This window comes from Hyperolius riggenbachi, chromosome 10, assembly GCF_040937935.1.
Source record: "Hyperolius riggenbachi isolate aHypRig1 chromosome 10, aHypRig1.pri, whole genome shotgun sequence".
In the NCBI taxonomy this organism is placed as follows: domain Eukaryota; kingdom Metazoa; phylum Chordata; class Amphibia; order Anura; family Hyperoliidae; genus Hyperolius; species Hyperolius riggenbachi.
Window position 1 is genome coordinate 69434228 of NC_090655.1, and position 121896 is coordinate 69556123.

General features: G+C 45.4%; 2 protein-coding genes across 9 annotated transcripts in view; both read left to right on the top strand.

Moving 5' to 3' along the window:
• LOC137534115 (pancreatic lipase-related protein 2-like) overlaps positions 1–21389 on the top strand; it is a 107725-nt gene extending 86336 nt beyond the window's left edge. For 6 of the 7 annotated variants that reach the window (XM_068255485.1, XM_068255482.1, XM_068255481.1 and 3 more), the window contains 6 exons: positions 12840–12977; positions 14109–14221; positions 17821–17953; positions 18565–18673; positions 18748–18912; positions 20820–21268. In XM_068255485.1, the coding sequence (XP_068111586.1) occupies positions 12840–12977; positions 14109–14221; positions 17821–17953; positions 18565–18673; positions 18748–18912; positions 20820–20961 (800 nt within the window). In that variant the 3' untranslated portion in view covers positions 20962–21268. The other variant, XM_068255486.1, reaches the window with a different exon arrangement.
• A 33407-nt stretch (positions 21390–54796) lies between these two features.
• LOC137536219 (pancreatic lipase-related protein 2-like) lies at positions 54797–118528 on the top strand. Of its 2 annotated transcripts, XM_068258329.1 has the most exons (12): positions 54797–54856; positions 62105–62262; positions 74852–74977; positions 75061–75195; positions 84121–84229; positions 99457–99573; positions 103922–104059; positions 105101–105207; positions 109874–110003; positions 115411–115522; positions 115597–115764; positions 118412–118528. In XM_068258329.1, exons 2-12 carry the CDS (start codon positions 62116–62118, stop codon positions 118473–118475), a joined length of 1353 nt encoding a protein of 450 aa, XP_068114430.1. In that variant the 5' UTR covers positions 54797–54856; positions 62105–62115; the 3' UTR covers positions 118476–118528. The 2 variants fall into 2 exon arrangements, with proteins under 2 accessions (XP_068114430.1, XP_068114431.1); XM_068258330.1 differs by lacking the exon at positions 115411–115522.
• The last annotated feature ends 3368 nt before the right edge of the window (positions 118529–121896 follow it).

The following is a 121896-nucleotide window of genomic DNA, read 5'->3' on the forward strand; positions in this document are numbered from 1 at the left end:
ACATCACCCTTAAAGGCATTGTAAAGCATAGTTGACAGCTGGTTCTGCATGTGCTGCATCCTTTCCACCTTCCGGTGAGTTGGTAACAGGTCCGCCACTTTGTGCCTGTACCGAGGGTCTAGTAGTGTGGCCACCCAGTACAGCTCATTCCCCTTGAGGTTTTTTATACGGGGGTCCCTCAACAGGCAGGACAGCATAAAAGACGACATCTGCACAAAGTCGGATCCAGTACCCTCCATCTCCTCTTGCTCTTCCTCAGTGACGTCAGGTAAGTCAACCTCCTCCCCCCAGCCGCGAACAATACCACGGGAAGGTTGCGCAGCACAAGCCCCCTGCGACGCCTGCTGCGGTTGTTCTCCTGCCGCTGTCCCCTCCTCCTCCTCCTCCTCCCCCAAAGAAACACCTTGCTCATCATCCTCTGAGTCTGACTCATCTTCTGCACATGACCTCTCTTCTTCCTCCTCCTCCCCCCTCTGTGCTGCCGCAGGTGTTGAGGAAACAGCTGGGTCTGATGAAAATTGGTCCCATGCCTGTTCCTGCCGTAACGGTTCCTGGTCACGCTCATTCGCAGCTTCATCCGCCACTCTACGCACAGCACGCTCCAAGAAGTACGCGTAGGGAATTAAGTCGCTGATGGTGCCCTCACTGCGGCTCACCAGGTTGGTCACCTCCTCAAACGGCCGCATGAGCCTGCATGCATTTTTCATCATTGTCCAGTTGTCGGGCCAGAACATCCCCATCTTCCCAGACTGTTTCGTTCTACTCCAGTTGTAGAGGTACTGGGTGACGGCTTTCTTCTGTTCTAGCAGGCGGGAGAACATGAGGAGGGTCGAGTTCCAGCGAGTGGGGCTATCGCAAATGAGGCGTCTCACCGGCATGTTGTTTTTACGCTGAATTTCTGCAAATCGTGCCATGGCTGTGTAAGAGCGCCTCAAATGCCCACAGAACTTCCTGGCCTGCTTCAGGACATCCGCTAAGCCAGGGTACTTTGCCACAAATCTTTGAACCACCAGATTCATGACATGTGCCATGCAGGGTATGTGTGTCAGCTTCCCCATATGCAAAGCGGCAAGCAGATTGCTGCCGTTGTCGCACACCACGTTGCCTATCTCCAGGTGGTGCGGGGTCAGCCACTCATCCACCTGTTTCTTAAGAGCAGCCAGGAGAGCTGCTCCAGTGTGACTCTCCGCTTTGAGACAAGCCATGTCTAAGATGGCGTGACACCGTCGTACCTGGCATGCAGCATAGGCCCTGCGGAGCTGGGGCTGTGTAGCTGGAGAGGAGAACTGCCACTCAGCCAAGGAGGAGGAGGAGGACAGCGAAGAGCATGTAGCAGGAGGAGAGGAGGTGGCAGGAGGCCTGCCTGCAAGCCGTGGAGGTGTCACAATTTGGTCCGCCGCTTTCTGCTTGCCATCGTTCACCACCAGGTTCACCCAATGGGCTGTGTAGGTAATGTAGCGGCCCTGCCCGTGCTTGGCAGACCAGGCATCCGTGGTCAGGTGTACCCTTGACCCAACGCTCTTCGCAAGAGATGACACCACTTGCCTCTCAACTTCACGGTGCAGTTGGGGTATGGCCTTTCTGGAAAAATAAGTGCGGCCTGGCATCTTCCACTGCGGTGTTCCGATGGCCACAAATTTACGGAAGGCCTCAGAGTCCACCAGCCGGTATGGTAACAGCTGGCGAGCTAACAGTTCCGCCACGCCAGCTGTCAGACGCCGGGCAAGGGGGTGACTGGCCAAAAGTGGCTTCTTCCGCTCAAACATTTCCTTCACGGACACCTGACTGCTGCTGTGGGCAGAGGAGCAGGAACCGCTCAAGGGCAGAGGCGGAGTGGAGGAGGGTGCCTGTGAAGGTGCAAGGGAGAGAGCGGCATAAGCAGATGATGCACCTGAAGGAGGAAGAGGAGAAGGAGGGTGACTTTGCTTTTGTGTGCTGCTGCTGCTTTTGCTCAGGTGGCCATCCCATTGCTGTTTGTGCCTTTTCTGCAGGTGCCTTCGTAAGGCACTTGTCCCTACGTGAGTGTTGGCCTTTCCACGGCTCAATTTTTGTTGGCAGAGCGAACAGATGGCTTTGGTCCGATCTGAGGCACACACATTAAAAAATTTCCACACCGCTGAGCCACCCTGGGATGTGGGCACCTCAGCAGCTGATGCTGAAGGGCAAGTTGGCTGGCTGTACATAGGTGGCGAATCTGGCGATACATGGTGCCGGACTCTGCCACCAGCTGTTTCTGACGAAGAGCTGCCCCAGCTTCTTTCAGCAACTTCTATCCTCCTACTACTCTCTGACTCCCCCTCTGAACTGTCCCCCTCTTCATCTCCTCTATTGGGAACATACAGAGGATCCCTATCATCGTCATCATCGTAATCATCCTGCCCAGCTTCGCTTGCCTCAGAAAAATCCAAATGTGTAGGTCCTTCATCCTCCTTACACGTTACATCCATAGTGTTGTCGCGTAACGCAGACATATGAGCTGGTGAAAATTCATCTGGCTGTAACAATGGCTGTGCATCAGTGATTTCACCACCACTAAATAATTCTTGCGAAGTGTCAAATGCAGCGGAAGTGGTGCTAGTAGTAGCGCTGGTGGCTGAGCAAGATGAGGTGTTCTGTGTCGCTAAATACTCAACCACGTCCTGACAATCTTGGGAGGTGATGGGACGTGCCTTCTTCCGAGCACTGTACTGTGGGCCAGGTCCACACGAAATTACATTTACACGACCTCGCGCAGACCTGCCGGGTGGCCTTCCTCTGCCTCTGCCACTACCTCTTCCTCTTCCTCTACCTGTTTTGTCCATATCGGGTATGCACGGAGTGGTATATCACACTGCGTGCACTCACGTAGGTAGGTGGGTTCACTTAACTGCACAGGTATGCGCACTGATGCGGTGGGTTCACTGAACAGTACAGGTATACAGTGGCGGGTTCACTGAACACAACAGGTATGCAGTGGCGTGTTCACTAAACAGGTATACAGTGGCAGGTCCACTGAACAGAACAGGTATACAGTGGCAGGTCCACTGAACAGAACAGGTATACAGTGGCGGGTCCACTGAACAGAACAGGTATACAGTGGCGGGTTCACAGAACAGGTATGCAGTGGCAGGTTCACTGAACACAACAGGTATGCAGTGGCGTGTTCACTAAACAGGTATACAGTGGCAGGTCCACTGAACAGAACAGGTATACAGTGGCGGGTTCACAGAACAGGTATACAGTGGCGGGTCCACTGAACAGAACAGGTATACAGTGGCGGGTTCACAGAACAGGTATGCAGGGGCAGGTTCACTGAACACAACAGGTATGCAGTGGCGTGTTCACTAAACAGGTATACAGTGGCAGGTCCACTGAACAGAACAGGTATACAGTGGCGGGTTCACAGAACAGGTATACAGTGGCGGGTCCACTGAACAGAACAGGTATACAGTGGCGGGTTCACAGAACAGGTATACAGTGGCGGGTCCACTGAACAGAACAGGTATACAGTGGCGGGTTCACAGAACAGGTATACAGTGGCGGGTCCACTGAACAGAACAGGTATACAGTGGCGGGTTCACAGAACAGGTATACAGTGGCAGGATCACTGAACAGGTATGCAGTGGCAGGATCACAGTACAGGTATGCAGTGGGCTGAGGGCTCACTGAACAGAACAGGTATGCTGTGGCAGGATCACTGAACAGCTATGCAGTGGCAGGATCACAGTACAGGTATGCAGTGGGCTGAGGGCTCACTGAACAGAACAGGTATGCTGTGGCAGGATCACTGAACAGGTATGCAGTGGCAGGATCACAGTACAGGTATGCAGTGGGCTGAGGGCTCACTGAACAGAACAGGTATGCTGTGGCAGGATCACTGAACAGCTATGCAGTGGCAGGATCACAGTACAGGTATGCAGTGGCAGTATCACAGTACAGGTATGCAGTGGGCTGAGGGCTCACTGAACAGAACAGGTATGCTGTGGCAGGATCACTGAACAGGTATGCAGTGGCAGGATCACAGTACAGGTATGCAGTGGGCTGGGGGCTCACTGAACAGAACAGGTATGCTGTGGCAGGATCACTGAACAGCTATGCAGTGGCAGGATCACAGTACAGGTATGCAGTGGGCTGAGGGCTCACTGAACAGAACAGGTATGCTGTGGCAGGATCACTGAACAGGTATGCAGTGGCAGGATCACAGTACAGGTATGCAGTGGGCTGAGGGCTCACTGAACAGAACAGGTATGCTGTGGCAGGATCACTGAACAGCTATGCAGTGGCAGGATCACAGTACAGGTATGCAGTGGGCTGAGGGCTCACTGAACAGAACAGGTATGCTGTGGCAGGATCACTGAACAGGTATGCAGTGGCAGTATCACAGTACAGGTATGCAGTGGGCTGAGGGCTCACTGAACAGAACAGGTATGCTGTGGCAGGATCACTGAACAGGTATGCAGTGGCAGGATCACAGTACAGGTATGCAGTGGGCTGAGGGCTCACTGAACAGAACAGGTATGCTGTGGCAGGATCACTGAACAGCTATGCAGTGGCAGGATCACAGTACAGGTATGCAGTGGGCTGAGGGCTCACTGAACAGAACAGGTATGCTGTGGCAGGATCACTGAACAGGTATGCAGTGGCAGGATCACAGTACAGGTATGCAGTGGGCTGAGGGCTCACTGAACAGAACAGGTATGCTGTGGCAGGATCACTGAACAGGTATGCAGTGGCAGGATCACAGTACAGGTATGCAGTGGGCTGGGGGCTCACTGAACAGAACAGGTATGCTGTGGCAGGATCACTGAACAGCTATGCAGTGGCAGGATCACAGTACAGGTATGCAGTGGGCTGAGGGCTCACTGAACAGAACAGGTATGCTGTGGCAGGATCACTGAACAGGTATGCAGTGGCAGGATCACAGTACAGGTATGCAGTGGGCTGAGGGCTCACTGAACAGAACAGGTATGCTGTGGCAGGATCACTGAACAGCTATGCAGTGGCAGGATCACAGTACAGGTATGCAGTGGCAGTATCACAGTACAGGTATGCAGTGGGCTGAGGGCTCACTGAACAGAACAGGTATGCTGTGGCAGGATCACTGAACAGGTATGCAGTGGCAGGATCACAGTACAGGTATGCAGTGGGCTGGGGGCTCACTGAACAGAACAGGTATGCTGTGGCAGGATCACTGAACAGCTATGCAGTGGCAGTATCACAGTACAGGTATGCAGTGGGCTGAGGGCTCACTGAACAGAACAGGTATGCTGTGGCAGGATCACTGAACAGGTATGCAGTGGCAGGATCACAGTACAGGTATGCAGTGGGCTGAGGGCTCACTGAACAGAACAGGTATGCTGTGGCAGGATCACTGAACAGCTATGCAGTGGCAGGATCACAGTACAGGTATGCAGTGGGCTGAGGGCTCACTGAACAGAACAGGTATGCTGTGGCAGGATCACTGAACAGCTATGCAGTGGCAGGATCACAGTACAGGTATGCAGTGGGCTGAGGGCTCACTGAACAGAACAGGTATGCAGCCAGGAAGAAGTTAAGCCTAACTAATCTTTCCCTGAGAGACAGTCTGCAGAAGCTCGCCCTACTCTGACTAATGCAGGCACACGAGTGGCCGTAATGGCCGCCGCTGCCTGCCTTATATAAGGGGGGGTGGGGCTCCAGGGGCTAGTGTAGCCTAATTGGCTACACTGGGCCTGCTGACTGTGATGTAGAGGGTCAAAGTTGACCCTCAGGTGCATTATGGGGCGAACCGAACTTCTTCCGCAAAAGGTTCGCGTGCGGTACCCGCACGCGAACCACCTAAGTTCGCGCGAACCCCGTTCGCCGGCGAACCGTTCGGCCCAACTCTAGTCATTAGTAAGAGCCGGTCCGGCCACTAGAGGGAACAGGGAAGTAACGAAGAGGTCTGCCGCTCTGCGCTCCACGGGAAAGGTGAGTAGATTATGCAGGGGTGAGCGGAGGAGGCACGGGGGACGGAGGGGGCCGTGGGGGGGTTGGCGGGGGAGGGGGGTTCTATCTACCTACCTACCTACCTACCACTATCCCTACCTACCTACAGGCCGCTATACCTACCTACCTACAGGCCCCTATACGCACCTACCTGCCTACCTAAAGGCCCCTATACCTACCTAAAGGCCCCTATACCTACCTAAAGGCCCCTATACCTACCTACCTAAAGGCCCCTATACCTACCTACCTACCTACCTACCTAATGGCCCCTATACCTACCTACCTACAGGCCACTATACCTACCTACAGGCCTCAATACCCACCTACCTACCCACCTACCTACAGGCCCCCTATACATACCTACCTACCTAAAGGCACCTATACCTACCTACCTACCGGACACTATACCTACCTACAGGCAACTATACCTACCTACAGGCCACTATACCTACCTATCTACCTACCTACCGGCCACTATCCTTACCTACCTACAGGCTGCTATACCTACCTACCTACCTACCTACCTACAGGCTGCTATACCTACCTACCTACCTACAGGCCACTATACCTACCTACCTACCGGCCACTATCCTTACCTACCTACAGGCTGCTATACCTACCTACCTACAGGCCGCTATACCCACCTACCTAAAGGCCCCCTATACTTACCTATTTGTCTATACGCATACGCCGTATAGACAAATGGCGGCCATTTGTCTATACGCATACGCCGTATAGACAAATGGCGGCGGTCCTTTTACGGGCATGGGCGGCGCGATCGCGTCATTCGTGACGCGATCGCGTCATTCGTGACGCGATCGGCCGCCAGCGCCTGGCTCCGCCCCCCTCGCACTGTATCCCGCCGGCCGTTCGGAAGCACCGGCGGGTTACTAGCACCCGGATCGCCGCATACAAAGTGTATAATACACTTTGTAATGTATACAAAGTGTATTATACAGGCTGCCTCCTGCCCTGGTGGTCCCAGTGTCTGAGGGACCACCAGGGCAGGCTACAGCCACCCTAGTCTGCACCCAAGCACACTGATTTCCCCCCCCCCCCCCTGCCCCCTGATAGCCCACAGCACCCCTCAGACCCCCCCTGCCCACCCCCCAGACCCCTGTTTGCACCCAATCACCCCCCTAATCACCCATCAATCACTCCCTGTCACTATCTGTCAACGCTATTTTTTTGTTTATGCCCTAAACTGCCCCCTGCTCCCTCCTGATCACCCCCCACCCCTCAGATTCTCCCCAGACCCCCCCCCCCCTGTGTACTGTATGCATCTATCCCCCTGATCACCTGTCAATCACCCATCAATCACCCCCTGTCACTGCCACCCATCAATCAGCCCCTAACCTGCCCCTTGCGGGCAATCTGATCACCCACCCACACCAATAGATCGCCCGCAGATCCGACGTCAGATCACCTCCCAAGTGCAGTGTTTACATCTGTTCTCTACCCTAAACACCCACTAATTACCCATCAATCACCCATCAATCACCCCCTATCACCACCTGTCACTGTTACCCATCAGATCAGACCCTAATCTGCCCCTGGCGGGCACCCAATCACCCGCCTACACGCTCAAATTGCCCTCAGACCCCCCCTTATCAATTCGCCAGCGCAATATTTACATCTGTTCTTCCCTGTAAGAACCCACTGATCACCTGTCAATCACCTGTCAATCACCCATCAATCACCCCCTGTCACTGCCACCCATCAATCACCCCCTGTCACTGCCACCCATCAATCAGCCCCTAACCTGCCCCTTGCGGGCAATCTGATCACCCACCCACACCAATAGATCGCCTGCAGATCCGACGTCAGATCACCTCCCAAGTGCAGTGTTTACATCTGTTCTCTACCCTAAACACCCACTAATTACCCATCAATCACCCATCAATCACCCCCTATCACCACCTGTCACTGTTACCCATCAGATCAGACCCTAATCTGCCCCTTGCGGGCACCCAATCACTCACCTACACGCTCAGATTGCCCTCAGACCCCCCCCCCCCCCTTATCAATTCGCCAGCGCAATATTTACATCTGTTCTTCCCTGTAATAAACCACTGATCACCCATCAATCACCCCCTGTCACTCCTACCTATCAGATTAGACCCCTATCTGCCCCTAGGGCACTCAATCACCCGCCCACACCCTCAGAACGCCCTCAGACCCCAGCCCTGATCACCTCGCCAGTGCATTGCTTGCATCTATTCCCCCCTCTAATCACACCTTGAGACACCCATCAATCACCTCCTGTCACCCCCTAGCACACTTACCCATCAGATCAGGCCCTAATTTGCCCCGTGTGGGCTCCTGATCACTCGGCCAAACCCTCAGATCCCCCTCAGACCCCCTTCCGATCACCTCCCTAGTGCATTGATTGCATCTATTTTCCCCTCTAACCACCCCCTGAGACACCCATCAATCACCTCCTGTCACCCCCCCAGCACTCCTATCCATCAGATCAGGCCCAATACAACCTGCCATCTAAAAGGCCACCCTGCTTATGACCGGTTCCACAAAATTCGGCCCCTCAGAGACCACCTGTCATCAAAATTTGCAGATGCTTATACCCCTGAAGAGTCATTTTGAGACATTTGGTTTCCAGACTACTCACGGTTTTGGGCCCGTAAAATGCCAGGGCGGTATAGGAACCCCACAAGTGACCCCATTTTAGAAAAAAGACACCTCAAGGTATTCTGTTAGGTGTATGGCGAGTGCATAGAAGATTTTGTTTGTGAAAAAAAAAAACAATTAAAATCAATTTCCGCTAACTTGTGACAAAAAATAAAAACTTCTATGAACTCACCATACTCCTAACGGAATACCTTGGGGTGTCTTCTTTTTAAAATGGGGTCATTAGTGGGGTTCCTATACTGCCCTGGCATTTTAGCGGCCCTAAACCGCGAGGAGTAGTAATGAAACAAAAATGACCTGTGAAATCCTAAAGGTACTCATTGGACTTTGGGCCCCTTAGCGCAGTTAGGGTGCAAAAAAGTGCCACACATGTGGTATCGCCGTACTCAGGAGAAGTAGTATAATGTGTTTTGGGGTGTATTTTTACACATACCCATGCTGAGTGGGAGAAATATCTCTGTAAATGGACAATTGTGTGTAAAAAAAAAATCAAACAATTGTCATTTACAGAGATATTTCTCCCACTCAGCATGGGTATGTGTAAAAATACACCCTAAAACACATTATACTACTTCTCTTGAGTACGGCACTTTTTTGCAGCCTAACTGCGCTAAGGGGCCCAAAGTCCAATGAGGCTGAATGGGGTTTTTTTTTTAATCAAAAACATGTTTGTCCACATTTTTCGTGCTGCATGTATACAGAAATTTTACTTTATTTGAAAAATGTCAGCACAGAAAGTAAAAAAAATCATTTTTTTGACAAAATTCATGTCTTTTTTGATGAATATAATAAAAAGTAAAAATGGCAGCAACAATCAAATAGCACCAAAAGAAAGCTTTATTAGTGACAAGAAAAGGAGCCAAAATTCATTTAGGTGGTAGGTTGTATGAGCGAGCAATAAACCATGAAAGCTGCAGTGGTCTGAATGGAAAAAAAGTGCCTGGTCCTTAAGGGGGGTAAAGCCCACGGTCCTCAAGTGGTTAAATGGCAAAACTGTAGCGCTAAGCTCAAGTGATTTCAGTGCGATTAGAGCAAAAGAAAAAATCACTGGAGACTTCCGCGATTTACAGTCGATCGTGGTCAGCGCTTTATAAGCACTGTACCATGATCGCTCCAGAATTTCCTCCAAAATGCTGCAGGTAACACTTTTGCGATTGGCGCTATGGCATTTATGGGGGTTTTGCTATTCAATACTAAAGTCGGCATGAAATAAGGTGAAATTTCATGAAAATTACGTAAAAAATTAAGCGAAATTAAGAAATATTACTATTATATATGAAATTACTTATGTTTTTTGCTGAAATTTCGCATTACGATTACGATGCAGAATTGCACATTTCGATGCAAAATTTCACATATGCGAAATTTCGGCCCATCTGAGGCCTATTAAGGCAGTCTGTGGAAAAAGCTGCAGCTGCTTCATCCTGCTGTTTAGATTTGAAGGGGATAGGGTACAGACTGAATCTTTCTGAGAAGCTTGCAGGAAATAACCTTGACTCTTAACAATTCTCTTGAAAAGGGGAAAAGGAAGTAGGGTACCACCAGTCCGCCACAGGCGCCCACATAAATAGGGGCTCTGGGGGAAAATTTGGGTTCCAGAGGCCTGCAATTCAAAATGCGGCTGCAAATAGCAGGTCCTTGCGCCCGCTTCTTGTAGCTGTATTTTGTATTGCTCACGCGCAGTTCAGTCTATCAAAAATCGTGCATCGCACGAGGCTTACGGAGATAATTGAGCCACGTGCGTTTTTTTTCTTACTTACTTACCCCTCAGACATAGCTTATGCAGCCTGATTGGCTGAATTCTCTTTCCCTCCCGTTTTGCCCTACCACACCTCTGTCCTTGTCTGACTGGCCAATATTTGCCATGCTGAGAAGCTGAGAAAATCGCTCAGAGCTGGGTGGGAGCGCCTAAGGACTGGGACGAGGGCAGGCAATGCATACACAATAAGGCAGAGGAGAGTAAGGGAGGAAATTAAATCAGGATTGGCTTCAAAATAGACACAGTTAAGATAGAAAATCCTAAGAACGATTTTCTATATTTACTATAGAGAAATCCCTAAAATCAAAATGTGGACAGTGCAATACTTATGTTATGTAAGTAGAGCAAGTATTTATCAGCGTGCATGAAAAAAGGGCACAGTGAAAAAAGAGCTTGGCTTTTAATGAAATTTGATAACGATAAACATCGATGTCAAACTTGGTTAACAATAAATACCAAAGGAAGGTAGGATAGAAAGGTGCTGCACTGCAGCTAGGGGTTCAGGGAGGGTTGCAGGGGTGCAGACCAGGTATCCGGTGAGATGCAGATAGACCAGCGTGCTCAGGCTCAGATAGACATCATATGCAGGCAGAGAAAAGGATGAGAAATGCCGGCACTGCTGTAAACTGCTTGTTTATTCATAACACATGGTGCAACATCGTGGATTCAATTGTATGCATATTGAGACGTAACATACCGGTTTGCTGGTAAAGCTGTGCGGTGGGTGCTGGGGGATGAGAGCCTTACGGCCGTTTCGCGCAGATGCGCTTCTACGGAGCCTCCATAGAAGCGCATCTGCACGAAACGACCGTAAGGCTCTCATCCCCCAGCACCCACCGCACAGCTTTACCAGCAAACCGGTATGTTACGTCTCAATATGCATACAATTGAATCCACGATGTTGCACCATGTGTTATGAATAAACAAGCAGTTTACAGCAGTGCCGGCATTTCTCATCCTTTTCTCTGCTAACAATAAATACCATTGTAATTACTGACGGGAAATAATAATGAAAAGATATTAACATAAAAAAATTGTTACGTAATTTAACAATACAGCTTAACCCAACCCTACTTTCACACAGAACCCTCCCCTGGTGGTGCTTAAAACTAACCACTCCCCTGGTGGCGCCTACCACTAATTAAACCCCCGGTGGTGCCTAACCCTAATTACCCCCCTGGTGGTGCCTAACCCTAACTATGTTGCCTAAAACTAACTGCCGCCCGGGTGGTGCCTAACCCTAACTACTCCCCCTGGTGTTGCCTAACCCTAACCACTCCCTCTGCAGAAACACCCTTTTACACATAGAAACGATAATATCTTTGATAACGTAAAATCTGTGCATATAAATGAAATAATATGACAAAAACTATAATGTTGCAAGCTTCTAAAACTATATTATTCTAATGCTAACGCTACCATAGAGGCAAAGGGGGCAATTGCCCCAGGGCCCCAGAGCTTGTAGGGGCCCCCAGTGGCTACAAGAGGAAAAAAAATTTAAATCGACCTTATAGTTTTTAAGAAAATGGATTTTAATGTTTCAAAGGAAAAAAAATACACATTTAAAAACCTGCCGACTTTAATGGTTAATAGCAAATTCACCTTAAATGCTAGAAACCCTAAATTTGCAGGATATGTTAAGGAGATCCTTGGGAATAAGAGGAAAAAACAATTTTTCAAAAAGACCTTATAGTTTTTGAGAAAATCGATTTTAAAATTTCAAAGGAAAAAAGTATACTTTTAAATGTGGTAAATGTCACTTTTAGTAGCAAACCTAACATTAGTGTAATTTTACATGCATCAAAAGAAAGAGCAATACATTTCCTGATGGGGTTTCTAGGGGGTCCATACGCAGCCGCAGCGCTTTGGCCAGGGATTGCTATACAGCCACAATATGGCTGTATGAAGATCCCTGGCATTTTTTCCTATTTTCCCCCCAAAAAATTTATGTTTAGAGTGTGGGAATTTTTTTTAAAAGCATTACGTGAGGTCCCCCCTCCTGAAACTTTTTAACCCCTCGTTCCCCATGCAGGCTGGGGTAGCCAGAATGTGGAGCTCCGACCAATTGGGGCTTCGCACCCTGACTATACCAGCTGCAAAAAAGTTCCCTTAATGCCGATTTTTGTTCCGGGGTATCTGTTGGGGGGCCCCCAGGTTTATTTTGCCCTGGGGCCCAATTGTTGCTTAAACCGGCCCTGGAAGGACCCTATCCTAAATAGATGGCAAAAACTATTTTCCTCCATACTCAGATCAGGTCCCCCTTGTCTGTTGTACAACCCTAGTGATAAAAAGCTTGTCTGACAAACCTTTTAATTTCCTTTTGATGTATTTATTCATGTTTATCAGGTCCCCTCTCAGTCACCTTTTTTTCCAAGCTAATAGCATAATTTGTGGTAGTGCCGTTAGTACGGGTAATATTGTCTATGCATGGCAATATTTACCGCAAGTTTGTGCTTCAAGCTCATTGTCTCTTCTATGTGTCGTCCAGGTTTTGGTGGTTTTGGTGTGGATCATGCTGTTGGTGATGCCGACTTCTTTCCAAATGGTGGCAAACATCAGCCGGGTTGTGGCAAAATCTCTATCAAACATGGCGATCTCGATACCATCATAGATGGCCTCTTAGATGGTAATGTTGTGGTTCCTCAATCAACTTTATTCATATTACTTAAAGTGGATGGGAACCGCATTTAAAAAAATGAGATACTTACCCAAGGAGAGAGAAGGCTCTGGGTCCTATAGAGCCTTCAGGCTCCTCTCCTGGTCCAGTCGTTCCGGTGCTGGCACGCCCGGTAGCAGTATTTGACTAAATTAGTCAAATACTGCTTTACCCAGCCGAAGGAGGCTTCAGAAGTCTTCAGGGAGCCCAAATGCTCCTGTAAAAGGTCGGCCCTGTACTGCACCTGCACAAGCACGCTCTCTTGCACGCTCACGCCTGTGCAGTATGGAGCCGCACGTCTTCGGGAGGACACGGTTTCCGAAGACTTCCAAATACCCTTTTGGTGGGGGATTGAAATGGGGAAGCCAGCACAGGATAGAGGGCACTGAGAGAGGAGATGGAAGGCTCTATATGACTCAGAGCCTTCCCTCTCCTTAGGTAAGTATTTGCTTCATTTTTTTTAAAATGCGGTTCCCATTCACTTTAAAGGGAATCCGAAGTGAAAATAAACTTATGCCATAATGCATTGTATGTGTAGTATTCAGTAGTGGTGCATTGTGGGTATCCATAAATGTTCACTACTAATAGTCTTCTGTTTTAAGAAGGCAAATTCCACCAAGCATTGCTTATTAGTAGAAGTGCTTTTCGGTCTCCTTTATCCCCTATACATTCCTAGTGGTTTGGGTCAACCTGAGCTGCTTGGTTACTCTGTAGTACAGCTAAGAAATAGAACATTAGTAGTAAAGAAAATAGTCTCATATTGTACCAGGACAGGAAGAGTTAAAAAAACCTTCAGTTCTTATCTATGCAAAAGAGCTTCTCTGAGCTCTCTGACCCAACTTGAGTCATAGACAGTCCTATTTTCTAAAGCACTTCTACATCAAAGAATCAGTGAGAGACAGGGCAAGATAAGGTTTTACTGTAAGGGAGTTCAAAGGGTCATTATTTCTGCTCTGTTTCATAGTTTAAAATACAGAGTATAGTTTGCACCATACTACACATACAATTCATTATCTTATAAGGTTTTTTTTCACTTCAGTGTCACTTTAATACTTCCTGTGTTGGGCCTTTAAGCCTATGATGGCATAATATATGTTTCAGGAATCGATATCTACTGCAACCATAAAAGAAGCTGGGAATTCTTCATAGCCACCATTCTGCATCCCTCTGGCTTTGTTGCTTATCCTGCTCCTTCGTATAAAGCCTTTCAAAAGGTCAGTCTCTGTACAGCTGCTTTTTATTTTCTACTAGCTGGTTGCCTGGCATTGCCCAGGTATGTATTAGGCTGGTGTTGGCTCCGCCCAGTTTTTCTAACCCTAACACACAATTACTCAATGACCCAGTTTGTGAGCTTTGCCATCTTTAGCATCAATCGTTTGCATGGAAATGAAACAAATCTGTTTGGCTGATTGTGGCTCCACCCCCTTTTCTGAATTTGAACAGTGCAAGAATGGCAGAAATTAAATTTTCCTCTTTAAAATCAATAGGTGAATTTCAATTGGCTTTTGTAGGCTTCACCCACTTTTCTGAATATTAATCCCAGTCAACCAGTGACTCACTGGGCAAAGTTTGAGAACCCTGCCATTAGCAGTGTAAGAATGGCTGCAGTTTACATTTTCCCAGCAGGAGCGTAGCAATAGGGGTTGCAGAGGTTGTGACCACATCAGGGCCCTTGGGCCAGAGGGGACCCAAACGGCCCGCCCTTAACTAAAGTATTAGCTCTCTATTAGTCCTGCGCTCATAATACATGAACATCCCCAAGCAAAATCCTCATAACACCGCACCACACATAAGTATCAAGAATATATGATGAGCTTTTATTTGAAAAATGGTTACACAAATCTGATTAAAAACAATTAAGACCAAACAGTCCAGGTATCACACATCAATGAATACATAATATATAATAATATAAATAACCAATGAGCCCAACCCTTCCCTCACAATAAATAAGCAAATAGCAGCAGTAAGATCTAAAATGGAGAAAGTGACAAGTGCAAGTGAACAAAGTATAATGAATATAGCAGCAGTAGAATCTGCTGTAGAAAAAAAGGTGACGAGTGCAAAAAAAAAAACTGCAAGGTCAGTTGCCTAAAAGTGTGCAAATAGATGAATAAAGTGATTCAGTGAAGGTGGAAGGGGTTAGAAAGAACATGTGCCCAAAGTGAGACGGACCCCCGATGGGGGATAAGAAAGAGAATCCGGACGGGACAAGAATGAGCCACCACAGCGTGATAGAAAGAGACTCACCACAGCAGAATTCAAGAGGAGGAAGGGCGGTGTGACCTGGAGCTAGCCTTCGCGATTCGCCGCTATAGCGGCTTCTACCGGGCATACCCGGAAAGATTCCATGTGGGTAGGTAAATAAAGAAGGAAGAGGTTAGAGAGGTTTAAGATGATGGTCTCGGGGTCTGTAAAGGGTAAGTTAAAGGATACCTTAGTGCAAAACAAAATTTAAAATGGGGATTTTCAAAAGTTATTTATTGAAGTTATTTAGCATGACAATGAAACATATCTTGAGATAACATGAAATACAACAGAAGAGACATATTTTGGTTCCCAATGGTTGTTACATGGGATAAGTGTTAGCATAGAGTTAACAGTATGAGAATATAATTACACCAGGTAGAAGAATAAAATTATCAATACAAAAATAATGTAGTTGTGCAAATAGTGTGCAGAGAGGAACGGATTTGAGACACAACATATAACATGTGCTGGCGTGTCGCCAGCACAATGTTTACCCTAGCGCTGTGTAGCCAGTGTACTAGTGAGCAAAGGATTGGCGCTATGTGGCAATGGCGGGGTCAGCTTGTTAAGAGCCTTGCGGCAGCATTCTGTGTTTCGGCATAATGTATACTTCAATATGCTGGGAAAAACCACACAATTAAAACACAAGTAAAACGCACACTTAAATATGCAGCGCTGGCGATTTTTAAAATCGCTTTCAAAGCGCTTCTGCGATGTTGCTCTATGTGAGTGTTCTCATATGAACGATGAGCTTTCTTTCCAATCGCAAACGCGGCTCCTGCACCCTTTCCCGAGCGTTTGCAATTCAATACAAAGTATAGGGAAATCGCTTTAACCACTTCACCACTGAGGGGTTTTACCCCCTGACCACCAGAGCAATTTTCACCTTTCAGCGCTCCTTCCACTCATTCGTCTATCACTTTATTATTACTTATCACAATGAAATGAACTATATCTTGTTTTTTTCGCCACCAATTAGGCTTTCTTTAGGTGGGACATTATGCCAAGAATTATTTTATTCTAAATGTGTTTTAATGGGAAAATAGGAAAAATGTGGGAAAAAATTATTTTTCAGGTTTCGGCCATTATTGTTTTTAAATAATGCATGCTACTGTAATTAAAACCCATGAAATGTATTTGCCCATTTGTCCCAGTTATAAAACCGTTTAAATTATGTCCCTATCACAATGTTTGGTGCCAATATTTTATTTGGAAATAAAGGTGCATTTTTTTCAGTTTTGCATCCATCCCTAATTACAAGCCCGTAGTTTATAAAGTAACAGTGTTATACCCTCTTGACATAAATATTTAAAAAGTTCAGTCCCTAAGGTAACTATTTGTTTTTTTTTATTGTGTGTGTATATATATATATATATATATATATATATATATATATATATATATATTTATTTATTTTTAATTACAAAAAAAAAATAAAAAGTGGGGAGTGTGAGAGGTAATAAGTTAATTTATTGTGGAAAACTAATCTATTTGTATTTGTAAAATGCTTTAGGGTGTAGTTTTACTATTTGTACTAAACTTTTTTACTAAACAGTGAGTTTGTTTACATGCGACCTGTAAGCATCCAGAAGGACGCTTACAGGAAGCAGTACGAGGCTGGGAAAATCACAATGATCGCGCTGTTTCTAATAGAAGCAGCGGATCATTGCGGGGGCTTAGATCAACGAACGGGAATGGATTTTCCCGTTCATTGATCTCCGGGCGAGTCCGTGCGCACGAGCGGTGGGAGCGCGGACAGCGGCGGTAGCGCGGAAGGTACGGAATTCTCCGTCCCTTGTTTTTTTAGGGGGAAAAAAAGGGACAGAGAAATTCGTACCGCGGGGGGTAAAGTGGTTAAAAACAAGTGACAGGCAGCCTACAGGGCCAATCAAAGTGTAAGAATCTTGTACTTTGAAGCTACTGGCCCCAGCGGGCTCTGGGCGGGTTCAGTAGAGCGCTCGTTAAGTGTGACAAAGCGCCTTTTACACTTAATGATCACAGCGTAATTTCACTGCACATGCTATGGCTGCATAGCGTGCGCAGGGCATTATAAACGCTCTCTGCCCACATTAAGCTGCGCTGCTTTAGCTTTGTAAATCAAGATCCATGTATTTATTCTGTTCCAGGTCAAAGGGTTCACTTCCTGAGTGTCATCAGGAAGAAAAAAAAATCACTAGACAAAAGCGCTTATAAAAGCGCTTTACAAAGCGCAAATCGCTCTGAAAGCGATTGGAGAAGCGGTTTAACAAGCGCTCAGTGCTTCGAATTGTGCTGGTGATTTATACTGTAATGTGAGCAAGGCCTCAGGCCTCTCGCACACTACATGTGAGTCCGATTTTTTTTTTTCTTTTTTATACGATCCGATTTTTGATTTCGATTAAAAAGAGTACTGCATGCTACTACGTTTTTTTAATCGAAATCAAAAATCGGATCGTATAAAAAATTGGAAGGTAGTGTGCGAGATGCCTGACCCATATGTGGAAAAATGCATGCTTTCTTGCGCATGGAATTGTGAGCCCTCCCATCATCTTAACATCAGCTAAAGCGTTTTTGTACCTTGCAGGGCTCCGGTTTCCCGTGTGACAGCGGAGAATGTTCCATCATGGGGTACTACGCCGAGGAATATGCAACTGATAGTGACTTTAAATACAACAAGATGTTTTACCTGAACACTGGACATCCCGAAAACTTCTTACGTAGGTTGAACAAACAAATCTAGAAGATGAGCAGTGGGAAAAGTAAAAACAGAAAGTATGACATAATGAATTGTATGTCTAGCACGGACTTGTGTCCTCCTCTGTCCTCCTTGTGTCCTCCTCTGTCCTCCGTTTGTCCCCGTGTTCCTCTCTGCATGGGCACAGTACAGGGAATCCCTGACCTTGCAGCAGATTGGAGGTCTGTATTGGCAGGCGTTCACAAGTCAGGAACTCCCTGCATTTGGACTATTATAAGACGCAGTGACTTTTTTCCCCCACTTTTGGTGGAGAAAAAGTGAGTCTTATAGTCCCAAAAATACAGTACATCTATTTTTGGGGGATACACTACGGCAGAGCTCAAACTTCCTCGGCAGACCTTTTACATCACTGCTAAGGTCATGTATATTTGGCCCCACCCATGACCACGCCCACGGTGTGCTTGACCACGCCTATTTTTTGGCGCGCCGCGCAGAGGTTCTCCAAGTGAGTCCACTCACTTCTTTTCCCAGGACTAGACCCCTGACTTTAAACAAATCACATGCTTCTCTGTGAGTTCTCCCAGACACGGCCATCACTTGTCTTGGGTAACTCGTTGCTGCCTTGTGTTGCAGGCTGGAGATTTCATGTGACGGTCCATCTGACTAACATGGCTGTAAACGGGTTGTTTGGAGTGTCTCTCTGCAAGAACCACAAATGTTCTCTGTATCAAGAAATTCACAGGTACGTTTCCTAACCTGACGGTCATTAAGTGCCCACTGGTACTCACTGGTAAGTAATCCTTATTCTTCCTGCAGAGGGTGGATCGATGGTGGCCGCACATACACGGCGTACATTGATGCTGATTTGAACGTTGATCCTGTAGACAAAGTGATGTTTTCCTGGAACAAAATCATGTTAGATCCTTTCCATCCAAAATTGGGCGCCTCAGCTGTGGTCTTGCAGTCGTTGACTGGACAAACGTATGTGTGCTGTATGCATTTTTTTTCTTCCAATGTGAAACTCAGATAACCATTCATGTCTTTTGTCAGTTGAGAATGTAAGTAAAGGGTCCCTGTCATCAAAGCGCATGCAGAATGGATGGAGCCTGTTTTGCATCTGCTCCATTCATGTTTCTGTCAGTTCAGAATATATGTAAAGGGTCCCTGTCATCAAGGCAGAGGCGCCCTGTTAAAAAATGGTGCTGCCATGGGCAGCAATGTTAAAATCTGCAATTAGCAGCTATAAAAGGTAATTTGGGCAACCAGAGGTGGCTGGGGCTTATAGCCGCTATTTAGCATTACAATCGCTATCTGATATTAAGCATTCCCTCTCCACTGTCCTCCGCTGCCTGCAGCTTTCGAACCTAGTTGTCCAGTCGGGGCCAGTGCAGTCCAGCTGTGTGGGCTCCCCCATCACGCTCCCATGGCTGGTGGTGTTCTGTGCCTGCGCCATACTACTGTGCAGGCTCAGAATGCTCCTGGCTATGGGAGTGCGATGGGGTGCATGCACAGCCAGGCCACGCATGCGCAGTATGCCCCAGACCAGAAGACTTTCTGGGGCAGTTTGCAGAGGTTGCAGGCAGTGGAGGATGGCAGCGAGGAAGCGATCAGGCTGGAGGGGGCTGGAGGAAGCCCCAGGTATGTATACATTTTTTTTATATCCCCCGACTCAGGTTTACTCAAGGTTGGACACCACCAGGGGGTTCTGAGGATTAGGCATCGGTAGAGAGAGGATTCTGTGTGAAAATAGGGTTAGCTTAGGTTATAGTAAAAAAATATCAATAAAGACTACTGTTATTTTACTATTACTAATAGATTTAAAGAGACTCTGTAATATCCCCCTCTGGGGGATACTTACCTCGGGAGGGGTTAGCCTCAGGGTCCCAATGAGGCTTCCCCCCCTCCGTAGCTTAGGGGAATATAGTGCTGGCTCCCCCGAAAGTCCCTCGACAAACACCTGCGTGTAAATATTTGCCTACCGTAATCCAACGCAGGCGCAGTAGCAGCTCTTAATTTGGGCTAAGGTGAAAATAGCCGAGCCTGATCGTATCTGCTCTACTGCACAGGCGCAAAGGACTTGCTAAACAACCAATTATTCAGAGTTTACAATCATTTATCCCGAAATTGCGGCTATCTCGAGCATACGTATGTTGTAATTTGAAGATTCTGATCGAAACTTCCGATCAAAACTGAACATTTGCCAGAGGAATACAGATATATAAACTGAACACATAAAGGAGCTTCTTGTCCTGATGATACCATACAAGCAGGCCTGGATTTACGTCACAGGAGTCTAGAGCCACGGATGCCCTGGCACCCTAGACCTCGCTCTCCATGATCCTACAAACGCTCATCGAACCGCATCGCAAGTGTGCTGGCTGTCCCAGCTGTCACTTCTCCCTTACTTCCCTTGCCCATCACAGGCAACTACAGGTGCACCTTTGTATTTTATCCTCAATAATAAGTGGCTAGAGGTACCCTACGTATTAAGTAGCTAGAGATGTCCCCGACTGAAGCCAGATTTGGTCAGTGAAATGCCAAGATCCAGGGGAGTAATCTCTCATTTACGCTCTCATCAGGACTCTGCATAGGTAAGGCAGGAGGGAAGCATTGGGGAGGGGAGTGAGACGTCTTTCCATCATCAAGCACCTGTAGGCACGTGCCTACAGTGCCTTATGGTAAATCCGGCAGTTGGCAGTGGCCCATGCCGCCTGATGAACCTGTGTCATGGGGCTACGGGGGCCACAGGAGCAGTCAGTGGGGGCCCACCTCAGAGGTCCGGTGGAGTGGGGGCTGACTTTGCTTGCTGGATGGAGTGAGGGCCCCCAAGTTAATTTTGCCCCGGGGTCCCCACGTGGCTTACATTGTCCCTGTGTTCCCCTATGCAGAGTCGAGGTCGCAGAAGTGAGAAGACTCTCATGTAATCCAGCCGGCCCGAGTCTCCCATCCGATGTGACCACTGTGGCCACAGCTCACACTCTACTTCCTGCAGGAGAACCCTTTTTGTATTCTAAGGTGGGAGGTCGTTAAGAGAAGGTGGCTTCTAGGCTCCTTTACAGCCAATAGGCTGCAGGTACCTGCCTAGACTGCCTTGTGGATGATCCTGCTCTGGCCCTGTATACTGTACAATGCATGATTTGTTTTTTTCTTGCCCTATTCTGTGTCCTGCAGATCGGGGGCTTTGGAACTAAATCTTACCAGCCAGAGTGCTAGTAACATGTGATGTTGTTTTTCATGATCTATCTGATAAAGTTTTAACATGATTTTTGTAATCTAACAGAGAATGGCAGATAAATTCCAGACCGTAACAATGTAATGGCTGTATATTCCATTCTACTTCCAGATACACATTCTGTGGTTCTGACAAGGTACACTCAGGGAAGAGCCACAGCCTGAGCGCCTGCCATGCTGACCTCACTGCAAAACAATTAACATAATAAAATTCACTGATGAAAAGATGTTGACTTGTTCCTTCAGCCTCTGATTTCCATATATATCCATGATGGGACAATTGCTGTAACCTGTATGAGTGTATGAGCATTCTTATCTTTCATTGGCGTGCTTGAAATAGAGGTATGATGAAAAATGGGTGCAGGGTAAAGTCAATATAAGTCTAAGCGATAAAAACCGTTGTGAATTGGGTGCCAAATGAAAACTAAAAAATATTTGCAGTGGTAATAATGATGATAAAAAATTGGTAAATGTTACCGATATGTTACTAAACCTAAACCTAACCCTACTCTCACACAGAACCCTACCCCCTCCAATGCCTAACCTTAAAACCCTCCTTTCCTCCTGACGCCTAACCCTAAAACTCCCCTACCTGACGCCTAACCCTAATACCCCCCTTCTTGATGCCTAACACTAAAGCCCCCTTCCTGACGCCTAACCCTAAAACTTCCCTTCCTGAAACCTAAATGTACCCCTTTCTGACACCTAACCCTAAAACCCTCCCTTCCAGATAACTAAACCTAAAACCACCTTCCTGACGCTCAACCCTAAACCCCCCCTCCTGATGCCTAACCTTACAACCCTCCCTTCCTGACACCTAACCGTCAAACCTTCCTTCCTGACACCTAACTTTAAAACCCCCTTCCTGACGCCTAACCCTAAAACCCTCCCATCCTGACGCCAAAATTGAAAACCCCCATTATCTGACGCCTAACCTTAACCCCCCCCCCCCGTTCCTGACGCCTAACCCTAAAACCCACCTTCCTGACGCCCAACCTTAAACCGCCCTTTCTGACCCCTAATCCTAAACCCCCGCTACAAATAACTTAAATGCAAAAGACATTACATTTTAAAATATAAAAAGCATACATTTAAAAAACTATAATTTTTTAAAACAAAAGTCAGTTGTACAGGCCCTGCACCCAGATTTCTGCTTTGGCGCCCAATAGCCAATATTTGCATTAGTGCTTATGGCGGCGGCCAAATTTCCTGCTCCCCTTGGTCTGTTTACTTATGCTTCACACTAGAGGAACGTAAAGTGTACCTCAGGCGAACCTCAGGTTAAAAAATACCTACTTGCCTAAGAAGAGGGAAGCCTCTGGATCCTATAGAGGCTTCCCACGGCATCCTTCTGTTCCCCGTTGCCGAGTGTGGACCCCTCCCCCTTCCAAAGAATGAAGATCGGTGCCGCGCTCCTCTTCAGGCACATGTGCAGCTATAGTGCACCTGCACGATTACGGCTACGCCTGGTCAGTAGGCCAGAGTCGGTACTCCGTGCTACTGCGCAGACCTGGATGTGCTTGGGCAGCTGCAGCATGGCTGTGGTTGTGCCTGAAGAGGAGTGCAGCCTGGATGTACCCGGAGGGTCTCAGTGAGCGGCAGCGAGGTCACAGGATGCCTCTACAGCATCCAGAGGCTTCCCTCTTCTTTGGTGAGTATTATTTTTTTTTTTTTACCCGATGTTCGCCTTGGGTTCCTTTAAAGGGGTTCTGTAGGGGCTTCCTGTGGATAAAAATCGCCACTTACCTGGGGCTTCCATCAGCCCCCTGTAGCTGTTATGTCCCACGCCGTCCTCCTCCGATCACCCGTTCCCCGCCGCCGGCACCAGGCATTATTCGTCTATGTCATAGCCGAATAATGCGCGCTGCCATTCGCGTCATCGGAAGCTTACTGCGCAGACGCAGTACGAAGGTTTCTTGTACTGCGCCTGCGCAGTAAGTTTCTGATGACACGGGCATGACATGGTGGTGAGCGAGCACGGCCGCGCAGCCGCAGTTTGACTGCGTGCTGCACTAGACCGGGGCCGGCGGCAGGGAACGGCGCATCGAAGGAGGATGGCGTGGGACATAACAGCTACAGGGGGCTGATAGAAGCCCCAGGTAAGTGGCGTTTTTTATCCACAGGAAGCCCCTACAGTCAGAATCCCTTTAAAGGTAACTTGACGTCAGAGGAATATGAAGACTGCCATATTCATTCTCTAAGGCTCCACTCTCACTCGGGCACTTTCAGTCCATGTTTTGCGCTTTGCAGGTCGCCGGTGATCAGCAAAGCAATGCAGCACAAATAATCCTATGTAATTATTCACCTTGTGGCACAATTGCAATTTTAGCAAATAGCAATTGTGCTGCACGCAGCATTTTCCCGCCGATTGCGTTGCGATTCTCCTTTACTGGAAAAAGGATCGCAAAACGCAATTGTAGACAAATTGCAAAAAATGCAATGCAAAATTGTGATCACAATAGCTAGGTGATTGCAATTTGTGGCTCCAAATGTGAATGGGGCCTTATAATGCTAGATGCCTTACTTATGTGCTGATGCTCTGCCTCTAATACGTTAAAGATATAGTCAGTATTTCCCAACTGTAAAATCTTTCCTCACCCTGACTTTCTTCCTGAATTTTATCACAGGTGGTGGCATCTTTAGTCCTGGTAGGTGCAACTCTGCGGAATGTTTGTTTGCTGAGCGTTCTGAAGCCAGTAAAAATGTGCTTGGCCTCCCAGAATGCTATGGGAGGAGAGTTCCGCATAGCTAAAGCTGTGTACACACTTGAAAGATTAATGAAAGATATCAGACCAATTTTACCCCCTTCCGTGTAGTATGAGAGCCATACTCTACCCAGTCTGTTCTATTGAGCTGAACTCCCCATCAGATAAAAATCTTTGCAAGATGATGTGCACAAAGATGCTGTACAGACACAAAAGATCAGTATCTGCAAAAGATCTGTTCCTGCCAAAGATCCGTTCCTGCAAATTGCATTCATAGTCTATGATATCTGCAGATCCTCATACACACCTTGTTTAACTGACATTCATCTGCAGATCAGATCCACCCGGATGGATCTTCAGATCTGCAGATGTTGTAGCATAATGGTATGTACACACTTGCGACTACGGTCGTTTGAAACAGCAGCTTAACGATCGGTCAGCCGACAATCTGGTAAATAACTTTACCAAACGATCATTAAGTACAACGATGAATAAACGATATCGGCAGGATGAGAGAATCCAACAGGACGGATCATATTGAACGACAATTGTTACAAAAGTATAGTGTGTACAGTTATCTGACGAGAACGATCGTTACAACGGCCAATGCACCTGCGTTGGATTCTGCTCAGCTTCCGTACTTCCTGTGCAGCGCGGCCTGTAAAGATTGTTACATTACAAATTTCAAATAAACTTTGTTTGCAAGTTAACTATCATATATTTGTATGTATTGTAACCCCATGTTTGTGTTTTTTTTACCGTTTTTTTCTGCGAGAATGATCGTTAAAATGTGTATGATGATTGTTGCATCCCATCGTTGCATTCCAATCGTTCCAATATTGTTCGTCTGGTAACTATCGTTCCTTGTAAACGATTGTTATTGCAAGTGTGTACGTAGCATAAGTCACTGGCCCCGACTGAGCTTACTGATCAGATACTTTGACTCCGGTCTAAAGTTGCCCACATATCTAGCGATGTGCGGGCAGTTGGGATGGTCAGTGAGAAGAAGCAAATATTTTCGATTTGATGCGGGATTATGCAAATTTTGTATGCAAGTTTATGCAGCTTGAAATGCACTAGTCAAATTGTACCTGACCTGGATTTGATTGATTCATGTTTAACCATTTCAGCCTTCAGTGTTTTTTCACCTTATGCATCCGAGCAATTTTCACTTCCCATTCATTTGTCAATAACTTTATCACTGCTTATCACAGTGAAATGATCTATATCTTGATTGTTTTCGCCACCGGCATCAATAAGACTGTCTTTGGATGGTACATTTTGCTAAGAATTCTTTTTTTCCAAATGCATTTTAACAGGAAAATTTAAGTGGTATAAATCCCTGACATAATATTCAATAAAAACATGTTTTCCTACTTTTTATATGCCATACGGTTATCATATTTGCATTTGTGCATAAGTATAATTATTCATTTAGAAATTACAAGTTCCCAAAAGTACAGTTTTTTTTTTTTTTTTTGCTCTGAGAGCTGCCTTTGCATTTTATTTATAACTAGTTTTATTCAACTTGTATTGAAGGCAGAAATGCTTTGAGTGTCTGTCTTTGTCCAGGAGCTTCTCCACAGTCAGAGAATGTCACATTTCTCACTTGACACAATTAAGTAAACACAAGATAACATTATCTCCACTTCGGATGCGTCCTGCTTTCTCTGCACTGAACTTTCAAGCCCTGTGTTTAACTAATTGAATGCTGTTCTAGTAATAAAAAATGGTGGTAGTATATAATATGCTGTAAATAATTTTTTAAGCAAAGAAGAAATGCTGGGTTTCATTTTTTAAAGCGGCATATAACCCAGCATTTCATCTTTGCTCTAAAACATTATTTGCAGCATATTATATGCAACCAGCATTTTTTTTTACTAGAACAGCATCCGAAGGGTTTCACACAGAGCTTGAAAGTTCAGTGCAGTGAAATGTGGACGCATCCAAGGTTGTAGATTGTTACCTTGTGTTTACTTAAATGTATCAAGTGAGGAATGTGACACATTCTCTGACTGTGGAGAAGCTGCTGGAGACAGAGAGACACTGAAAGAATGTCTGCATGCAATAGAGCAATGAATAAAACCAGTTATTAATAAAATGCAAAGTCCGCTCACAAAGCAAAACACTGTACTTTCGGGAACCTATAATTTCTAAATGAATAATAATTTTTATGCTCAAATGCAAATATGATAACTGTATGGCATATAAAAATTTCATGGTTTTAAACCGCTTTAAGAAAAAAATGGAAAAAATCATTATTTTCTGCCATTATAGCTTTAAAATAATTCATGCTGCCATAATTAAAACCCACATATTTTATTTGCCCATTTATCCCGGTTATTACACCATTTAAACTATGTCCCTATCACAATGTATGGTGCCAATATTTTATTTGGAAATAAAGGTGCATTTTTTCAATTTTGCTTCTATCACTATTTAGAAGCTTATAATTTAAAAAAATAATAATAGTAATATACCCACTTGACATACATATCAAAAAAGTTAAGACCCTTATTAATTTATTTTAATTGTAATTTTTTTTTTTTTTAATTAAAAATTTTATTTGGGTATTTTTTGGAGTGTGGGAGGTAAACAATTAATTTTAAATGTAATTGATTGTGTCTATTAAAAAACAATGTATGTAGATGTAGTTTTCCTGTAAGCGAGCGATCATGCCTACAGGAAGTGAAGGGAGGACATGAAACCTTTTTTTTTCCTTTTTTTTTTTTTTTCTTCTTGATAGAAGCTGTCGGTCCTTTTTAATGGGGACTTAGATCATTAAATAGATACTATGTTCCCATTAATCTCCAGGCTAATGGGCGGTGGCACGGGAGTGCACGAGATCGGCCGCGGGAGCACGTGGCAGCAGCATTTTGGACGTAGCAGCTAAGTCTATGGTGACTAGGCACATAAGGACAGCTCATTGGGGAGATGTATATGGGTAATCTTCCACAGAACAGCCGCTGGGGGGTCCGCGCTCGCAGCTACAGTCTCCTCTCGCTTCACTTCCGCATAGTGACGTAAGCGGAAGTGAAAGGAGAGGGGACTATAGAGGCAAACGCGGACCCCCAGCAGCTGTTCTGCGGAAGATTACCACTATACATCTCCCCATTGAGCTGTCCTTATGTGCAAAGTCCCTGCCCGTGGAGTCCCCAGCATTGCCGTAAGATGAAGTAGGGAGATACACGTGGCTGTGAAGGTGCAAGGGAGAAAGCGGCTGAAGATGCTGCACCTAAAGGAGGAAGAGGAGAAGGAGGGTGGCTTTTCTTTTGTGTGCTGCTTTTCCTCTGGTGCTCTTCCCATTGCAGTTTGTGCCTTTTCTACATGTGCCTTCGTAAGGCAGTTGTCCCTACGTGGGTGTTGGCCTTTCCATGGCTCAATTTTTGTAGGCAGATAGAACAGATGGCATTGCTCTGATCTGAGGCAGACACAATAAAAAATTTCCAAACCGCTGAGCCCCCCTGGGGTGATGGCACTATGGTGGCAGCAGCAGCTGACGTTGAAGGGCATGTTGGCTGGCTGTCCATGGGTGGCGATACATGGCGGCGGACACTGCCACCAGCTGTTTCTGATGACAGGCTCCCCCTGCTTCTTTCAGCAACTCGTCTACTGCTCTCTGACTCCCCCTCTGAACTGTCCCCTTGGTCATCTCGTCTCTCAGGAACCCACGTGGCATCCGTATCATCGTCATCATAATCATCCTGCCCAGCTTCGCTTGCCTCAGACACCTCCAAAACTGCACCAACAGCCGGTACTTCATCCTCCTCCTCCTCACACGTTACGTCCATAGTGTCGCCTAACTCAGACATATGAGGTGGTGTAACTTGCTTAGCGCCTTCATCTGGTTGTAACAATATTGGCTGTGCATCAGTGATTTCCCCACCAAATATCTCCTGTGAACTGTTAAATGCAGCAGATGTGGTTCTTGTAGTAGCGCTGGTGGCTGCGGAAGATGAGGTGTTCTGTGTTAAATAGTCAACCACGTCCTGACAATCTTGGGAGTTGATGGGATGTGCCTTCTTTTGAGCACTGTACTTTGGTCCAGGGCCGTAGAAAATCACATCAGCACAACCTCGCACAGACCTGCCAGGTGGCCTTCCTCTGGGTCTGCCTCTACCTGTTTTGTCCATTTCGGGGGGGGGGGGATCAAGTGAAACGTATGCACTGACTTGACTATTACAATGTGCAGTCACACAGATGCAGTTAACAGGTATGCACAGAGTGGTATAACACACTGGCCTCAATTCACGGAGCTTTATCAAACACTTTATCAAACGTTTGATAATTTACTTCATGGGTAAAACCTAATTTTGAATTCACTAAGGTGTTATATATTTATCGAATGTTTGACTGATAAAATGTTCAACAAGTATATAACACCTTAGTGAATTCAAAATTAGATTTTACCCATGAGGTAAATTATCAAACGTTTGATAAAGTGTTTGATAAAACTCTGTGAATTGAGGCCACTGTGTGCACTCACATAGGTAGGTGGGTGCAGTGAACACAACAGGTAGGTATATGCAGTGATGGGTATTACAAATGTGCACCTGTCACACACATGTACCGTGAACAGGTACAGTGACTGGTGGTATTAAGTATCACACTGTGTGCGCTCACATAGGTAGGTGGGTGCACTGTGAACAACAGGTAGGTATATGCAGTGATGGGTATTACAATGTGCACCTGTCACACACACAGCTAGTCACTGATTTTGCTGGGCCTGCCGCCTGGCAGTGGCACACACAGTAGGAATTACCAAGGCTGTCTATGCGACATAAGTGTCTGTGGGACACACACACACACATACACACACACACACACACAAAAAGATCACAAGAACAAGATTAGCTCTCAAAAGAGCTGTTGGGGGGTGCTTTTTAGCAATAACAATCAGCCAGGAGCAAGCTAAGAAGCCTGCAAGAGCCTAACTAAGCTTTCCCTATAGGCCGCTGCTCAGCAGCTCTCCCTTCTCTAATTACTGCAGGCACATGAGTGAGTGAAAAGCCTGACGCTGCCTGCCTTTTATAAGGGAGGGTGGGGCTCCAGGAGGGACTGTAGCCTGATTGGCTACAATGTGCCTGCTGTGATGTAGAGGGTCAAAGTTGACCCTAATGATGCACTATGGGGGCGAATTGAACTTCCAGAAAAGTTCATGTTCGCTCGCGAACTCAAACCACCGAAGTTCGCCTGGAACAGTTTGCCGGCGAACTGTTCGGGCCATCTCTACTAATAACTTGACCACCCCAAGAGTTCAACTAAAAACTTTTGGAACCAGAGCTTTCTGTCATGCTGTACTTTCCCTTTGGAATGATTTGCCACACCCAATCAAGACAGCTCCAACCCTGGAGGCGTTTGAATCAAACCTGAAAAGGCATCCATTTAGTCTGGCATTTATGATCACATAACTTTTCCCCTATAACACATCACTACGTACTGATCTGAGATAAGTGTATACACTTTGGGTCCTATGGGAGAGAAGCCTTTTATAAATGTTTTGTTGTTGTTGTTGACTGACTCAACACTGAGAGGGGAAGTCTTCCATGAGTTGGCAGTGGTAGGTTTAGCAGCTATAAGAACATGGATAGGTAACTGAAATTTAGCATTTGTGAGCTTAGGTGGCTTGTCTCCTAATGCAACTGCAGGTGTTATAGAGAAGCTCTGAAACATTGGCCATTAGAACCCAAATCAAACTTCATTAGTTCCTCCAGGGTAAGATAATACCTAAACATCACCTTGTACTGTACCATCACCATGGAGTAGGGAAGGTCGCTGGATTCCGTGGAATTAAAATATCCGCGATTGCGGCTGGAATTTGGTGATTCCGGTTCCGTTGCGACGGAACGGAATTGCTATAGCACTATGACGGAATTTCCGCGGAAAAATGTCAAATTCCGCGGAATGCACCTTTTTTTTCCCCACCAAATGGATTTCTGCCTAAGAATAAGAATTTTTGCTCGCCAGACTTACAACTTCCACCCAAATCTCCCCTCCTCCCCTCCTTGTCTTCCAGGGAATTGTAGGATGTCAAAAGCCAGCTCACATACATTGGCCAGGAATCGAACCCAGGTCTAGTGCTTGGAAGGCAGCTCTCCTCACCACTATACCACCACCAACATTACATGCTGAAGCCAGCCTAGCATGTAGCATTGTGATATATCCAAGAGAAAAAGGAGCTTGCTTAGGGATTAGAATGTCAAAAGCCAACTCACATATATTGGCCAGGAATCGAACCCAGGCCTACCGCTTGAAAGGCAGCTATCCTAACCATTATACCACCAACACAACACACTACAATACTACATGCTGAAGCCAGCCTAGCATGTACCATTGTGATATACCCAAGACAAAAATGTGCTTACTTAGGGAATTGTAGGATGTCAAAAGTCAGCTCACATACATTGGGCAGGAATTGAACCCAGGTCTACTGCTTGGAAGGCAGCTATCCTAACCATTATACCACCAACACTACATGCTGAAACTTCTTGGAGCAGACTTACTTCCTCCCTCCAAAAGACACACATACACGGAGGAGGAGCTGCTGTATATGTATGTTACATATAAAAGAGGGGGCCAGGCGCGGCCCACTGATGACACCAAGTGAGGTATTTTCCTCAGGAGGCGGAAGCCTGGGGGCGGCGCTAGGCAGGACCAGGAAGTGTGTGTGACCTGCCATCATCCAGCTTACAGCCGCCCGCCTGGCCGTGGGGGGGGCACTGTGAGGAGAGCAGGAGGGGGATGCAACCAGGAAGGGGGGGGGGCAGTGGGCACAGTAGTGGGGAAGGTAGTCCGACCCCCACTCCCTCACCTGGGTTCCCCCGTCGGGCTGCACATAAAATGGGAGTGGGGCTGCTGCACATGGAAGGGAAGTCACAAGAACTTTGTCCTAAAGGTGCAAAAAGGATAAATCCGGCCTTAAGCAATAATGATGTCTGATTGTTTTATAATATCAGCGAATTAGGTTATTTCAGCGCGCGACGCTGGTGCGCTGTAGCTGGATGCCGTCATAGCAGCAATGCTATGCTGCACGGCCCACGTATGCATCACTGTGGAATGTTTGATTACTGTGTGTTCCAAAGTCAATAGAAATAATACCTGAACTGCCAGAGCACTCTGGAAGGAGAATTCCACATCAGCCTTGATAAGGTGTCAGTAGGAGGGCGAGGCTACATACCAAGGGCCAGGGCCAGTTTTAGACTTTTTGCTGCTTGAGGCAAACCTGTGAGGATATGCACCCCTTCCCTATTTGGAATGATGCACAGCACCCGACAATTTGCACGGTGCGAGTTTTGTTATATAGTTCTAATATACCATGTAATATTTCTTCCAGGGCCTGATTCAACATAAGGCACTGTAGGCATGTGCCTACAGGTGCATGATGATGGAAATACGGCTCACTCCCCTTCCCGAGGGCCTCCCTCTCTTCTTTCCCTGTGCAGATGCCCAAGTCGAGTTTAAATGAGAGGCTACTCACCTGACTCTCAGCATCCCACTGATGATAACTACCTTCTACCTCTAGCAACCTAATTCTGTGGGTCACCTCTAGCTACTTAATACTGAGAGAACCTCTGGCTACCTAATACTAAATGGCACATGTAGCTATGCCAGGAAACAGAAGTAAGGGAGAAGTGACAGCTGGGCCAGCCAGCACACTTGGGGTGCAGTTCGGTGGGTGGTTGTAGATTCATAGAAGGCAAAGTCTAGGGTGCCAAGAGATCTGTGCCTATAGGCTCCTGTGATGTATATCTGGGCCTGATTTCTGCTTTATTTGATGTGCTCAGTCAGTAAAAGAGCATATGCAACTACCTGAGACATGACGTGCTGCAGCTCAACACAATGACACACTGGCTGACAAAAAAACAGCTCACGCTCAGCCAGTCGGCCGTCCTCCATTCCTCCTTAGTCAGGACAGCATTACCACTTCCTCCCTTATGCTGTGAAAGTCAAATGAACCACTGCTGCTCTCTTGCCTCCCCCCTCCTCACTCACTGTCAGATTCCTCACACAGCACAACAAGCTGCTTTCCCCAAATGATGACCTCTTCACTTCACTTCCTTCTCGCTCAGGGCCGGATTTGTACTTTCTAGTGCCCTAGGCCTGCTGTCACCAAGCGCCCCCCCCCCCCCCCCCCAAAAAAAAAAAAATTGTCCAACATTCTGACTAGCGATCATTGGTTTGAATGGGCTCATCTCAGTTGTGCTGCTCTGCCCCATTCAACAAATAATTCCTGTAATTTGCGCTCCTGCCCGAATGTGCACAGCAGCCGATAGTGTTCTGGGCGTGCATACTTGAGAAATGACGCTCGATGTATGACTGGTACTTGTCAAGAATGCAAGGAGAGAAGCCCATCCAAAACAGAGAACAGGTAAGTAGCAAACATCCTATCAAGACCCACTTTGGATGTTCTGTTGTAATTATAGTGGACCTGAACTCAGAACTTCCTCTCTGCTCTAAAAGATATGCAACAATATAACCTTCCAATAAACATTTTTGTTACAGCTGATACAAATCCTGCAATAAATCTGCAGTGTGTCTACTTCCTGCTTTTATGGAAGCAGACATATTTTTAACATCCTGTGCTTTTCAAATGAGCTTAGATGTTGTGGCAGTCAGATGACAGTGTAGCGATCAAATTACTACTTGTGACACAGAGGAGGGGGAATTAGGCTCTCGAAATACATACATGGTACATATCTGTTTTCCTTCTGTCCTGTGCAAGAGTCCAGCTCCACTTTAAAGCATCTGAATGACATTTATTTATATTTGCTGAAAAATCTATGCATCTCTTTTGAATGCTGAATGTACATATGGTGGTATGCTCTAACATATTGGCAGTATACGGGAACAAAGTCTGAAGAAGGCTTATTTAAATTGCCTTTAAAACGTTTTTTAGGGTAAATGAGGCATGTAGTATCATGTTTTTTTTAATGATGTGGGGACTTAAAATCCCTCTCTCTCTCTCTCTCTCTCAGATGGGAAATCCGAGTTTGCTCGGATAGTGCTATTCAGATTTTAAAAAATATCCGAATTGCTATTCAAAGTTCGGATAGTGGAAAAAGTTCAGATTATCTGGGTAGTTCGGATACCCAAATATTGGATGAGCACCACTGCTCAGGTGTCATTTAAAATGACAGTTTAGTAATGAAAGGGAAGAAAACAGCATTTTTTTATCCTGCAGTCTCATAGATGGCAGGAGCTGGAGGACAGAAAATGAGTCAGGAAAGAGTTAACTAAGGAAGAGAAGCAACCACTGCTACTAGGAAAACAAAAGAAAAACAGTCATAAATTAGGATTAGATCAATTAACAACTGCTGGGGTCAGTGTCAAAGCTGTAAAAGAGGTGAAGAAACTGCAGAGCTCACTGATGTTTGGAAATGCCTGCATTAAAACTCAGCGGAACTTAGTTCTATCTGCTTTGTAATGAAAATCTCTGGTATTTCTCACATCGATCTGTAAGTCTATCATACAAAGAAAGGAATGGATTATCAGGTGACCGTTATGATTGATCCTGATTGTTTTAACACATCAGGAAGTGTGTGAGAGAGATGCAGGGATTGGGGAACTCTGGAATTCAGCTTTTAGTGCAGAGCAGGGCGCTGGCTGGCTGCGCTGCGGGACCAGAAGAGATGATTTACTTTGACATATGACCTCTTCTCTCTCCAAGTCATGCCGCCCTTCTTATCTTATCTAATTTTATCGCCCTAGGCCGTGGCCTTTGGGCCTTCCCAGAAATCCGGCCCTGTTCTCGCTTCCCCTCCTACTTTGACTGCATGCTGTAAGTGTAAACACACAGTACAAACATGCTGCCCCTGTAATCTCTGCGCCCAATGGGAGTGTTTTATCTTGCTTCATGAGAGAACCAGCCCTGTACATACCAATATGCAGGATTAGAAGTGTTTCTAATGCTGAAACCAGGATTATTAACTTAAAACTGGGTATCCTGAATAACTTACTATTGTTTTACTATATGTCACTAAAGATCTTCTTTAACCAAAATATGAATAGCAAAAACACTATTAATGGCATCTGCTCATTTTGATTAGAGTGTACTTGCCAACACAGCTCATACTGCAGGTCTGATTGTACCAAGATGACGGTAATGTGCTATCTTCACGGTTCTAAACTAAGGTCAAATTTTGCAGTGTACATTACTAGTGGACATGTGAAGATAAAACAATAACATATTAATCTTGTTTAACAACACTTAAGTAGATACACAGAACCGGTACTGCAACTGTCGATCAACATGCACAGAGACTAAAGTAGGTTGCCTCTTGGAGGATTAGTAACGGGTCATGCTACAAATAGCGTGCTCAGGCTTGAAAACAGCAGGTCATGGTAAGCAGAATGCAAGAGGAAAGTCGGCACATGCAAATGCGTAGCAGTAAAAAAGCTTTATTCTTGCGGCTTCATGCGGTTAGCATAACGACACAAAGTTGATAAAAATTGTCCTACCCGTTACTCCATGTGGCTGTGGGGTGAGGTGGGAGCAGTGGGGGCCGCCTTACGACCGTTTCGCTCTCTTGAGCGTCTTCAGAGGCGATGCGCACGCCATATTGTGGGCTCTCGCCGTATATATTATGTGGGAAACTACCCATGGTGCTGGGCGTGCGGGTCCCCGCCGTACGTCCTCACCTCCGGGAGGTTGCCGTCATCTGGCGCCTTCCGCCCGGAAGCTCGGGCGTTCCACACTGGCTGCAGCACCTGCGCACATAGCTCTGTGCGTCTAACAGTGCTGCAGCCACTAGATGGCAGCAAAGCGTAGGAAAATGCTAAACTGCGTTTCCGTGTGTCCTGTCAAGCAAACACGGAAAACCACAGCCTTGCAAGCTCTAAAAAGATAAAATGTGTTACATGGCATAAGTTATAACGCAATAATGTCCCTCAAAATGGCCAGGATGATTGGTAATACTCTCATTAGTAGTGCATAGATACAAAGCACTACCCATCTAATATTGAGTATATTAAAATTGGACGCCAAAGGGGAGGGGGACAAGAAGAGAGAAGAGAGGGAACAAAAAGGTCTATGGGAGGGAATTGATTTGTATTATCATAACTTGATGGGGGCACATGAAATTATGGCCTTAACCCCAAAGCCCCAACGGGTGCTCAAATGATATCAAACCCTCTAATCCAAATTTGAACCCTACTCACCCCTCATACCACTGGTTTTTAACAGGCAATCAAAGGGGACAATTGCGTGTAACATAGTATAAAAACAGCATATTAACATTAGGGAAGGACCACCTAACTATCTGAACCTGCAGTCCAGTGCGTGGGTACACTAACTAGGGATCCAGGAAACAGGCCATATCGATATGGTCGGTCAGACCCAATGCTCCCATTGCATCGGTCTGGATTATCCAGCGAGATTCTTTTCTTAATAGCAGTTGTTCTCTGTTGCCTCCTCTGGAAGGTAGATTGATTGGCTCTAAACCTACAAATCTTAAACAATTTAGGTTGCTTTGATGGTCTGCCCTTACGTGTTCTATCAATCGGGGCGAGCCCTTACCTGAACCAATCGATCTCACATGGTCCTGAATTCTTTCTTTTAACTTTTTAGTAGTCATGCCTATGTAGAATTGGTGACAGGGGCACCAGATAACATAAACTACATATTTTGTTTGACAAGTAATTAGGGTACTAAATTTCTTATCTATTGGACCTAATTGTATACGGGGACATTGCTTCATGAGAGGACAGACCGAGCAGCGCCCACACCTATAGTTACCCTTGGGTTGCATTTCCTCTAACCAATTTCTACCTCTTGACGTTTTATACTCATTTCTTGTAATTTTGTCTCCTATCGTGGGGGCCCTCTTAAATGAAATCAACTGTGGCTGTTTATAAATAGCTCCTAAAATGGGGTCTCTTTTAATGATCTTCCAATTATTCAGGATGCTATTTCTAACTTCTTTGTGCATGGGAGTGTACTCAAAAGTGAATGTTGCTCTTTCGTCTTTACTCCTATCATCCTTTATACCCCTCTTCCTCTGTAGAAGATTAGCCCTGTTGGTGTGTCTAGCTTTGTTCAGAGCTTGTTCAAGTTTTTTCCCGTCGTAGCCCCTCTTTTCCAGGTTTACTTTCAATTCCTGTGCTTGTTGCTCAAAATCTTCATCTCTCATATTGTTCCTTCTCAATCTTAAAAATTGGCCATATGGTAAAGATCTGAATGTGTGTTCCGGGTGGTAACTTTGGCGATGTAGGAGGGAATTGCCCGATACTGGCTTTTTGTAGCCCCTAGAGATTAACTTTCCCTCCTGTATGTCTAAAATTAGATCTAGGTAGGGTACCTGTTTATTACTGAATTCATATGTGAACTGCATATTATGCTTTCCACTATTTAGGTAGTTAAAAAACTCTAAGAAGGCGTCCCTTGTCCCGCTCCAGAACACCAGGACATCGTCCACATATCTGGACCATCTCCTGAGGCAGTTGTTTAAAGTGAACCCGATGTGAAAATAAACTGATGAGCCATTATATTTATCCTTCTACTCATAAAAATTAGTTTTTAACCACTTCAGCTTTCAGTCGTTTTTCACCTTATGCATTCGAGCAATTTTTACCTCCCATTCATTCGCCAATAACTTTATCACTACTTATCACAATGAATTGATCTATATCTTGTTTTTTTCTGCCACTAATTTGGCTTTCATTGGGTGGCACATTTTGCTAAGAATTATTTTTTTCTAAATGCATTTTAATGGGACATAGGAAAAAAAGACTGCTGCACTCACATATAGTCCCAAATGGGAGCAGGGAAGTTCAAAGCCAAATAATCCAAAAGTAATGGTAAAAATCCCGCTGCACCAGATGGTAGGGTAAAGTGAAAAAAATCTTTATTCTGTTACTCCATGTCAGTGTTACAGATAAAAGCTCACGCGTATCGGAGAAAAAGATGGCTCCTTAATCATAGCTAACAAACACATGCATTACATCAGTTATATAGCAAAGAGAAGGCCCCACCCACACAGGTGTCCATTTTGGCCTTAAAGTTACAGACATCACAAATTTAAAATGGTATAAACCAATATGTTATACTGAAAGTACATATAAAAACACACATGCAAAAACACATCATGTTGTCGCAAATCTTTTCTTATGAAATATTTATTGATTAATTAATCACAATTTCTATTTGTATGTATGAAAACCAATTGCTACATCCCTATTAGAGATGGAAGAAAGACCTGGGGGGGGGGGGGGGGGGGAGGAGAAGAGAAGGGGGGGAAGGGGGAAGGGGAAGAGGAAGGAAGGAGACAAAAAGTGAATAAGAAGAGCCAGCCGGAAAGCCAGAAAAGCCAGAAAATAGAAGCCAAAGGGCTCAGGGTGTTGGCGCTTGATGCAAGGGGAGGAAAACAGGGAAACAGGGAAGAATCCCTATTCGAGATTATCTATTGTAGAATGTATTGAGGTCCATTCTGGAGTTGAGTCCCATAGGGGAACGTGTTCCCAATTTCCAAATCCAGAATGCCTCTCGTTTCAAAAGTCTGTTGTATAAGTTTCCCCCCCTTGCAGAATGCGCCACCCTTTCTATGCCTTGGAATTGAAACCCAGACATATCACCCATATGAACCGAATAAAAATGTTTAGAAACACTGGAAGCACTGGTGACATAGGCGACATTCCTCAAACATCTGCCCGCACCGTTATAGTGCTCTGAAATTCTTTGGCGAAGAGGGCGGGTGGTACATCCCACATATTGTTTTTCACACCTCGTACACGTAACCAAATAGACAACGTTGCAGGTTTGACAATTAATATACTGTCTCATGTCATAATTATTATGTCTGGAAAGTGAAATTACCTGACGTGTTTGGTTATGTACCCTACAATACCTGCAGGTATTATATCCACATTTATAAGACCCTTTGTGTGCCAACCATGTGGGCTGAGGCCTGTCCACACTCTGGAATAGGCTAGGGGACAGACTAGTGCCCAAAGTAGGTGCACGACGTGAGGAAAAACCACAACCATCTGATAAAACAGCATAAAGTTTAGGATCGGAATGTAGGACAGGTAAGTATTTTTTAATATTTATAATCTGATTTGTATTCTAAACTGTATGAAGTGACAAAGTTAACACCTCTGTTATGTTGTCTAAACTTACGTTTCGATCCTATAGCAAGTAGGTCGGCCCTTGTTTTCTGCAATACCCGATCTCTCACTGTCTTGATATGATTTTCTCGATACCCCCTATCAAGAAGTCTAGATTGTACTGAGTCTAACTCCTGGTGTATTTTAGTGGGGTCGGAACAATTTCTAGCTGCTCTTATCATTTCCCCATATGGAATGGATTTAAGTGTATGTCTGGGATGGCAGCTCGTTGCAAGAAGCAGCGAGTTGCCTGCACATTCTTTTCTAAAAGTTCTTGTCTGTATCTTCCGAGATGCAACCTGGCCAGTCAATATAAGGTCCAAATAACTAATTTCGGTGGCACTATGGGACATCGTGAAGGATAAGTTGAGATCATTATCATTACAGAATGTCAGAAATCTAGATAGTTCTAATTCAGGACCCTTCCACACCAGCAGCAGATCATCTATGTAGCTGGCGTACCAAAATAATGAATCAGAAAAGGGGTTGGACTCTCCAAAGATGCGGAGCTCCTCCCACCATCCCATGTACAAATTGGCCAGGGATGGGGAGAATTTGGCTCCCATAGAAGCTCCGCATCTCTGGAGATAGTATACCCCATCAAACATAAAATAATTACGACTAAGAAGATAATCAACTGCTAGGAGGAGAAAGTCACTGACGGTGGAGGAAAATGTCCCATATTTTCTAATCAAGCGCCAACACCCTGAGCCCTTTGGCTTCTATTTTCTGGCTTTTCTGGCTTTCCGGCTGGCTCTTCTTATTCACTTTTTGTCTCCTTCCTTCCTCTTCCCCTTCTCCCTCCCCCCTCCTCCCCCCCCCCCTCTCTTCTCCTCCCCCCCCCCCAGGTCTTTCTTCCCTCTCTAATAGGGATGTAGCAATTGGTTTTCATACATACAAATAGAAATTGTGATTAATCAATAAATATTTCATAAGAAAAGATTTGCGACAACATGATGTGTTTTTGCATGTGTGTTTTTATATGTACTTTCAGTATAACATATTGGTTTATACCATTTTAAATTTGTGATGTCTGTAACTTTAAGGCCAAAATGGACACCTGTGTGGGTGGGGCCTTCTCTTTGCTATATAACTGATGTAATGCATGTGTTTGTTAGCTATGATTAAGGAGCCATCTTTTGCTCCGATACGCGTGAGCTTTTATCTGTAACACTGACATGGAGTAACAGAATAAAGATTTTTTCACTTTACCCTACCATCTGGTGCAGCGGGATTTTTACCATTACTTTTGCATTTTAATGGGAATATTAAGAAAAAATTGGAAAAAACCTCATTATTTCTCAGTTTTCGGCCATTATAGCTTTAAAATAATACATGCTACCATAATTAAAACCCACGTATTTTATTTGCCTATTTGTCCCGGTTAAATTATGTCCCTATCACAATGTATGGCACCAATATTTTATTTGGAAATAAAGGTTTATTTTTTCAGTTTTGCATCCATCACTATTTACAAGCTTATAATTTAAAAAATAATAATAATATACCTGCTTCTCATGCATATTAAAAAAAAGTTCAGACCCTTAGGTAACTATTTGTTTTTTTATTGTAATTTTTTTTAAATTAAAACATTTATTTGAGTATTTTTTGGAGGGTAAACCGTTAATTTTAAATGTAATAAATTGTATGTATTTAAAAAAAATGTATGTAGATCTAGTTTTACTATTTGGCCACAAGATGGCTACAGTCACATTTTTTTTTAGTCCTGTATGCGAGTGCTCCCTCTTACAGGAAGTGAAGGGAGGACGGAAAACTTTTTTTTTCTTTAGAAAAATTGCAGCTTCTGAAAGAAGCCGTCTGTCTTTCTAAGGGGGACTTAGATCAATTAATTGGAACTGTGATCTCCGGGCTAACGGGCTAACGATCGCGTGCAGCAGCGCAGAAGAAGACTTTTGGACATAGCAGCTACGTCCAAAAGGCAAACGTAGTTAGGTATCCCATGGTTAACTCTTATATTTAAACATTTACAAAGTATGTTTTACTGACTCCAACCAGTGTCGCAGAGTTAGAAAAAGGTCACTAGCTCATGCATTTTATCTCTTCCTGTTCTCATTAGTTTTATTCTTCCAGGAAAACTTTTAGAGCTGTAATTTGCTTATCAGTGATGCTTATTACATTCCCCACAAGGTACAGGCGAGACAGATGCTGTCACTTCTATGTCTAGAAATCAAAAACTATTTCAGGCTGAAAAATCAAAGTAAAACAGCCTGGTTATTAATATGTTTTGTACTGTACATACACATGTTTATCTCATCATGTCACATATAGCCTCGGGTACACTTTAACTAAAATTCCATAGGTATAATGTAGCTGATACTTTTTTGTTTGCCTCCTGGGACAGGCATGGTGCAATGCAAGTCAAGAGACAGTCCTGTAATAATCTGACACTTAAGGCCAATGGGTACCGATTTAAAAATAAAAAAGTCAGATACTCACCTAAGGAGAGGGAAGACTCAGTCCTAATGAGACTTCCCTCTCCTCTCCCGGTGCCCGGTCCCGCTAAGGATCCCCCATAGCAGTATTCGACCAGTTCGGTCAAATACTGCCACTTCCGCCGCCAAAGGGAGGTTTCGGAAGTCTTCGGGAGCACTGCGGTGGCCAGTAGCAACAGAGTTTCATCAGTGTGAGCAAGAGCGCCTCTGTGAGTATTATACCTACTTATTAACCATATTCCCTTTGTGTTACAATACTAAACTATATTGGGCTCTCGATTATTTTTGTTTATATAGTGTTTGACAATTGAAATATCTGTATGTTTTTGGGATGTGGGAAGAAACTAGAGTGCCAAGAGGAAACTCATGCAGGTAAGAAGAGAACATACAAACAGTGGTGTAGCTAAGGAGCTTTGGGCCCCGATGCAAGTTTTACAATGGGGCCCCCCAAGCACTCTATACATAACAATTAATACGACGCACCAAAATCTGCCAATGGCAACTACAGTGTCAGAGGTGCAATAAGGGGCTGGGGAACGGTTTGTTAATGATTACCACTATTCAAAGTATCTATATGTAACGATCGGTGTCAGCAAGGACAGATTTTCTGATTATTGGTGATCTGCAGTATCACCAATAACAAAAAGTAGAAAGATACCGGGCACCAGCTGAATGCAAATGCTAATTTATTCACCAATAATACAGATGCTATACCTGATTATGTGGTGATCTGCAGAATCACCAATAATGCGAGTATAGCAAGACACAGGACAACCAGGTGTAAGATAAGTGTTTGGTGCAACAGTAAATATAGATAGAGATACCCACTCTCCCAGAGGAGCTGGTAGAGGGAGGTACCTCTATAAAACACTGGAATCAGCACTCCAGCAGGCTGGAGACGCAGATGAAGTAGTGATTGGATCACCCGAGGAGCGGGTGATGCACAGTAAGAAAGAATGTACTGTACTGTAGCTATCAACCTGAGAAGCGGGTGATTAAGACTGTACTGCAGCTATCAACCTGAGAAGCAGGTGATAGAGTGTACTGAGAATCCCTCACCAGAACTAAGCTCACTGGTGAGGGCAGGAGAGTCAGACAAGCAGATTCGGCAACACACAGACAGATACGGTACAAAAACAGAAGACAGAATCAGAGTAAGGCTCAAGCAGAGTCGGCAACAGGATCAGATAGGCACAGAATCAGTAGGCAGAAGAGTAGTCAAGGCTAGCAGAAGGTCATAAGGTCATAACAAATAATACAATTCAGTTAGTACTTTAAAGTGAACCTCCGAACTAAAAATCGACTCAGTAGCACTGAAAAAGCTTGGTGTTTCTTTAACAGAATCACAGCATCAGAACTTTGTTTCTCTTATCCAAGCCTCATTTTTAGCTGCACAGAAGAAAACTGCCCGGGCTTTTTTCCCCTGATGCTGTGAAAAGCATGATGGGATTTCTGATGCTGTTGCTTTCGTTCTGCTGTTTTGGTGCAAATTTTTTTTTTTGACATTTTGAATTTGACATTTGAAGCCTAGCGTGTGCAGCTGGGAGGGGTAATCAGGACACAGGACAGTTGGAATTGTGTCTCCTGCTCCTTGTCACCTCCCTTCAACCAAAAAGATGGCTGCCCCCATGACAAAGATGGCAGCCCCCATGAATCACAAACATTTGCCTGTTCTTTTAAGACAGGGTGGGTAAAAAATTATATTACCTATCTATTCTAATTAACATAACTAATGTAACTTAATGACAGTATGTTTGTTTAGGCTGAAGTTCCCCTTTAAGCTATCAACAGAATCTGGCTAAGTGTGGATCCCCAGCTCCTGCTGGTTCTAGCACACTTTGGGATCTGACTAAGGTCTGAGTGCTAACACGTAGCATTTGCAACAGCAGACGAAGAGCAACTGACAGGCAGGTACTATATATACCAAGAGCGCTCCACAGCGCCGCGCCAGTCACTCAGCCAATCCGTAGCACTGCTGGAGTCAGCTGACCGGCTGATCAGCTGACTCCCCTTCTACTCGCATAAAGGTCCTGTCGCGCGCGTGTAGCCCTCAGTCTATGTGCAACTGAGGGACCAGGAAAAACTCCAACATGTAACTGCGTGGCGGAGGCCGCCGGCTGAGATGCGGAGACAGCCGCCATGCCGCTTACCGCCGCGGCGGCATCTCCGCTATCTATTACACTATAGAAGTGATTATTATGAGCACAGGACCAAAAGAGAGCTAATACTGGAGTTGAGGGAGGTCCCTTCGGGGCCCCTCTGCCCCAAGGACCCCGATGCGGTTGCTACCTCTGCAACCCCTATTGCCAGGCCTCTGCATATAAACTGTGCAGACAGTGCCCTGGCTGGGATTAGAACCAGGGATCTAGTGCTGCAAGGCAAGAGTGCTGTTCACTACACCATTCAGGTGAGAGGTTTCGGTCGGACATAGTCAAAGATTATGTCACTAGCAGGGTGCACCTCGCGCAGGTATATCTTTCACTTTGCACGCCTGGGGGGAACCTGCACTCTGCTAGTGACATAATCCTTGATTAATTCCTGCTTAATTTGGTACTGCAGGCACAAGTGTGTACCATCATAGCCGGCCTTTGACCTCAGCAACGGGAGCGGTCGCTCAGGGCACCTATAGCTGTCTTACTATACAGGGGGCACCTATAGCTGGCTACCCATACTGACGGTACCTACACCTGACTTCCTACACTGGGGGCACCTATAGCTGGCTAACTATACTGAGGGAGGGCACCTACTCCTGGCTACCTATAATGAGGGCACCAACACCTGGCTACCTATGGAGGGAGACCTACAACTGATTTCCTATACTGGGGACACCTATGCTCGGCTACCTATATTGAGGGCACCTACCCATGAGATCCTACTGGGAGCAGCTACAGTATACCTGGCTACCTACCTATACTGAGTCTGAGGGTGTTTTTTTTGGGGGGAGGGGCGCTCTGTGGCTATAACACATGGTGCAAATTGTCAGTGCTGTGCTATCATTCCAAATAAATTGGGGGGGGGCTAACTGTCCCACTGATTATTTTTATTAATATTCCTAAAACATTCTAGTCTTCATTTTTATTCAGGATAATGCACTCTTTCTATCCATTTCGTGGTTATTTTTTCTATTATACATATGTGATGTATCACAGAGATCTGAGCATCTGACGTGATGAGTCACGACTTCAAAAAGGTTGGGAACCGCTGTCCTAGGAGGTAACTGAGGAGAAAAGGTGAAGTGCGTGTGTGTGCGTGCGTGCGTGCGTGTGTGTGCGCGCGCACAAAGAGGATGAAGGGGGGCGGAGGCACAAAAAACAGGTTTCACTCAGGGCGCTGTGAAACCTAAGGCCGGCCCGGTTTACCATTGCACTTGATTGGTCCGATGGACTGCCTGCTCACCATGTTAAGATGGCGGATTGCTGGCTGGGAGTGAGCATTTGCTGTTCACTACACCATCTTGTTGCCCATGTTCCTGCCTATCGCCTTCCCATTCTCTCCTCTTCACCTCCCCATTCTATGGGAGGGTGATGGGAAGGAACACACTGCCGAGCCTGCCTCTTCCTGTATGAAAATTTGACTTTAAAGTACGCTGACCATACGTCCCGCTTTACCTGGGACGTGTCCCGCCTTCGGGGTCCGCTGTCCCAGGCAGCATGAGGTCCCGGGAAACGTCCCGCTTTCAGCTGCGGGACGTCCCAGCCTCGGGACTCTGGCCAGCGTAATGAATGAACTGGCTGCGGCGTCTAATAGACGCCGAGTCAGTTCATAGCCCGCAGCCCCGCTCCAACCTCCTCAGTCTTCCTCTTCCGGCAGAGCAGGGCTACGGTGAGATGGCTGCCGAAGTCATGTACTGGAGACTATTTGTGTCTCCAGTACAGGGCTTCGGGTGCCATCTTGCCGTAGCCCTGCTCTGCCTGTCATCGCGGGAGATTTGCTGCAGGAGGATCGTCCGGGGAGCTGCGCACCAGAGTAGTCTTCTGTCAGGTGAGTAAATTCTTTTTTTTCCCCAGGTGTTGCCCACAATGCGTTTATTTTGTGCTGTCATGTTGCCCACAATGCGTTTATTTTGTGCTGACATGTTGCCCGCAATGCGTTTATTTTGTGCTGCCATGTTGCCCGCAATGCGTTTATTTTGTCTTGACATGTTGCCTGCAATGCGTTTATTTTGTGCTGACATGTTGCCCACATTGCATTTATTTTCTGGTGTCTGGGGTAACTGTTGCTGCATTTATTATTTAATGGTCATAGTTGGCTATGTTTGCTGCTTTGGGGGTTACGGTATACTATTAAATAGCATCACACAGTTTCTGCACTCCCATGATGCGAAACCTCGTTTGACCACATCATGGCGTAAACACTGCTTTCTTATGCCTCGCTGTTACATCATTGTTAGCTCCGCCCATACAATGTCATGGCCACGCCCATTTTTCAGTGCAGTGTGCTGCCCGCGCCGCAGCCCCCCATTTTTCGGTGCTGCGAACTCTATCTAAAGTGACCCTAAACAGTAGGTAAAATCAAAAATTTCACTTACCTGAGGCTTCCTCCAGCCCACCGTAGGCCGTGAGGTCCCCCGGCGTCCTCCTGGCTCCTCTCCTGGTCTTGCTGGCGGCTCTGTTACCAGTGACAGCCAGGCTGGGTGTCGGGCCGACACTTCCTGGATCTGGAAGCTCAGCGTCATCAGAGTTAGAAAACGGTGCATGCGCAGGACTGTCACGTGAACAATGCACAGCAGCCAATCTCCTTCATGAGCAGCTGCTCTCCATTTCTATTGGTTGCTCCCCATTCCATCTCCAGCCTCCTATTCCATATGCAGAAACTGCTTCTACATTTCCAGCTCATGGCCCGGGCCTTTGTAGCCTTTCCAGAAACGTAGCCCTGTTTGGAGGTAAGACGCCTGCTCTGCTAAATCCTAAACCTCATGCATACATTCAGATTATGTCACCATTGTCGATTGTTGGTTAATATATTTGTAAACACGATGGGTGAAAAATGATTAAGCAGCATCCTGTGGCACAAGGATAAAAAAATAAATAAAGAAAGAAATACTTGGCTGAAAAGCTACCTAGTCATTTGTTTTATTCCTCTTTTAAAAAGTATGAATGTGACCAGATGTTTTGATAGTTTTTAATTGCTATTTTCCAACATTTAAAAAAATTGCTTCCATAAAAATGTAATGTTATGAAATTAATAATAGCATGATAAGAGACCTGGAGGCACACAGACTCCCTCCCCTCTAGAGATGATGCACTTGTGGTATGACAAACTCCACCCACTGGCAGGGTGTTTAAATAAATAGAGATTTCTCCATATTATCTCTTATTGCGCTCAGTTCTTTGGCAAGGTGAGCAGTATAAGGGCAGTGTGACTTTTTATGTTTGCTCCTCTTCTGTCTTCTCTCCCCTGTATTTTCTCATCTGCCTATCCATCTATGTATTTATTATTATCAATATTTTTTAGTATTTATATAGCGCCAACATCTTCCACAGCGCAGTACAGAGTATATTGTCTTGTCACCTAACTGTCCCTCAGAGGGGCTCACAATCTAATCCCTACCATAGTCATATGTCAGTGTATGTATCGTGTAGTGTATGTATCGTAGTCTAAGTCCAATTTTAGGGGGAAACCTTAACTTATCTGTATATTTTTGGGGAAGTGGAAGGAAACTGGAATGCCCAGAGGAAACCCACGCAGACAAGGGGAGAACATACAAACTCTGTGCAGATAGCGTCCTGGCATCCAGGAGTGGTTTGGTTTAATTTCCCAGCTTTAACAGTGAGATCACGTTGGAGTAGTACTCCAGAGGACGTAACTCTGGAGGCAATATGAAATCTATAATTTTTTCTGCCCCTATGCCTAGTGGTGCTCGTTACAAGGTCAAAATTATAGATAGCCATAATTTTGGGCTGGAACGTTGAATTTTCAAATAAAAAACAGACATTCATAATCGTTTGCGATTACAAATGAGGATTATGAATGTACAGGAAATTGGACTCGTGAGTACTCAAAATTACGATTATAAGTTGGCAATTTTGAGTGCTGCTAATTTATAATAATGCTGCTAATAATGTTGCTAATTTATAATAAAATTTCAATGGCCATTTGATTAGGAAATGCTATGCAGCCGCTATATAGCTGTATAATGATCCCTGACCTATTTTTGGATCAATAAAAAAATGATGTTCAGAGTGTGGGAAATTAAAAAAACAAAACAAAAACAAAGTGATTTGGGGTCCCTCCTCCGAGCCTCCCAACCTCTGTGCAGATAGTGCTTTGTTCTAGCGCCCCAATTCGAACCAGGGACCCAGAGCTGCAAGGCTAGAGTTCTAACCACTATACCACCAAGCTGCCTATCTATGGGTTGGTGCAAACCTAAAAGCGCTAGCGTAATCGCAAGTTCTCAGCAATTTTAGCAGTAATTTTGCTAAGCGATTCTAGGCCTGTGCCTAGCGATTTTTTATTTATGCCTAGCAATTTTTGGAGCATTTGGTGTGCCAATTTTTTGTACAGTAGAGCTGGAAGTGTAGAGCTTTTGTTTAAAAAAGTTTGGAAAATTGCTGTGTTCTAGTGCTTTTTAGAGGGATTTTCCACTTTCCTTTACTTAAAGGGGAACTTCAGCCTAAACAAACATACTGTCATTAAGTTACATTAGTTTTGTTAATTAAAATAGATAGGTAATATAATCTCTTACTCACCGTGTTTTAAAAGAACAGGCAAATATTTGATTTCATGAGTGCAGCCATCTTTTTGGTTGAAAGGAGGTGCCAGGGAGCATGAGACACAGTTCCAACTGTCCTGTGTGCTGATCACCCATCCTAGTTGCTAGGCAACGTGAATAACAACATAGGAAATCCCATCATGCTTTGCACAGCATCAGGGAAAAAAAAGCCCCACAGCGGCTGCTGTGATGAGGGAGGGAGCCGTAGAGAGAGAGCGGTTCCCATATTAACGGCGATACACATCGCCGCTACAGGAAGCCACTCTCTCTACGGCTTCCTTCCTCATCACAGCAGCCGCCGTGGGGAGCGCTGCTGTGGATTACGAGCAGGACAGGGGAATAGAAGCGGCGCCGGGCTAAGGTAATAGCAGCGCCGGCCGTGGGGGGGGGGGAAGGTAGCGGGGGTGCACTATACTACCTACACTGGACACTATACTAGCTATACTGGGGCACTATACTACCTATACTGGGCACAATACTACTAGAGTTGGGCCGAAGCTCCGATTTTAGGTTCGTGAACCCTGTTCGCGAACTTCCGCGAAAGGTTCGGTTTGCGAAAAAGTTCGCGAACCGCAATAGACTTCAATGGGGAGGCGAACTTTGAAAGTTTAAAAAAATTCTATCAACTGGAAAAATGATAGAAAACATGTTTCAAAAGCTCTAATACCTGGAGCCACACCTAATTGAGTGAAATACACATCACTGCTGGAGGACCCGCCCACCCACCCTCCCTCCCTCCTCCAAGCAAGGTCCTTTATACCATTTGCCTGCCTACACTAATTAGTTATGGGACAGCTGCTACACACTCTGCTAGGGAGATTTTAATTGGCCTCCACCCTCCAACCGGAGGGTCTCTTCTGCCAGGGAATTATACTATTTTAAAAACCAGTATACATCATACCATAGCTGGGAATACATACATGAGTATACATCATACCATAGCTGGGGATACATATATGAGTATACATCATACCATAGCTGGGAATCGAACCCAGATCTAACTGTGTGGTGGGCACGTCACCCTAAGCACTGTACCACTACAGAAGTAAGTGAAGCTAGCCTAAAATTTAACATTTATGCTCAATGCAATAGAACCATTAGGTTGCTTAAAGGAGAACTGTAGTGAGAGGTATATGGAGGCTGCCATATTGATTTCCTTTTAAGCTATACCAGTTGCCTGGCAGCCCTGCTGATCTATTTGGCTGCAGTAGTGTGAATCACACCAGAAACAAGCATGCAGCTAATCTTGTCAGATCTTACAAAAATGTCAAACACCAGATCATACCATAGCTGGGAATCAAACCCAGATCTCACTGTGTGGTGGGCACATCACCCTAAGCACTGTACCACTACAGAAGTAAGTGAAGCTAGCCTAAAATTTAACATTTATGCTCAATGCAATAGAACCATTAGGTTGCTTAAAGGAGAACTGTAGTGAAAGATATATGGAGGCTACCATATTGATTTCCTTTTAAGCAATACCAGTTACCTGGCTATCCTGCAGATCCTCTGCCTCCAATACTTTTAGCCCTAGACCCTGAACAAGCATGCAGCAGATCTGGTGTTTGACATTTTTGTAAGATCTGACAAGATTAGCTGCATGCTTGTTTCTGGTGTGATTCACACTACAGTGGCTGGATAGTGTACTGGTTAAGGGCTCTGCCTTTGACATGGGAGACCAGGGTTTGAATCCTGGCTAGGTCAAGTACCTATTCAGTAAGGAGTTCAAGGCAAGACTCCCTAACACTGCAGAGTGGCCTCTTGAGCGCGTCCCTGTGGCTTGCAGCTCTTGAGCGCTTTGAGTCCGACAGGAGAAAAGCACTATACAAATGTTTGGATTATTATTATTACTGCAGCCAAATAGATCAGCAGGGCTGCCAGGCAACTGGTATAGCTTAAAAGGAAATCAATATGGCAGCCTCCATATACCTCTCACTACAGTTCTCCTTTAAGCAACCTAATGGTTCTATTGCATTGAGCATAAATGTTAAATTTTAGGCTAGCTTCACTTACTTCTGTAGTGGTACAGTGCTTAGGGTGACATGCCCACCACACAGTGAGATCTGGGTTCGATTCCCAGCTATGGTATAATGTATACTCATGTATGTATCCCCAGCTATGGTATGATGTATACTCATGTATGTATTCCCAGCTATGGTATGATGTATACTGGTTTTTAAAATAGTATAATTCCCTGGCAGAAGAGACCGTCCTCCCTCCGGTAGGAGGGAATAGGTAGAAGGGGAGGAGGGGAGGAGGGCCAATTAAAATCTCCCTAGCAGAGTGTGTAGCAGCTGTCCCATAACTAATTAGTGTAGCCAGACAACTGAGTCAAATGGTGTATAAAGGACCTAGCTTGAAGGGAGGGTGGGTGTGTTTGACAATAACATGTCTGCTGACAGTGAAATGGAGGCTAAAAATTTTGCTCAATACAGCATTATGGGGCGAATCGAACTTCCGCAAAAGTTCGCCTGTTGCAGGCGAACGCGAACCCCCAAAGTTCGCCTGGAACCGTTCGCCGGCGAACCGTTCGGCCCATCTCTAAATACTACCTATACTGAGCACTATACTAGCTATACTGAGCACTATACTAGCCATACTGGGGCACTATACTAGCCATACTGGGGCACTATACTAGCCATACTGGGGCACTATACTAACTATACTGGGCACTATACTGGGCACTATACTAGCTATACTGGGGAACTATACTAGCTATACTGCGCACTATACTACCTACACTGAGCACTATACTAGCTATACTGGGGCACTACCTACCCATACTGGGCACTATACTAGCTATACTGGGCACTATACTAGCTATACTGGGGCACTATACTAGGTATACTGGGGCACTACCTACCCATACTGGGCACTATACTAGCCTTTACTGGGCACTTTACTAGCTATACTGGGCACAATACTAGCTATACTGGGCACTATGCTAGCTATATTGGGCACTTTACTAGCTATACTGGGCACTATACTAGCTATACTGGGCACTTTACTAGCTATACTGGGCACTTTACTAGCTATACTGGGCACTTTACTAGCTATACTGGGCACTATACAAGCTATACTGGGCCACTATACTAGCTATACTGGGCACTATACTGGGCACTATACTAGCTATACTGGGCACTATACTACCTACGCTGGGCACTATACTAGCTATACTGGGGCACATTACTAGCTATACTGGGCACTATACTGTGGCAAGTTACTAGCTATACTGGGCGCATTATACTAGCTATACTGGGGCACTACCTACCCATACTGGGCACTATACTAGCTATACTGGGCACTTTACTAGCTATACTGAGGCACCACCTACCCATACTGGGCACTATACTAGCTATACCGGGACACACTGGAGGGATCACACGGACAGCATTTCCTACCCTCGGCTTATATGAGGGTCAATCATTTTTTCCTGTTTTTTCAGGTAAAAGTTGGGGGGGGGGGGGGGGGGATCGGCATCAAGGGAGGAAATTTAGAGTTCGGTATATCAGTAGGGGATGGTTAGTGTGGAGCAGTGGAGTGGTTAGGGTTAGGCATTGGTAGAAAGCGGGTTCAGTGTGAGAATAGGGTTAGGTTTAATTATAGTAGAATATTGGTATTATTTAACGATATTCTACTTGCAAAAATTGGGCATCCCCCTTACCTCTTGTGTCTTCTGCATCGCCCTTACTTCCTGGCACTGCTGTATCTGCCTTACCTCCTGTGTCTGCTGTATCTGCCTTATCTCATGTGTCAGCTGTATCTGACTTACCTCCTGTGTCTGCTGTATCTGACTTACCTCCTGTGTCTGCTGTATCTGACTTACCTTCTGTGTCTGCTGTATCTGACTTACCTCTTGTGTCTGCTGTATCTGACTTGCCTCTTGTGTCTGCTGCATCTGCCTTACCTCCGGTGTCAGCTGTATCTGACTTACCTCCTGTGTCTGCTGCATCTGCCTTACCTCCGGTGTCAGCTGTATCTGACTTACCTCCTGTGTCTGCTGTATCTGCCTTACCTCTTGTGTCTTCTGCATTGGCCTTACTTCTTGGGTCTGCGGTATCTGCCTAACATCTTGTGTCTGCTGTATCTGCCTTACCTCCTGTGTCTGCTGTGTCGCCCTTATCTCCTGTGTCTGCTGTATCTGCCTTACTTCCTGTGTCTGCTGTATCTTTGTGTCTGCTGTATCTGGGTTACCTCCTGGGTCTGCTGTATCTGACTTACCTTCTGTGTCTGCTGTATCTGACTTACCTCTTGTGTCTGCTGTATCTGACTTGCCTCTTGTGTCTGCTGCATCTGCCTTACCTCTGGTGTCAGCTGTATCTGACTTACCTCCGGTGTCTGCTGTATCTGCCTTACCTCTTGTGTCTTCTGCATTGGCCTTACTTCTTGGGTCTGCGGTATCTGCCTAACCTCTTGTGTCTGCTGTATCTGCCTTACCTCCTGTGTCTGCTGTGTCGCCCTTATCTCCTGTGTCTGCTGTATCTGCCTTACCTCCTGTGTCTGCTGTACCTGCCTTACCTCCTGTGTCTGTTGTATCTGCCTAACCTCTTGTGTCTGCTGTATTTGCCTTACCTCCTGTGTCTGCTGTATCGCCCTTATCTCCTGTGTCTGCTGTATCTGCCTTACTTCCTGTGTCTGCTGTATCTGCCTTAACTCTTGTGTCTGCTGTATCTGGGTTACCTCCTGGGTCTGCTGTATCTGACTTACCTTTTGTGTCTGCTGCATCTGCCTTACCTCCTGTGTCTGCTGCATCTGCCTTACCTCCTGTCTCTGCTGTATCTGCCTTACCTCCTGTGTCTGATGTATCTACCTTACCTCCTGTGTCTGCTGTATCACCCTTACCTCCTGTGTCTGCTGCATTTGCCTTACCTCCTGTGTCTGCTGCATTTGCCTTACCTCCTGTGTCTGCTGCATCTGCCTTACCTCCTGTGTCTGCTGTATCTGCCTTACCTCCTGTGTCTGATGTATCTACCTTACCTCCTGTGTCTGCTGTATCACCCTTACCTCCTGTGTCTGCTGCATTTGCCTTACCTCCTGTGTCTGCTGCATTTGCCTTACCTCCTGTGTCTGCTGCATCTGCCTTACCTCCTGTGTCTGCTGTATCTGCCTTACCTCTTGTATCTGCTGTATCTGCCTTACCTCTTGTATCTGCTGTATCTGCCTTACCTCCTGTGTGTGCTGCATCACCCATACCTCCTGTGTCTGCTGCATCTGCCTTACCTCCTGTGTCTGCTATATCTGCCTTACCTCCTGTGTCTGCTGCATCTGCCTTACCTCTTGTGTCTGCTGTATTTGTCTTACCTCTTTTGTCTGCTTCATCATCCTGACCTCTTGTGCCCCCCTGTAGTTACGCGCCTATTTGCAAGGAAATCTTGTACAATTAGTCATTAACCACTTCCTGTTTTTGAACGTGACTCTTATATCCTAATTTGTCTCCTTAAAGAGGAACTGTCGTGAAAATCTTAAAATTTAAAACACATACAAATAAGAAGTACATTTCTTCCACGGTAAAATGAGCCATAAATTACTTTTCTCCTAGGTTGCTGTCACTTACAGCAGGTAGTAGAAATCTGACATTACCAACAGATTTTGGACTAGCCCATTTTCTCAGGGGGGGTTCTCAGGGTTTTCTTTATTTTTAAAAGCACTTAGTAAATGGCAGTTGCTCCATCCAACTGCCAAAATAGTGTGCAGCGAGCAGGGAGGCTGGCCAGCATCTTTGTATAAAGATTTTTCAGGGAGTGTCTTTATAAAGAATAAAGGCCATGCTGAGAATTCCCTATAGAGAGATGGATTAGTCCAAAACCTGTCAGTTCTGTCAGATTTCTACTACTTACTGTAAGTGACATCAACATAGAGAAGTAATTTATGGCTCATTTTACTCTTGAAGAAATGTACTTCTTATTTGTATGCGTTTTAAATTTTAAGAATTTCGCAACAGTTCCTCTTTAAAGATTCGAGGATGTGAGCGTCCCGTCCTACAATTAATCCACCGCCGCATGCTTGTGTAAGTGCCCCTTCGTTCCCGCGCGTGCATGTTAATGCACTAGTTTAAAATGGAATGATTGCTCTATAGCAGCAATAATTCACTACAAGTTTAAAAAGAGAAGTTTTGAAAATTTAAGTGACAGTGTCCCATTAAATAAGTGTTGTTTTCCCCCTAGTGGTTAACTTTTAACCCCTACCTAACTAATTAACCCCTTGTGACACCTATACCTGGCCTTAAGATATGTGGACAACTGTAATGACAGTTGCCCGTAGCGATCAGATGCCATTGCTAGGGTGATGGTTCTGGGACCCAATGGGGCTGGAATGGGCCAATGATGGATCCAGGGGCCTCCCTCTCCTGAGGTAAGTACCTAAATTGGGCACTTTTTTCCCTACGGGCCTGTTCTCACCTGAGCGGGAATCGCGCAATTCCCGCTCACGGCAAACCGCTAGAGGTTTTGCAAAAACCACTACACAATGTAGCGAGTGGCAGTGTTTTTTGCAAATCGCGAACGATCCAAAACCGCCGCAGTGTCCAGTGATTTTTCCGCGTTAATCGTGGGAAAATCACTCCCGCAAATAAATGTGAACGGGCCCTACGTGTTTTCATTAAAAGGAACCTGAGGTGTGAGAACTATGGAAGCTGCCATATTAATTTCCTTTGCAACAATACCAGTTGCCTGGCAGTCCTGCTTATCTTCCTGGCCAGTAGGGTTTAAATCACAGACCTGGAACAAGCATGCAGCTAATCTTGTCAGATTTTGTCATAGACATTTGCATGCTTGTTCAGGGTCTATGGCTTAAAGTATTAGAGGCAGAAGCATAGCCAGGCGATGTGCATTATTTAAAAGCAAATAAACATGTCAGCCTCCATATCCCTCTCACTTCGTGTTCACTTTAACCACCTTATCGGTATGGACGAGCTCAGCTCGTCCATTACCGCCAGAGGGTGCCGCTCAGGCCCTGTTTGGCCGATTCTCTGCAAATAAAAAGCAGCACACGCAGTCGGCACTTTGCCAGCCGCGTGTGCTACCTGATCGCCGCCGCAGCGCGGCGATCCGCCGCGTGCAGCAGCGATCCGCCGTGTGCAGCGGCGAAAGAGGGTCCCCTCCAGCCGCCCAAGCCTTGCGCAGCCGGAACAAATAGTTCCGGCCAGCGCTAAGGGCTGGATCGGAGGCGGCTGACGTCAGGACGTCGGCTGACGTCCATGACGTCACTCCGCTCGTCGCCATGGCGACGAGGAAAGCCAAACAAGGAAGGCTGCTCATTGCAGCCTTCCTTGTTAATTCTGATCGCCGGAGGCGATCGGAATTATGCTTCAGGAGCGCCCTCTAGTGGGCTTTCATGCAGCCAACTTTCAGTTGGCTGCATGAAATAGTTTTTTTTTTATTTAAAAAAAAACCTCCCGCAGCCGCCCTGGCGATCTCAATAGAACGCCAGGGTGGTTAAGGCAAGCTTAGAACTAAAATTTGATTTTTCTTCAAAGGATTGGTCCCGCATGAACTGTTATTTTAGTTATAGGTATGGCCACCCTGCAGAGCTGAGTCATGCTACTTCAACAGTTGTTCCATAGTTAATTCCATTCCGGCATATTTCAACTTTCCCTCCAGTTTTTATTGTTTAACAATTGGATCTTTATATTATAGTTTGCACTTTTTTCCATCTCCTTTAGATGATTGCTAAGCTGCTACTCGCTCTCGCTATAGTTGGCACTGTACGAGGTGACCTTCTCAAAGGTAATATTATCAGTTCTACAATCTGTTTTTAGCGTCTGCTGCATGTTTTGTACCAAAATCACAATAAATTTAAATGCAAAATTGGCCGGCCGAGGCAAACATAGCTACACTCTCTGATAGTCTGTACATTCTGTGACAGACTTGCAGCTAGGGCCCATGTTTGTGGCATTGTTTGCCGGGCCCCAGATTCGCTTGGGCCCCATACTGTAGTCCCACCTGTGATGCCCTGAAGGCGGTCTTATTAGCCAAAAGCTTACTTTTTTTTATCTCCAAGTTAGCCAATACGTAGTATCATCCTGATTCAAAACTTCTTGCAGATTGCCATTTGATGTGGCAAAATTATTGATTCAGAGATGAATCGATTCCTATCACACAAAGCACATAGGTTTTCAATAAAACTCCAGCAGAGAATCCATAAAACAACTGATAAACTGCAGCGTGGAATGGTTTGATGCAGTGCAAAGCTACGGGCTTCCAATCGACCACTGCTACTGCCCCACCCCCAATCAGCTTAAATCTTCCCTCTAGTGAGATTAATACTTTTGGTCAATTTTATGGCAAAGAGGGAACCAGTTTAGAAATGCTTTGAAGATTCGATCACCCTGATTGAATCTGTCTGGAAAATAGATAATGGGCACTTTTAGTTGTCTGATTGTGGACAGAAACTCCAAATATGAATAAAACACCTCCCACCTGACCAGAAGAATAACTACAAATCATGGAGCCCCTCTGCAAAGCTATCTCTCCCCCCATATCCGTTGACGTGGTGACCCCCAGGTCATGTAACTGTTGTGGTGACCAATCCCACCTCCCACAATAAAATGTGACCACCTAAACCCTTCCTTTACCTCATATATAAAGTAAGGCCACCATTCCCCTTGCACCCCTCCTCCCCCGCAAAAAGTACAGCCAGTATAAGCCTTCCTTCTGCCTTATAGCGGGAGCACATCCCACTGCCCTGCATAGTCCCCCTCTTTCCAACCCATGACTCCACCCTCTTCACTAACAAGTGCTGTCACCTTTCCCCAATGCCTTATCAAGTGTGGCCAGCACCCTTTTCTAACCCTAACATACAATTACTCAATGATCTAGTTTGTGAGCTTTGCAGTCTTTTTCATCAATAATTTGCATCGAAATAAAACAAATCTTGAACACTATAAAGCCACATGTCTCATAACATTGGGAGGCAACCTTCAAAAAATATAAGGAGGGCACAACAAAGTCTTCCTCTTTTGCATGTTGCTTTTGTTAAAGGACCCCAGGCCAGAACTGAGAGGGATCTAAGGTTGACATATATTTTTTTCCTGTTAAATGATGCAAATTACCTAGTTATCCTGTTGATCATCTGCCTCTAATGCTTTTAGACATAGACCTTGAACGTGCAAGCAAATGAGATGTTTCTTTCTTATCCTCTGTCTCCTTCTTTCTTTGTCTGCATACTTCTATGCTGTGACGTCAATCTTCTTCATACTTCTTCTTTGATCTTCTGGTTCTTCAGTTCTTTTGTCGTTTATTCTTCCATTTTCTATTTTTGTCTTCTTTTATTGTTATTTTGGTCAGCGATCACTGGGGGACATTTGTCAAGTGTGTCTGAGACAAAATATTGGTAGGATTTTAGAAATCTGTGCAGAACTGTCTCAGACATTGTAAGAAATCTCTAAATAGTTTAGTTTCCTATAGTAATAACTTCTAGTAATAGGAAGGTTTCTCAGACAGTGCAGACATGAGGGAAATTGCTGTTGCTGAGGTAACCAATACATCTGCTGTATTAAATCAATGCCCAGCAATGGTAGGGTTAAGCACAAAACAGCTTCATAGGACACCTGGCAGCAAGGGGAGGTGCATTTCACAATTCATGTCTAGCCAGCACTGCACAATTTGTGTAGAAGTGCTGTTAAAGGGAATCTGAAGTGAAAATATACTTATGATATAATGATTTGTATATGTAGTATTGCTAATAAATAAAAGATTATTAGTACAGATATGAGTCTCATATTGTTTCTATTACAGGAAGAGTTAATAAACTTCAGTTGTTATCTATGCAAAGGAGCGTCTCTGAGCTCTGCGACTTTATAAAGTTGTGGACAGCACTGTCTTTTGAAGCACTTATCTAAACTGGCTCTCATTGTTTCTGCTTTGTTTATGGGTTTTTTCTTTCAGAGAAATGTTCAAAGGCTCATTAGCCTGCTCTGTGAAATTTAGAATGTTGAGTGTAGTGTGGAAACGGCAATTATTAGAGAATGATGCAATGTTATAAAAAAAAATCTATATGCCTGAAAATAAAAATATGACACTATTTTCTTTGCTACTTATGTTCTATTAATTATCTATAATACGCAACCAATGCATTATATCATGAGGTTTTTTTCGCTTCAGTGTCACTTTAAGCACTTCTTAATCTGTAGCAGTTTAGGAATGGATTTGTACTTAAAGAGAAACTCCGACCAAAAATTGAACTTTATCCCAATCAGTAGCTGATACCCCTTTAACATGAGAAATCTATTCCTTTTCACAAACAGACCATCAGGGGGCGCTGTATGACTGATATTGTGGGGAAACCTCTCCCACAAGTAACCCCTCCCACAAGAAAAGTTCGAACTTTTGGCAGTTTCCTGTCTGTGAACCTTGTTGCATTGTGGGAAATAGCTGTTTACAGCTGTTTCCAACTGCCAAAAACCATGCAGCAGCTACATCACCTGCCAACACTAAAATGTTCACTGGCGTTCCTCTTTAACTGTAGTGCATTTCTAGAAATTCACACTAAACTGACGCTATCAACTTGGAATTAAGAAGTTTCTTATTAATATGCGGAACAGTTCTTCCTGCTGGTTAGAACTGTTTAAGAAGAAAAAACTGTCGGTAATGCTTTGATAAACCCGGCCCACTATTTGCTGTCCGTGACCAGGGGCCCTGTCAACATGCACTTGAATTTCCTGCTAAGGCTTGGTTGTGGACCAATTGGAATTTGGAGGGAAAATCTTCATTGCAAAATCAAAGAGCCAATTCTCTGTACTAATAGTCCTTGACCTTCTTTGATACTGTTGATCAGTCTGCTTTTCTTCCCCCTAATGGCACTTTTGACATGCAGCACATGCTTACAGGCATGCACATGGGTAGTGGTCTCAAAAGTGACATCATCAACAGTTGCTCTGCCCTGCCTCCACAATTATTTAATAATTGTGCAAATGGCTTGTCATCTGGCTAGGATGATAGCCAGTAATGTACAGTATAGGAAAATACATACGTTTCTACTCCATTTAATTCCATGGAGCTGTGCGTGGCCACAGTATCAGTTGGCCATAGCCTCAAAGGTGTGACGGTTTGCACTTGTGATCATCTGGTGCTGCTTGCCTAGTGTTTAGTTCATCATGGCAATATTGAGACAAGGTTCCTGCACACTCCCACCCTCATCTTCAATCATCATTACCTTTTGGGTGCCATCAATCACTAACTTGTTCAACTATTATATAATTTTACAAAGTCCAATGTTTTCTCAGTCTTGCAAAACTTGTTAAGCTGGCCATACAACAGTCGATGTGCCACCAGATCGACCATTAGATAGATCCCCCTCTGCTCAAATCTGTTTAGAGAGGGATCTATTGCTTGTCCATGCACTGCAGGTTGATTTCCAATAGATTCGGCACCTGTACCACGTGACAGTGGCGCATGTAGAGACGCCACTACATGCATCGCTGCCACGTGGTAGAGGCGTTTGAGGTGATCCTGAAATTCAGAGGAGCCCAGGAATTGCGGTGGCCTGACAGGTGAGCCTTTAAAACTGCCTACAGGCGCGTGGGGTGGGCATGTACGCTTGGGGGGACACTGGCTGGGGATACACCGGTCTTTGTGATATCAAACACCGTTACTGCCGCGCTTCCAATTGAGCGATTTTCTGTGATTTGTGAACGATAATTTCAACCGATTTTGTCCAGAAATCAGTCGAAAGATCAGTTGGATGGCCATATTATGGTACCGATTCTCCTTTGATCCCATAAAATTATCAGATCAATAGTCCTTTTGACATGCAGCTAGAATGGTCATCCCTTTGTCTACCTCAAATTAAAACGTACATTATCGCATCCTCCTTTTGCTTGTATCTACTATACCAAGCTCTTCTCCCTCTCCCATAGGTGTAATTCTACCTACAATACATTATCTTTATAGATACTTGAGCTATACCTAGGATCCAATGGAATCCATTTTAACTAAAGGTCCACATCTCTATTCAGTTCCCAACAAACAAGCCCTTAATATGAGAATTCCTTTTCCTTATGGAAGACCTTTTGATCATGCGATCTACTCAGGTTTTGTTAACTACAACCCAAAGGATGTCATGGTCTTCTATTTATTATTGTTAAACTCTAAACATGTGTGATATGCTAACATATTGTATAGTGCTACTTCCAGCTGTTTTCTGATGTCAATATTGTTCTTTATTGTCCCACTTTATGATTGAAAACTTTAATTAAAAATGTAAAAATCTAATAAAAATAAATAAATAAATTATCAGATCCAAATGTCCAATGGCCCGCAAATCGAGTGATGCATGGGCACCCTTGGTTAAGTCTGTGCAGAGGACCCTCAAGGGGGTGGTGCTCAGATGTGAAATAGGGGCCCTAATCACTCAATTAATCAATGGTGCTAAATTGTGCGTGTAATACCTCCTCTCCAGAACGCAGTATTAGGCAGTCTGAGCCCCCCCCCTTCCTTTATAGCAGTATCAAGCAGACTTTGTGTCTCCTTCCAACCAAGTGTTTTGGTTTTCAGCAATTTTAGGTGCCCACTATAGAGTGGGCACAGTGGAGCCTGATATAGGCACGGACTCACCTTTCATTACTGGGACCTCTGTCCCTCTTGATCAGCACCCAAACTTATTTTCAAGCAAAGAAGAAGTGGTTGCCAATATGCAATGGTTGCTAAGCATTAGTAGGTGCAAAACTCATGTGCCATGTGTGGTCTGGATGTGTGGCATGGGAGAGTACTGAGTCTCATATGGGTTCAGACCAAGGGCAGGCATTAGGTGCTATTTGGGTGCTGGCCATGGACGGGTACTAGGTGCATATAATGGTTTGGGAACTTGGTGCCGTTTGAGTACTGTGCCATGTGGGTGTTAACTAAAGGGGTATAGGGTGTCATGTGGGTCCTAGGTGCAAATACTGAGTGCCAAGTGGGTACTGGGAGTGAGTACATGGTGCTATATGGGTGATGGGTGCTGGCTAGCGGGGTATTTGTTGTCATGTATGCTGCAAATGCTGGGAGCCATGTGGGTTCTGGGTGCTGGCACAGGGTGTCATGTGGATTTTGGCTGTATAGGTGGGTATCAAGCATCATGTGGGTATTGATTGAATGTACTCACTTGTGAGTTCTGGGTGCATGTACCGGATGTCATGTGAGTGCTTGGTGTGGGTGCTGGTCACTAAGTGGAGGTTTAGTGCAGCTGGAACTACTGTGGGTGCTTGGTGCACGTACTGGGTACTTGCTATAGTGGGGGCTAATGGCTGAGTGTAATTTGGGTGCTTGATATTGGTGGGATTGCTGTGGGTGGGAGGTCACTGTGGGTGCTGCTTTGGATGGCATAGTTGCTGCTAGGGGAGGTAGAGGTAAGTGTGGTAGAGGTCAGTGTGGGTTCTGGGGGAAGGGTTGGTCACTGTGTGTGTGGGTGGAGGGAGAAGTAACTGTGGGTGCTGTGGAAGTTAGAGGTCACTATGGGTGCTGGCGGAAAGGGGGGACATTGTGGGTACTTGGGGGGGATGTCACTATGGGTCTTGGGGGAGGTAGAAGTCAGTGTGGGTGCTGGGGGAGGGAAAGGTCACTGTGGGTGCTGACAGAGGTAGAAGTCAGTATGGGTGCTGGAGAGGGAAAGGTCACTGTGGGTGCTGGGGGAGGTAGAAGTCAGTGTGGGTGCACAGGGAAAAGAGGTCACTGTGGGTGCTGGGAGAGGTTAGTGTGGTTACTGGAGGAGGGAGAAGTCATCGTGGATGCTGGGTGTTGGGAGAGGCCACTGTGGGTGCTGGGGAGGTAGAAGTCCGTGTGGGTGCTAGGGGAAGGGGAGGTCACTGTGGGTGCTGGGAGAGGTCAGTGTGGTTACTAGAGGAGGGAGAAAACATTGTTGTTGCTGGTTAGGAGAGGTCACTGTGGGGAGAGGTCACTGTGGGTGCTGGTGATGGGAGAGGTCACTGTAGGTGTTGCTTTTGGGATGGGAGGTCCATGTGGGTGCTGCAGGGGACAGAAGGGTAGCCTCTGGGGGAGGGAAAGATCACTGTGGGTGCTGGGGGAGGTCACTGTGGCTGCTAGGGGAGGGAGAGGTCAGTCTGGATGCTGGGGTAGGCAGGATCACTGCTAGAACTGGGAAAGGAGAGGTCACTGCGGGTGCTAGGTGGAGGTAGAGGTCACTGTGGGTTCTGGGGGAGGGAGACATCACTGTGGTTGCAGCTGTTAGGGAGACACCATCTTACTTGCTCCCACACAGCTAATGGAATAGCCACACTAGGTGGAGCTTCCCATGTGTGGGCATGGCTTATCACAGTTGGGGCGGAGCTTTTTTGCACAACCAGAGGGACCTTTTTTGAAGTGCTTGGGCCCCCAGAGCAAGTCTTTTGGGATTATCGATAAAAGCCATTTTTATGTTATTAGTGTGGAGACCATGTATATGATGAAAAGATCCGCACCGTCTAAAAGCATAAAAGTCAGTGTGTGCCGGGGCACACAATGGGCTTGATTCACAAAAGCGTGATAACTGATAGCACGGCCGTGCTATGCAGTTACCACACCATGTGACGAGCGCAAAGATTTGCGTGCGTAAAGGCTTACGTCTGCATGGTAAACAAAGGTTTGCGCGCGATTACGCATGACCGCGCGCAAACATTAGTTGCGGAAAACTTTGATTATGCATGCGGGCGTAAGCCTTTATGCGCACAACCCTTCGCGCGCGTCACATCGCGTGGTAACTGCATAGCGCGACCGTGCTATCAGTTATCACGCTTTTGTGAATCAAGCCCACTGACTTTTATGCTTTTGTCAGTTTTTAAAGAAGCTTTAAAAAAACCTTTTTTGGTCACAGCTACACCAAAAACAGCTATCTCTTTGTTAACTGGAAAACTGCTAGCAAATGTTTTAGTGCTACACACTTCACTTTTTTAGTCAAAACCCCCACAGTGAGATTGTTGTTTTTTTTATAACACTGACAACATGCACATTTGAAAGGTAAACTAATATCTATTTGCCTGAACTTGCCTATTTGCTGTGCAGGATGTGGTGAGATGTGTTCCCACAGGCTGGGATGTTTCACAAACTGTCCTCCCTTTGGCCACACGAAGGAGAGGCCAATAAGTCCCTTGCCATGGGGTTCAGAGGTCATCAATACTAAGTTCCTCCTCTTTACCAGGGAGAATCAAAACGAATATAAGGTAAGTTTACTTCTGCTTTGTAAAAATACCAACAGTTTCTGTGCTTGGAGTAACATATCCCAACATCTTGTGCAACCTGCCCTCCCTTCTGGCTTTATAGTTTTTTTTGTCAGAGCCCAGCCAGGTTCTCTGCGTACATTTTAAAAGTGCGCCTGGAAAAAAGGGCGCCTGATATAGCCGCGATTTCAGCTACAAAAGGATGCTGGATATAGCCAAAAATTTGTTGGGCTATAAAGGGGTGCTGGTTATAGGCGAAATTGCTTTGGGCTATAAAAGGGCACTGGATATGGGTCCAGTCAAAAATGGCACATATGAGAAATGACGCACTGTGATGCTGCTGTTTTTTTTGCCGCTTATCGTTACTTAACAATAAGCTATGAACGCTATTAAACATTATTTAACGTTTAGCTATAAAAGTTATCAGCCAGATGACAGAAGCTACAAATATAAATGCCAGGGCTCTGCCACTGCCACTGAAAGTACTTTCTTACCCTGTGCATGATGCTCCAGGCTGGTGGCTGGCAGTGCCCGCTGTCTAGTGGTGCTGGAAGTGGTCAGGCAGCCGATCCCGTGTGGGTGACCCGGCACACTGCTGCCTGCGTGGCATTCCGGCTCCTACACTCTCCTCCTGCCAGTATCATCCCAGCGCTGTGCCAACCATCCTCATGCCAGGATCAGCTTTTCCTAGATGGTAGAGGAGGCAGGGCTAACGTGTCCGCTCTCCACCCATCCACTCCTCTCTCTTCCCTCCTGCTGCTTATTTTGAAACTTGAGAAGCCACCACATATGAAGAAATTGTGGCAGTGAATGCACCAGCAGCCGAAGAAACCCCCCTCATAGTGGGTTAATTAACGTTAAAGACAGTAAAATGATAATTAGCGATATGCCGCTTAACAATTCAACCTGTGCGCCATAATTACACATTGTCATTGCTAAATAACGTTAAGGCTATATTTTCAATGCGGCTCAATTTTTAAACATCGGTGCTAAGCGCCATTTTTATCTGACCCCCTGGATATAGCCAAGAAAAGTGATATAAGCAAGAAAAATGATATAGCCCAGAAAAGTGATATAGCAAAGAAAAAAGATTACTATGACCTACTTTCTCCCTACTCTCACACAGAACCCTCCCCTGGTGGTGCCTAACCCTAAGACTTCCCTCATGGTGCCTAACCCTAAGACCCTCCCCTAGTGGTGCCTAACCATTAGAACCCCTCTTGGTGGTCCCTAACCCTAAGACCCCCCCCCTGGTGGCACCTAACCCTAAGACCCTTCCTGTTGGTGCCGAAACCCTAAGACCCCCCTGGTGGTGCCTAACCCTAGGACCCCCCTGGGGGTACCAGCAGTAATCAGGTTGTCACCTGTGCGAAATTTAAAAATGTAATTTAGGGTGAGGAAAGATTTTACTATGGGCAACCACTGACTAAACAATTTCTAAATTAATATTGTAAAAAAATAAACATTTTGATTATTTTAGTTATAGTTGATAAACTCCCTCTTCAAATTACAAAATGCAGATACTCAGCAGACTTTAAAGCGGATCTGAGATGAAAAACTAACTATAACAAGTAACTTGTCTATATATCTTATCTAAAGTTTAGATTAGTTTACACAGCAAATCTAGCTGCAAACAGCTTCAACAGCTTATGCTTATTTATTCCTGTGATACAATGACAGCAGCCATGTTTTGTTTGTCACATTACACACAGGCAAGCTGATAGCATCTCCAGCCCTCAGCCTGTGACAAATTCAGTCCCTTCTCCTCCTCCCATCTTCCTCTGAAATCTCTTACTAGTAACCTCCTCCTCTTCCTGCCCAGACTGAGCTCCCATAAGCCCTTGCTACTAAAGCTTAGAATGCCAAGGCACTCTGGAGAAGCCGTGGACGAGGCTTGTTTAGTGTACAGGGAATTAGAGTCTTAAAACAAAACAAAAAAGTATTTGGCTTGAGGCATGCCCTATAAACTATATGAAAGGAACACAATTATGCAATGAGTAAAAGTTTATCTCAGATCCACTTTAATGCAGTAAAATTATCTAAAAATGTAGAAAAAAAATACTCACAAAACTGGAGTAAATGGAGCAAATGGAGAAAATATTGAACTCATTCCTGCCTGGAAAGCTCCCTTTCCCTTTACCCTCACTGGTGCTGCATACGGGGGACTTTGCTGTATTTGCTGTATTACCTCAATCCACAGTTTTGTCATTATCACCAGGGAGGAGCTCCAGATGAAATCCAAATGAGTTTCATTCGGATTTCATCCAGATAATTAGTGGACCTGATGAGGCGGGTGAGGGGGGGGGGTTAACATACCTTGCCTCCATCTTCTTTAATGCATCCCACATTGCGTCTCATGCCGCAGTCCAAGCCGCATCACATGACTACTATGCTTCCTCCTTTAACCCGGAAGAAGGAAGGACGGTAGTCACGTGACCGCGGCTTGGAACGAGACGTGGGACGGATTAAAGAAGACGGCCACTGGGTAAGTTTAATCCCCGCTCACCCACCCCATCAGGTCCACTAATTATTGGGATGAAATCTAAATGAAACTCATTCAGATTTCATCTGGAGCTCAGTCATAATTATCACAATCAATGTTATGCAACAACCTATGGTTTTAACATAGTTATTAAAAGTTAAGTTTTCGACCTTCGGTCTCCTCCAAACTTAGGTTATCTCTTGTGTATTTACTCTAATCAGATGTGTGTATTGTGCAATATTCTACCGCCATAGAAAATGCAAAAAGGCCAAAGAAAAAACAAACCTCCCCAAAACTTTAGAATAACAGCAGATTTGCAGATTTGAGAACCAGCCAGTACCAGCAAGGTCCCCAGAACCTCTGGCCCCCTCCTCTGTTTTAGCTGCCCCGTATCTGAGCCTACACCCTCCGACTATGAATGAAGACGATGTCCGGCAGCATTTGTCAAGGATAAACGCGAGAAAAGCCTCAGGCCCAGATGGAGTGTCACCAGCCTGTTTGAAAACTTGCGCACAGCAGCTTGCACCTAGTCTCTCCTCCATCTTCACCAAATCCATCCAGGAAAGCAAGGTCCCCGCTTGCTTCAAGAGGTCCACCATCATCCCTGTCCCCAAGAAACAGGGTAGCTCCGACTTCAACAATTTCAGGCCGTTATATAAAGAAAGGAGAACCGAGAGCCCAATATGGTGTAGTAGGTTAAGGCAATTGATATGTTTGAGAAAGAAGTAAAATGTATACTCACAAACACGGGTTACCTCCAGGCAACCACTGTATAAGCAGGTGAGGAGATTGACCTGTCCCCACTCAGGATTAAGAAGTCGCTCTCTGTAGATGTGAAAAGAAGGGGTATCCCCCTCCACCAAAGGTGGATATATAATATGTTATAGACTGAACAGAGGCGCCAAAAGAGTAAAAACAGTATTTAAAATGTTAAAAATTGCTTAGGAGGCTAAGTCCACCACTGCCTCCTAAGCAATTTTTAACATTTTAAATACTGTTTTTACTCTTTTGGCGCCTCTGTTCAGTCTATAACAATTTCAGGCCATTGGCTCTCACATCTGTTATCATGAAAATCATTGGTTTTGCCCCTCCTCAAACTATCCACTGAGGCCCTGCTGGACCCGTTCCAGTTTGCGTATAGAGCAAACAAGTCCACTGACGACGACATAAACATCTTCCTGGAGCTCGTATATGAACACCTGGATAGACCAGATTCTAACGCCAGGGACCTCCTACTTGACTTTAGTTCGGCATTTAACACCATCAGCCCCCAAATACTTCAAGAGAATCTTACTGCCCTCAAGGTCCACCCTTCCCTTAGCCTGTGGATCATGGACTTCCTAAGTGACAGATCATCACAGGCCGTCAAGCTGGACACTATCATGTCGCAACCAAGGTGTACGTTAAAAAGGACGCTGGGAAAAAAGGGCGCAGGGTTTTAAACGATAAGCATGAATAACGTTTAAAAAAAATTGTGCTATATTTCGTTTAAAAATAATGTTTTATAAAGTTATAAATCATTAAATAATGTGTATGAGATCGGGAATTGTAACAACGTTAATCTTCCCTGTTTAAAAAGTGAAATGTATAATAACGTTTTATAAAAGATTAATAAGAATGTTACTAAAACTATTCTTAACCCTACTCTCACACAGAACCCTCCCTGTACCTACCCCTAACCCCTAGACCTGCCCTGGTGGTGCCTAAACCTAAGACCCCCCAGGTGGTGCCTAAACCTAAGACCCCACTGTGATAAGCATTAATAACGTTTTAAAAAAAATATTGTGCTGTATTTCGTTTAAAAATAATGTTTTAAAAAATATTGTACTGTTTTTCGTTTAAAAATAATGTTTAAAAAATTATAAATTATTAAATAATGTGTAATCATGAGAAGCAGTTATAAAACATTAAAAGTCTCCGGGCGCGGCTTGTAAAACGTTATTTTTCTCCGGCGCCCTTTTTTCCTGTTGGGCGCCCATTAACCCCCTTGCCGTTACAATTCTGGCGGCAAGGCGGCAGCGCAGCACTTTTTTTTAAAAATTTTTTTTTTTAAATCATGTAGCGAGCCCAGGGCTTGCTACATGATAGCCGCTGACAAGCGGCATCCCCCTATGCCATGCCTTGCACTGATGAGGATCAAACAATCCGAAACAGTCTGTATGCATGTTGGATTATTATGGCTCTGTACAAATTAACAAGCTGACACATCATTGCATTCCAGCGGTTCTGGAGGTGTGTTAAAGGAATACTATCGATGTATGCATTTATTTTTAAATGCTGTATGTTGTAGCACACATTAGGGCAAGTACTAGGAGCAATTTGATTCCTCACACAGCTGTTCCTCTCAGCTGTAAAATCCTCCGTCAGTTTTGGCGTCAGTGTTGGATACAAAATGTATCTAATACTGAGCTCCCAGAGGGCTAGACCATGTCTCTGCACAGGGGAGTTGCTATTAACTCCTCAGTTTATAGTTTAATTATCACCTTGCTGAAAGAATCTTGTTGATATGGTGGTAAGGGGTTAAAGATTCTAGCAATGTGTGTTTATTATCTTTGCTTCTCTTGACTGATAAAGATACTAATAATGCTAATTGTAGAGAGTGGTCTGCCCCTCTCAGCAGCTTGTAAAGTGGATGCAGCCTGGAGTGAATGCCTCAAGCAGGCAGCCAGTCTGAGTGTAAACACACTCCTGGTATAGCTAGTTATATTCCAGCAATATTCCAGCTCATTTAGTTACTTGTTACCACCTCAGATCAGCCTATTTCTCCTCATGTCTGCTGCATGCTGTGAGTGACACAGTGAAATATATTTGTGAGCTGTGTGACAGAGTAACCAAGCAGCTCAGGGTGACCCAAACTACTATGAGCTGTGCATTTTTAAGCAGGGATAGCGAAAGAGAGACCTGGGTGAATAAATAAAGTGCCCCTAGCACTAGTGGTAATGTGTACACTAATATAGAGTATTAAAAAAAAAAGTCGTTTCAATCGATAGTACTCCTTTAAGCTTCTAAGGGTACAGTGGTTAATTTGCATATATTCAGCAGTATTGCACTGGGAGACATCTCAAGCTCACTCCAACCTGAATTATCGCAAATTCTTTCTGTTTTAAGAAAGCAAACTTTTGTTTTTCTTAACATCTTAGTAAGCGGGCTTTTAGGACCATTGTCGTCCCATACACACTCCAATGAGTTCTGGGTCACCATGAGCTTGCTGGTTAGTCTGTGCCTCTCGGTGTTACAAGTAGGGTTGAGCCGAAATGTTCGTAATTTCGCATTACTATAATTACGCATGCGAAATTTGCGATTACGATGCGAAATTACGGTAGCGTAATTGGCATTAAAATCGTAATTGAAAATACCGTAAGCGTAATTTTCAACGCGTAATTTCGCGTTTCGTTCATACCGTAATTTCGCATTAAACCGTAACGCTCCCGTATAAAAAAGCCGCCGACTTTAAGGGTTAATAGCAAAGCCCCCTTGAATGCTAAGAGCCTCAAATTTGGAGAATATATTAAGGAGATCAAAAGGAATAAGAGGAAAAAATTTTTTTCAAAAAGACCTTATAGTTTTTCAGAAAATCGATGTTAAAGTTTCAAAGGAAAAATGTATACATTTAAAAACCCGCCGACTTTAACGGTTAATAGCAAAGCCTGCTTAAAGTTTAGGAACACCAAATTCCCAGGGTATATTAAGGGGATCAGTGGGAATAAGAGGAAATTTTTTTTTTCAAAAAGACCTTATAGTTTTTGAGAAAATCGATTTTTAAGTTTCAAGGGGGAAAATGTCTTTCAAATGCGGAAAATGTCAGTTTTTTTTTGCACAGGTAACAATAGTTTATTATTTTCATAGATTCCCCCAAGTGGGAAGAGTTTTACTTACTTCGTTCTGAGTGTGGGAAATATAAAAAAAAAAACGACGTGGGGTCCCCTCTCCCAGACCTCTTTAACCCCTTAATAGGATAACAGAGGCGCCAATAGGATAAAAAACACTAAAAGAACTTAGAAACCCATCTTGGTAATAGAGGAGGCAGTGGTGGACTCACCCCCTCCAAGCAGAACACACGACTGTGGATTTTCAGTCAAAACAATTTTATTGGATACTCCAAATAAAGTGCAACGCGTTTCACGGGATACAAACCCGCTTCATCAGGCAATAACAGATAGGAGTAAACAGCATCTGCCAGTATCATCAACAAGGCGCTCAGTGTTGATGATACTGGCAGATGCTGTTTACTCCTATCTGTTATTGCCTGATGAAGCGGGTTTGTATCCCATGAAACGCGTTGCACTTTATTTGGAGTATCCAATAAAATTGTTTTGACTGAAAATCCACAGTCGTGTGTTCTGCTTGGAAGGGGTGAGTCCACCACTGCCTCCTCTATTACGAAGATGGGTTTCTAAGTTCTTTTAGTGTTTTTTATCCTATTGGCGCCTCTGTTATCCTATTATCTACATCAAGTCCACCCTTGGTGGAGGGTTGTACCCTTCCTTCTTCAACTACAGATAGCGACTTTTTAATCCTGAGTGGGGTCAGGACAATCTCCCCACCTGCTTTGACAGTGGTTGCCTACTTGGTAACCCTGGTTTGTGAGTATTAAATTAATATTATTACTCTATCAATTATACCTTATCAGTACATACTACACTATATTGGGCTCTTGGTGTTCTCTCTTTTTCTCTTTAACCCCTTGTCCCCCATGCAGGCTGGGATAGCCAGAATGCGGAGCACCGGCCGCGTGGGGCTCCGCACCCTGACTATACCAGCCCGCATGGTCCATGGATTGGGGGGTCTCGGAAGGGGAGGGGCATCCAAGCTTTCCCCTCCCCCTCCGAGCCCTTGTCCAATCCAAGGACAAGGGGCTCTTCTCCACCTCCGATGGGCGGTGGAGGTGGAGGCCGCGATTTCCTGGGGGGGGGGGGGGGGGGGTTCATGGTGGCATCTGGGAGTCCCCTTTAAAAAGGGGTCCCCCAGATGCCCACCCCTCTCCCAGGAGAAATGAGTATAGAGGAACTTGTACCCCTTACCCATTTCCTTTAAGAGTTAAAAGTAAATAAACACACAAACACATAGAAAAAGTATTTTAATTGAACAAAAAACATAACCACGAAAAAAGTCCTTTAATATTCTTAATTAACCATTAATACTTACCTGTCCCTTTAAATAAATGATCCCTCGCAATAGCCTCGGAAATGTTCTATCAGTTACAATGTAACAAAGTTATTACAATGTAACAACTTTGTTACATTGTAACTACGCCGCACCCGACGTCACTCGCTGCTCAGCCGCCGCATACACTTACGCGTCCTTGCAGGACGCTAAGTCCCCGCCGGCTCCCGCTGTCCACCCCGCCCACATCTGTCACCCACATGTCACCCACATGTCGGTGACATGTGGGTGACATGTGGGAGAGGCGGGGAAGGCAGCGGGAGCCGGCGGGGACTTAGCCTCCTGCACGGACCCGACAGAGCTCTGAGCTATATAGCTCAGAGCTCTCTAAGCATCTTTGTATTTGGGCTCCAAGGAGCCCCATTGGTCCTTAGCAGACCAATGGGGTTCCTTCATGCTTAGAGAGCTCTGAGCTATATTGCTCAGAGCTCTGTCGGGTCCGTGCAGGACGAGTATGCGTCGGCTGAGCAGCGAGTGGCGTCGGGTGCGGCGTAGTTACAATGTAACAAAGTTGTTACATTGTAATAACTTTGTTACATTGTAACTGATAGAACATTTCCGAGGCTATTGCGAGGGATCATTTATTTAAAGGGACAGGTAAGTATTAATGGTTAATTAAGAATATTAAAGGACTTTTTTCGTGGTTATGTTTTTTGTTCAATTAAAATACTTTTTCTATGTGTTTGTGTGTTTATTTACTTTTAACTCTTAAAGGGAAGGTTCAGGGAGGGTGGGTAAAAAATAAAAATCAAATTCCACTTACCTGGGGCTTCCTCCAGCCCGTGGCAGGCAGGAGGTGCCCTCGCCGCCGCTCCGCAGGCTCCCGGTGGTCTCCGGTGGCGCGCCCGACCTGGCCAGGCCGGCTGCTAGGTCGGGCTCTTCTGCGCTCCAAGGCCCGGAACTTCTGCGTCCCACGCCGGCGCTCTGACGTCATCGGAAGTCCTCCGTGCTCTACTGCGCATGCGCAGAACTACTGCGCATGCGCAGTAGAGCACGGAGGACGTCCGATGACGTCAGAGCGCCGGCGTGGGACGCAGAAGTTCCGGGCCTTGGAGCGCAGAAGAGCCCGACCTGGCAGCCGGCCTGGCCAGGTCGGGCGCGCCACCGGAGACCACCGGGAGCCTGCGGAGCGGCGGCGAGGGCACCTCCTGCCTGCCACGGGCTGGAGGAAGCCCCAGGTAAGTGGAATTTGATTTTTATTTTTTGCCCACCCTCCCTGAACCTTCCCTTTAAAGGAAATGGGTAAGGGGTACAAGTACCTCTATACTCATTTCTCCTGGGAGGGGGGGTGGGCATCTGGGGGACCCCTTTTTAAAGGGGACTCCCAGATGCCACCATGAACCCCCCCCCCCAGGAAATCGCGGCCTCCACCTCCACCGCCCATCGGAGGTGGAGAAGAGCCCCTTGTCCTTGGATTGGACAAGGGCTCGCAGGGGGAGGGGAAAGCTTGGCGGCCCCTCCCCTTCCGAGACCCCCCAATCCATGGACCATGCGGGCTGGTATAGTCAGGGTGTGGAGCCCCACACGGCCGGTGCTCCGCATTCTGGCTATCCCAGCCTGCATGGGGGACAAGGGGTTAAAGAGGTCTGGGAGGGGGGACCCCACGTCGTTTTTTTTTTATATTTCCCACACTCAGAACGAAGTAAGTAAAACTCTTCCCACTTGGGGGAATCTATGAAAATAATACACTATTGTTACCTGTGCAAAAAAAACTGACATTTTCCGCATTTGAAAGACATTTTCCCCCTTGAAACTTAAAAATCGATTTTCTCAAAAACTATAAGGTCTTTTTGAAAAAAAAAAATTTCCTCTTATTCCCACTGATCCCCTTAATATACCTTGGGAATTTGATGTTCCTAAACTTTAAGCAGGCTTTGCTATTAACCGTTAAAGTCGGCGGGTTTTTAAATGTATACATTTTTCCTTTGAAACTTTAACATCGATTTTCTGAAAAACTATAAGGTCTTTTTGAAAAAAAAATTTTCCTCTTATTCCTTTTGATCTCCTTAATATATTCTCCAAATTTGAGGCTCTTAGCATTTAAGGGGGCTTTGCTAATAACCCTTAAAGTCGGCGGCTACCTAACATTGATCCATGCGTCAACTTTTCCGCTTGGGAGCATGACCATACGCATTAATTTCGTAATACCCACTGTAATGCGAAAATTACGCGAAAATTACGCTTACGCGAAATTTCACGAAATCCTTCTTCATTACGATTATGTACTTACGGCCATAAACGTAATTACACTAATTACGCGAAATTTTGCGAAATCGTAATTACGTCATTACGCTCATCTCTAGTTACAAGCCCTACTGCATAGAGCCAAATTAATCCATGCCATGCACTGATGAGGATCAAACAATCCGAAACAGTCTGTATGCATGTTGGATTATTATGGCTCTGTAGAAATTAACAAGCTAACACATCATTGCATTCCAGCGGTTCTGGAGGTGTGTTTAGCTTCTAAGGGTACAATGGTTAATTTGCATATATTCAGCAGTGTTGCACTGGGAGACATCTCAAGCTCACTCCAACCTGAATTATCGCAAATTCTTTCTGTTTTAAGAAAGCAAACTTTTGTTTATAATAATAATATGGTAGGCCATTAGACTAGGACTATGGTAGGATTAGATTGTGAACTCATCTGAAGACAGTCAGTGACATGACTATGTACTCTGTAAAGTGCTGCAGAAGATGTCAGTGCTTACTGATACTGTCCGCCCATGGTGCTTGCTTGATCGGTCCGGATCAATGGCCTCTGGTCTGTCTGCGCCTGGACACTTAAGGTGGGTGGGCTAAACAATTGCCAGGGAGGGTTGGTTGGTATGGGATAAACTAATGCCAGGGAGGGTGGGTCCGTGGGCTAAACAAATGCCAGAGAGGGTATGTGGTTGGCAAATGCCAGGGAGGGAGGGAGGGTGGGCTAATAGGTAGGTAGCCTGGTGGTAGGGTGGGCTAATGGGTAGGTAGCCTGGTGGGAGGGAGGGTGGACTAATAGGTAGGTAGCCTGGTGGAAGGGAGGGTGGGCTAATAGGTAGGTAGCCTGGTGAGCTAATAGGTAAATAGCCAGGTTGGAGGGTGGGCTAATAGGTAGGCAGCCTGGTGGGAGGGAGGGTGGGCTAATAGGTAGGTAGCCTGGTGGGAGGGAGGGTGGGCTAATAGGTAGGTAGCCTGGTGGAGGGGAGGGTGGGCTAAAAGCTATGTAGCCTGGTGGGAGGGTGGGCTAATAGGTCGGTAGCCTGGTGGGTTAGTGGGCTAATAGGTAGGTAGCTTGGTGGGAGGGTGGGCTGGTAGGTAGGTAGCCGAGTGGGTGGGCTAATAGGTAGGTAGCTGGGAGGGTGGGCTAATAGGTAGGTAGGTGGGTGGGTGGGCTAATAGGTAGGTAGGTGGGTGGGTGGGCTAATATGTAGGTAGCCGGGTCGGTGGGCTAATAGATAGGTAGGTAGGTAGGTAGCCGGGTGGGTGGGTGGGTGGTCTAATAGATAGATAGGTAGGTAGGTAGCCGGGTTGGTGGGTGCTCTAATAGATAGATAGGTTGGTAGGTAGCTGGGTGGGTGGGCACATAGATAGGTAAGTAGCTGGGTGGGCTAATAGGTAGGTAGGTAGCCGAGTTGGTGGGCTAATAGATAGGCAGGTAGCCGGGTGGGCTAATAGATAGGTGGGTGGGTTAATAGATAAGTAGGTAGCCGGGTGGGTGGGCTAATAGATAGGTAGGTAGGTAGCCGGGTGGGTGGGCTAATAGATAGGTAGGTAGCCGGGTGGGCTGATAGGTAGGTAGACGGGTAGCTAGCCTGGTGGGGGTGGGGGGCCCAACTCTTATCCTCCCTCCCTCACCTAGGGGCGCCCCCCTCCCGGTATGCGCGGCGGAAGAGCGGCAGATATAGCAAGGCTCCGGCAGTTCCAGCAGATGCTAGAGGTTCAGCCGCCTGGTCCATGCTGTCTCCTCTCCTCTGTATGCTGCTCGCTACTTCCTGGTTTAGTGCGAGCTGCATACAGAAGAGAGGAGACACTGTGGACCAGGCGGCTGAACCTCTAGCACCTGCTGGAACCGCCGGGGCCTTTCTATATCTGCCGCCACGCATACCGAGAGTGGGGCCAGGGCCAGGCCGAGGCATAGGCTGGAGAGGCTCCAGCCTCAGGGCGCAGTGTAGGAGGGGACGCAGAATTCATTCAGCTGTCATTCCTAATTGTGTTTGAAACAGAAAGAAATAAGAAAAGGGGATACATGGCAGTGACTGCAAGCCAGATAACTAGATATTAAGGTGTTGGGGAGGTTGTGGGCCCTGTGGCGCCTCTTAGTCTAATAGCAATCAGTGTGTGATGGCTGGGGTGGCAGGGATGGAGGGGCGCACTTTGGTGTCTCAGCCTTGGGTGCTGGAGGACCTTGTCCCGGCTCTGAGTGGGGCCCCGAGGTGAGGGAGGGAGGATAGGAGTCGGGCCCCCCAAGGAAAATAAAAAGTAAAAAAAAAAAAGACCAATACTTAATGGGCCCCTGAAACAACAGAACTTCAGGGGCCCTTGTGCGCTGGCACGGCCTGAACGGCCGTATGTCCGCCAGTGCGCCGGTCACCTTATGTAAATGATGTGTTCAAATGGATGTATCTATATCCTAATTGTACTGCATGTTTTTGTATGTATTGTATGTCCTGTTACACACTAGCCCTGTACTTGCCAAACCCAATTCCAGGCACAACCCAGTGGTGCTTGGTGAAATAAAAGATTCTGATTCTGATTCTGACTAACCAACAAATACTTGAAGAAGACTGAGATGATTTTTTGTTTTTTTTCAGTTGTAGAATTGCAGAATAAAAGTTGATAAACTTTCCTGTTTGAGTCTGTAGACTTTCAGGTCTCCTCTCCTTGATACATTTTTTTTCCTATGAAAGTTTATATCTCTATGAAGACCATCATAAATGACTGGACTTTGTATTTTGCCTCCACCAGGAAGTCAGTGCTTTAGACCCAGCCAAGGTCCATGAATCCAAATTTAAAAGCAACCGAAAAACCATCTTCATAATTCACGGCTTCCTGGAGACAGGTAAAAACCAATGGCTGGTGGACATGTGTAAGGTGGGTGTCATATAAGGAGATGTGGTCTATCCTGTGTAGATATCTGGCCCAGTGTTCTCACCCTCTGTTCCTCTGTGTTCCAGGCTCTCCTGCAGGTGTCCGATGTGAATTGTTTCTGTGTGGATTGGAAAGGAGGATCATTTGCCCCATACTCACAGGTTGCCAATAACGCCCGTGTGGTGGGGGCCGAGATTGCCCATTTCTTGACCTATCTGCTGGTAAGTTCCACACATGACCCATTTTGTTCCAAGCTGCATATTTCTTCCACCGAGGGCCCTTTTACACTGGGTGGTGCAGTACATTTACCGCACCAAGCCCCCAGGCAATGAAGTCTATGGGGGAGTTCACACTCCCCATGTTGCGGTATGTTGCGCCGAAAGTCCCATAACGTGAGCGCATACCTATGTTATTGTATGGCTCCTGCGGTGACCTATGGCGATCTGCCTCGGACTGGAAGACATGTAAGTCTGTGGTAAATTTTGGACCAATCGCAAGACTCTGATACTACCGAGTATTACTGAGTCTTGTGATTGGCTTAAAAAAGTCAACTTGGAAGTATTTGGTCAATCAGAGAAAGCAAAAAATGACAAAACAATTGGGAAATGGAAAATCGAAGATCTGGAGAATTGGTAATTGGCATTGGCAGAAATCAGAATTTTTGCAAAAATGGACATCTGCATTTCCAACCAACCCTAAGCACCAGAACACACAACAAAAAATTACTGTAGAAGAAAGCAAAACCTACTGTATATACACTGGAGAGAATAACTGTGCATTTGTAATGGTACTTTCAGGCATACCTGAAGTGATGCGGCATGATAAGATCAACAGGTATACACATACAGTTGTGTTCAAAATTATTCATTATACCACAAAAGTTTTGGGATAGTGTTCTGTGGACTGATCAAACTAAATTAGAACTGTTTGGGCCCATGGATCAATGCTATGTTTGGAGGAGGAAGAACAAGGTCTATGAAGAAAAGAACACCTTGACAACTGTGAAGCATGGCGGGGGGGTCAATCATGCTTTGGGGCTGTTTTGCTTCTGCAGGTACAGGGAAGCTTCAGCGTGTGCAAGGTACCATGAATTCTCTTCAGTACCAGGAGATATTGGATGAAAATGTGATGCAGTCCGTCACAAACCTGAGGCTTGGGAAACGTTGGACCTTTCAACAGGACAATGATCCCAAGCATACCTCCAAGTCCACTAGAGCATGGTTGCAGATTAAAGGCTGGAACATTTTGGAGTGGCCATCGCAGTCACCAGATTTAAATCTGATTGAGAACCTCTGGTGGGACTTAAAGAAACCAGTTGCAGCACGCAAGCCTAAGAATGTGACTGAACTGGAGGCTTTTGCCCATGAAGAATAGGCTAAGATACCCGTAGATTGCTGCAAGACACTTGTGTCAAGCTATGCTTCACGTTTAAAAGCTGTTATAACTGGAAAAGGATGTTGTACTAAGTACTAAGAATGAATGTCACTTGGGGGTTGAATAAAACTGATAATCATGTGAGCACAGAAAAGACATTTGTGGTTATTTCATTATAAATGTTATGTTATATTTGTCTGACTTACAAGTGCCTCTTTGATTTAATTGTAAACAAGATGATTAAAATGATCAAAATCAATGTCAAACTGGCCAAAACACTCAATTTCAGTGGGGGTTGAATAATTTTGAACACAACTGTAGCACCAAGCCTACTTAAAGCTTTCCTGTGTTCCTTCTAAAACTAAGTAGAGGTCATAGAACCTATGTGCAGCTGTGCAAACACCTAAAGCAGTAGGATAGTGATAAACTGCTCAACAGGTCATTATTTCATTGTGTGAGAGTAGAATGAGCAAATGTAATAAAACAATGAAACTGTGATATTAAATATAATGTCAGTGTGACATTACAGTATACAGTATTTAGGGTATTCTTCAGCATATGAGACACACTTTTTCTTCCCAAAAAGTAGGGAGGAAAAAGTCTCTGCATCTTATACGCCAAATACAGGTACTGACTCATGAACGCCTGCCAATACGAACCGCCGACCTGCTGCGATGTCAGGGAATCCCTGTATTGTCTCCTGTTTGCCCCCCCATGAGTCCAATTCTGCCCCATGTATAACTATCAGAAGCAGCAGCATGGCTCACCTAATCCACGGCTCCAGCGATGATCAGAGATCTTTCCTCTCCTTCACGGCTCCCCTAGTGCTGATTTCTGATGATGCAATCAGCAGAAGCCAGCACTAGGGGGACAGTGAAGGAGAGTGAAGCTTCAGACACAGATTTTCAACCTTAAAAATGAAAATAAGAATCAGGGTCTTCAGGAGAGCTCTATTTAGGACTAGTGCTACAAATACAACTATTTATCTTATACATTTATTTCCACCTCAGGTTTGCTTGGTGCCCCTTTCATACATAATGCATCCATCACAGCTCCCCCCTCACAGTGGCCATTAGTCTATTGGAGATTGTTCAGGTGGGGGTGCGGCACGCAAAAAAACAAACACATCAGGAAAACATTGGTTCTCAAAAGAGCTGTTGAGGGGGGCTATTTTAGCAATAACAATCAGCCAGGAGCAAGCCAAGCCTAACTAATCTTTACCTAAGAGAAAAAATCTGCAGCAGCTCTCCCTAGTCTGTCTCTACTAGCAGGCACACGAGTGAGTGTCATGGCCAGCGAGCCTGCCTTATATAAGGAGAGTGTGGGGCTCCAGGGCTAATGTAGCCTGAATGGCTACAATGTGCCTGCTGACTGTGATGCAGAGGGTCAAAGTTGACCCTCATAGTGCATTATGGGGCGAATCGAACTTCCGAAAAAGTTCACCTGGTGCAGGCGAACGCGAACCCCCAAAGTTCGCCTGGAACCGTTCGCCGGCGCACCGTTCACTACATCTCTAATTGCCACTATGCAATGCACCTATAGTGAGTGCTAGGTGTGTAATGTTGGGGATACACGGTATGTTTCTGTACCGTGTATCGACCAGCTGATCCGGCCAGCTGATAATCTTCAGCTGGCCCGATCAAGCCGCTCGACCCCCGTCCGCTCAATTCCCGCCGGCTGACAATGGCAGGGAATAGAGCAGCTGATAAGGAGCGCCGGCGGGGACGAGCGGGGTCGATCCGCTCGCACGCGCGGACAAGCGGGGATGTGGCTGGGGTCGATCCGGCGGCTAATCGAGCCGCCGGTCGACCCATGTATTCCCAGCATAATATAGTCCAGTTACTGAACTATACACATCAATGCAGATAAATCATTCAGGTATAAGTTTTGTTTGAAAGCGCTGCCATGTCTCCCGCTGTGCAAATTGAACATACGTATACTAGTGGCTAGCTTCATTCATTGCTTCAAATCTACTGTCAAAATTTTAAGATTAGAATAAGTACATAATTTGCATCTGTTTTACATTCAAGGCATGTATTTAGCCCCAGGAGGGCTCTGCATTGCCTCTGTTGGTTTGCATTTCAGGTGCGGCCTTGAGTGCTGTCATTTGTCTGTCTGCTTGATGAAATGTGTTTATGATTCGCAGCACGAGGAATATTATGTTTTTATTGCTAGACTAGTGTTAGGTCTTCCCCGAGGGGGTCCGTTACCGGGGAAGTCTATTAGTTAATAATCTGTGCACACATTGTCACTGAAGCTAATATCCCCCTTTGCCTGTAGTGAGTGCTAGTTGTTACATAGTCCAGTTCCTGGAGCTCTGCACATCAATGCAGATAAATCATTCAGGTACCTGTATAAGTTTTGTTTGAAATGTCTCCCGCTGTGCACCTATAGATGTGTTCATTACCAGCATAGCACCAATAAAAAGCTAGTGATAAGATGGATAAAGGGGGGCCCTTAGTCCACCCTTCTAGTCTGGACTCCAGGGTCCTTGGTGCAGCTGTAACCTCTGCATCCCCTATTGCTACATCACTGATGGCAGCTTCTGTATCCTTCTCACTTCAGGTGTCCTTTAAATCAGTGTTTCTCAACATTTTATCGGTATGTACCCCTTTTAAAACCCTGTACTCACCAAGTACCCCCTAGCATAGTAAACATTATCACAAAGTACCCCTTGACAAATATATATTTAATTGTAGTACATTATAATTGGTTCTAAACCATTTCCAAGCCTTTACTATTGCTTTTAATTAGCTAAAATACTAATTTGGGGTTGTTTAAAATAAGATTTATAATTTTCTAAAACTCTAAATGTGTTGTTCTTGGCTAAGTATATCAAGCCTGAGTACCCCCTAGAACCATTAGAAGTACCCCCTGGGGTACGCGTACCACACGTTGAGAACCTAGGCTTTAAATCATCTGCCATGTCTGTAAATTATAGCTGCTTGCAGATTAAAATGTACAAGTAATATTTAAAGAGAACTTGAGGTGGCTTCCTAAGAATGAAATCCGCACACAGAGGCTGGGTCTGCCTATACTGCCCAGCCTCTATTGCTATCTCAATCCCCCCTAAGTTCCCCCTGCGCTCTGCTAGCCCCCATAAATCACAGCCGCACTGTTGACATGCAGCGTGTCGCAGCGGGCTGTGTTTACCTCTGTACTGTCACTCTGCATGCTCCCCCACCTCCTGCATAGCTCCGGTCCCTTCCCTCCCCGCTGATTGGTGGGAAGGGAAGCAGGCGGGGACCGGAGCTGTGCAGGAGGCGGGGGAGGGGCAAGAGTGACACTACAAAGGTAAACACAGCCCGCTGCGGTTCGACAGCGCGGCTGTGATTTATGGGGCAACAGAGGCTGGGCAGTATAGGCAGACCCAGCCTCTGTTTGCGGATTTCATTCTTAGGAAGCCACCTCGGGTTCTCTTTAATAGCAAATTATTTTTAAAAAAGCACTAATCTATGTAACACAGATCTTCTAGTTATTTTTATAATGGATCTGAACTTTGAACTTCCTCTCTGCTCTAAAAGATAAGCAACAGCATATTTACCTTTAACCATTTCCCGACCGCCGTATAGACAATTGGCGGCCGGGAAGTGGACCCCGCAAGGACCGCCGTATTGACAAATGGCGGCGGTCCTTTTACGGGCATGGGCGGCGCGATCGCGTCATTCGTGACGCGATCGGCCGCCGGGGACTGGCTCCACCCACCTCGCGCTGTAACCCGCCGGCCGTTCGGAACTGCCGGCGGGTTACTAGCACCCGGATCGCAGCATACAAAGTGTATTATACAGGCTGCCTCCTGCCCTCCTGCGCAGTCCGCTCCGGCCCACGTGGCGGTGATTGACAGCGCCGCTCGCGCAGGCGCAGTACAGAGCGACCTGGAGGTCGCTCTGACGTCATCGCCGGGGACCGGGACGGAGCTACGGCGAACTGCTGCACGCAGAGGTGCGGCGAGGGAGGTCCTGGGAGCTTGGGGCTGGAGGAAGCCCCCGGTAAGTAGCCTTTATTTTCTTTAGAATGCCCGGATAACTCCTTTAAGGGGAAACATTTCTTTGTTACAGCTGATACAAATCCTCCAATAAATCTGCAGTGTGTCTACTTCCTGCATTCATGGAAGCAGACAAAGGGTTGACATCCTGTGTTTACCTATTAGCTATGTCTGCCGAGGACTGCCGAATTCCCGTGCTGACACAGCTGAGAGATGAATTTACACTTGTGATTACTGACAGATGAGGGGGAGTTAGACAGACTCTTCTCTGTAAAAACACACAGGGTGCATTTCTCTCTATTTTTTTATTATGAATGTCCTGTGCAAGAGTTCAGGTTCCCTTGGTAGCAGGAAAAAAGGGAGCCAGCGTCTGGTGGACCATTTGGGCGCCGCCATAGACACTAATGCAATTATCACTAATACGGCACCCAAAGCAGAGAAAAAGGCGTGGGATAAATATCATTTTCAACATTAGAACATGTTTTTGAAATATGTCATCTTTTAGAAATTTGCAACGTCATCGTGTTTGTCATATTATTTTCTTTGTATGTACAGATTATACGTTCTCAAATATATTATCGTTTCTATGTGTGTAAGGGTGTTTATGCAGGAGAAGTGGTTAGGGTTAGGCACCACCAGGGGGGTGGTTAGGGTTAGGCACCATCGGGGGGGGGGGGGGGGTTAGGGCTAGGCACCACCAGGGGCGGTGGTTTGAGTTAGGTACCACCAGTGGGATTGGTTAGGGTTAGGCACCACCAGGGGGGGTGGTTAGGCATTGCCAGGGGTAGAACTAGATTTAAATTACTTCATAGCTTATGATTAGGAAGGAGGATAGGGTAATGACAGCATAAGTGTAGTGTCCTGTCAGGTCATTGTAGCCAATTAGATAGATGTGGGGTAGTTAGATCATATTATCACATATAGGGATGAGTAAAGGGAGAATGTTTGTGCAGTTGGATATGGGATTGATCACGTAGAGGGGTAGTGCTCTAGGTCAGGGCTGTAGGGCCAGATAGGGCCATCTAGTATTAAATATGTATTTATATGCATTTGGTTCTTGAGGCGACACATGAGCCCTAGTAGTAATATGAATACTAATTAGAGGGTTTAAGCGTATATATTATTAAATACAGTATTTATCACTATGAATTAGTAAATGGTAATTTAAAAGTTAGCATGGATGAGATGGGGCACGTTTTTCACCTTTGGAATAATAATGTTCCTATTGCTATGGTTGTCGATATATCAAAGAGGGGTAATAGACTGGTTGGGCCAAGTGCAATATTGATTATGAATTACAGGAGGCAAGATATATGGGTAATGTGAGTGGCGGATAGTTTCTATTGTATGCCCTACAGAGATGAGTACACCCATACCACCATATATAGGTTAATCAAGTTATTGTTATATGGAAATATTTTTTATATATATATATATATTCTATTTTTCGATACTGTATTTATATTTTGATTTTATTGATCTCACCTCTGGGTCTGGCAAATGATTAATGGCAGTCAAGCATGTGGTTTATGTAGGCCACATGATCAAGTTATGTGGGCTGCTGCTAGTCTGGGTGGATGGGTACCTGTACAGAGCGGCAGGAATATGTAATACTTAAAAGATGTCTGCAATAAGATGCCATGATGCCAGAGCCCGCTGGTGAGATGTGATGAACAGCCGCGAGAACACCGGCGCCCTTCAGGAAATAATTTGCATAGAGCCGGGATATAGCGTCACCACACCCGACCAATGGCATGCCCCTGATGAGTCGTATGACGAAACCGGTAGGGCGGGGCCTCAGGCACGGTGTGTGGAGATGCTAAAGGAGGAAGGTGGCGGTGAGGACGTCCTGATTTTATATGCGCATTGATTCTGATACATTGTGAGTGCACTATTATGTTGGTTTTAAACTATTAAAACGGAGTTACGCTATGTTAGCTATGTCTCTTGAGTTTTAAGGTCCTGCTCTGTTCATCAAAGTGTATGAAAAAGCGATCACAGCTGGTCAGCACAGGATCAGCCATTATAGTTGGTGAGCGAGCATTCTGTTGGTGAGCGAGCATTCTGTTTCATTTGTCACTGAGGTGAGGACACCTGTGCGATTCACACATGGAGCATGAGTGGTGGATGGGCTGATGAGTTTAAACTGGATTACGCTATGTTATTCCTGTGTTTCTGAGTGCCACTTAGGAAGAAGGGGACCTGAATACAAGGAGCTGCAATTCAGATATGCCTTATTTGCTGATCTGTGAATTAATCAGCTATTTCTGCTGGGAAGAGTATTTCAGCTAAGTCTCATATTGAATGGGAAGGTCATTGTGGCTGTAAGGAATAAGTGGACTGCTTTGGAGTATATGGTGCTTATGGACTTTGTAATTCACGATAGGATACTGTTTACATTTCCCACAGGAGTACTACCAGTATCTATTGCTGTGTACAGTATGTGGATCTATACTTTTTTCCTTCTACAGGAGGATTATTAATGTTTAATGCTGTGCATTAGTATTGCAATAGTGCTGTGCATCTGTGTTTGATATTTCTGGCCTACAATCAGGCCTTAATTCCAGGAGGGCCAATTTTTCACTGTTAATTTTAATGTATTTTCTGTGCATTAGTGCATGTGTATGTGATGTTGAGCACTTCACCTTATTTTATATATACATTACCAGGGGGTGGTTAGGGTTAGGATCCACCAGGGGAGGTGGTTAGGCACCACCAGGGGGTGGTTAGGATTAGGCATTACCAGGGAGGTGGTTAGGATTAGGCATTACCAGGGAGGTGGTTAGGGTTAGGCACCACCAGGGGGGTGGTTAGGATTAGGTACCACCAGGGGGTGGTTAGGGTTAGGCACCATCGGGGGGTGGTTAGGATTAGGTACCACCAGGAGGTGGTTAGGGTTAGGCACCGCCGGGGGTTTGGTTAGGGTTAGGTACCACCAAAAGGGGTGGTTAGGGTTAGGCACCCCCTGTGTGTGAGAGTAGGGTAAGGTTAAGCTATATTCTTGAAAAATGTAACGGTTTTTAAAATAAATATCTTTTCATTTTAATCACTTGATGATCCAGCCTTTACCCCCCCCCCCCCCCCCTTAAGGACCAGCACTGTTTTCGCTGATCTGTGCTGGGTGGGCTCTACAGCCCCCAGCACAGATCAAACACCAGGCAGAGCGACCAGATCTCCCCCTTTTTTCCCCACTAGGGGGATGATGTGCTGGGGGGGTCTGATCGCTCCTGCCTGCGTGTGGATGGCGGGGGGGGGGTGCACCTCAAATCCCCCTCCACCGCAGGATTCCCCCTCTCCCTCTCCTCCCTCCCTTCCCCGGAGATCGGAGGCTGCACAGGAACAGATCTGTCCTGTGCAGCCTCTAACAGGCTCCTGCCTGTCATGTTACAGCGATCCCCAACCGATTATTTCCGCTTGTGTTTACATTTAGCCTGCGAGCCGCGATCGGCGTCCTGCAGGCTATTCACAGAGCCCCCCGCCGTGAATTGACAGGAAGCAGCCGCTCGCGCAAACGGCTGCTTCCTGATTAATTAGCCTGCAGCCGGCGACGCAGATATGCGTCGCTGGTCCTGCAGCTGCCACTTTGCCGACGCGCGTTATGAGTGCGCGGTCGGCAAGTGATTAATGTCATGTCTGTTTTAAAACAGTATTTATTGTTAACCAATTTCATCAAAGATGTTCACCTGAGATTTTGTTGCGCCAATTTGTTATCTAGCTGCACCCTTTTTTCTGCATGCCCTTTTTTCATGCACACGTCCACTTTAATTGTAAACTCTGTCTTTTAAAGGACAATTACAATTTCTCCTTGTTGGATGTCCATCTGATTGGCCACAGTATGGGAGCGCATGTTGCTGCAGAGGCTGGAGGAAGACAGAGGGGAATTGAAAGAATCACAGGTGGGTGCCACAGAGATGTCGACATAGGGATGGAAGACCAACTGTTTTCAGTGTATTGACGTGGTTTGAATTTGCTTGCTACAGTAAAATCACTGCTAAGTGTCAATCAAAAACAAAACTCTATTTTCCTGGAATCAGCTTACAACCTCTTCTGGAATCCTCAGCCCCCTGCTCTTGTAATCAGCTCACGAATTCTCCCAGAATTGTCTCCCCTCTGCTCCTGTAATCAGGGCCGTGCATAGGGTCCTTAAGTGGGGGGTGCTCAAATTAAAAAATTGGCCTCACAACGCACCCCCGCCCCATTTCTGGCTAGGGGGTACTGGTTGTCATGTGGGTGCTGAATGCAGACGTTGTGGTGTTGATTGCAAGTACTTAGTGCCATTTGAGATCTGGGTGCATGTATTGGATGTCATGTGGGTGCTGGGTGCAGGTACTGGGTGTGCCATGGGTGTGAATACTTGGTGCCATGCCTGTACTGGGTACTGGCTATGGGTGGGCTTTGGGCATCACATGGATTTTGAATGCAGATACTTTGGGTGTGGGTACTGGTTAAGTGGGTGCTTGGTACAGATAGTGGGGGCCATGTGGAGGCCTGGGTGCAGGTGTGGGTACTGGGTTCAATGTCAGGCCTGGGTGCAGGTACTCGGTGTCATGTGAGCGTGAGTACTGGGTGTCAGCTATGGGGGGAAGGGGTGGATGTTGGGAGAAGTAGAGGTCAGTGTGGGTGCTGCAGGACGGGGAAGTAAGGGGGTGCTGGGGGAGGGAGAGGTCAGTTTAGGTGCTGGAGGAGGTCACTATGGGTGCTGCTGGGGACAGGAAGGGTGCTGCTGTGGAGAGAAAAGTCAATGTAGGTGCTGGGGGAGGGAGGGGTCAGTATGGGTGCTGGAGGAGGCAGGATCACTGCAATGCTAATGCTGGGGAGGGAGAGGTCAGTATGGGTCCTAAGGTGGAAGGAGAGGTCCCTGGGGTGCAAGGTTGAAGGAGAGGTCACTGTGGATGCTGGAGGAGGGACAGGTCACTGCTCCCACACAGCTGTGGGGATGGTTACACACAGGATTCCTGTATAGCAAGTCTTTACTCCAAAGGGTCCCAGATGGGGAGGAGCTTCCTGCTGGTGTGGGTGGGGATTCCCATGGGAAGGGGCGGGCTTATCATGGCCAAAGGTGGATCTTATTTTTACAGTCAAAGGGTTTTTTATGGGGATTTAAAGAGGAGGGGGTGCTTGGGCTCACTCCCCTCCCTGAGTCCCTCCCTTCCTCCTTCCCTATACAGAGTCTTGAACGGAGTGTAAATGAGAGGTTACTCACCCAGCTCTCTGCATTCCACTGAAGAGATCTCCCTTCAGCCGGGGCATCTCTAGCTACTTAATACTTGAAGGCACCTCAAGCTACTTAAAGTGAACCTTGAGCCAAAAAAAAAAAAAAAAGTTTTACTCACCTGGGGCTTCCCTCAGCCCCCTGCAGCTGATCGGTGCCCTTGCCGTGTCCCTCCGATCCTCCTGTCCCCGCCGGCGGCTACTTCCGGTTTCTTTTGGCTGGGTACGTGAGTGGTTCTTCGCGTACCCAGCCACAATATCGCCCCCTATGCTGCTATTGCGGCAAGGAAGGCCGCAATAGCAGCATAGGAAATTTTTCCTATTAAAATAATACCAGTTGCCTGACTCTCCTGCTGATCCTGTGCCTCTTAGGCCCCTTTTACACTTAAGTTGCTCTCAGTTATAACTGAAAGAAAACTGATTTTCAAAGTAAGTCCCATGTTTTCCAATGGCACCTTTCACACTTAACGCGTTTTTAATGAAAACTTCTTCCCAATGCACTGCTATGGAAAAAACGCATACTAACGCGTACTAATGCACACTAACGCATACCAACTGATTAAGTGTAAACGGGGCCTAATACTTTCAGCCACAGCCCCTGAACAAGCGTGCAGATCAGATGCTCTGACTGAAGTCAGACTGGATTAGCTGCATGCTTGTTTCAGGTCTGCGATTCAGTCACTACTGCAGCTAAAGAGATCAGCAGGACTGCCAGGCAACTGGTATTGTTTAAAAGGAAACATCCATATCCCTCTCAGTTTAGGTTCCCATTAAAGGGGCACTAGGGCGAAACATTTTAAAATTTAAAATGTGTGCAAACAAACAAATAAGTAGAGATGGCCCGAACGGTTCGCCGGTGAACGGTTCCAGGTGAACTTGGGGTGGTTCGCGATCGCATGCGAACGCAAACTTTCGGTTCACCCCCATAGTACACCATTAGGGTCAACTTTGACCCTCTACTTCACAGTCAGCAGGACCGTTGTGCCAATCAGGCTACACTATCTCCTGCAGCCACCCCACCCCTTATAAAAGGCAGGCAGCGCCGGCCATTATAGTCGTTCGTGTCTCTGTAGTAATTAGTGAAGGGAAAGCTGCTGGCAGACTCTCATAGGGAAAGATTAGTTAGGCTCTTGTAAGCTTGTTAGCTTGCTCCTGGCTGCTTGTTATTCCTAAAATAGCACCCCACAACAGCTTTTTTGAGAGCTAATCTCCTCCTCCTCCTCCTCCTCCTCCTCCCAGAAAGGTTGCTGGTTCAAGCCCAGAGAGAGAAAGAGATGATTCTACATGGCTATCTGGGGTTCTCTTTGGACAACTGTTGAATACAAAAGGCAAGGCTGTCCCTGGGTGGGCTTGAACCACCAACCTTTCGGTTAACAGCTGAATGCGCTAACCAATTGTGCCACAGAGACTGTGCATGCAGTTGCTGTTGTATTATTTTATGGAGATGTATGTGTGTCTTTTGGAGGGAGGAAGTAAGTCTGCTCCAAGAAGTTTCAGCATCTAGTGTTAGTGGTATAGTGGTGAGCATAGCTACCTTCCAAGCAGCTGACCTGGGTTTGATTCCTGGCCAATGTATGTGAGCTGGCTTTTGACATCCTACAAATCCCTAAGCAAGCTCATTTTTCTCTTGGGTATATCACAATGGTACATGCTAGGCTGGCTTCAGCATGTAGCGTTAGTGGTACAGTGGTGAGCATAGCTGCCTTCCAAGCAGTTGACCTGGGTTCGATTCCTGGCCAATGTATATGAGGTTGCTTTTGACATCCTACAAATTCCTAAGCAAGCTACTTTTTCTCTTGGGTATATCACAATGGTACATGCTAGGCTGGCTTCAGCATGTAGTGTTGGTGGTATAGTGGTGAGCATAGCTGCCTTCAAAGCAGTTGACCTGGGTTTGATTCCTGACCAATGTATGTAAGCTGGCTTTTCACATCCTACAAATCCCTAAGCAAGCTCAGTTTTCTCTTGGGTATATCACAATGGTACATGCTAGGCTGGCTTCAGCATGTAGTGTTGGTGGTAAAGTGGTTAGCATAGCTGCCTTCAAAGCAGTTAACCTGGGTTCGATTCCCGGCCAATGTATGTAAGCTGGCTTTTGACATCCTACAAATCCCTGGAAGACAAGACAAGACATGAGAGGAGGGAGGAAGTTTAGGCCTGCAATTTAGCAATTAATGTGATTTCTGCCCTTAAAACACTGCTTTGCGTCAAAACAAAATTTATTTCTGGGACTTTTGACATCTATCCCACTCAACCATGACTCTCTCCAGGTGTTAGACCCCTTAAAACATCTTTTCCATCACTTTTCTGGCCAGCATAATTTTTCAAGTTCGCCGCCCCATTGAAGTCTATGGCTGTTCGTGAAAGTTCGTGTGAACCAAACTTTCGCGGTTTGCAAACCTAAAATCGGAGGTTCGGGCCATCTCTGCAAATAAGAAGTATGTTTTTTCCACAGTAAAATGGGCCCTAAATTACTTTTCTCATATGCTGGTGTCACTTACAGTCGGTAGTAGAAATTTGACAGAAGCGACAGGTTTGGGACTAGTCCATCTCTTCATGGGGAATTCTTGATATGGCTTGATAATATATCTACTTGGAGAAAACTCCGGAGAAACAATAACAGGATATGGCCCAAAAAGCAAGCAAATAGGATTTTTGTGTGATGGACAGCATACAGAAGGCTGCATAAACATTAGAACATGAAATTGAGAAAGGGTGTCGCTACATGTAAACTCAGCCCACTAGCACACCATTGCATTCCAGCGGCCCTGGAGGTGTGTTTATCTGTCAAGGACAGTAAAGGGACAGTGTAACGATTGGTGTAGCACGCAGACGTCTGATTATTGTGTGATCTGCAGAATCACCAATAATACAGACTCTATACTCAATTATATAGTGATCTGCAGTATCACCAATAATACAAGTATAGAAGGCTGAGAAACAGAGGTGTAAAGTGTTTGGTGCAACAGTAGATAAATAATAGATCTCACCAGAGGAGCTGGTAAGGTACTATCATTCACAGGAGCTGTATAACTTAAAGTAAACCTCACCAGAGGAGCTGGTGGGTATTTAGTCAAAAGAGCACCTCACCAGTGGCAAGGGCCCACTGGTGAGTCGAGAGGTCAGACAGGCAAGGTTTGGCAACTGAGAGGCAAATACAGTAAAGAAACGTGAGGCAGAAGAATAGTGAGTTATCAGGCAGAGGTTCAGCAACTAAGGTCAGATAGGCAGAAGTACAGAATCGATAAGCAATAGCAAGGTCAGAGTATAGCCAGAATCATACACAGGTAATCAGTAATACAATATAACAATAGTCCTAGTCTTGTGTGAAATCCCTGGTTTCCTCCCAGATCAAAGCACACCGGATACTAGTCTAAGGTCTGAGCACTAACACGAGTGTATTCGCAACAGCAGACTAGTTGCGAATGATCAGTGAAGGCTTAAGAAGCAGAGGAGAGCCCACAGCCGCGCCCCTCACCAATCAGCCAATCCGAGCGGCGTGAGTCACCTCTGACGTCAGCCGACCGGCAGGTCAGCTGACGCGCCTTCCTCCAGCATAAAGGTCCTGTCTCCGCGCGTGCCCGCGCGAGACAGCGACCCTATAAACAAGAGACAGCACCGTTCCCGGCGAGCTAGATGCCGGCGGAACGGATAAAGCCTGAGGACAGGGAACAAAGGCGGCTGCGGATATACCCTGCGTGTCCGCAGCCGCTATATTTGCAGATGTTACAGACAGTTTGCATATTCAGAAGTGATGCATCGTGGGAGACATCATATGCTCACTCCCACCTGAGTAATTGCAAATACCTTCTGTTTTAAGAAGGCAAACTTCTGTTTTGCATAGCATTTCAGTAAGAGGGTTTTTTGGTCCATTGTAGCAAGGGCTGAGCTCCGGATCAAATTTGGATGAAATCCGAATGAGTTCCATTCGGATTTTATACTCTAATTAGTGCAGCTGAGTGGGTGTGTGCAGGGGTTAAACTTACCCAGCAGCCTTCATCTTTAACCCATCCCACAGCGCGTCCCAAGCCGCGTCACGTGACTACTATGCTTTCTTCTTCAACCCGGAAGGAGGAAGTGTTTGTAGTCACATGACTGCAGCGTGGGATGCGCCGTGGGATGGGTTAAAGAAGAAGTAGTGCTGGGTAAGTTTAACCCCCCGCACACACCCACTCAGCTGCCCTAATTAGAGGATGAAATCCAAATGGAACTCATTTGGATTTAATCCGAATTTGACCCGGAGCTCATCCCTGAGCCCCTTACACACTCCTAGGAGTTCTGGTTCACCATGAGCTGGCTGGATAATCTGTAATTTGTCATGGAATGCCTGACTGGAAATGTGTCAGGTGTGTGGCAGGAGGAATGGGGGTGAAGCAAAGGCATACTGTGATGATTTTCTCAGCTGCCTGTGCAGGCAGGCAGCTTTTTGACCATTGTGTAGGGTTGCATGCTGCAGGACTCTGGAAAGAAGAGCTTCTGTCAGTTTTGCAGCTTGTGCTCGCAGAGGAATTTGCATACGTTGTCATGCAAATTGCCTGGCCACATTCATTGGAGGCGTGTACTATAAGTACTATGTCTTTCCCACAATGCTTCGCTGGTCATAAGGATTTTGTCCTATGTAACACTCTTGGTGGGGTGTCAGCCTTACTCTCTGTTTGAAGATCAGCTTAGAGTAATTCCTGAATCTGCGCTAGGCAGGTTTTCCCTAGTGCAGTTAGGATTGTTTATCTGTTTGTTTGTTCTGTTGCTATTGTCCTGTCCCAGCGGTGGTCGACAGGAAATGGTTCTGATCTCTGTTCTTGGAGTATAGCTGGTGCAGCGGTTGCTACCAGCTATCTCTTCTGTTCTGTCTCCTGGGATCGCGCTAGCCACTTTTCGCTAGCGCTGTGGATCCTTCTGTTCTGTCTCCTGGGATCGCGCTAGCCACTTTTCGCTAGCGCTGTGGATCCTTCTGTTCTGTCTCCTGGGATCGCGCTAGCCACTTTTCGCTAGCGCTGGGGATCCTTCTGTTCTGTCTCCTGGGATCGCGCTAGCCACTTTTCGCTAGTGCTGTGGATCCTTCTGTTCTGCTACTCCGTACCTGGGTCACGCTAGCCACTTTCGCTAGTGCTGTGGATCTTATCTCTCGCTTGTCCCTGTTTTTGTGTGTCTGTCTTGTCTGCTACGACCACTTGCTGGAGGCTCGGTGAGGTAACCGTTAAGCAAGCGTTTGCGTCCTCTGTTTCATGTTTGTCTGTCGATGGTTAGTTAGGCGTGCTTGTCTCTATTGTGCTTATCACGTGGAGACCGCGCATAACCGCGTGCACTGTTGCGAATGAGTGCAGTGTTCGCGGTTAGCTAGCGTTTGTTATTTTCCATATCTCCTCATTGTATTATTTGCTGTGCCTTTGCTACTCTCGTGCTCCGCCTTGCTGTAGCCTTGTGTCACGTCTGGCGATCACACCTCTCGCGATCGCGTTCCTATTTCATATCTGCTGTTGTGTGTGCACTGTCGCGGGGTGGCGACTAGGTTGGCGCACACACATACAACCTGTCCCTTTGCTTGTCTCATTTGCAATCGCCTCTCTTGCGATTGCGTTCTGCGCTTCATACAATTCCTGTCTGGCATTTGTGGAGGTACAGAGGATTGGTTCCTCTGCACTCCCCAGCGCCATCTGCCGACAGGAATTTTCCCTCTACGGGTGCGTAGCACCTTTTGCTGGGTGCCTGCAAATATACGCTTGTGGAGGATTTCCGCCGTGTCAGCGCACGTGTTGTGCGCTGATCACGGAGAAATTTCCACAATCGTTACAGTATGACCAGCCCAACCTAAAACCCCAGTGTAGACGGAAACTCCGATTTGTACGATTTTGTCGAGTTTGGGTCCTGTGTCTTTAAGAGCTTTAAAAGGCTTAATTCAGAGACCAAGGCGGAATTTCTTTCTGAATGTGTGAGGTTTTGTCTGAATCCCACCTTTTAGATTTCTGATCCATCCACGTCGGCTCTTCTGTTTGCCTATGTGCTCTTAAAAAACGATTTGTTCACCTGGGCATATGATGTGGTAAAAACCAATTCTTGGAGTGATAATCTGTATCAGTTTCTTGCAGTGATATTCTCTCACTGGTTTAAACTGCCTGGCTTACCACCTGCTCTGATTGATTGTGTAGCTGCTGATAAGTCAGCAGATCTTTCCCTTCCATGCAAAACCTTTCAGTATGACAATCAGTTCAATGTGTCAGTTGCCACTTCAGGTTTTAAAAAGCAGCCATCCAAAGCCTCTAAGTCTAAATGTAAAAGATCTAGGAAGGCTTCCCAGTGGAAAGATCCGTTGCCCATAGCAACCACAAATAAAGAGGTTATTTCTGTCAAGTCTGAAATGTGCAAAACCATTCAGTATAACAATGATGTTGATCTGTCTCCTGGTTTTTTGTCTCAATCCAGAGCTTATGTGGATCCTGCTATAGGTAGGATCGCACACTATATTAAAGCAGTTAAAAGATCTGTTCTTGTTCCTGAACTCCACCCATATGGAGATTATCTAGATACTGGCTTGTTTGAACCTCCATTTGCCTCATGGGATGTTGGGGCCTTATTGGAGGAATTCGATTTTGATTGGAAAGCCTTTTGCGATTTTTACATCGCAAAAAGCGAAGATGTCTTGAATGCTTGTCTCGATTCTATGTACCTTCTGATTGATTCCGATGAATGTGACAAGGATGATGTGGATCTGGTGATCTATGTATGGCAAACGATTTTGGATGAGTTGCACACACACCAACCAATTGATTCCAATAAAGAGACATTGTTGTCGGGTGATTGTTCCTGCCTTTCTGGGGTAAAGCATGAGAGTCTTGACTTTGCGCAATCTGAAATTAATGAGTGTGCCGCTGTGGTTGATTCCTGTGCGAATCCTGAAGTATTCGCTCCTGACAGTGTGCAGTCTGAATCTGTGCGATCTGATGCCTGTTTCTCGGATGTTCCTGCAGATTGTGATCGGCATGAGTCTGCCGGTTTCCTCAAGGATGTGTGGGATCCTTCTTCATTTAGAAACAGATCTTTGAGATCTTCTGTCTGTGACCCTGCTATGGGGAAAATTTCTCGACTATGCAGCGTCAAAAGTAAAATTAATATGCCTAATAAAGTTTATCCTCTTGATGTCGCTATTTCTTCTGCTAATGAGTCTCTGTCTCACCCTGTTCACACCTGTAAGGGCCCGTTGCCTGGTGACAGTTGCTCCAGTGTTTCTGTCCTGAACACCTTACAGTCTGCTCCGCAGATCGCGGAGGTTTGCGCTATGGAAGCGTCAGTTTCACAACCTAAAGTGATTTTTGATTCGCAGGTTTTGCGTTCTGACTCCTCGGATTCGACATTGTTAGCCGAATCTAAGAGTGAGACAGCGCTTCGGTTTTGCGAATCTGATGCTGAACCTTCTTTGCCTTGTTCAGAGATGTTTTCTCTGAACCTGCCCTGTACCATGAATGAAAACATGTTTTCCTTTCACACTGACGTTGGTGAGCCCCTTTCTTGCTCTGAGGGAAGTGCTGATTCTGCACCCTGTACCCTGGATGAGTCAATGTGGCCTTGCTTAGAATCCTCTGCAGTGTCCCTAGAGGCTCGTCTAGGTATTGCCACTATACTCACCTGTTTTTCTGCAGTTTTGGAGTTACAAGCTAGTTTGACTGCCACACAGAATTCTGGGTACAGTGAGAATGAAGTTAGGGAGTCAGTGTGTGTTCCAGTAAATATACCTGTACATTCCCCTCATGATGATGAGATCCAGTCTCAGGTTATGGTGGAACCATTCCTGGGACATCTGCCCTGTCCACAAAATAAAGTTCAAGCTTTGCCCTGTAACATGGATAATTCAGAATCCTTCTTAGGAAACTTGAAAAACGATGTTCCTGAGGTCCTGTCTGACCTCCTGGAGATCTCCGAGTTCCTCCCAAAGGGTGCAGAACTTGTAGGAGACATCTCCTGCCCCCCAAGTCCTTCTGAGGTGTTGCCCACTTCAGTAGGCATTGCTGCCTTGCTGGCTACCTTTTCAGCTCTGGTGGAGCTTCAGTCATGTGTAGTCAATGATGATATTGCAGTCACAGAAATTTCCGAATTTGAATCCGAGTCTTCTTTTGAAAGTCCAGTGCTTGAGACCATTGCTCGTGATGATTCTCTGCTCGGTCCTGGTTTTGGTTTCCTCGTGTCGGAACTCTGAGGTTGGCAGTTCCCCAACATGTCCTGAGGTTTCTCCTGTGCTGGTGTACCCCAATGTGCTCTGTGACCCAGAAAGCCCAAGTGTGCCTCGGTTACCAGCATACTCAGATGCTTCCCCGGTGGAGACATGTTCTGATTTAGCCTGACTGCTTGCATGCCCAGAAGTGGTCCCTGAAAGTCTTGATCTTGATGGGTGTCCTCGTAATTCTGAGTCTGGAATTGTCATTGGTTCCATAGGGGTTCTTGATAGTTCTCCATGTGAGCCTGGTGATTGTTCTGCCCTCTTGGGATCTCTGTGGAGCTTCAAAAGGTTCTAGGAGATTCCGGGAGAAATTTTGCTTGGTACTCTGGATAAGATCAACGGTGGCTTTTGTGTTGTAAGGGACACTCCGAACAGGTTTTGTGGCAGATTTGGTATTTTCGGACGCTCCTTGGAAGGTGGTGGGTATTGTCTGGAGGGTTTCGGTGGCTTCTTCTCTGGTATCCACAGTCCTGATGGGTGTTACACTGAGACTTGTAGTATTGATGGGCATGTTTCGGTGGCTTCTGCTTCCGATGAGGTCGGTTTCGGGTGGACTGACTCTGGAATTGGACCTTGTCGGGCTGTCCCGACCTTCATGAGTCTTCAGTTTGAGTCTGTTGCTAATAGCACTTTTGAGGGTCATCTGAAATTCGACCCTGGAGGGGGGGGGGGGTACTGTGATGATCTGCTCAGCTGCCTGTGCAGGCAGGCAGCTTTTTGACCATTGTGTAGGGTTGCATGCTGCAGGACTCTGGAAAGAAGAGCTTCTGTCAGTTTTGCAGCTTGTGCTCGCAGAGGAATTTGCATACGTTGTCATGCAAATTGCCTGGCCACATTCATTGGAGGCGTGTACTATAAGTACTATGTCTTTCCCACAATGCTTCGCTGGTCATAAGGATTTCGTCCTATGTAACACTCCTGGTGGGGTGTCAGCCTTACTCTCTGTTTGAAGATCAGCTTAGAGTAATTCCTGAATCTGCGCTAGGCAGGTTTTCCCTAGTGCAGTTAGGATTGTTTATCTGTTTGTTTGTTCTGTTGCTATTGTCCTGTCCCAGCGGTGGTCGACAGGAAATGGTTCTGATCTCTGTTCTTGGAGTATAGCTGGTGCAGCGGTTGCTACCAGCTATCTCTCCTGTTCTGTCTCCTGGGATCGCGCTAGCCACTTTTCGCTAGCGCTGTGGATCCTTCTGTTCTGTCTCCTGGGATCGCACTAGCCACTTTTCGCTAGCGCTGTGGATCCTTCTGTTCTGTCTCCTGGGATCGCGCTAGCCACTTTTCGCTAGCGCTGGGGATCCTTCTGTTCTGTCTCCTGGGATCGCGCTAGCCACTTTTCGCTAGTGCTGTGGATCCTTCTGTTCTGCTACTCTGTACCTGGGTCGCGCTAGCCACTTTTGCTAGTGCTGTGGATCCTATCTCTCGCTTGTCCCTGTTTTCGTGTGTCTGTCTTGTCTGCTACGACCGCTTGCTGGAGGCTCGGTGAGGTGACCGTTAAGCAAGCGTTTGCGTCCTCTGTTTCATGTTTGTCTGTCAATGGTTAGTTAGGCGTGCTTGTCTCTATTGTGCTTATCACGTGGAGACCGCGCATAACCGCGTGCACTGTTGCGAATGAGTGCGGTGTTCGCGGTTAGCTAGCGTTTGTTATTTTCCATATCTCCTCATTGTATTATTTGCTGTGCCTTTGCTACTCTCGTGCTCCGCCTTGCTGTAGCCTTGTGTCACGTCTGGCGATCGCACCTCTCGCGATTGCGTTCCTATTTCATATCTGCTGTTGTGTGTGCACTGTCGCGGGGTGGCGACTAGGTTGGCGCACACACATACAACCTGTCCCTTTGCTTGTCTCATTTGCAATCGCCTCTCTTGCGATTGCGTTCTGCGCTTCGTACAATTCCTGTCTGGCATTTGTGGAGGTACAGAGGATTGGTTCCTCTGCACTCCCCAGCGCCATCTGCCGACAGGAATTTTCCCTCTACGGGTGTGTAGCACCTTTTGCTGGGTGCCTGCAAATATACGCTTGTGGAAGATTTCCGCCGTGTCAGCGCACGTGTTGTGCGCTGATCACGGAGAAAGTTCCACAATCGTTACACATACCTTTTACCCAAATATTTGAAAGCAAACGGTGTAACTTCTCACCTACACAGCTACGATGTACAGTGTGGGCATGATTACAACACTGGTAATGCCATATGGCATTTCAGAGACTGGTTGGATATTTAGTCAGATTTCAGAGCAGTGCCAAACTCTTGTATGTTGGGAGTCGAGTCGGGACAGTTGTAGAATATTGACTGCAGCTCAGCACAGATCATAAAGAGGTTGTGGTGAAACTTTGATGGTATATTATTTTGTAGCATAAAAATACTAAGATCTAAATTAAGATCATGAAGCGTGTAGCATATGATTTACTTTCCCTAATGATCTACCCCCATTCAATAACTTAGCAAGATGTGAATTTGAAAACTTAAAGGGAATCTGTATTGTTAAAATCGCACAAAAGTAAACATACCAGTGTGTTAGGGGACATCTCCTATTACCCTCTGTCACAATTTCGCCGCTCCCCGCCGCATTAAAAGTAGTCAAAAACAGTTTTAAAAAGTTTGTTTATAAACAAACAAAATGGCCACCAAAACAGGAAGTAGATTGATGTACAATATGTCCACACATAGAAAATACATCCATACACAAGCAGGCTGTATACAGCTTTCCTTTTGAATCTCAAAAGATCATTTGTGTGTTTACCTTCTGTCCCCTTCTTCTCTCATGCACTGAACATTACAGGCTTCCTGCAGAAAGCTCTGCCTGTGCCTGTGTTTGTAATCCCTCAGTATGTGTCAGCCAGCTACTTTCACAGAGGAGGATTTTTATCCAGCTCTCTTCTATTACTGATAAGATAGCAGAGAAGCTGCTGGCTTATGTAAATAAAACACACACTGGAGTGTGCATAGAGGAACAGACCAGCACTGAAGAACTTGGCAGCCTTCCAGACACAGGCCGACAAGTCTGACAGGGGAAAGATACATTGATTTATTACAGAGACTGTAATAGTACAAAGTGCTGCAGTGAGCCAGAACACATTAGAATACGTTTAGGAACTTGTAGGATGGTAGAAAAAACGTTGTAATTTTTGTTACAGAGTCACTTTAAGAGAACCTGTGACGAATAGAACATAAGGATTTATACTTACCTGGGTTTTCCTCCAGCCCCCTATAGGCCGTGGGCTCGCTTGGTGTCTGCCCGGTTCCATCCGTTCCTCTGCTGTCCACTCCGGTTAGAGGCGTACCTAGGGCATTTGACACCCGGTGCTAGTTATTAAATGACAACCCACCCCCCAAAAAGTAAAGGAGTGAGGGTAGCATGCTAAGCGCACCATGGTGGGTATTACCAGGCATATTTGCCCCCAGTATGGGTAACCTGGAATAGTTGCCCCCAGTATAGGTAGTCTGGAATAGTTGCCCCCAGTGTAGGTAGCCAGGAATAGTTTCCCCCTAGTATAGGTAGCCTGGAATAGTTGCACCTAGTATAGATAGCCAGGAATAGTTGCCCCCAGTATAGGTAGCCAGGAATAGTTGCCCCCAGTATAAGTAGCCTGGAATAGTTGTCCCTAGTATAGTTAGCCATGCAGATTATAGCGCAGCTGGAAGACATGCTGTTATCTTACCTCTCTCCACCGTAGAGTCCACTGATATCTGACTTCCTGTCACTGCTCAACTCTCCTCTACGGCCTGGCACCTCTTTCTGCATCATGTGATTACGCGAGTGCAGGAAGCGATGGCCTACCTGTTGTGTTCAGTGAACCCACCTCATCACTGCATATACCTACATGTTGTGATCAGTGGCACGCTTTGCGGACACTCAGCGGAGAAATAACTTGCCGGTGAGACACTGGATATGTGATAGTAGCCCGACAGGAATTCGACCCTGGTCATGTTCTCTCGCCTGCTAGAACAGGAGAAAGCCGTCACCCAATACCTGTACAATTACAGTAGAAGGACACAATCTGGGGAGGTGGGGATGTTGTGGCCCAACAACTGGACACTGATGCGAAATGCATGCAGGCTCATGCGGCCGTTTGAGGAGGTGACCAACCTGGTGAGTCGCAGTGAAGGCACCATCAGACTTGCCCTCCATAACAGATTCTCGTTAAAGGATGTAAAGTTGATTCATTTCACATATACAGCAGGGCCTCGAAAGTCCTCCTGTATTGTTATTTTTGGTCACTACCTCGGGACGTGCATGCCAGGCCTGCTGCCTTCATTGGATGTGTGTGGTGGTAGCCGTTTCTTAGGCTCCAACTCCAGACCAGAATCGAACCAGGATTCCCCGGCCATTACCCGTGGTCACTCGCAATGGCAGACTTGCCCTCCATAATTTTCTCGTTGCAGGTACTGAACAGCAAGCAGAACAAGTATTTAAAAAAATAGATGTAAGCTTTAACAATGGTAGAGAAAGAACCATTGAAAGTTGATAAGGCAGTTAGGCATTACCTGACATCACTGAGTGAAGAAGAGCAAACTCGCCATGGTGCACACCAGTCCAGCACGGCCGTCACTACGTAAACAGCTGTTTACAGTGTGTTAGACAGTGATTTTGGTGTGTCAATGTGAAGCGGTACTCTAATTACACTACCTGATTGATGTATACACATGCAAGATGTTTTAAAGCACTTTAGGCCTGCAATTTAGCATTCAATGTGATTTCTGCCCTTAAAACGCTGCTTTGCGTCAAATCCAGATTTTTTCCCGGGACTTTGGGCGTGTATCCCACTCCGCCATGCCCCCCCTCCAAGTGTTAGACCCCTTGAAACATCTTTTCCATCACTTTTGTGGCCAGCATAATTTTTTCTAGTTTTCAAAGTTCGCCTCCCCATTGAAGTCTATTGCGGTTCGCGAAAGTTCGCGCGAACCGAACCTTTTGCGGAAGTTCGCGAACCGAATATCAGAAGTTCGGGCTATCTCTACTCTCTAATTGTTCCTCTCTCACAGCAGTTGTTTGTTACCTCAGATCTGTGTTGTGAGGTGACTGGAGCTGCTGTGAGGGGCCGTGTAAATTTGGGCACAGTGTGCACTGATAAATTTGGGTGTGGACATAGGCACCGATCGGCCGATAAAATAGAGGCAAGATGGGATCGACCCCCTGTAGAACTGTTGCTAAAAATCTTTTCTTTTTCTTTTTTTTACCATGAAAATGCGAAAAAAATTTAGCGCAAAAAAATCACAAACTTATTACAAAATTATTTTTGATGGCATTTTCGCTAGAAAGTTGAATTTCAACATTATTTTTGTAAAATGAAGCTGAAAAGAATTTTGACATTTTCGCTCATCACTGCTTAGATCTCTTTCTATTTTATACTGCCCATAAGTATAATAAACTGTGCGGTTATCTATGCAAATGAGGCAGCTTGGGCTGTCATGAAAAAGTAAACAGTAGCCAAAACACTTTGATTTTGCTGAAGAAACACTGCTGATAACTAACCAGGGCTGTAAAGTCCTAACACCAATTATTTATTTTGTGTCATGGCTGCTGTTTAGAAATCAGTCACAGAAATGTAGCTCTTTGAACTTTCCTGAAGTCTCAAATTTGTATTTTCAGTCTATTTATCATTAGTACTACAATACAATTAATCCTTTAATGAGTTTAAATTCCATTTAGGTTAACTTTAATGCTATCTTTTTAAATTCTAACCCTTAAAATTTCATAATGTCTTTGCAGGTTTGGATCCGGCTGGGCCGTACTTTTCCCGCACCCCACCAGAGGTGTGCCTGGACAAAACAGATGCGCTGTTTGTTGATGTCATTCACACAAATGCAATATCCATTGGCCCTCTTGGTAGGTGTCACTATCTAATCATTATACTAAACGATTTACAGGTGTTTCCTAAAGTGTGGGACTTGCATTTGGGCATAAAGGACCTAGTTAAAGGACAACTGAAATGAAAGGAATATGGAGGCTGCCATATCTATTTACTTTTACACAATACTAGTTGCCTGGCAGCCCTACTGATCCACTTGGCTGCAGTTATGCAGTAGTGTCTGAATAATACCAGAAACAAGCATGCAGCTAATCATGTCAGATCTGACAATAATGTTAGAAACACCTGATCTGCTGCATGCTTGTTCAGGGTCTTTGGCTAAACGTATTAGAAGCAGAGGATCAGCAGGATAGCCAGGCAACCGGTATTGCTTAAAAGGAGATGAATATGGCAGCCTCCTCTCACTTCAGTTGTCCTTTAAGGGTGCAGTATGTCCCCAACCAAGAATATTCCACTTAGGGGCAGCTTTTGGTGGGCAGCACTGGAAGGAAGAATGTGCCCCAATAGGCCATACATGGAAGGTCTGACGATGTAAAAACAGTACTTTTTGTTTTCACATCTGAGGATGATTTAGTAGTTAAAGCTGAAGAAAAAAATGTATTATATAATTAAATGTATGTGTAGCACGGATAAGGAATAGAACATTAGTACCAAAGAAAAGAGTCTCATATTTTTACTTTCAGTTATATAGCTTTTTTTTTTTTTTATAATATTGCATCATTCTATCATATTTGTAGTTTATAAACCACCCTCTTTCTTTTAAGCTATAAAACAAAGTAGATATAAAATTCAAACTTTCCTGCAGTAAAACCTTATCTCAAGCTGTCTCTCACTGTTTCTTGGCTGTTTAAGTGCTTCAGAAAACAGGACTGTATTCTCCCCAGTGGGTCGCATAGCTCAGAGAAACTCTTTTGCATAGATAACGGCTGAAGTTTTTTTAAACTCTTCCTAAAGGGTTATTCACTCTCTCTTCTGTATTTCTCTGTCCTGAAGGGCGTTACAGATTGACTGAGAGTAAGAAAGCACCTGTAGGTCACTGAGAATGTGCAAACTGGCCCAGGGTGTCATTTCCTTTTTAAAAAAATTAAATAAAAACGACACTTTTTTCAAAACATTGGAAATCCTGTTGTATTAAAGGCATGTAAGAAAAACTTTGCATAAACGAGGTTCCAGAGCTGTTATGCAAAGGGCTGCAAACAGCAGAATTATCATATTGTTTGTGCTCCTATTATTGGTACGTATGCATACTATACATTCAGGGACGTAACCAGAGGGGGGCCCAGAGCTGTGGGGGCCCCCAACTACTAACCTTCCCTTCCTCCGATACAGATCAGGGGCTCGATTCACAAAGCGGTGCTAACCCAGTTAGAGACTTTAGGCATGATAACCATTGCACCACTCTGGTGAAAAGCCAGTTTAGGTGTGATAAGTTTAGGCATGATAAGTTTAGGTGTGCTAAGTTTAGGCATGCTAAGTTTAGATAAGTTTAGATCGCTTGCAAAGTCCCGCACGCAAAGCCGCGCCATTAAACTTTATACGAAGTGCACCAAACTTTGCTAGCGTAAAACTTTTGATCAGCTGTGCACTGCGGTGCTAACGCAGTTGGCGCTTAAACTTATCATGCCTAAACTTATCACACCTAAACTTATCATGCCTAAACTTATCACACCTAAACTTATCACACCTAAACTTATCATGCCTAAACTGAGTTTAGGCATGATAAAGGGCTTTTCACCAGGGTGCTAACTGTTAGCACCGCTTTGTGAATCAGGCCCACGGTGTTTTTGTGGCTACACTTGTTACACTTGAAGATCATTATGGCCACACTTGTTTTATGTCCATTTTGAGATGGGTCCCAAGGCAGTGAAGGGCACCAAGGGGAAGCAAGGGAATGCGAACATTGGGTGTGGCCCATCAAAGTTTTTTTCTTTTCCCTTTTTTCCTTTCTTTCCCCTTTTTTCCTTTCTTTCCCCTTTTTTCTTTTTTTTATTTTTTTTTTGCTAAGCAGAGCAAGAGCATCAAACAGAGATAAAGAGAAAAATGAAGAAAAAATAAAAAAACAAAAGAGAAGAAGAAAACAAACAGAAGTGTGTCAATCAGTCCGATTTCCCCCCCCCCCCCCCCTTTCCCCTAAAAAAATCACCTGAACCAAAAAAGGTTTTGGTAGGGGTTAGGTCACTACCCATGCATCTTATTACAAGCGTTGTTTATCCTATTTTACAGGAATGTTTTGCTGGGGGGCTCCATGTAGTATAGTTACGGCACTGTATACATTAATGAAGGAGCTGTGGCTGGATAGTGTACTGGTTAAAGTGAACCCGAGGTGGGAGTGATATGGAGGCTGCCATATTTGTTTCCTTTCAAACAATACTAATTTCCTGGCAGCCCTGTTGATCTATATGGCTTCAGTAGGGTCTGAAGTAGAAGATAATAAAATGGATAACGAAATCTCAATAATGATAAACATTGTTAACAAAATTGGTTAACGAATAATACGGCTGTAAAACAGACGGGAGTTGATAACGAAAATATATTAACGTTAAAAATCATAATGTAATTCAACAATACAGTTTAACCCAACCCTACTCTCACACAGAAACCTCCCCTGGGAGTGCCTAACCCTAACCACTCCTCCCCCCAGTGTTGCCTAACCCTAACCGCCCCTTGGTGTTGCCTAACCCTATCCAATCCTCCCTGGTGGTGCCTAACCCTAACCACTCCCCCTGCAGAAACACCCTTTTACACATAGAAACAATAATATCTTTGATAACGGTAAATCTGTACTTACAAACGAAATAATATGACAAAAACTATAATGTTGCAAGCTTCAAAAATGATAACATACTTCAAAAACTTTAATGTTGTAATGTTGTTAATGATATTTATCAGGCTCCCTTTTTTCAGTTTTTTTGACGTATTAACCTCCCAGGCGGTAAGCCCGACACAGTGTCGGGCTAGTCGCCGCAGGGGATCGCATGGCCCGGGGAGGATTTTTTTAAAATAAAAGTTGTGCAATAGTCTTCAGCTAGCATTTTTGCTAGCTAATTATGTCCCCCAAGTGCCTCCGGTCCCCACCGATCGCCCCCAATCACCGCCATAAGACGTACCCCCAAGGGATCCCGCGATGGCGCAGCCTCCCAATCAGCTCCAGGCTTCACTATGGGGAGGATTGGGACTGCGCATGATGTCATGTCCGATTGTCGCCATGGCGACAGTGAAGCTGGATCGTGAAGCTGCAGCTCTCACGGGACCGCGGAGGGGTAAATATTACCGGCGGCGATCGGGGGGTTTAGTTGGTTGCTTGGGGGCTTGGGGGACATAGTTAGCTAGCGAAGTGCTAGCTTAGGCATATAGCGAAACTTTTATTTAAAAAAATCCTCCCGCAGACGCAGCCTCTAACACCGCGTACCACCAGGGAGGTTAACGATAACTGCATTAGAGTCTATGGCAGCACCCTTTTCGTCCACTAGCTGCTAGCACCCTTTTTTTTTTTGCTTCACTTTATCACTACTTATCACAACAAAATGATCGATATCTTGTTTTTTTCACCACCAATTAGGCTTTCTTTGGGTGCGTTTCGCTAAGAATTATTTTATTGTTAATGTATTTTAACTGGAATATAAAGAAAATAATGGAAGCAAATGTGCTATTTCTCAGTTTTGGCCATTATATTTTTAAAATAAAAAGTGTTACTGTGCATAAAACCCACACATTTTATTTGCCCATTTGTTCCTGTTATTACAACATTTAAAATATGTCCCAAGTACAATGTACGGTGTATTTTATTTGGAAATACATTTTTTCCATTTTGCTTCTGTCATTAATTGAAGGCTGTTACTTGCAAAAATAATACTAATATACCCCCATGGCAAACCTATTTAAAAAGTTCCGTTCCTAAGGTCTCTATTTATGTATTTTTTTTTAAATGTCATTTTTTTGTAATATACTAATATATACACATGTTTTATTTGGTAACTATGGGAGAGTGGTGGAGGTAAGGGGTTAATTTTATGGTAGATGTATGTATTTTATTTAAAAAAATGTATGTAGGTGTAATTTTACTATTTGGGCCACTAGATGTCCCCCCACTTATTGTTTCTGAACTTACTGTTAAGTAAACTAACAGGAAGTAATGCGTGTATCTCATTGGTGTCAGCGGTCATTGATCACAGTAATCCCGTTCACTGATCTGTGAACCAATGAGCAGCCACGAGAACGCGTTGGAGCTTTCATGGTGGAAATCGCAGCAGGAGGCAAATTTCGATGCCCCTGGAATGGGAACAGTTCTCCCACGGGGTCGCAAATATACTGCCTCAAATTCCACAAAGTGGTTAACACACGCCATTTCCCGTATTTCTCTTCCAGGTTTTGGTGGTTTTGGTGTAGATCATCCCGTTGGCAATGCAGACTTCTTCCCAAATGGTGGCAAACTACAGCCTGGCTGTGATGAGATCTCTGTTAGGCCAGGAAAGCTTGATGACATTATGGATGATTTAATGGCAGGTAATGCTGTAAATCCTGAGCACGTCTTACTAAGTCCAGGCAAGTAACAAAAGCCTCTTTACTTCATCTGACAGGCGCCTAATCCATTGCAAGGGTGCTTCCGGGCTTGTTTATTCTGCCTTAAAGGGATACTGTAGGGGGGTCGGGGGAAAATGAGCTGAACTTACCCGGGGCTTCTAATGGTCCCCCGCAGACATCCTGTGTTGGCGCAGCCACTCACCGATGCTCCGGCCCCGCCTCCAGTTCACTTCTGGAATTTCTGACTTTAAAGTCAGAAAACCACTGCGCCTGCCGGCCGTGTCCTCGCTCCCGCTGATGTCACCAGGAGTGTACTGCGCAGACACAGACCATACTGGGCCTGCGCTGTGCGCTCTTGATGACATAAGCGGGATCGAGGACACGGCAACGCAGGCGCAGTGGTTTTCAGACTTTAAAGTCAGAAATTTCAGAAGTGAACCGGAGGCGGGGCCGGAGCATCGGTGAGTTGCTGCACGGGCACAGGATGTCTGCGGGGGACCGTTAGAAACCCCGGGTAAGTTCAACTCATTTTCCCCTGACCCGCCTACAGTATCCCTTTAAAGACACTTTGTTTTACTTGATCTGAGGAAGCGGATTGCAATCCGTGAAATGCGTTATCATCCAAGTGTCTGGTTTCTATTAAAATTCATAAATTTATATTGGCCTAGCGCCTTCTTGTTAGAGGTAAGCCAAATATTTATATTGCGCTGCCAACAACGTATTTGTACTTGGGGCGCCTCTTCACTCCCAGTGATAATTTACTGCAAGCTTCAACTTATTTTAGCTGTAATGAAACAGCCATACACCAGTATGTATCAGTTGTTGAACTGGTCACATGATCTGTTCTTCTGGCGCCACATAAAAGTTGGCACTGTGAATGCAGCCAGCAGGTGCCACCTGCATGTGTTTCAAGCTGGGAGTGGGGTGGGGCACTTCTTGTTTCTGCCTGGACTTGGGTTTTTATTATCCCTCGCTTTAGAAGGCTGAAGGACTTGCAGTATGATGACACAACTTATGTTTCAGATGTATTCTGCAGCCACCGAAGAAGCTGCGCGCTTTTCACAGCCTCCATTGGGCATCCTGATGGCTTCTATTCTTACTCCGCCCCTACATACAACGACTTCCAAAAGGTCAGTCTCTGTGTGTGTCCTTGTTTTTCCATAAGGTGACATGGCAATACTTGTGATAACATTGGCCTTAAAGTGCAATGAAACCCAGCATTTTTTCATTGCTGTAATAGATTATTTACAGCATATTATATACAACCAGCATTTTTTTTTACTAGAACAGCATTCAAAGGGTTACACACAGGAATTAGAAGTTCCCTGCCAGCAAAGCCGGACTCATCTGAAGTGTAGATAATGTTATCTTGAATTTAATTGTATCAAGTGAGGAATGTAAATAAACATTTCTCTGGCACTGCAGGCTCTGCTGAACAAAGTCAGAGCATCAGGATGCATTTCTGCTTAAAGAAACTCTGAAGTGAGTTTAAATTCCCATTTTTAACTAGTATTTATGTAAAGCACTATAGGTATTGCTAAACCACCGCATCACTGCGGCAAAATGAGGGGTTTATACCCCCAAATCCCCTCACCAAAATCCACAACTTTCTCGGTCGTGAATTTTGCTGCTCATGGAGCCAGAGCTTTGAGCTGCAGCTCTGCCTCCATGCGCGTCAATTAAACGCAGATCTCCGCCTCTCCCCCGCCCCTCTCAGTAAAGGAAGATTGGTAGAGGCGGCGATCAGTGGGGATTGACGCACCAAGAGGCAGAGCTACAGCCATAAGCTCTGTCTCTATGAGTAAGCACTCCCCGGACATAGCACAGGGGATTTGGGGGGTATAAACCCCTCGTTTTGCCGCAGAGATGCAGAGGTTTAGCCTTACTTATGGTGCTTTACATAAATACTAGTTAAAAACAGGAATTTAGACTCACTTCTTCAGAGTCTCTTTAAGTTAGAAGATGAATAAAGCAGTTATAAATAAAATGCAAAGTCAGCTCTCAGAAAAAAAAAGTGTACTTTGGGAACGTATAATTTCTAAATGAATAATAATACTTATGCACAAACGCAAATATGAACTGTATGGCATATAAAAAGTAGAAAAACATGTTTTTATTGAATATTATATCAGGGTTGTATACTGCTTTAAAGTGAAACTTTGTTGACGTTAAAAATGGCTACAAACAGATCAGTGCTTCACAAGAATTACTGTTATTTAATTTTATGGAATTTTATCTTTGCATTTTAGTTTTTGAGGCAGTTGAGTTTCCAAAACGGACCAAAGCTGAAATTGCACTTCCTTGCAGTGGCGGCCCCAGCTTCCATATTTCTTTTCCTTTTTGGGGGGGGGGGGGGGGGGGGGTGTTCACAAAGAGGGCACAATGGCTGGCTGGTAGGCCCCATTTGGGTGATCAAAATCGATGTTCAGATATTTTTTTGCCTAACTCAGGTGATAAAATTAAGGCTCACTAGTTCAGCAATGATAGGAACCAAATGTTAACTCCCTAAACAGAACTGCTTTTTAGCAGAGCAGACTGTCAAAATGATGGTGCTATTATTGAAGAAACGTTCTCTAAAGGTGTACTTGGCTAGCTTTCTGGCATGCTTTAATCCTTAATTGCCAGTAAGCTGCTCCTGTGTGGACAGATCACAGACAAATCATTCCAGCACCCAGCCTGTGTCTCACTACTCTACAAGCAAGGGGAGGGGGAAGAGGCAGGATGGAAAACCTAGTGTGTTTAATTTCTTATCTTAGTAGCAAAGCATAGCTGCAGAGTATTGAGAGTTTGTATTTACTGACAGGAAGTTTTGCATCAGGATTACTATACTGATTCAAAACTTCCTGTCTGTAAAATAAAAGCTCTAGTATATTGTCTTGTAGAAAAGAAAAACAGTAAGTTTTCAGATAGGCCTTCTTCAGACTTTATTCCTGTTGACGGACAATGTTAGAAAATATTATATAGGAGAGAACAGAGGCGCCAAAAGGATAAAAGGGGTTTTAAAGGAGCTTAAAAGCCAAAAATTTGGTAATTAGAGGAGGCAGTGGTGGACTTAACTCCTCCAAGCAGACACAACACGACTGTACATTCAGTCTATTTATTAATGAACTCCAGATAAAACAAAGCAACGCGTTTCACGGGTCAGCGCCTGCTTCCTCAGGCAATAGAAAAAGGAGTAACAGCATCTAGCAAAACAAACAAAACTCGGCGCCGAGTGTTATTTGTTTTGCTAGATGCTGTTACTCCTTTTTCTATTGCCTGAGGAAGCAGGCGCTGACCCGTGAAACGCGTTGCTTTGTTTTATCTGGAGTTCATTAATAAATAGACTGAATGTACAGTCGTGTTATGTCTGCTTGGAGGGGGTAAGTCCACCACTGCTTCCTCTAATTACCAAATTTTTGGCTTTTAAGCGCCTTTAAAACCCCTTTTATCCTTTTGGCGCCTCCGTTCTCTCCTATATAATATTGTATCCACCCTGGGTGGAGGGTTGTGACCCTTTTCTACTATCTACAGAGAGCGACTTCTTATTCCTGAGTGGGGTCAGGATAATCTCCCCACCTGCCTTTACAGTGGTTGCCTATTGGTGACCCATGCTTGTGAGTATAACAACTATTACTCTTTGTCATTATCCCCTTTGTCAATACATACTACACTATTGGGGCTCTTGGTGTTCCTCTGTTTATCTCGTTATCATGTTAAAACATATAATAATGCTGGATACACATGGTGCGTTCCCGCTCTCGATGCGCCACTCGATTCCTGTTGATTCACGGCCACTCGATTATGTTCGATTCGCGTTACGATGAATCGTTAGGTCTATTTGGCTTTCTTTACATGAGAATCGACCTAACAATCATAGAAATGCGCTCGGCAATGCTTGGAAATAATCGAGCGGCCGGGAATCGAGCGGCACATCGAGTGCGGGAATGCACCGTGTGTTTCCAGCATAAGAAAGAGGTAGAGAGAATTTTTTTTTTACAAATATAAGAGTAATTCAGATACATTAATTACAAAGGATTTTGCAAGGACTGTGATGTATTTATGGCAAATGGATAAGGCCCTCGGTTTACTTAACCTCCTTAGCGGTATGGACGAGCTCAGCTCAGGGGCCGCTCAGGCCCTGCTGGGCCGATTTTGTTCAAATAAAAAGGTGCACACTCAGCCGGCACTTTGCCAGTCGCTTGTGCTACCTGATCGCCGCCGCAGCGCGGCGATCCGCTGCGTGCAGCGGCGAGAGAGGGTCCCCCCAGCCGCCCGAGCCCAGCGCAGCCGGAACAAACAGTTCCGGCCAGCGCTAAGGGCTGGATCGGAGGCGGCTGACGTCAGCTGATGTCCATGACGTCACTCCGCTCGTCGCCATGGCGACAAGGAAAGCGAAACAAAGAAGGCCGCTCATTGCGGCCTTCCTTGTTACTTCTGATCACCGGAGGCGATCAGAAGTACGCATCGGGAGCGCCCTCTAGTGGGCTTTCATGCAGCCAACTTTCAGTTGGCTCCATGTAATAGTTTTGTTTTTTTTTTATTAAAAAAAAACCCTCCGCAGCCGCCCTGGCGATCTTAATAGAATGCCAGGGAAGTTAAAGGATAACAGAGCCGAAACACTGCAAGGGTCTGCAAAAAACTCTCCACGTCAGTCAGAGTCTATGTAGGCGTTAAAGGATAACAGAGCCGAAAGACTCTGCTTATACCCCCCTACTCACCGCACCTTCACTTTTATCAAATTCTCACTGCGCCTCCTGTTCCCCTACATCACTTGCCGTTCTCCTAGACTTATCTTAGGAGTTGAGATCCCGTTATCCTTGGCGAGTTGAGCGACTCCTAATCCGTACATACTGCACCATGCATGCGCCATATGTCCGTTCTGCTACCCTGTGGCCTCACAGTGATGTCACAGGATAGGAGCGTGCTTGCTCTCCCTGCATCTCCACTCAGCATGTGATGTTCACTGCAGTGGAGTGCGCACGCTGGGACGCAGAAGCAGGAGGAGCAAGCACGCTCCTGCTTTGTGACATCATTGTGCGTCCACAGGGGAGAAGAACGGACATACTGCGCTCAGCAATGGGGGGGGGGGCCTCGCTCAGCAACAGGGGGCTTGCAACAACTGAGGGTAGCCTCATTAGGACCTTGAAGCTTCCCTCTCTAAATAGAGAGGGAAGCTTCAAGGTCCTAAATAGATTTTGAATAGATTTTGAACCCGAGCATCGGCTCGGGTACGCTTTTAAGGAGACCTGAAAACATGTTTGAGGATTAATATTTACCTGAGGCTTCCTCAAGCCCTGTTGAGGCTGCTCGGTCCCTCACCGTCTCCCAGCGCCGCTCCGGTCCCCCGCTGGGTACCTCGGTACTCAGGCCAAGTCGCTTCATCGTGTGTGCGTGGTCTAGCCACACGTGAGCCCCTGTTGACCTCCCATTGCCAGGAGCGTCCTGCGCCTGATATGTATAAATCCTGAGACTTATTTAATCTCAGGACACTTTCAACCAGTACAGTGTAGTATCGAAGGGATTATTGAAGGGGATTTTGGCTCAATAGAAAGCCCATGTACATGATATTGACACCAGATTTGCTGGCATTGATATCATACATGGGGCTTTCCCATCAAGTGCGAAATGTGGACCCATATACTTCAATGAAAGTATGCAAATAGGTGAACATTTCAAAAACTGTCGCAATTTTGTGGAAAAATTAGTGAAACCTATTTCGACAAATTTGCTCAACTTTAATTAAACTGCGGTACTGTTAGAGTATAATAATATGATATACTGTGATTTACCAATCTAGCCCAATTTTGCTCACAGGGTGCTGGCTTCCCATGCATAGATGGAGACTGTAACATTATGGGTTACCACGTTAAGTACACACATGATGAAGATATTGAAACCAACCAGACTTATTACATGAACACTGGAAAACCTGAAAACCTCAAAAGTAAGTAAAATGTTGAGAAGTTAGAAGATGAAGAATGAGTAGTATCTGATATGAGGACCTTCTCTGAAGACTTATAGGGGAATATGAAGGAAAACAGGCTTAATGGGTAGTCCTGGAGATTCCAAGAAACCTAAAAACAAAAAACAAAAGGGAAAATACCAGAAGCCAATAGCAACCTGTGACTGACACCTAATAGTGCAGGTGTCAAACTCAAGGCCCGCCATACCATTTTATGTGGCCGTCAAAAGCTTCAAATGTTCATCATTGTAAGCAAACAACAACGCTACACTTCCATCTCATCTAGAGGAGCACACTGGTGAAAGTGTTTCTTGTTGAAAGATTGTACGTTCGAGCCAGGGTACAGCAACCCATAAGAAACCCCCCCATGTAAAATAAACATTGGGGCTCCCTCTTGGGATCCAACCCTCCATGTGTTGCTAATGAAACACAGAAACCTACAGACCTCTCTGTCCCTGGTACCCTCTCCCCAAATTGCAGACTAACACAGGGGAGCAGTGTAATAATCCAAATCCCAAAAAAGCTTTCTTGGCGGGACCAAATACATTTAGCATTGACAAAGCAAAACAAAGCATTAACATGTGGGCGGGTTGTGGGAATAAGGGAAGGGTATAAGGGGTTAGGGTATACAGTCCCTAGGGAGTGGACAGGACCGGTTCTAGACTCTTTGCTGCCTGAGGCAAACTTGTGAGGATGCCCCCCCCCCCCACCCCGATTTGGAATGATTGCACAGCACCCGACAATTTGCTTTGCTTCATTTAATGTTCTCACATGACATGCTGCAGCTCAACACAATAGCACACTGGCTGGCTGTGAGTCTAGTTCTCATTCCTACTCTGTCTACATGCTGTTAGTGTAAACTCAGTACAAAAATGCTGCCCCTGTAACCTCCGCTGCCTGATGCAAATGTTTCACCTTGATTCATGACAGAACTGGTGTGTGTGTGTGTGTGTAGGAGGGGGGGGGGGACACTAAAGGAGTGAGAGAATGGGCTCGATTCACAAAGCGGTGCTAACCCAGTTAGAGACTTTAGGCGTGATAACCATTGCATCACATTGGTGAAAAGCCAGTTTAGGCGTGATAAGTTTAGACATGATAGGTTTAGGCATGAGGCGTGATAAGTTTTGGCATGATAAGTTTAGATAAGTTTAGATCGCGCACAAAGTCCCGCACGCAAAGCAGCGCCATTAAACTCTATGCGAAGTGCACCAGACTTTGCTAGCGCAAAACTTTTGATCAGCTGTGCACTGCGGTGCTAACCCAGTTGGTGCTTAAACTTATCATGCCTAAACTTATCACACCTAAACTTATCACGCCTAAACTTATCACGCCTAAACCTATCACGCCTAAACTGAGTTTAGGCGTGATAAAGGGCTTTTCACCAGCGTGCTAAGTTGCTAATTGTTAGCACCGCTTTGTGAATCAAGCCCAATAACTGTTGGGGGAGGCATACTCAAAAATTAAAATACATTAAAGAGTAACTGTTAGCCAAAAAAAATCAAATTTAAATCTCTATTGTAATGTGTTAAATAGTTTGCAAGAGAGCCAAAAAGGCAATGCTGAAGTAGTTAAAAAGCAATCTAATTTTTTTATTGTCTGAATATCATTCAGCCTTTTCCCCAAGCTCCTACGGAGGACGCAAGGCCGCATAACAGATACTGTAGAGCATGCTGAGAGGGTTTTTTTCTCTGTACTGCCCTCCCTAATTAAGGGCAGACATCGGCACCTGGTTCGGGGTGTAGTCCAGACATCGGCACCTGGTTCGGGAGGGGGGGGGGGGGTGCGGGAGGGAGAGAGAGGAAGCAGCCAATCAGGCTGCAGTAAAGAATTAGGGAGGGCAGTACAGAGAAAAAAACCCTCTCAGCATGCTCTGCAGTATCTGTTATGCAGCCTTGCGTCCTCCTTAGGACCTTGGGGAAAAGGCTGAATGATATTCAGACAATAAAAAAATTAGATTGCTTTTTAACTACTTCAGCATTGCCTTTTTGGCTCCCTTGCAAACTATTTAACACATTACAATAGAGATTTAAATTTGATTCTTTTGGCTAACAGTTACTCTTTAAAAACACTAAAAAGGAGGGAAAGACGTTGGCCAACCTTTCCTGATGACTGAGTATGTCAACTGAAGATTGTGCCGGGTGGCTTGTATGAGCAAGAAATGGACGCTCATTTCTCATTCAGAGAAGACACCCAGCACAATCTTTCAATGACTTGAGGAAACAAGATCATGGCTTGAAGAAAATGAGACCGGGAGCCTAATATGTTGTAGTATATCAATGAGGAGGAGATGTAGTAAACAATTAAATGGTGATATACTCACAAGTGTGGGTCGCCGCAAAGGCATCCACTGAAAAGGCAGGTGGGGAGAATTATGACCTGACCCCACTCAGGTATTAAAAAGTCGCTCTCTGTAGAAAGAAGGAAACAGGGAAACACCCCTCCACCATGGGTGGACTAGATCAATAGTAAAACTGGTATCACAGAGGCTCCAACAAGGATAAAATAATTAAAATCCGCTTAAAAGGGGGGAAGTGGGTGGACTCACCTCCCTCAGGTAGACAAAGACCAAACAGTGAGACGTTACTATAGTAACAGTAACATTTATTGAAACTCTCCAAGTGTGCAACATGTTTCACGGGTCAGTATCCCGCTTCATCAGGCAATCAATTTTGGAGAACACAGTGTGGGTTAGTCTGTGGGCCAAGCGCCCCTTTTAAGCGGATTTTAATTATTTTATCCTTGTTGGCTCCTCTGTGAAACCTGTGAAACATGTTTTCTTCCCATTGTGCAATAAACATCCTTTTTGATTAGTTGGTGTATGACTGGCTCATTCATGAGAAGAGGTAGGCCAACCTTTTCCCCTCATCTTTAGTGTTTTCCAGGGCCGGTTCTCTCATGAAGCAAGGTGAAAACATTTGCATCAGGCGCAGAGATGTCAGGGGCAGCATTTATGTACTGTGTGTACCTTCCTGAGGAGGAATGGAGTGGCTGAGGGTGAGCAGTTTGTTTGTCACAGACTCACAGCCAGCCAGTGTGCTATTGTGTTGAGCTGCAGCACGTCATGTGAGAACATTAAATGAAGCAGAGTAAATTGTCGGCTACTGTGCGATCATTTCAAATCGGGGGTGGGGAGCATCCTCACAAGTTTGCCTCAGGCAGCAAAAAGTCTAGAATCGGCCCTGGTGTTTTCAATGTATTCTGTTTTTGAGATGCCTCCTCTCACCAGTTATTATGAATAAAAACAGTTGTGTTTTTTATGTTATTGTCTGCAGTAAGTTTTAAGCATTTTTTGGTTGATTTTATCGGGGACAAGATAATGCAATCATGAAGATTCTGATTGGATTACACTCCACACTTCTGCATTATCTGAATCAGTCTCAGGCAGCATTAGAATGACGGGATACACTGTAAAGGTGGCCATGTATGGTTCAACTAAGTTGATCAATGTTTATGTTTTTTTATATAATTGATCTATTGTGTATATAAATTTAAAATGTTTTTTTATTTTCCAATGAGATTTTTTTTTTTCTGATCGCATATGTTAGAAAAATCAGATAGAAAAACTTGCCTAAAACACAATACTTTATTGAAAGAATAAAATGTTGGCATCCATGAAAAACAGCTAACGTGGAAAACCTTGATTTTCCTGCAATTCTTCTGCTTTGCTTTTGATTTGCACTGAAACGCAAACCGGTCCGCACATGAAAAAATGCAGAAAAGCTGTCCGAACTTAAAAATCGCAAATTGCGAATCACACCCAAACTCATAGAAATCGTGTTGCCAATGAAATACATTAGAACTTAGAAGTGCAATAATTGTGATTTTGGAAAAAAAAATTCGACCCCTGCCTTGATCATAGCTGATTAGATAAGCCCACATGTTCATCTTGTATAATATCCCTAGCTCTGCTTTCCTCCAGATGTAGTAAAAACCTGCTCAATCCCAAAACCTGCACTTGGGCAGAGTCAGGGAAACACAATAAACCAAACCTCTAGCAGTGTTCTCCCCAGGCTCTTTTAGCTGGGTGCAACACCATTTTCACAATGAATAAGTCCCAAAATTTGAGCCGGTTGACCAGTTGGTGACTGAGGTTAAAAAGTGAAAGTGGGCAGGGCATAAAATAGCTAATCAAATTTTAGCCTTTAATTTTAAATGGGATCGTCTACAACCTGACTATAACCTAACCTCTCCCTACTCTCACACAGAACCCTCTCCTGGTGGTGCCTAACCCTAAAACCACCCCTGGTGGTGCCTAACCCTAAGACAGGGGGGTCTTAGGGTTAGGCATCACCAGGGGTGGTTTTAGGGCTAGGCACCACCAGGAGAGGGTTCTGTGTGAGAGTAGGGAGAGGTTAGGTTATAGTCAGGTTGTAGGCTATCCCATTTAAAATTAATGGCTAAAATTTGATTTGGTGGTTGAGGTGGTGCCTAACCTTAAAGGGGAACTTCAGCCTAAACAAACATACTGTCATTAAGTTACATTAGTTAAGTTAATTAAAATAGATAGGTACTATAATCTCTTACCCATCCTGTTTTAAAAGAACAGGCAAATGTTTGTAATTTCATGGGGGCAGCCATGTATTTCATGGGGTAGCCCTCTTTTTTGGTTGAAAAGAGTTTACAGGGAGCAGGAGACAAAGTTCCAACTGTCCAGTGTCCTGATCACCCCTCCCAGCTGCCCGCGCTAGGTTTCAAATCTCAAATAAAAAATAAAAGAAAACACATTTGAGCCAAAACAGCAGAAGGAGAACAACATCAGAAATCACATCATGCTTTGCATAGCATCAGGGGAAAAATGTCTGGACAGTTTTCATCTGTGCAGCTAAAAATGAGGCTTGGGTAAAAAAAACAAAGTTCTGATGCTGTGAAACTATGAAAGAAACACCAAGCCTTTTCAGTGCTGCTGAGTAGATTTCTAGTCTGGAGGTTCACTTCATGACCCTCTAACAATAATGCAATAAATTATATGATAGCTACGGTTATCAGTTTATGATAAGTAACAATTGCACCCATTTTTGGCCACGCTTTTTTAACTGCTCCTTCCTCAAGCCTAGCATATGTATAGATAGAAACATATTTTCCTCTCATTACTTCAGTCTGAAACTAGTCAATAAGCACCAGCGCTGTATCAGCCAAATGAATTGACAGCAAGGAGGTAGATCATTGAATTCAAGGATCCTCCTTCTTGCCATAATCCTATTGGCTCAACATTGGCTGGTTTCAGACTAGCAGGAATTGGAAAACTGTTATACTAATGACTGGTCTGTGAATTTTGATGCAGTCTGATTTGGACAGTTGATTGGACAGTTTGCCATCTAGCTGGACACAAAATATATAATTTGAGGGTTCCAGTAGGTCTTCAATTAGTCATTTTTGCCTTGTTTTGCAGGCTGGAGATATCATGTGAAGGTCCATGTGAAAGGCTCACTGTTTCTGGCAGGGTCCATTTTAATGTCTTTTTGCACAAGCAACAAATGTACTGACTATTATAATATTCACAGGTATGTTTACCAGACATAACTCTTCTCCATTGTTGCAGACTATTGCCTTCAGTAACACTCTTTTTTTCTGGCAGTGGTGTCATCTGGACTGGTGCGTTATACACTGAATACGTTGATGTCAAGGTTGACATTGAACCCATACATGAAGTGGTGTTTTTCTGGCGCAAAAAACGCTTCAATGCCCTGTTTCCAAAACTGGGTGCCTCAAATGTGACTGTACAATCTGGTCCCACTGGAAGAAAGTATGTATGCTATAGACATTTCTCCACATTGGAATATATTTTGAATGTGTTTAGAGGTTCCCTGACTGACTGAATCAATCATCTCAGAGTACCTCCTATCATTTGTGGCCTTTATATGATTAAAAATGTTTCGCCACTTAAAGCGGACCTGAACTCGGAACGTTCTCTCTTCTATAAAAGATAAGCAACAGCATAATAACCAATATTTATTTGTCACAACTTACAGAGCGCCTCAGAGACGGGACATATAAAAATGGCGCACAGTGCGGGAGGAATAGAAATGGCGCCACATAGACTTAAATTATATAACGCTATTTAGCGTTATAAGTGTTAAAATGGCACATGCAAGGTGCCTTACACTTATAACTTATAAATAATGCAGGGGGGCTAGTGTTACGCATCGGGGGGCAGGGGAGAGAGGCAGCGGGACACTTGTGTTAGGCAGCGGGGTGGAGGGAGTAGGGTTAGGTGGAGGGAGGATGTGTGCACAGGATATGTGCATATATTACCTTGTCCCGGCCGGCAATCGCTCCTTCACTTCTTCAGTTAGTTTGCTGTAGTCCTGCATCCAGCCAATCACCATGTGGCTTCAGTCCCCGCATGGTGATTGGCTGGTTGCAGGACTCCTGCAAACTAACTAGGAAGTGAAGGAGCGATTGCCGGCCAGGACAAGGTAATGTATGCCTCTGCACACATCCTCCCTCCACCTAATCCTACTCCCTCCACCCTGCTGCCTAACACCAGCGTTCCGCTGTCTCCCCCCCCCCCCCCCCCCTGGCACCCGCTGCCCAGCACCAGCCCCCCTGCATTTTTAAATGGTGCACCGTTCCGCCGATAAATGTATCATAAAACGTTATTCACCTTTTTAATGTATTTATATTAAAACGGTAAATAGTGTTTTATGATACATTTATCAGTGAAACGGAGGGCCATTTTACACCCTGCGCCATTTTTAAGTGGACCCATCAGGGATGCTGCAGTGACTCTTCTGGCTTCTTGTGAGTACAGAAAGGGTTAACCTCCTGTGTTTACACATTAGCTCACAACTTGGCTGTCTTGGCAGGCAGCTGGGAGCTCAAATTACACTGGCTCAGTACTTGCTGAGAAGGGAGGATTAGACAGGCAGTTGACTGTAAACGCACACAGAGTGGATTTCTCTGTGTTCGCATTAAAGTAAAAAACAAAAACAAAAAAAAAAACAGATACTTACCTAGGTTGAGGGAAGCACAAGCGGGACCGGCTTACTGACAGGTTGTATGGTCTAGGGATGCTCCTAAGGATTCTACGGATTTGTAATTTTCGCATTGGAAACCAGAAAACAAAAATCGGAAATTGAAATTCTGCAGACTGCGATTTACCGCAACTTGGTAATTTTAGCCCAATCACAAAGCTCAGAAGAAATGGACCAATCAGAGAACGCAGAATTTTTCAGCAAAATTAAAATTTTAGACCCATCACAAGACTGATTTTCCATTTTTCTGATTTCCATTTTTCAGATTTCTGTTTTTCCAATTGCCTTTTTTCATTGTCTGATGCAAAAAATAATGAATAAAATAGTCCTCAAAAATCAGAAATATGGAAGATTGGAAAAACGGGAAATTGGAGAACCTGAGATCATAATTTCCTCGGAAATGGAAATGGCCATTTCCGACCATCCCTAGTACGGTCACGCTCGTGCATGAAGAGGAAGAATAGTTACTATTAGAAATCTAACAAGCTATTGTCCGCTTTCTTTCAGGGGTCCGTGCGTGGCAAAAGTGTGGGCAGGGGCGTAACTAAAAATCACTGGGCCCCCTGCAAAATTTGGATGCCCCCCCACCACTTTGCATCTTGTATGGCTCCAACGCCACTGACAGGAAGTAGAGTCAGCGGTGTTGGAGACCTAGAAGACATAGGCACACACAGCAACCACCTGGAATGCAGAAGTCAGATGCAAGTTCCCAGCCCACTGTCCCCGCCTGCTGCCATCATTTCTTGAGGGGGGAATCGGTTGCTCTAAAGGGAGGGGCCCGAGGTGAGGAAAGGGGGATTTGGGGCCCCCCCCTCACCACCAGTGTGTGCCCCCTGCCTCCTCTACTGCAATGTGGCCCCCTCCTGCCACTAAAAACTGACCTGGATGGGCCACCCACCAGGCTTGGGGCCCCCCTTTGCCTGTATCCCTTGCAGGGGCTTTTGCTGCACACGCGCCTAAGTGTGGGCTAGGAGGAGGAGGGAAGTCTCTGCAGGATCCAGAGGCTTCTCTTTTCTTAGGTCAGTATCTAGTATCTTTCAACTTTTACAGCTTTGGTACACTATATTAAACAGGTACTGACGTAATCTGATATTTTAAGTGCAACTCAACAGACTTATTTTAATGTGTCTAGACAGTTGTACATTCAGAATCAAGATTGTAAATGCAAATTATGAATTCCATAAGTAAAACATAGGTTATCTATGTATGAGAAGAAGGCATCATTAGCCTATAGACTGACTATCCCTGTTGTTGACATCCATGCTTCATGTGTATGGGACTTGAGAAGTCTGCAAATCAAACCTGACAAGTAGAAAACATTTGCCAACCCCTGATGGCACTTCCTGTCCACTGATAACATGCAATAAGTTCCTTGTACTTAATGTGTGCTGCATTCTAATGCAATTCTTCTTCCAGGTACTACTTCTGCGGCTCTGAAATGATAGAAGATGGAGCCAGTCAGACCCTGGAAGCCTGTTAGCCTCTGTTTGTGTCTCTCAACCATGAGTCTAATAAAGAGCAGTGGTAATAAAACATTTATCTGGTTCTTGTGATTTTTGTAACTTTTTTTTTCAATATATAAACTGGCGGATAATGAGTGGGCAAAGCAGAAGGGGGAAGAGACTTTTTATTGCAATGGAAAAAAGGTGTGAGATGGAAATGTGGATGGGAATGACACGAGTGATCACAAATAAGTATGGTTAAGGTACAAAAAAAATTATATTACTTTATTAGTCTATATGCAAATTCTAAAAACATATACACTGGATAAAAATGTTCCCAGAACCCCTTCAACTGGCCACCTGCCCTAACAGATCACACTACCCCCCTACCCCCACATGAGACCACCTCTAGGATAAATCAGAAGAGCCAACGTAATGACATCACAATACTTGAATCCCACTGCTAATGACAGTGTGGCTGTAGATTGAGCCCTGCATGAAGACTACAAGTCCATCCTACTATGAAAATCAATTGTGACCATACTCCAGAGGAAAGCACATGTGCTGCATGAAGATCAAACGCAACCCATGTAAGGGCGAACATGTATTTGGGAGCCAGCAAATTGCAGCAGGGAGTGTTCTGCTGTGAAGTAACATCTAGAACCAGGAAAAAATTGCATTTGCATAGTGGGTGAGAGGAGGTGGCGGGGGAGCTTTTTTTATGCTAATTTGCTGCACTTGCGGTTGGGGAGAGGGAGGAGGAGGGGCCCCCAGAGATGGCAGGGGACGCAGGGGTGATTGCTACGCCCATGAATCCATGTATAGGAAACTATATATAGATACTGAAAGAATTCATAGCAGAGGCATGAGCTTGAGAAAGCATTCACTGATGATCAAAAGGCGGTTGCAGCAAAAGCCAATAAGCAGATGAGATGTGTGAGCAGAAAAAGTAAGATATGATACTGCAGGCAGAAAATGTTAGACCAAAGTCCTTGACCGAGGTAACCATAAACCTTGAAGGTTAAATTGCAATGATTATCCACAGTCATACAGCAGGCAGGCACAGTCCACCTTAGGGCTGCTGCACACCAGAGCGGTTCTGTAGCATTTTTAAAAACGCTTTGGGGATAGAAAAACAACGCTTGGCTAATGTATTTCAATGGGCTTGTGCACATGAGACCGGTTAGTTTTTTCCACAAATGCAAACTAGAGGGCTGCGGCATTTCAAAAACCTCTAGCGTTTTGCGGATCTGCTAGAGGTTTTTGGTGTGCACTGGACCTTAGTGCTTCACATGCTGCACATAGTTCAATAACAGTACCTCACTGCCGTATTAGCTGCTATACAGCCTCACAGGCAATGTTGCGGTTTCACACAGTCATTAGAACAGTCAGGCAAAGACTTCTGGCACCTCAATAAAGCTCAGATGCAGGTAGATCAGGCATCCTCCGCATAATGCAATAGCAATAACTTACTGCCTTGTTGATGCTGCAAAGTCTCCCAGGTACGCTGTCTGACTTGCAATAGGTAATGCATCGGTCAGCCGTCTCATACAATTATTTTATTGTAGTGCTGATGAGGGTTGAGTAGCAACATTTGGCAAAATTGAAGTTTTGGGTGAAATGACTGCAAAAACACCAGATGATTTCTAGGATGAATAATGAGCTGCATGTGATGTCATTACCCACAAGGCTGTGCATCAGTAGGCTGAATCTTGAATAGGCATACAGAGTGGGCGGAGTTTCACCTTTTCAGCTGGATTTCCATTGGCTACAGGACTTTTCCCAGCTGAGAACTGTGTTTTCCTTCACAAACCTGCCATCAGACCTGATTCCACCTTTTCACCTTACTATTCAACAGAATACCCAAGTAAGCTGGGGTGATACAAAATCACTAGGAAACTACAGGGGACTAAAAGAGACAGAAAAGCCCTCCTACTAAAAAGCATGCTCAGTGCAGTTTGCTAAATTAAAACAGAAAGCATTTGCGATAATTCAGCTTTAATTGAGCAACTGTGGTCTCCCACAATGCATCACTGCTGAATATGCAAGTTATCTAGTTCATTATTTTCACCAGCCCAAACCTTCGTTCTAATACTCCTGTAATGCAAATCTAGAGCTTCCACCAATTTGGCTGTCAGCTATCCATTACAGCATTACTTTAATTGCATGCATGAAAAAAGGGCCCGGCTGGATAACGAAATGGCGCCGGTGGATAACGAAATCTGATAACGATAAACATTGTTGTCAAACTTGGTTTACGATAAATACCGTTGTAAAAACTGATGGGAAATAATAACACAAAGATATTAACATTAAAAATCGTTACATAATTCAACAATATAGCTTAACCCAACCCTACTCTCACACAGAACCCTCCCCTGATGGTGCCTAAAAGTAACCACCCCCCAGTGGTGCCTAACCCAACCACCACCCCCCTTCCTGTGGTGCCTAACCACCTCCCTGGTGGTGCCTAACTCTAAACACCCCCCGATTTTGCCTAAAACTAACCACCGCTGGGGTGGGGCCTAACCCTAACCACTTCCCGGGTGGCGCCTAACATTAACCACCCCTGGTGGTCCCTAACCACCCCCTGGTGGTGCCTAACCTTAACCACCTCCCTGGTGGTGCCTAACCCGAACCACCCCCGGTGTTGCCTAAAACTAACCACTCCCTCTGCAGAAACACCCTTTTACACATAGAAACAATAATCTCTTTGATAATGTAAAATCTGTACATACAAATGAAATAATATGATAAAAACTATAACGTTGCAAGCTCCCTCTGGGCGATACAATTATATCGCCCAGGAGGTGGCGCAGCACTATTTTTTTAAATATTTTGTTTTTTAAATCATGTAGCGAGCCCAGGGCTCGCTACATGATAGCCGCAGCGCAGCGGCATCCCCCCACCCACTCCGATCGCCATCGGCGATCAGAGTAAGCAGGAAATCCCGTTCAAAACGGGATTTCCTGCTGGGCTTCCCCGGTCGCCATGGCGACGGGGCGGGATGACGTCACCGACGTCTTGGACGTCGTGACGTCAGAGGGAGTCCCGATCCACCCCTCAGCGCTGCCTGGCCTGATTGGCCAAGCTGCGCAAGGGGTCGGGGAGGGGGGGGGCTGCGCGGCACGGCGAGCGGCGGCGGATCGGCGGCGATCGGAAGTTACACGCAGCTAGCAAAGTGCTAGCTGCGTGTAACAAAAAAAAATTATGCAAATCGGCCCACCAGGGCCTGAGAAATCCTCCTGCGCGATATACCCCGAGCTCAGCTCGGGATTATCGCTCAGGAGGTTAAACGATAACATACCACAAAAACGGTAATGTTCTAATGTTAACAATATTTATCGCGGCGCCCCTTTTTCTGCTTTTTCCACCATATTAACAATAATTGCATTAAAGTCTATGGCGGCGCCATTTTCGTCCACACTCAGCCGGCGCCCTTTTTTCCTGCTACACTAT

Bases quoted from the DNA above. Each gene is read 5' to 3' on its own strand.
- LOC137536219 (XM_068258329.1), top strand. From the start codon at position 62,116: ATGTGTTCCCACAGGCTGGGATGTTTCACAAACTGTCCTCCCTTTGGC. The intron at 62,263-74,851 runs GTAAGTTTACTT...TGCCTCCACCAG, and splicing joins AGAATCAAAACGAATATAAG to GAAGTCAGTGCTTTAGACCC. The intron at 115,765-118,411 runs GTATGTATGCTA...TTCTTCTTCCAG, and splicing joins TCTGGTCCCACTGGAAGAAA to GTACTACTTCTGCGGCTCTG.